This window comes from Enhydra lutris, unplaced genomic scaffold, assembly GCF_002288905.1.
Source record: "Enhydra lutris kenyoni isolate GAN:26980312 unplaced genomic scaffold, ASM228890v2 scaffoldscaffold4, whole genome shotgun sequence".
NCBI lineage: Eukaryota > Metazoa > Chordata > Mammalia > Carnivora > Mustelidae > Enhydra > Enhydra lutris.
The window spans coordinates 18,226,841-18,330,999 of record NW_019154088.1 but is presented as its reverse complement, the minus strand read 5'-3'; the positions used below and the strand labels follow the sequence as shown (position 1 = coordinate 18,330,999).

Genomic DNA, 104,159 nt, shown 5'->3' with positions numbered 1-104,159 from the left:
ACTAGCTGTTTAGAAGGCATGGCTTGTATTTGACCATAGCTTTAATTCCTTTGCCATCCAGCATAAGAAGCAGCCCAAAATTTACTAAACTTGGTTCATCCTCCACCCATTCAACAAGTATTTACTGAATGCATGTTCTATGCCGGGCATTGTTTTGGGCTTGGAATATAAAGTTCCTCCTCAACACAGAGCTGACTTATGTTGTAGTGGGGGAGACATAATAAGCAAATACGTATATACTATGTCCAGTATTGTTAAGTGCTAAGAAAAAAAGAAAAACAGAGTAAAAAACCAGCAAAGACAGGGGTATTTTTGATGGGAAAATCAGGGAATAACTTTCTGATAATGTGAGATTTCCACAGAACCTTTGGTGAAGGGAGGGAGCAAGCCATGGGTAAGTGTAGAAAAAGAATATCCAGGCAATGAGGGCGGCACATGTGAAGGCAGTGAGGCAGGAAAAGGTGAGTGTTCTAAAGGAATAGCAAGGAGGATGGTGATACATGATGATCTCAGAGGAGTGGGGAGAGAATGAGACACAGATTACATAGGACCTATAGATCTATAGAACATGTTTATCCACAACAGTGCAAAATGTGAATCACATGCTAATATTATATGAAAAATTGGTTTTCATGGATGCCTGGGTGGCTCAGTCATTAAGCGTCTGCCTCGCCTCAGGTCATGATCCCAGGGGCCTGGGATCAAGCCCTGCATCAGGCTCCCTGCTCGGTTGGAAGCCTGCTTCTCCCTTTCCCACTCCCCCTTTTTATGTTCCCTCTCTCACTGTGTCCCTCTCTCTGTCAAATAAATAAATAAAAATCTTTAAAAAGAGAGAAAAATTCGCTTTCATATGAATGATAAAATTTACAAATTATGTACAAACGTTCATTACAATTGTTTGCACAAGTATCCTGTGGTTCTTTTACTAGTTATTTATTTTTCTCTGTTCGTCCGGTTTTTATATGCTAAAATCAGAATGATTATCACATTGGCTGGTTGTATGGGCCAGCAAACATTTTTTATCTCTAGGGTTTGTATCACTAGACAAGAGGGGGCCGGTCTTGGCTATCTTCTTGGATACCAACTTCTGAGTTTAGGAACTCACCACTCTCTGCACCTCACTAAGACTCTATCAGCTATTGGTTTATTATTTTTACCAGTTGTAAGTAATCAACTATGTCACCAATTAGAGTAATCTGAGTTTTATTTTTTACATGAGTTATACTTCTAATTAGCTTAAATTTATCTCAATAAATTTTAGAGATGCACTCTCATTCTATGATTTCAGGATTTAGTGAACAACTATGATTACCTTTTTCATCCCTTTATGGTTTCACACATAGGTCTTCTCTCCTTTTTTGTCTTTGTTTCTCTGAAGAGTTTTTTATAATTTAATTTAATTTTTTCAGTGTTCCAAGATTCATTGTTTATGCACCGCACCCTGTGCTCAATGCAGTATGTGCCCTTTCTGAAGAGTTTTAATCTGATTATCATGTTCTCATTAGGTAGTTCCCCATTCAAGTTGTTACTTTGTCTTTTTTTGGATCTTCCCTTCTTCCATTAGATTTTCCTTACAGATGTAATACTCAGAATACAATATTACAAATGGTGATACACATGGTTTTATGCCAACAAGAGACAGTTTTCAGTCTGTTGACCCTATCAAGAAATTTTCACTTACTTGGCTGAGGTCATCAAGGAGTTACTTAAATTTCTTAAGAATTGTCTCTATAACTTTGTCATACTAATATGGGGGGAAAGGGGAGAGGGAAGGAAAAAAAGGAAAAGGAAAAGGGAGACTCTTATTTAATAGACACAGGAACTGTTGAGCTATAAATGTATTGAACTGAGACCATAGAATCAACACACATGCTTAAGACTTTGCTACATTTTTCCAAAAAGAAACTATTAAGTTTTAGCTTAACGAAACATCTAATTTAAAGTAGACACTTCTTTAAGTAAAACTTCCAAAAAATATTTCTGCGAATTATTTATTCATATGCAATTTGTTTCACTTCTATGACTCCTAACTATCTAGTATAAGTCATCTATGGGAGTAAGGGTATGGCTTTTTTTTTTTTTTTTAAGAGAAAGGTGTTTTTTTTTTCCATTTTTAAAAAATTTATGTATTTGTCAGAGAGAGAGAGCGCACAGGCAGGCAGAGGCAGAAAGAGAAGCAGGCTCCCTGCCGAGCAAGGAGCCCAATGCAGGACTCGGACCCAGGACGCTGCGATCACGATCTGAGCCGAACGAAAGCAGCTGCTTAACAGACTGAGCCACCCAAGTGTCCCAAGGGTATGACTTTTGATGGACTGTTTACCTCTTCCAAATCATGGGTAAATATATCAAATAATACACAAATAGTGGTTTTCAAACCTTGGTATCATCAAACAATATGTGGCCTGAATAAACACAACAACACACAGTGCAGACCTCACACAAAAATTTACACACTCAGAGCTAATCGAATTCACAGGATCCCCCAGCTATTAAATTCATGGAGAGCTGTGCCTGGCCTGGCACAACCGGTTGCACTTTGGGAAATATTCCAGAAGATGAATCCTGACTCCCTGCCACCTCACATAGTCATGAAGGAGTAGGGAGGGAACAGGAATCACCTAGTCGATTTGGAAAACTTTGTGTTTCTCTTTTGGGGTTGCAACCTTATTTGTTGAAAAAACAGGCTCTTGACACCAGTTGCCTGAAGAGTTTTTCTTATTAACTCTGGTTTCTGTCTGCAGGCCTCAGAGCCTCTCTGCTGAGCCAGCTTGTTGTGAGGCTGCAGAAAAAGAATGAGCAGCGGAGTACCTGGGTCATCCGGGAGACAGGAGACAGACTCGAGTGGGGAGTCTGCTTAAGATTATCTCTCCCTTTCCCTTTGCATGTGCCCCTTTTGCATGTGCCCTCTCTCTCTCTCATAAATAAATAAAATCTTTTAAAAAATGGTTTCAAACTGAGGAAGGTAAACCTTTGGCCAGTCCTAAGAGAAAATCTCAAACTTAGAAGACAGAAATCAACTAGACCATGCAAATTGCTATACATAGGCGGAAAAGCTCTTTCACTTTTCTTTGCCTCTTTTTTTCTCTTTCCTCCCCTCTTTCTTCCTGCCTTTGATTCTTCAGGTATATTTTGAGGTCTACAGCAAAGATTTCCTGGATCAAGTGGCAGAGCTGTATAGGGTAATATTTAAGGGCAGAGGCACTGGAACCAGATGCCAGTTTTTTGAATCCTGCCTCTGCCAGTTAGTAGTTATGTGACCTTGGCCAAGCTTTTTCACTTCTCTGCACCTCACTTTTGTCATTTGTCAAATGGAAATGATAATAATAGTATCTACTTCCCAGAGTGGCTGTGAGGATTAAATTATTCATTAACTAAGAAGTACTTAACACATAAGTGCTCCCCGCAAATATTAGCTACTGTTAGCTGCTGCTTAATTCTAGATGACTAATGGGAATTAATTAGGAGTGCAGTGGAGTGGAGTGAGGGGAGAGCTTTCTGGGTAGAGGAAACACTGTATTTGCAGTCCCTGAGGCAGGAAGGAGGTGCTGGGTATTAGGGGAGCCAGTGGGAGCTAAGAATGGCTAGAAAGGTGGGCTGTGCCAGGTCATTCGGGACCTGGTAGATACCGGATTTAGGATTTACTTTTTATCCTAAAAGCCATAAGAAGCCTCTTGAGGATTTTAGGCAAGGGGAGGACATGAAGCAATTTGCTTTTATAAGGATAAACCCTGCTGCTCTAAGAGAGAATAGTTGGGAGGCAGGTGAGAGGAAATGTGGTGGGGAGAGTCAAAGGGGAGGAAACGTGATAATACTGAAGACTCTCACTCGTGCCATGGGGTGGATGATGGAGACATTTGTTAAGACGGGGACACTGGCGACGCCTGGATGGCTCAGTCAGTTAAGCATCTGCCTTAGGCTCAGGTTGTGATCCCAGGTCCTGGGATCAAGCCCCAGACTGGGCTCCTCGATCAGCAGGGAGCCTGCTTCTCCCTCTGCCTCCCATTTCCCCTGCTTGTGCTCACCCTCTCTAACAAATAAAAAAATCTTTTTAAAAATGGGGCACTAGAAGAGGACCAGGTTGGGGAGAGGAGAGGAGAGGTTTCAATATTGAATGTGTGGATAGAACTGACCAGCCAATTACAAAATGGAATTAGATATTTAGAGAAGTTGGATATATGGGTCCAGGACTTAAGAGAAAAATGTGACTTGGTCTTTCTTAAATTGAAAGAATCAAGGTCAAAAAGGAACTTCTCATTCAAGTTAAAACGGACAACTTCAGTTAGTTAGAGATGGAACAATGTTGAGCAAATAAATACATCTGGTAAGAGGGGGAAAACATTCCCATGGCTATTGATTGACGCAGGAGGGACAATGAATGTAGAAAAGCTGAAGCTCAAGCAAGCATTTCAAAAAGTGACAATTTAGCCTTTAATAACCATCACATAAACAGCTTATCAACTTAAGGAATATTTTATTTACTTGAAGAAAGGAAAAAAGGGGGCAAACAGAGATTCTGTGTCTAGTTTTTTTTTTTTTTAAAGATTTTATTTATTTATCTGACAGAGATCACAAGTAGGCAGAGAAGCAGGCAGAGAAGCAGGCAGAGAGAGATAGGAGGAAGCAGACTGTACGCTGAGCAGAGAGCCAGATGCGGGGCTCGATCCCAGGACCCTGGGATCACGACCCGAGCCAAAGGCAGAGGCTTTAACCCACTGAGCCACCCAGGTGCCCCCTGTGTCTAGTTTTGAAACAAGTTTTCTGCTGCTGGTCAGAACTTACCAACTAAGAACTGTTGCAAGATCTTATGCAAACTGAAAACTCCCACAGTCTTACATTTTAAGTGAGTATTTGAGGTACTTGAGGTATGATTCTCAAGTCTGAAATGTCTCTATTAATCTTGCTTAAACATTCCAGGTTAAATGAGCAGAGGCTTGTATTTATTGTATAATTTTGAAGTCAGTCTTTTAGAGACTCTTCAGGCATTGGACTAAGTCTTTTCGAGATCTTGAGAACAAAGCGCCAATCATAGTGAAAGACATGCATTCATTTAAAGACAGAGCAAGCTGTATAAAATATTGTGTCTATAAGTGTGTTGGAAAAGATACTTTTATTATAGAAAATGTCAAACACAAAAAAGTAGAGTATTACAATGAACACCTGTACCCATCACCTAGCTCCAACTACCATCAATTGTCTGCTTGTAAAAAGATACACTTGAAAAATAATTGTTTTTTTTTCTTTTGCAAAAGTAATATTTATTCACTGATGAAAATACAGAAAATACAGAGTAGGCAGAAGAAAATGTGTACTGATCACAATTCCAGTCCTTCTGGTAGGGCTCTCAGTAGTCCAACTGATGCTTTTGAATAATTCAGAAAAAGGTTCCTTTTACCTCGGCTATGCGGCCCTGTGCATATTATGTATGATAAAAACTACCAAATATAAAAATATATACCCTTTTGGATTTGTCACATAAATATTAGTGCACGTCCATGATTAAACCTCTTAGAATAAATTTTCAGAAGTGAAATTCCTGGGACACATGGCCTGGCAAATCCCAAGCTTGTTTTATACCTGTCACCAAACTGCCTTCAGTGAGGTTCAATCAGCTCATACCCCGACATGCTTTTGGCCATTTTCCCAAAACCTTCTTAACATTAAACGTGATGATGAAAGGTATGGATTTATATTTTTAAAATCAAAACTCCAACACTTCCTCAATTTGAGTATTGAAAAATAGTACTCCGTGTTGCTTTGTGTGGGTTTCTTTTTGAGTGGCAAAGTGAAAAGTGTTTTTATACGTATATTCGTCATTCTTCCTGAATTTCCCACATGTATCATTTAACCTTTAGCGCTTTTCTATTGGTCTATTTTTCTGATTTGAGAAATCTCTTTGGATAAAAGTTGAATATATGTGTTGTACTTACTCAGACACTACTAAATGTATAAAAAGGCAATTTTTAAGAAATTTTAAAGAAGCAACGCATGCCATATTTAAAGAGATGTATGTATTTTTTTTATTTGTTAGCAATGAATATCTTGAGGGAGGAGTCATATATTAGATTGAACCATGTGAAATTGCCAACCCTATGTGGTAGTGATTCTCAAATTGTGGTCTGGGATACCAGGAGGGTCTCAATTCTGGTTTTGGGGGACCATAAGGTCAAAAGTATTTTCACAATAGTGTTAAGACACCATTAGCGCTTTCACTTTCATTTTCTGAACAAATGTACAGTGGAATTGTCCAGAGGCTGTGTGATGTGTGATATTCTAACAAACTGAATGTAGAAGCAGAGGAGAATCCATTTGTCTTGTATTAAGACAGACATTGAGGAGGTTTGCACAAAAAATGTAAAACAATGTCACTCTTTTTTTTGGTTTGGGAAAATAGAATTGTTTTTCATTAAAATATATTATTTGTATTAACATGCAATGGGTTTATTATTTCTAAATGATGTAATATTTATTTTTTCAGCTTTTTAACATTTATTTTATTTTTTAGGATTTTATTTATTTATTTGAGAGAGAGCAAGGGGAGGGGCAAAGGAAGAGGGATAAGCAGACTCCATGCTGAGTGCAGAGCCCGACGTGGGGCTTGATCCCACCACCCGGAAATCATGACCTGAGAGGAAATCAAGAGTCAGATGCTTAACCAACTCAGCCATACAGGGACCCCCATTTTTTGTTTGTTTTTGTTTTAATTTAGATTTCAGTGAATGTCGATAGATGTAATCTACATAAACAAAAGCTCTTTAAGGCCCTCAATTTTTAAGTGTGAAGGGTTTTGAGAACCTCTGCCTTGTGACATCTGAACAAACTGGCCTTTTGTTTCAGAGACAGAGCACGAGATGTGAAATACTTCCCTGGGAACTAAATGAGTTTAATTATAGGATTGGCTGTTGCGGGTTTCATCTGATTCTGAGTGTCAGAGGCACTTGAGTGTTCTTTAATACATATATATTTTTTGGTTGGGAGAATATGGATCCTTCTGCTGCATGGAACACACAGCAAAGACCCCCGTTTCCTGGACATAAAGGTGGTGCTATAGAAGAGCAATAATAATGAGAAAATTAGTTGATTGGAGATATTAATATTTTCACCCCACCCACAAAAGTGGTAAAACACAACCATGGGTTCCTTTCTTGCCTTTGTCCCAGTCAAAATAAAAATACAGATTTATCTAAGGTTATATGAGTAAAGAGAGTTTGTTCCTTCCTGAATTGTACTAGGAGATGCACAATTTAAAGAGGAAAAAAGAAAAACTCCTTTGGGAGCAGAGTTCCAAGAACCTCAAAGTCTTCACTTAGGTTTACTTAGAAATGAATTAACCTAATAAGAAACAGGCAGGGTCTAAATGAGGAATCTTTAAAACTTTACATGAAAGAACAGGAGAATAAATGAAAAGACATATCACGTTGCTGGATTAGAGAATGGAACGTTATTTAAAATGTTTATTTTTAAAAAAGATTTTCTATTTATTTATTTGAGAGAAAGAGTGCGTGAGAGAGAGAGTACAAGCAGGGGTGAAGGGCAGAGGGAGAGGGAGAGGCAGACTGCCCTCTGAGCAGACTCCAATGCAGTGCTTGATCTCAGGATCCTTAGATCTTGACCTGAGCTGAAGGCAGACACTCGACCGGACTCAACCACCTACATCCCTTGAAAATGTCTATTCTCTCCAAATCACATTTTGGGTGAAACACAATACCAATCAAAATTCGCATACCTTCTGAACCAGCAATGTACTGTTTAGAAAATAAAACCCTCATGATGTTAAGCTTATCATTACTCTTAAAATCTTAGTTCTTGTTTCATTTTTAAAAACGATTTTATTTATTTATTTGACAGAGAGAGAGAGAAATCACAAGTAGGCAGGGAGGCAGGCAGAGAGAGAGGGGGAAGCAGGCTCCCCGCCAAGCAGAGAGCCCGACATGGGGCTCGATTCCAGGACCCTGAGACCATGACCTGAGCCGCACACCGAGGCTTAAACCACTGAGCCACCCAGGCGCCTCCTTGTTTTACTTTTTGTTTCTTTTTTTTCCCTAGTACCCAGATGTCCATGTTGAAGGTATTTTTGTATAATTGTCTCTCCTGAATGGTGAATAATTTATTTAAAAGGATGCTGCCAACAACAAGGAATTCCGACTTCAATCCTCCTTCCACCATCTTTATATCCTCTTGAGCTTGATGGTAATGTCCAAATGTCCTCAAGGAGCCTGGAGGACTAGAATGTGGCAGCAAAGCACCAAGGTACTGACCGAATGTGGATGTCTCTAATTAGAGTAGTCCTGGAGTGTGAACGCCAAACTAAATGGGTGTTATTATGCAACTAGCTATCCAAGCAATTTCATAAGTGGTGTGGATTTTAAGGGAGATACCCTGTGCTCTATCACACAAAAGCAAAGACCACAAAGTACAGAACCTGCTGTAATATTCTCTTGTGTGGAAATCACTAACGAGTTCCAGGATGTGAGGAACCAGGCAGTAAGAGATTTGGAAGGTAGAAACTAATGAGAGGCAATGACACTTTTAATAAATAGATAAATCAGAGGGAGAATGGTAAATTCTAATTGTGAGCTTGTCTTGATTCAAACCTATTATGAAAACCTGTTATGACAGACTTCAAACTTCTGACTTAAAAAAAAAATCTTGTGGTACAACATGCATACAGAAAAGTGCACAAATCACGACTGTACATCTCAATGAATTTTCAGAAGTTGAATGGACCTGTGTAACGACTGCCAGATCAAGAAAGATAATGTTAGGGGCACCTGGGTGGCTCAGTGGGTTAAAGCCTCTGCCTTCGGCTCAGGTCATGATCCCAGGGTCCTGGGATCGAGCCCCACGTTGGGCTCTCTGCTCCGCAGGGGGCCTGCTTCCTCCCCTCTCTCTCTCTGCCTGCCTCTCTGCCTACTTGTGATCTCTCTCTCTCTGTCAAATAAATAAAAATTAAAAAAAAAAAGAAAGATAATGTTACTATACCCCAGATACCTCTCTTGCCTCCCTTTGTAGTTACTACACTACATATACCAACGATTACCACTATCCTCTTTTTTGTTGTTGTTAAAGGTTTTCTTTATTTATTTGACAGAAAGAGAGAGAGGGCACAAGCAAGAGGCGTGGCAGGCAGAGAGAGAGGGGGAAGGAGGCTCCCTGATCAGCAGGGAGCCCGATGTGGAGCTTGATCCCAGGACCCCAGGATCACAACCTGAGCTGAAGGCAGACGCTCAACTGACTGAGCCACCCAGGCGCCCCTCACGATCCTCTTTTCTAACAGAATAGATTATCTTTGCTTATTTTTGAACTTTATACGAATGGATTCTACAGTATGTACTCTTCAGTCACTGACTTCTTTTGCTCATCATGTTATATAATTCATCCATATTGTTGTGTGTAGTTGCTCATCAATTCGCTTTGTAGAATCATATTACATTGCATGAATATTACCACACTTACTCATCTCTTCTACTGTAGGACATTTGGGTAGAATCCAATTGTTTCTGGTGGGTATGTACCTAGGATTGGAATTGCTGGGTAACAGAGTATATGTTATTTGTTCAGCTTTAGGAGATACAGCCAGTTTTCCAAGGTATTGTAGCCGTTTATACTTTTACCAGGTAAGTATGAGAGTTTTATTTGCTCCAAATACTTGTCAACACTTGATAACTTCTGTTTTCATTTTAGCCATTTTGATGGCTAAAATATCTTGTGGTTTGAATGTACATTTCTTTGATGACTAATGAAATTGAGTATCTTTTAGGATGTTTATTGGTCCTTTGAATAGTCTCTTTTATGAAATGCCAATTCAAATTCTTTGCTCATTTTATGATTGAGCTATCTTTTTCTTATTGACTTGTAGAAATTCTTTATATATTCTGGCTATGCATCATTTTTATTTACATACTGAAAACATCTTTTTTCCCCCATCTCATCTTTTTTTTGGTCTTATTGGTTTTCTTTTGATAAAAAATTTGTAATTGTTCAATATATTACATTCCCCACCCCCCTTTATAGTTAGTATTTTTTATGTCCTGTTTAAGAAATCTTCGGTCAAGAAGCTATTCTTGTATGTTTTCTTCTTGAGGACTTATTGTTTTATTCCTGACTTTTAAAATGTCTGAGTTGGGAAAGTTATGAAAATCAACATCTATCCAAATTGAAGAGCTATTTCTGAAGACCCAGTCACAGAGTACTGTGATATCAAATCTGAAGTAGTTGAACAAGCAGCTCTCTGCAGCAGGAATACTGGGGAAAGCAATTACACAACTCCCACTCTACTTCAGCAAAGTGTCTCTTACTAACTAGGCCATGTTGCAAGCTAGTCAGAAATTAGTTTAATTGCCAAGGGACTGGGAAAAAAATAAAACAGGGTGAGATTTTCCACACAGTAAGGAAAAAAAAAAATCTTGAGATCATCTGAGGTAGGATTTGAGATCTTTTATCTCTTATGCCTGGAAATTCTTGTCACGGAGGTATTTCATATTTTTCCTCCATGAATATCTCTCATCCTATGACCATGCTCCATCACTTAGCCTCTCCTCTTTGCCCTTCAGTTTCCACTCTGCTCTGTTTTCCCTTTTCATCTACAAACTCAGTCTCGCCAGTATGTCATACACTGGAAACCCTTGACCCCTCTCCTCCTTCAGGCTTTTCCTTCATTTGCCAAAGTCTGCAAAAAGCAGTCACATTTGCTGCCACTGTTTTCTCACTTCCCTTTTCCCCTTAACACTTGTACCATGTTATCTATTGTTCCTACCAGTCTGTGGAAACAGCTCTCTTTCCAAGATTTCAAGAAAACTATAAATCTTTATCTCCATCAAGTTCAACAAAACCCAAGCACAGGAACCATGAAGAAAACGACAGTAAGCCATATCACAATAAAACTGTTTAAGCATGTATTAAAAGGAAAATCTTAGGGGTAGCCAGAGGAAAAAAGACACAATCCATATAAAGGAACAAAGACAAGGATAACAACAGTCTTCTTGTTGGAAGCAAAGCAAGTGAGAAGATAGTGGGATAACATCTTTTTTTTCCCCTCAAGCAGGTGGAGCAGCAGACAGAGGAAGAGGGAAAAGCAGGCTCCTCATTGAGCAGGGAGCCCAATGTGGAACTCAATCCCAGGACCCTGGGATCATGACCTGAGCCGAAGGGAGCTGCTTAACCAACTGAGTCACCCAGGCACTCCTATCATAAGCAAGTATAATCTTAATCTTTGCATCCCCAGTGTCTAACCTAATACTTCGCACAGATATCTATGATCAATATCTATTGATTGAATTAAGTAAAACCATTTTTTATCTTCTCTAGGTGTAATTTTTCCTTATTAATCTGATACAGCATTTTAAAATATACATCTTTTTTATGTCATATCATTAATTTCTACCCTGTGTAATTGTTACCTATGTATGTAGCTTATATTCTCTGATAGATGGTTATCATCGAAGGGCCAGAGACTCTGTCTTGTCATATTCATTACACACCTCCATCACTGGCACAACAAGACTTGGCTTTCGATCAGGACATACTATGACACACCCGAAGAGCAGAATGTTAGAGACAGGACAAGGCAAGCTACTAAGAGACCCGATTTGCCCCTGTCTTCAGAAACAGGTAGTGCAGGTTTCTATAAATAAGATGAGTGTTGCTGCTTGGGAAAGCCACTCATTTGTTTTTTCATTAATTTGTAAACCACTTTGTGGAAAAGAAGGGGGATGTGTCTGGAACAGTAATTATATGCCAGAGATTTTCACGTACTTATCTCAATCACTACAGCGACATTATGAGATCAGCACTATTCTTCTGAATTTATAAATAAGGAAAACAAGACTCAAAACTGCTTTAGGGACTTAATTCAATATTGTGGAGCTGATAAGTGACAGAACTAGGATTTGAAAGTGGGCATGTGAGACACTAAGGCACGTGAAACACTTGGGTGTAAGTTCTTTTCCACCTCAGCATGCAATACACTCAGGTTTCGGGAGGAACCCTTTAACCAACGGGGAGCATAACCTGTCAGGAACAAGGGTCAGGCTTGTATCAAACCTTTTGTTGAGGAAATCCTGCGAAACACAAATAAACTTGCCAAATTTTATCTTGAGAACCAGGGAAATACCTGCTTCCCGGTAGGCTTAGTGTTAGAGTATGGGAACATTCCCAGAAGGGATAGAGGCAAGATGGTAGTTATGGTTGTGGGAAAAGGAAATGGAGGTTATCGGATTTATAATTGGGAATCAGAAACATTAGAACAGTTGGGAAATCAGGTGAAACTCACTCTGGTGGGAAACACATCAGAGGGGACATATTTGGAACTTAAATGTAGTGTGTGCATGGTCCTAGACATGTTTGGTTCAGTTCAGTTAACATTAAATGTGCTGGGGACTGTAGCAGGTACTAGGAATACAAAGGAACAAATGGTTCCTGCCTTCCACACACTAACACTCTGGCATGGGGCAGTCTGTTGATAGAAGTAGGAGACAGGGTGCCAGGGAAGAGTATTTTCTAGAAGGTTCCTGAAGACCCAGAGTGATCCCATCTCCAGAAGTACCATAGAAGGGTTATCTAGGAGTTATTAGGAGCAGGCAGGCCAACAGCGCCCAGTTTACCTAGAACTGGGCTTGATGATCAGTAGTCTTGTCCACCTAACATCTATAAATGAGCTGCAGGGTGTATGTTACCCCTGCTTAGGCCTTACCCCAAGAAAACAGTTAAGAAAGTAAATTTAAATATGGCTTTAGGTGAATGAATTAGAGGCTTTACTGCTTTATTCTCCATGTTTATTCTTATTTAAGATCTTATTTATTTATTTGAGAAAGAGCGAGACAAAGATAGCAACAGAGAGCACAAGAGAGCACAAACAGAGAGGAGAGGGAGAAGCAAGCGAGCCCCACACAGGGCTCAACCCCCGGACCCTGTGCTTAACTGACTGAGCCACCCAGGTGCCCCACATAGTCAATGTTCAGAAGAAGGATTAAAACTTCTACTTCCACTTTCAGTATTCTCATCCACGAAACCCAGCACCGTGCCTGGCATTTAGTGAGCATTTGATATATTGTTGAACAAATGAACAAAGCAATTATGGGCCACTGTGCGAAGTGCTGTAGGAGATACAAAGAAATACTTTGAAGATGTAAACATTATACATGAAATAATCAGAAAACAAGGCAAGACATCAATGAGTTGGTAAAAAGGGAGATCAGCAAGGGTTAGAGTAGATGGCATCTATCAAGAGATTGAAGAGAAAGAAATAGAGACAGAGAAGGAAAAGTGCTCAAGGGAACTATATTCTAGTTCCCTCATAAATTAGCGATGTCATCTCATGCAGAACACTTCCCCCTTATATTCTTTCCTTTCCTCACTTTTACAATGAGGAGACTTTTAGGTGATTGCTGAAGGCCTTCCCGACTCCTAATTCTTATGTTTCCACTTATAGTTGGGGACTCCCCATTCCCTTTTTAAAGGAAATGCATTTATATGGTTAAAGAAAAACAATTGTCAATAAATACATTGAAAAGTTGTGCTCCCACCACTGTCCAAGGCGCTAACCTTTATGGCTAACCAGTTTTATCATCATCTCAGGGATCCTTTGAGGGTTTTCAAAATATAAATAAAAACAAATACATATTTCTATCTCCTCCCTTCTTAAAGTAGTGTATTATATACAGTTTTGCACTTTCCTAAACTTAATGATATAGGGATGCCTGGGTGGCTCAGTTGCTTAACCATCTGTCTTTGGCTCCAGTCTTGATCCCAGGGTCCTGGGTTTTTAGTCCCGCATCAGGCTTCCTGCTCAGCACAGAGGCTGCTTCTCCCTTTGCCTACCACTCTTTATGAGAGCTTTATGGTCTCTTTAAAAAAAAAACAACAACAACTTAATTATATATATATATATATATATATATATATTTAAAGATTTTATTTATTTATTTAACAGAGATCACAAGTAGGCAGAGAGGCAGGCAGAGAGAGAGAGGGAAGCAGGCTCCCTGCTGAGCAGAGAGCCCGATGCGGGACTCGATCCCAGGACCCTGAGATCATGACCTGAGCTGAAGGCAGCAGCTTAACCCACTGAGCCACCCAGGCGCCCAGTGATATATATTTTTAAATATTTTATTTATTTGACAGAGAGAGAGTAGGAGAGCACAAACAGGGGGAGGCGTAGAGGGAGAAGTAGGCTCCCCACCGAGCAGGGATCCTGACGTGGGGCTGGATCCCAGGGTCCCAGGGTCATGACCTGTGCTGAAGGCAGATGCCCAACTGAGCCACCCAGGTGCCTTAAACTTAATGATATATTAAGTTTATATGGAGTTGGAGATGTTTCCCTATCAGTGCTTATAGGTTTTCCCCCCATCAATAGGGCTATACACTGTAAATATTTCCCCCAAATTCATGTTGAAACCTAATCCCCAAAGTGTAGGTATCTGGAGGGTCCTCTGAGAGGTGTTTAAATTATGAGGGCAGATTAGTGCCCTTATTGAGGCTTTAATATCTAATATCTAGCAGATGCCAGTCTCCTTACCACTATTCTTTGCCAGGGCTTTCTGGCCATTAAAAAAATATTTTATTCATTTATTTGAGAGAGAGAAAGAGAAAGAGAGTGCACCCACAAGTTGGGGGAGGGGCAGGGGTAGAGGGCAAGGGACAGGCAGACTCCCTGCTAAATGCAGAACCTGACGTGGGCTCAATCCCAGGACCCTGAGATCATGACCCAAACCAAAGTCACCGGCTTAACCAACTGAGCCACCCAGGCACCCCTTTCTGTCATTTTTACATGTATATTTCTCGAGTATGAGCTTGAGAATCAGCTTGGCTAGATCCCTTCCACCCATTTCCTTTGCTTCCCCAAAAGCCTTGTTAGTATTTTGACAGGTTAAATATAGAAACAATATTTTTATGATGTTCAATTTCTTAGCCAAGAACAAAGTATGGTTTCTATTTGTTCCTAATCTTCTGCCCTTGAAGACTGTGTTAAAATTTGAAGGCAGAATTTGAATTTGTTCATTTGCTAGATTTGGAGAGTCAGAAAATTATAGAGTGAATACATTTTTTAGAGGGAGAATAATCCATGAGGCAGATATGACCATTGCTAGTTTTGGGGTAATAACCTGGTAAGAGGAGGGGGAAAGAAGCTAATTCGTGTCTGCTATGTGCCAGGAATTATGTTGGGTGTTTTTCACATTCTATCATAATTCATACTTAATGGCAGACCTGCCCAAGCCTAGGGCCAGATGGGGCCAGATGAACCTAGATGTCCTCCTAGATACTCTGTAGGGTAATGCTCAGAGGAGTATCAAGACGAAAGCAATATTTGAGGATGATCATAGTGGTAGTGAGACAGAATAGGCTAGGAATGGGTAGGAAAGGTTAAATTCAGAGGGCAACAAGATTCAGTAATCTGAAAGAAAAGAGATGAAGTCTTATTAGGATGGAGTCCTTATCTGTGGGGATAAATGTATAAATACAAAAGTGATTTCTTTCCAGGGACGACAAGCAATCTAGACTGAGGAATTAATAAAGTTTGGCTTTGTAGATGCCCATGCCGCCCAGAGTCAACCCCACCATGTTCTACTCGACATTACTGTTTATGGCAAGCCCCTGGGCTACGTCTCCATTGAGCTTGTTTGTAGACCAAGTTTCAAAGACAGCAGAAAACTTTCATGCTCTGAGCACTGAAAATAAAGGATCTGCTTATAAAGGTTTCTGCTTTCACAGAACTATTCTGGGGCTCATGTGCCAGGGTGGTGACTTCATACACCACAACAGCACTGGTGAGAAGTTCACCTGAGGGGAGAGATTTGATGATGAATTTCATCCTGAAGCATATGGGTCCTGGCACCTTGTCCATGGCAAATGCTGGACCCAACACAAATGGTTTCCAGATCCTCAGGTACACTGCCAAGACTGAGTGGTTGGATGGCAAATAGGATCTTTGGCAAAGTGGAAGAAGGAATGAACATTGTGGAAGCTGCGGAGTGCTTGGGTCCAGGAATGGCAGGACCACCGAGTGGCTCACTATTGTTGACTTTGGACAACTCCAATGAATTTGACTTGTGTTTTACGTTGACCTCCAATCCATTCCTTCTGAACTCAGGAGAACACCTCCCCACCCCCACCTGTACATTACATCCTATAACCTTAGTGCTCTCACTGCATTTCTTTGGGTCCCATATTTTTCTTATTCCCCTTCAAGTCTAGCTGAATTCTAGCATTAGATTTATGATTATGAAAGAAAAACTAAAGAAAAATAAAGAACGTTTTAAGCCTGGACTTCTGGAGAAGGGTGGTACCTTGTTAAAGAAGTTGGGGAGGGGGAAAGCAAAATGAGTTTCATCTGAAGAGTTTAAAGGGAAGTGGGATCCTCAAGTTCCTTCTTCTAGGTCCTGTATGCAATTGAAGTGTGTGCAGTTGGCAGAGAACAAAGCAGTTTTTAGTACAAAAATCTAAATTGAAACCAAAACTTCGGGCTTCACCATTTTACTAAATAACATATCACCCCACCTATTGTTGTTGCTGGGTGGGGTAAGGGTTTGGGTTAGCCAAAGGGAAGAAGGGAGCTCTCAGTTTTCCATCCTACTGAAAGCCTCCTCAGAGGGTTGGACAGTAGCATTTTAAAATTCATGACCTTGGGGCACCTGGGTGGCTCAGAGGGTTAAGCCTCTGCCTTCGGCTCAGGTCATGATCCCAGGGTCCTGGGATCGAGCCCCAGATGGGTTCTCTGCTCTGCGGGGAGCCTGCTTCCCCCTCTCTTCTCTGCCTGCCTCTCTGCCTACTTGTGATCTCTGTCTGTCCAATAAATAAATAAATAATAAACAAAATCTTTAAAAAAGAATAAAAAAATAAAAAAAAAATAAATATAATTCATGACCTTAAGTACTCCACAGGTATTCTCTTGCTCAAACCCGAAACTCAGTTTCTCATTTCCTAGTTTTCTCTTTGGGATCAAGTATTAAATCTTTTTTTTTTTTTTTTTTAAAATAATCAAACGTGATCTAACTTCTCCAGAGATGTAGTGTTTTTGCCTCGTCAAGTGTGGAGTTTGTGCTGTTATCAGTTCAGTCATTTTATCTTTCCCTGGCCTGGAGATGCAGCAACCCAGGACCATGGAGCTGCAAGTCTATCTCATATAAACTACTTTGTGGGTTAGTCAGCAAGGAATTTTTCTAAACATAGTTGAATCTAGATTTACCTAAGTATGGTACTTTTTATTTGAGGGGATAGATGGGGGAGGGGGAACATAAATATCCAATTCCCACATAAGGCCTCAATGAATAGACAGACCCTTTTCTTGGATTCCAGTCTTGCTTCAACCGTCAGTGCCTATAAAACCTGGTCTCCTTCCTCCACACACTTCAAGGTGGGACTTTTGTTAAGGTCTGCCATACTAAAGCATCTTTTTTTTTTTTAAGATTTTTAAAAAAAAGATTTTATTTATTTATTGGACAGAGAGAGGGGGGCGAGCAGGCTCCCCGCCAAGCAGAGAGCCCGATGCAGGGCTCAATCCCAGGACCTTGAGATCGTGACCTGAGCCAAAGGCAGAGGCTTAACCCACTGAGACACCCAGGTGCCCCCTAAAGCATCTTAAAAAAAAAATTTATTTACCCATTTTAGAGACAGAAAGAGTGCAAGCAGGAGGAGGAGCAGAGGGAGAGGGAGAGAGAAGACCCTCAAGCAGACTCCCGCTGAGCAGGGCTCAATCCCAGGACCCTTAGATCAGGACCTGAGCCAGTCAAGAGTTGGCCGCTCAACCGACTGAGCCACCCAGGCACCCCTGTACCTAAGTATTTCAAAATCTCCATTGTTACAACCAGCTTGGGAGTTAGGGATTGTCCCAAGCACCCTGAGATTGCAAACTTGGCATGTCCTTAGGAAGAGAAAGGAGTGGGTGGGCTGCTCAGTGTTAGCTGGGTGATATTTCTACCTTGCACTTACTCCATTTCTGAGGTGCTTAGGCATGTCTTGTAATTAAAGGGATGTCGCTGAGAGTGGGATGCAGAAGGGAAGACAGGGTTAAATATGTCAGGATTGAGCCCCACCCCTATCCACTCAGCTTTTTTTGATATAACTGATATATAATACTGCATAAGATCTACAACACAATGATTTGATACACATCTGCACTGTGAAATGATTACTACAATAAGGATAGTTAACAAACACATCCATCACCGTACATTTTTTTTTAAGTTGTGGTGAGAACTTTTAAGATCTACTCTTCTAGTAAGTTTCAACCATAGATTATTTATAGCCATCAGGCTATACATTAGACCACCGAAATTATTCCTTCTTGTAACTATAAGTTTGTGCCCTTTGACAATATTCACCCATTCCCCTGCCTCCTCTCCACTCCAATCCCGGCAACCACCAATCTCTTCTCATGAGTTTGGTTTTTTAGATTTGATATATGTGAGATCATATAGTACTTGCCTTTCTTGTCTGACTTATTTTATTCAGTGTAATGTCCTCAAGGTTAGCATAAAGCTCTCAAGGTTGAGCTCTTAATTTATGTTCTGAAAGTGAGATGAGACTATCAGTTCAGTATTTTGAACAGTGACCAATGCAAATATATGTAGTAATGGTCAAATGAATTCTTGAAGAACCAATGCTTGGTGAGTTAGGTCTAGAATTTTATCAGCTTAGTGTCCCATGGTTTCCTCAAGGTGTAGTATACCCTTAACTCCTACATTGGGACTCTAGTTGCCTTAACAGGAAAGGAGAGGACAGAGATCCCAGAAATCTTTCACATTTTCACATAAGTTTGTCTACCTGCTGTCCCATGCTTTCACTCTTAAAAGGAAAATAGCATGGAAGAAAGGTAGTCAGTCACGTCTGAGAAGCAATATGGCAGAGAGGAAATAAAATATGAATTTGGGGAGGTAGACCAACTGGGGAAAAATATCCGAATTCTTCTACTTTCTATCCGTACATCACTAAAGCCTGTATTTTCTCATTTGTAAAGTGGAGATAGCACCTATCTTTCTTAAAAAATTTTTTTATTTAAATTCAACTTAAATGTACTGTGTTATTAGTTTCAGAGGTAGAATTCGGTGACTGATCCATTGCCTACAACACCCAGTGCTCATTACTTCAAGTGCCCTCCTTAATGCCCATCACCCAGTTACTCTATCCCCCCCCCAGCAACCCTGTTTGTTCCCTATAGTTAACAGTCTTTTATGGTTTGCCCCCTCTCTGTTTTCCTCTTATTTCCCCTTCCCCTATGTTTCTATGTTTCATTTCTTAAATTTCGCATGAGTAAAATCATATGGTATTTGTCTTTCTCTGACCTATTTTGCTTAGTGTAATACCCTCTAGTTCCATCCATGTTGTTGCAAATAGCAAGATTTCATTTTTTTGATGGCTAATCAAAATAACAGTAGCAATGTAATAGTAGCAAGTAAGAATAGTAAATAATAATACACACACACACACACACACACACACACACACACACACTACATTTTCTTTATCCATTCATCTGTCAATGGACATCAGGGCTCTTTCTATATTTTAGCAATTATGGACATGGGATAGCACCTATCTTGCAGAGATTAAATGAGAAAAATCTACTGGAATGCACTTAATAGTTACTAAATAAATGCATGGTAAATGAAGTCCAGTGTGTACTAATGTCTAGCATTTTAATTTGTATGCTTGGTAAGTTGAAGTTTCTTTAATGTTAATTTTAGCAGATATCATCAGAATCACCCAGAATAAGAGAAGGTAAGAAAATGAAAGCATAATTGCAGTCACTAGTTATATGCAATCAAAAATTTTTAATAATCTTTTTAGTACAAAACATATAAAAAGTAGAATATAAAGAACCTCCATGTATCCAGCTTAATTATCATCCTTTGACGACTTGTTTCCTTGATACTGCCAACAATTCGTACTCTGTTGCAACTCCAGATTATTTTGAAAGCCCAGATAACACATTTCCTCTTAAATTTCAATGTTCCTCTACGAGATTCTTAAAAAAATTTAATCATAACACTAATCATAACAAAACAAAAGTAATCTGATTCTTGGGTACCATCAAATATCCAATCACCAGTGTGCAACACGTAAAGCCCATTAAGTGAATGAATTTACATCTGCACTACATACCTCTTACTTCAACCCAAGAGACAAAAATATTTCAAATTCCAAGCCACTCCTGAGATGCAAATTAAAATTTAGGGATACTAAATTGGAAGGATTTCCCTACAGTTACTTGCCTTGCCTGAAGGTGTCACTGTTTGCAAATTGTGCAGGAAGTACACAAACAATACGTTGGTTGTCAATAATTCGAAGAAAGACAAAACACTATTAATAGTTAGGACAATTTTTTTCAACGAAACTTTATAAATCTCCGGAAAACCAGAGATAACGTTCTTTCCCAAGTTGGGCTGCCGTAACAAACTACAACAGACTGGGCGGTTTAAACAGCATAAATTTGTTCCTCATAGTTATAGAGGCTGGCAAATCCAAGATCAAGGTGCTGGCTAATTTGGTGAGGGTTCTCTTCCTGGCCTCCTCACTGTGGCCGCACATGGCCTTTCCTTGTGCCCAAGCTGCAATCTTTCTCTCTTCCTCTTCTTGTAAGGTTACTAATTCTATCATGAGAACTCAACTCTCAGGACCTAATTTAACCCTAATTATCTCCCAAAGGCACAATCTCCAAATACCAACACGTTAGGGGTTAGGGGACATGGATTTTGGGGGACACATTCAGTCCATAACAAACCTACACATTTATAAAATGATTACGAAGTTTGAAAAGTTAGTCAGCTAGCATGCTACATCTTAACTCTTTTCCTTTCCTTAAGTTACTTTGGCTCTAAGGATCTGAGATCATCATTCCTGGAAATCTTTCTTCACACCCTAATATAACCCCTCAGGGTAGGTGGAACCAATAGCCCAATATTCTTACATTCACCCTCCATGTGCCACCTTAGCACCAAAGCAAAAGTAAGTAAAAACCACTTTTAGCTCTTATCAGGGTAAGTTTGTCATGAAATGAATGATTTTTCCTCTCTTCCTAGGTTCTCTGTATATCAAACAAAAGCTGAAGGAAAGGATCTTTTTAAATCCTGCAAAGCTTGCAAATTTGCCAAAAAAAAAAAAAAAAAAGTGTGGACGGAGCTGTTTGTAGTCATCCTTGGCCCTTCTCCAGGTTTGCTGGCTGCTGTGACTGCATAAGCAATCATGTTTTTACTAGTTATGTGTGTCGCTGCAGGAGCTGCAGCAAAGAATTTCGGTATCCTGAAGAAATCCTGTCAACCAAAACCCAGTTCCCCCAGTTGAACCGAATGATTTTGTTGTTGGGCCTGAAAATACCAGGTAGAATTTGAAATAATCTGCCCTTCAAAAGTTGGCAGGGAAAAATCCCCCAAATTTGCTAACACTCTAAGATACTGACAATGCTGTGGAGAAACATCTGGTACAGGGAAGGCAACAGGGCAGATCCGGTCAAAATTAAACGTACAGGGGCGCCTGGGTGGCTCAGTGGGTTAAGCCTCTACCTTGGGCTCAGGTCATGATCTCGGGGTCCTGGAATCAAGCCCCGTATCAGGCTCTCTGCTCAGCAGGGATCCTGCTTCCCTTCCTCTCTCTCTGCCTGCCTCTCTGCCTACTTGTGTTCTCTGTCAAATAAATAAATAAAATCTTAAAAAAAAAAAAATTAAACGTACATATATGCCCTTTAGCAGAACAATTCCACTCTGAGAATGGAAATGAGACAGACTTGAATATTCAAGAAAAGAAGGTGTGTGTACAAAGATATTTACCCAAGCACTAATTAGAATAAAATTTAGAAATTCAATGTCTCTCAATTGGATGATGACTGGTTAAACAGTCTGCAGGGTAAGAAAAAAATGATGTATCCTATGCATCGATATGAAAAAATCTAAGATGTCTTAACTGTAGAGTGCAGAAAAATAAACATGGCATTCTCCCTTTTATATAAAAATTGGGAAAAATAAGAATATTCTTTCTTACATGTATAGGGATGAAAAAATTCTGGAAGAATACACAAGAAAGTAAGAGTAGAGGTTACCTCGGGGGTAGGAAATAGATGAATGGAAGACAGTGGTGACATTTAAAAAGTTTTCTGTACTAGTGGATGGATTATCTGTTCAAATAATTAAAAAAAATTTTTTTTTAAAAGATTTTATTTATCTGAGAGACCGAGAGAGTAGCAGCGGAGGGGGGGGGGGACAATGGGGAGAGAGAGGGAGAAGCAGACTCCCTGGCCGAGCAGGTAGCCAGATGCGGGGCTCGATCCCAGGACCATGGGATCATGACCTGAGCCAAAGGCAGATGCCCAACCATCTGAGCCACCCAGGTGCCCCTCAAATAATTTTTAAAAATCTGGCTGGAAACCATAAGCAACCAACAACTATTAAATGCCCACCCTCTTATAAGAATGGTTAAGACATAGATGCCCAAGGTTGAGTGAAGTGGCTGTACCTAAGCAATTCCTGGAAATCAAAGTTTTTGGTGCTTCTGGGGAATTCTGAGATCAGTGACTTTCCCAAAGGACTTTACTTGTTTACTGGCGGTCTTCTCTACCACTCAGAAACAGGGGGTAGGGAATGACAGAAGACATCATGCTTTTGCATTCAATTTAAAATTCTTCAGCAGTCTGCCAAAAATGTACATTATTCATCTGTAAGTCTAAAAACATGCAGGAAGAAGTCAGTAATTGTATTGTGATAGAACATTTTTCTCTTTTCTTAAAGTATAATCTTAAAAGTAAACAAAGTTTTAGTAAACCTAGTAGGTGAAAGCCTTGTCGATTACAGATTACTCAATTTTGAGGAGATACTCCTTTTCAAAAGACATGTGTTCACCACTAGCCTTAATTATCTCTCATCCCAAGTTTTTAAAATTAATTAATTTGACAGAGAGAGAGAGAGAGAGAGAGAGAGAGATCACAAGTAGGCAGAGAGGCAGGTAGAGAGAGGGGAAAGCAGGCTCCCTGCTGAGCAGAGAGGCCAATGCGGGCCTGGATCCCAGGACCCTGAGATCATGACCTGAACTGAAGGTGGAGGCTTAACCCACTGAACCACCCAGGCACCTCTCATTCCAAGTTTTAATGACTTTAGCTGACAACGCCATCTTGATCTTTTCTCTTAGAATTTCAGGTGACTAAAAAATGTACAATAAACAGTGAACACTATTACGTAACATTCCAGTGTTTCCCAATGTGAATTACTTGTACCACTGGTGATACTCCTGGGCCTAGGCAGTACATGAAACAGCAAATAATGTCACATCATATAGTGAGTTATTCCTGTTTCTTTCAAGCCTTCAGAGTCAAAGCACTTGGCTGGCAAGAGTGTTTAGCCTTAATAATTGACTTTGTTTTCATTTTACTAATTTTTAGATCTTTCTTCTTATTGCCAGAGGTCTAGGGCACAAATGTTTGCCTGGATTACCCGTGTTCACAGAAGCACAACAAACAGGAATGCAGGTGCTGCTATGTATGTTTCAGGAACTCCTTGGTCACAGATTACGATAACCCAAAGGTCTTTTCTCAGGGCTTATCCTTCCATGACTCAAATTCTCTCCATGGGCTTCATAAGACACTTGGATCTCCATTAATGGTGTAGTGCACCATATATACTGGAGTCATGCTGGTTTTTTTTTTTTTTTTTAATGTAGGCTCCATGCCCAGCAAGGAGCACAATGCAGGATTTGAGCTCACAATCCTGAGGTCAAAGCTTGCACTGAAATCAAGAGTTGGATGCTTAACCAACTGAGCCACCCAGGTGTTCCTCAAGCTGGTTTCAGATGCTGCTGCTTTATCTTGCTGTGAGTCTACAGTCAGTCTACCAAATGAGGACAAATCCAAGGCTACCTTGGAATTGGAGGGGAATAAAGGGTAACACATGTGGAGCAGCTGGCAATGCAGTTTAAATGCTGATTTCCTCTCTTCACTTCTTTACTTTTCTCCTCTATTTTCTATATTTTCTCCCAATGATCTCATTCACTCCCATAGCTTCAATTATTACCCTGATGTGGGTAACTCTTAATTTTCTATCAGCAATTCTGAATTCATTTTCAGGGAACCAAACCTTAAGTTCTGTATCTGTTTAATAGTGCCACCCTGATGTTCTGGCATGATGTTAATCTTAACGCATGTAAAACAGAGTATCTTTCTTCCAATCTACTCCTTCTCTTGGTTTTCTCATTTGTTCACGTTATCACTATTATCTCTTTTGCTCAGGCTTAAAATCTGAATCATTCTCACTCCTTCCCCCTTTCCCTTTCCACTGAATCAGGCACCAACAAAAATCTTGTAAGGCATTTTAATAGCTTAGGGGGTTATGAAAAAGTCTCCCTGCCAGGTGAGAGAAAGGAAATTAAGGCAAGTTAGGAGATATGCCCAGAACACATGCCTAGAGTGGTTAGAGCCTAGACTAAAAACCAGTTAAGACTTGAATTTGGGGCTCCTCACTCTTAACTACTAGGGTCTTTCACCTTCCCCTACTGCCTCAAGTTCTGCAGTATTTTTACATCTGTCTCTCCTCTTATTGCTACTCCCAGAATTCTGGACTACCTTATGTTTCGCGTTTACAATGTACAGATAGAAAGATTGGCTCCGTCAGTGAGATAATAATAGTTGGTAATATGCATCCAGCATTGCCCATGAAAATTTCTCCCTACTTGTTAATTCCAATAAATTTTTTAAAACCAGGAAATACATAATACACATACTGAAAAGTCACCCACCCCAAAACCTACAACTAATGAATCACAAAGTGAACATCTATGTAACCTGCACTTATGTTAAGAAACCGAACATTGCCAGCGCCCCAGAGGTCCCCTCGTGCCCTCCTCTCACACATTACTCCCCAACCCAAACTACGTCTTTTCTTTATAGTTTTTACTATTTAAAATATACCCCTAAATCTAGTTTTGTTTTGCTTTTGAACTTTGAACTTTCCAAAGTGGCTAGATTAATATACATTCCCACCAGCAATATATAGTTTCAGTTGTTCTGATTCTTGGCCACGTTTGGCATTTACTGTAATGTCCATTTTAGCCATATTGTGGATGTGCAGTCATATCTCCTTGTGGTTTTAATTTACATCTCCCTAATGATTAGAAAAGTTGGGTGACTTTACATGCTTATTGGCCATTTAGATACCCTTTTTGGTAAAGTGACTTTTAAGGCCCTTTACCCATTTCTCTATTGGGTTTTTTATTTTATATTGACTTGTGGGAGATTATAAATTCTAGATAGAAGCAAAACATATATTTTTACTATAGAACACATTTGCCTGGTGCCATTAGAATACCACCATCTCCCTTTACTCTGGCCCCAAATTCCCTAATGAATCCTCTGGGAGGTAATGTAGTCGACTTCATGTATTCTAAAACAGAGAAGAGCCATTGTGCCACGGAATTTGCTAGGTCCTGGGAATATAATGGTTAAAAAAAAAAGGGACTAAAAACAATACCCTTGAATGAGATCTGTATTGGAATTCTGTCTAATGTTTATCAGCTTCATGACATTAGGCAAGTTAGTTAGCCTATTTTGGTCTCTGTTTACTTGCTGGAAAAAATGGGGCTAATAATACCTATTTTTTAGCGTTGCTGTGAGGGTTAACTGAGACAATACACATAACACACTTTGCACAGTGGCTGACAAACAGGCCACATTTACTAAGTAGTAGCCATTATAAATTTGGTTATTTCCTTGCAGCCTCCCAATTCTCTATGGAGGGAGAAACTGAGTAGACAGATGTCTATTTCTTTCTTAGCCGCTATAGCTCTTAATATAAAGTATATATTTAAAAAAAGCACTTGTTTTAGGTCATCTGGGAACTTGGTCCTTCTGACTCCCTTCACCAGTGCTTCTAGAGCAGTACTTCAAAAATTACCTGTGGCGCAGTGTAGAAGATCTGGTAACTGTTGCATGACAAACTGAGGGACCATGAGAAGAAAAAAATATGGGTAATGTAATTTGTGAATTTATATTTAAACCTGGTCATCCAGGAGGTGCTGGGGCTGAGTGGTGATGACCTAGAGCATGCTCAGGAGCATGTGATGCAGAAGGACAATCTCCTCATCACCTTGCTCATACAGAAAAATGCCTAACATGTGCAGTCATTCTGAAAATACAATAAATCAAACAGGTCTAGAGACAATAAACATAGTACAGTGAGGAGCATAACTGTGTGGACAAGGGCCAAGTGACATGTGATCAGGTTAGTGCACTTAAACCTGTGATTCAGAAGTGTGCAGATGTGAAAGGAAAATAAAGGAGTTCGCTGAGATTTCACTGACAGCTTGAAAAAAGGCAGCATTTAATAGTAACATTACAGAAAAAGAAGATGATCTTAAAGGCATAAAGGATATATAGTTCTATCTTTGGGGGGGGAACCAAAGCTTCTCATCATAAAAAAAAATATTATCTCTGGTGAAAGATCACAGGCACATCTATAAAATATGAATTACTAGTAAAGGGAAATGAAGACATACACAGCAATACAGATACAGAGACATGAAATTACTCTTAAGTTATTGCAAGCTTCTAAATTCTTACTCAGTATCTGTAAATACCTTTTCTAGGACCAGTAACAAAGGATTTGCAGACTGGCATTGGCCTATGGACCTCACTTTGGTGGCACTGCTCTGGAGCATTGACAAAAATCAGACTTTTGAATCTGAAGGGCTGAGGTTAGAGCCTGGAATGTGGGGACTCAACTGAAGGGTTGCTCTTGGTCCTGAGCCACCAGTGGCCACCTACTGGTCTTTTTCTCACCTTAAGCACAACACTGAGTCACTCCCTAGCTCAAAAATCATCTATTGTTCCCTTGTATCTAGGATAAAATCCCAAACCTTTACCATGGCATCCAAAGCATTCCAGGCTGGTTCCACACAACTTTAGTCTGATTTTCCACTACACTGCACTGTCCAATATAGTAGTAACTAGCCACATGTGGCTATTGAGCATTTAAAATGTGACTAATTCAGGAATTAAAATTTTAATCTTTAAAATTAAATAACAAACCCGATACATAACTAAATTACTGCAAAACTTTTAAGTATGGTTGGAATGACTGAGGTATGTTAATCTAGCTTTTTAACTGTAAATTTTATGGAATCAAGTATAGAGATATGCCCAAAGTATAAAATACACACCAGATTTTGAACTCATATTTAGTAATGGGAAAAAAACTGTGAAACATTTAAAAAGATTTAATACTTGTCAATATTGATCAAATATGAAACGATACTATTTTGGCTATACTGTACTAAATAAACAACATTAGAATAAACATTTTACTTTAATGTGGCTACTATAAACTTACATATGTGGTTGGTGTTATATTTATATTGGACAGTGCTAGCCTAGATAATCAATCATGCCTAGGAATCACTCTTGATTCCTCCTCTTCTCTCACTCATGTTGACTCATTAGCAATACAAGTCAGGTCTAATCACCAAATATATCTTCAGTTCATCCACCTTTTCTCTGCTGCTACTATCCATGTTACTTTCCTTAAAATCCTTCAATGGCTTCTACAGCCCCTCACTTAAACTTAGCAAGGCAGCATACTTCTACTATTTCTTTCTTTAGTCTCTAAACAAACTTTCTCACCTTAGGATTCTGTTCTGCTATTTCCTTTGGTCTCAAATACTGCCCTTAACTTATTCCCATTGAGGTCCTGGTTCAGAGAATACCTTCTCTGTGAGGCCATCTCTGATCAACCTCCAAAATTTTGCCTGTTCTCTCCCCCAAATAAATGCTTATTCCAGTATTCTTTTATTTTCTCAAGGGAGCATATTATATTATCTTTCTTCTTCTTTTTTTTCCTTAAAGATTTTATTTATTTGAGAGAGAGAGAGAGCGCGCACGAACCAGGTGGGGTGGAGGGAAAGGGAGAGTGAGTAGCGGGCTCCCTGCCTAGTCTACTCATCTTGGGCTCGATCCCAGGACCCTGGGGAACATGACCTGATCCGAAGGCAGATGCTTAATCAACTGAGCCACCCAGGTGCCCCTTATCTTTCCTCTTTCATAAAACTTTTTTTATGGTCTGTTCCCTCCACCCGCAACAGGAATAGAAACCTTGGTTGGTTCCTGTTGGTTTTGTTGCTGCTTAATCTATTCCAGTATTCAGAACAGTGCCAGTTACAGATGGGTGCTCATCAAACAACTTAAATGAGTATCTAATTGCCTCCCAGACATATCTGCTTAGTTGGTTCACAAGTACTTCAAATTCAACAAGGTCAAAGATGTCAAAGATGACTCCCTCTTAGTCATTCCCTTACCGGCTCAAGCAAGTCACCAAACTCTCAGTAACTACTTTGGTCATACTCTTCATACTATTTGCCACTACCTCAGTCCAAGGCATTACTCTCTCACAGATTATCGTCTTTTCCAAATTGTTTTCCATGCCCCTGAGTTTGGCATAACAGTCTGTCTAAAAGGCAAATTCAACCCTGTAACACTTCTTAAGGCCCTTCAAGTTTCCTCTTAGCTCTCAAAAATCTTATTTGTGCACATGGCATTCAAGGTTTTCATGATTAAACCTTTTCAGGAACAACTCTAGGCACTCCTGAAACAGCATTATCTTCTTTACTCGGCAATCTCTCCAACCTTTGTATGTATTGCTTCTTCTGTCTAGAAGGCTCTTCTCCAATTCCCTTATTAAAGCTAATTGCTTCTCCAGTCCCATTTCATTCCTCCATCCCAGGTGAGTAAGGGATTTCTTCTCTAGGAGACTTCGCAGTATTCAGCAGTTTACCCTCATTACACTACTGATGATACCTATTTACTTGTCTGCAGTCTACAGTATAAGATCAATGAGGGCAAGGATTCCATAGCAATCATTAGCTCAATGTTTACTCAAATAAACTCAGTGTTTAAAAAAAAAACAAAACAGCACAGGCTATCAAAAATTTGACAAATTTTAACCAACTGAAGCACTGAAAATACTATATCAAAAGAAAACATTAGGGCTCCTATAACATTTACTTTGCTTCTCTTTCAGGCAAATTGCTTTAATAAGTTACACAAAGACTTTACAACCTTTACCATCTTGGTATCACAAAAGGATAACTGGAGAGAGAAAATTTACTTTAATGAGGCCACACAAAAATCAATGGGTAATATGGATTTCACTTAAGCTTGCAAACATTGCTGGATTAAACTCTTGGCGCTGTCTCATATATTCCCAACTCCTAACTATAGGAAGCCAGAAGCTGCAAGTTAGCAGTTTGGGAAAGCCACGTGAGAAAATTATTTCCAGGCTCACCTGTTAAAAACACACCAATGTGTTGGGTTTCTTAGCAAATCATCACAAGTAAATGAACTTCCAAAGACTATCTCCAAACTTTTGCGCTTGCCTTAATAATATACACCACCACAAAAATCTTGACATTGCAGCCATGAAAAAACAGACCTCTACCTCTGAGGTGACAGAAATCCAAGGCAATTTGGTGAGCAGTTACTCGGGTCTATTAAGTATGAGACACCTGCGACACCACTGGCATGTTAAAAAAAAAAAATAAAAAGCTACAGGAATAACTACATCTTCGTCGTGAACCTGAATGCTCAGTGTAAGCGATGAGAAGGACCATCCTTCGTTCCTCCCCTTGTACCTCAACCGCCACTCCTGTGCCACTCGGCCTAGATGAATCTAGAGGCACTTTAAGTTAAATCCTAGCTTCCTGGCCGCCCTTCCGTCTCCCAGCACTCTGCTAGGCGGCTCAGCTTAGCCTCGGAGCTCGGATTCCCCCTCTCTCAGCCGTCACGCCGCAGAGCTACGAAGAGAGGAACACGGACTTTAGTTTCCCAACTGCCAGCCCCCGCAGAAAGAGGCGGGAAGGCTCGGCCGCCAGCCGGGGAGCTCCGCCGCGCACATGGCCGGCCGCAGCTCCCACCCCCGTGCCGCGCAGGCGCCGGGCGAGCCGGGACTTGCGGTCGCCGAGAGCGGATCATTCCGCCGCTTTCTTTGTGTGGCTCTGGCTCTACAAATGGCATATTCCTCTCCATCCGTTAAAAACAAAAATCAGATTCTGTTGCCCCTTTTCCCCCGCCAGAATGGGGTCGGGGAGGGAGTGGGAGAGCGATCTGCTGCGGAGGGAAAGGGCGGAAAGGCTCAGGCGCGGGCTTGACAGGGGCCGGGTCCGGGAGGGATGCTGGGAGCTTTGACTCACTCGCACACCATGTGTCCCTCCGCGCGCAGCACGGGGGACTTTTCGGTGGGGATTTTGGGCGCCGACCAGACGCGGCATTTTCGGAAAATAGCGCCCTGTGCAGCTGAAGCGCTTTGTGTGTAGCGGGGCCGCGTCAGCCCGGCCGGGTACGAGGCGCCTCGGGTCCCCGCAACACCTCCTGCTGCTCCCCCGTCGCCGCTCCCGAAGCTTTTCCAGGTCAGTGCGGGTCTGTGTAGGGCCCTGTTACCACCGGATGTGGAAGTTGATCTCTTCGCTGGTAAAAAATAATTCCACTTCCCCCGGAACCCAGATCATCCCCGCGATTTCCTGTTTATTGCATTAAGGCGCCGGGTTTCCGGGGCTCCTGGCCCCGCTTATTCCGCGGGGGTCGGCGGGGTCGGCCTGGGCGCCCGCTCCGCCCGCGCCGCCGCCGCGCTTTGTCCGCTGGGCACCCCGCTTCTGGGAGGGGCGGGCAGACATGGTGGCGGCCGCCGCCCCCTCCTCGGCCCCGGCGCGCCGAGGCCTCCCAGCCGGCCCTGGCCGGAGCGGCGGCCCCGGGGCGGGGATGGGGTCGAGCCGGGGGCGGCGGGGGCTCTGCGGGCGCCGGGAGGCGGGAGGTGGGCGGGCGCGGGAGGGAGACAGGCTGAGGCGGCCCGGCCCGGCCTCGCTGCCCGCCACCCCGGGAACTGCCGGCCTCTTTGTCTGGGCGGCCTGGCGGCCCCACCGGGCTCTCCGGAACCGGGAAGGGGCGGCGGGGGCGGCCGGCCCAGGGCGCGCTGTGTTGTGCGGCCTGCGCGGCCGGGAGGCGCTCGGGCCGCGGCGGGAGCGGCTGGCCCGGACAGGGTTAAGCGGCGGGCCGACCGCGGCTACTGCCACGACCTCGGGGACTCAAGTCCCTGAGGGGACAAAGCCCGCCGCTCTGGATGCTCGGGACTTACGCACTTGGGACTTGGCCGGCGGGATCTGCGGGTGCACGGCTTCAGGAAAAAGTTGAGAATTTTGCCAGGTCATTTCTGTCTGGACACAGTTAATCAGTGTGTATTTAGTGTGCTTCGTTGAAGCTGTCCTGCCGTGTTGAATCAGCGTGCATAGCCTCGGGGGTGCATCGTGAAAACTGAAACCAAAGGAATTATATAGGCCTGCTTTGTGTGTGTTTTCCCACTTTAAGCTTGTTTTCAGTACACATACTCTTGCCTTAAAACTGATTGGACTGTGGCGAGCAGACATCTGTTCAAAGGAGGGGTAGCGACCACAACAGTACTTTGGAAGGGGGCTTGGAAATGTGGAAATATTTTAAGTGCTTTCTCCGAACACTGATTTGCTGTCTCGATTCAGGCAAGTTACTTTATGAAGTATAATTTTTATCTGGAAACTGTTTTGATGTAGTAAGGAAAATGATCCTTGTAAAGTAATTTCCCATTCCAGGATTAAAGATGTACTGTAATTTATAATGCACATGTTAGTGGTTAAAAATTCTTTTTGCAGATAGTTATTTCACATTGAGACCCACCCAGCATAATTTAAATTTCTTTGCACTGACCTATAACCATCCGTGTTGACACTTCCACTTTCAGGTTCAGAGTCTGAATTTAAGGAAATTAAAGATGGCTTTATGCGTTTTTTCTTAATTTTCCTCTTTTTAAATATTTCCCCTCAAATAACAGCAGAAAGAAAAATTCATTGCATGTTAATACAGTGACATATTAGGTAAGAGTGACATTATTTTGCATTTCTGTAAGTCTTAGATGTCTGGTTTAATAGAAGACATGTAGATTCTTAAGTCTGCTGCATTAAGTCTGTTGTGGTATCATACCAGGTAACCTCTGGGAAACTCCCAAAACTCTTACCATACAAGTCAAATAGGATATTATACAAGACCCACTTAGAAAATATGGATAGGGTTGATTTCTGTACTTTCTTCTTGTGCTTTTTTTTGAGTTTGGGGTTTAGATGGATAAACAGTATTAAAAGTAAAGATTGTGTAATCTGCGTATGATCCTGGAGACTTAGGAACATTTGCAAATACTTTAAGTGACTGAACTTAATTTTTAATTCCACAACTTAGTTATGTATGCAAGTAAAATGTGAATTTCATTTTGGATGTGCTTGTGAAAACTAGTGTGTAAAAGTAATATTTGAAGATAGGATACGTCAAAGCACTGCAGGAGCTGCAGATTTAAAAGGAATCCTGCAGTGAAACATTTGGTCAAACAATACTTTTGTAATGCGTATACGTACCTTTAGAGTTAACTCTCCTAACTTAGAGTTTGAGTTCTTTCAGTCAATCTGGGTGTTTTAGGCTGGAGGCCAGTAACACTGTAAATGTGTGAAAATGTTAAGGCCATACTTTGAATTAATGGTTTTGAAATGAAGCTAAATTCATTTCCAGTTGTTTCTGTGAACTCTACTTTGATTCTGTCAGACTGTAGTTCTCTACTGTTCCATCAACAGGAAGCATCTGGTCATTCTTGACATAATTGTTTGAAAATGCCAGGTGTATTTTTGATGTTCTCTATGCAAATGAAAATAAATATAAAATTTGATCTTGGTTAATTTTACTTGTCTCCCTTTTCTCAGCATCTCTAAGATGTATTCATGATGGACCTCATCTGTAGAATGCACCCCTCCCCCTGCTTTGCTCCCCCCCTCTTGAGTACCTCCTAAGTTAGGAATAGTGACAGGTAAAGCAAACAGGTCAGGAAATTCAGAAGACATTACATGAAATTTTGAATCATGTATTTATTTTGAGAGTGTATTTTTGAGGGTGCAGTTTCCTTTGCAAGTAGTCTGAGTGTGGGTGAACTCACTAATGGGTCCATCTCCTTTCTATCTCATAAACATTAAGAAGCAAACAGAAACAAAATGTTAAGAGCAGGGTAACTTAGTTTTCTAATGAGTATCGTTTCTTTGGCACCAGAGCTTTCCAACTAGTAATCGTAGGTTTCTATAGTATTAATATGTCTATCTTGGTATTAAACTTTTTTGAAGTTGTTTGTTCCATTATGCTCTTTAGAAGGTCTGTCTGCTAATATTAAGGACTGTTTCCCCCGTGTGTGGACAACAGTGCTTTACATATAGAAGATGTGTTGTGCGGTTACCTGTCAGGTCAGTTGTTGGTGGGCTAGTTAGTATATTTTCATTTAGTTTAAGTTTGTCCATGAGGTAAGTGTAGAGGCTAAAGCTTGAAATGATTTCTCCACTGAAGGTAAATCATAATGCAGAGCCATTGATATATTTAGAAATAGGAATTTGAAACTCTTTGTCCTGGTTCTCTTACCTTTTAATGGGAATAATTGGAAAGGCTAGCAGTTAGGGCCCAAGAAGCTAAAGCACAAATACAATAAGACTCGATCATTTTAACTACATTTAATGTGAATCAACATTATGGTATAATTTTTTAAAAAGTAAATGTCATTTTGAAGTTGGTAGAACACATAGAACAGGTATTGGGGCACATGGTGGCTCAGTCTTAGGTTAAGGGTTTGACTCTTCATCTCGACTCAGGTCATAATCTGAGTGTGGTGAAATGGAGCCACAGGTCTGACTCTGTGCAATGGTGGAGTCTCATGGTGGAGTCGGCTTGAGATTCTCCCTCTCCTGCCACTCCCGCTCCTGTGCTGCGCAGTCTCCCTCTGGAAAGAGAGAGCAGGTATTTAGCCACACTTTACTTTGTATTTGTTGTATTATACCTGGGATAATTATATTGTGTCATCTTTATTGTGCCGGCTTTTTTGGTAGCATACTGTCACATTATGAGTGGGCCCTTATATCAATTCTCAGACTTTTTATCAGAATCACCTGCAGAGCAAGAACACGGAGCCCCAAGCTTGAGTAGCATAGCTGGGACCTAGGCCACCATATTTTTCCCAAGTTCCTCAGGTGATAGACACTCCGGTTTAAAGAGCACTGAACTATAGAGCATATCCAGAGGACCTTGATCATGGGGAGAATGGACACGAAGAAAGGAGGAAGGGCTGAAAAATTCGATGTTTGGCTCAAAAAACAGAAAGAAGCTCATCTAAGGAATGATAGCTATCTTTAAATTTAGACGTCTGTCACACAGATCAGGTTTGATCTGCCTAGAAAGAACTAGGATGCATGGGTAGTAGAAGGAGGATTTCAGTAGTCTTTCAAGATAAATTTCCACGAAACAGGAAACATGTAAAGGTTGGGTTTGGGTGATAGGCTCTAAGTTTTCACTGAAGATGTTCAAGTTAGGGATTCTAGGGTGGAGGAATTGATAGCAGAATGAGGAATTGGGCCAGGAGTCCTAATGTTCTCTACAGACTTTTGAGATTTTATGATATTTGTCTAGGTTTGCAGGTACAGAAGTAGGAGAGCAAAAGCCAATTGAGTGAAACAAGCTGGTTAGCTTAACTGGATCATAGTTTTCACCTTCTTGGTTAAAGAGAAATAAGTTTTAAGTAAGAGAGCTATTTGATGAGAGCTTTAAACCCAGCTGTAGGGGTGCCTGAGGGCTCAATCTGTTAAGTATCTGCCTTCGGCTCAGGTCATGATCCGGGAGTTCCAGGATGGAGACCATGCCCTGCTCCCTGCTTGGTGGGGAGCCTGCCTCTCCCTCTCTCTGCCCTTCACCCCCTCCTGGTCCTTCTCTCTCTCTCTCTTGCTCTCTCAAATAAATAAAATCTAAAATAAATAAAAAACCCACTGTAATTTGGGAGACTCAACAATGGGCATATCTTCTGACATGGAAATTCTCATTTAAGGGAATTTATCTTGATGAAATAAGGATGTGTGCAGAGATTTAGCTGTGAACATTCTGATTGCAGCACTGTTGATAGTAAAAGCTGTGTATTAACATTTGACCCTGCTCTCACGTTAATCATATGAAGTAGATAATATTATCCTCCATTTTTCAGCAGAGAAAACAGCCATAGGGAAATGAGGTAGCTTGCCTAAGGTAGCAGAGTTAGTATGTGATAGAGCCAGAGCTTGGATCCAAGCAGTTTGACTCTAGAGTCAGTAATCTTGGTCACAGTGATTGTTAGGATATATATTCACAGTGAGGTGAATAGTGCCTAGCTGTTAAAATGATGTTGGAAGAATGTGAAGACATGAAGAGATGTCTTGGTATATGTCAAGTAAAAAAGTTTTAAAAACACAATTCCGTTTTGGTTAAAAAACAAATATACAGTTGATCCTTGAACAATAATGCTTTGAACTGCATGGGTCCACTTATACACAGGCATTTTTTTTTTTTTTTTGACAAATACAGTAGAGTGCTGTAAGTGTATGTTCTCTTAATTTTTTTCCTAACATTTTCTTTCCTGTGGCTTGCTTTACTGTAAGAATACAGTGTGTAACACATATACAGAATATGTATTAATCCATTGTCTATGTTATTGGTAAAGCTTCTAGTGCCAGTAGGCTATTAATAATTAAGTTTCTGGGGAGAGAAAAGTTATACTCAGATTTTCAACTCTATGTATGTGAGTATGGGTGGGTGGGTATCTGTACCCCTCAGCCCTGCATTGTTCAAAGGAAAATTGTATTGATGTCTGAAAGGATATATGCCAAATTGTTAAGTGGTTATCTCTGAGTGGAGTTTTATAAGTGATTATTTTCTTTCTGCTTATCCAAATTCTCTGACTTCTACAGTGAATATATATTTTTATGTATTAATTATAATCAAGAGCATATTAAAATGTCATATTTCAATAAGAAATTAAAGATTAACATAAACTAAGAAGCTTGGATTTTATACTGTACTTTATGCAGTTTGACTTAGGAATTGCACATAAATGAGAATTTGTAAGCACATGAAGTGTTTTGTGTTTTTTTAAGTTTGACTCCTTACCGTTGTAGAAGTAATATATTAGTTGGGTAGAGAAAACAGTCATGGACTCCTACCATTCTATCATTAATCACTTCTCAATTTTGTGTTTTCTCCCTCTTCTGTGTAATATTTTAAACATTGTATTCATCCCAGCTTAGTCACTCTCTGGCTTTGTGACATTAGGCAATTTACTTAATTGCTCTGCCTCAGTTTGCTCCTTTGTAAAATTGGGTAATTATAATAACTACGTTTTGGTGCTTGGGAGGATTAAATGAGTTACTGCATATAAAGTGATCAGAACAGTGTCTGACACACATTTTAATAGCTCAGCAAATGTTAGCAATTATTATTATAGGATCATAGCCCACTAAAACCCTTGGGGTCTAATAGTTTTTGGAATTAAGAATTTTTTGAATATAGGCAAGATAGTAATGTAACCTTTTGACAGAGTCCAGTCCACTTCAAACACATTACTATTTCTGCAGCAACACATATGAAGGTTTATACCAAAGAGGGTAAAGACTGTCAGTGCTTCATGTCAGTGCAGGTAAGGTTTTGCCACCCAAGAGTTTTTGTATTTTGGAATTGCAGGTAAGGAATCTGTAGGATATTTATTAAATTTTGAGTCCTATTTTATTTTAATGTTAGAACATATACCTATTCATGTTATTATATAGTTTTATAATCCATGGTAATTTAAAAATTAGAAAATAAAATGAGTGCTTCTATTTCTTTTTATTATAAATTATGCTAAACCTCTACCAATATTGTTGATTCTATTACCTAGTGTTGTATTTTTCTAGAAAAGGCTTGAGAGTTCCTCTAACCCAATTAGCTTTTTTTCTGTTTCATTACACTTGAGGAACAAGACATTTCTTTTTTTTTTTTTCTCTTTTATTTAAGTTTTAAATTCCAGTTAACATACAGTGTTATAGTTTCAGGTGTACTATAGTAATTTAATAGTTCCATACATCACCCTGTGCTCATAAAAACAAGTGCGCTTCTTAATCTGTATCACTGATTTAACCCATTCCCCTATTTGCCTCTCCTCTGGTAACCATCAGATTGTTCTCTATAATTAAGAGTTTGTTTCTTGGTTTGTCTCTCTTTCCCTTTGCTTACTTTTTTTTTTTTTTTTTGAATTCCACATATGAATGAAATAGTATGGTAGTTGTCTTTCTCTGACTTATCTTACCTAGTATTATACTCTCTAGCTCCATCCATGTCACTGCAAATAGCAAGATTTCATTCTTTTTTATGGCTGAATAATATTCCATTGGAAAAAATATATGTGTGTACACATGTATATATATGTGCACACATATATATATATATAGTGTGTGTGTGTGTGTGTCTACACACACACACACACACATACACACCCCTCCATATCATCTTTATCCATTCATCAGTCAACGGATGCTTGGGCTGCTTCCATAATTTGGCTGTTGTAAATAATGCTGCTATAAACATAAGGGTGCATATGTCCTTTTGAATTGGTGTTTTTGTATTCTTTGGGTAAATACGCAGTAGTACTGTTACTGTATGGTAACTTGGTTTACTACAGCAGTAATTTTTTGTAGGAGGTGAGTGGAGGCCACTATGGTACCTCTGTTTAACGTGCTCTCCCATTTTGTAGATGTGGGAACTGAGGTGGATATTTATCCTAAGTCATAATACTAATTATAGATCTGAACATTGGAATTAGGTCACTTCCTCTCATGTTAAAATTATTGGCTGTGCAGCCCTTCTGATTCCTGTACTCACTTTGTGTTTACAGCACTTAGCATGTATCCAGACAGAAGAAAAAAATTTAAACAGTGCCTTAGTTCGAGCTACTATAATAAAAAGCTGGAGGCTTGGTAGCTTATAAACAACAATTTTTTTTCCCCTCTCCGTTCTCTGAAGGCTGGGATGTCCACGATCAAGGTGCAAGCATGGTTGGTGATAAGGACCCTCTTCCAGTTGCAGGCTTCTCTGTTGTATCCTCACATGGAGGAAGGGGCATGGGAGCTCTCTCAGGTTTCTTTTTGTAAGGGCATAAATCTTAATGATCCTTCCTCATGACCTAATCACCTCCCAAACATCCTCCCTCCTAATACCATCACTTTGGCCATTAGGAGTTCATCATACAAATTTGAGGGGGTGGGTAAGAGACGTAATCATTCAGACCTTAGCAAACAGTATGGTGTTTAAAGGAATGATCTGAAAAATTTCCCTTACATCCTAACTGGTATGTATGAACTCTTACATCTTTGCCCTTGTGATTACTCCACCCATGCCTTGAGCCATTTCTTTCATACAGACTCTCAGCTTCTCTCCGTTTATTGCTATGTGCATTAGATACAGACTTGACAGATCTTGACACCAGTCACTTCTTTCATATTTACCTGTTGTCAAATCTTTCTACTATCTGTCTCTTCCCCTGCGCCCCCCACCCAGGTCAGCATATTTATGGAGGAAGGTGAGTGATTCCGAAGAATTTCTTGGCCATTATGAATTTATGCTGAGCAGTTCCCAATGGGCCCTTGCTATTCTTGGCTATTATTAATCTCACATTTTTCTGTTATCTCGTATCTTCTTCCTCTCAAAAGATGACATTGATTTCTACTTAATTGAAAAAGCAAATAGAGTACACATTTGCACATTTTTTTTTTTCATCATCACCACGAGTCTATTCTTTCATCTTATTTTGTGAACTGAATAGAAGGAAGAGGATTCTTGTGCTTTTCTAAGAATCTTGCCACACTTTTCCTCTCTGATCACTTCAGTTGTTCTCTGCAATGGTTTGGTAATAAATCATCATATTCAAATTGTAAAGTTTTTGTAATACATGTTTCTCTTATTATTTATATCCATTAGTCAGCATAATTCTTTAGATTACTGGGTCTTAGTTTGTCTTGAGGCTCTGCAGTGCCTCTTATTTCCCATTTTCACTTTGGAGTCTCCTCTTCCAATCCATCTTGCACATGACTGCCAGAATAATTTTCCTAAAACTTTTTGAACCCACTGCTTTTAAACCTGAACAGCCAGTGGAGAGAACATGTGCTGTTGACCTTTGCGCTCTCCATTGTGCCAAGCAAAGTGAATTGAACTTGTACTGGATAAATGTTTGAATGGATCACCGTTTGCTCAGAACATTGACTTCCAATTGTCTGCAGAATAAAGTCCAAACTCTGCTTTCTAACTTTCAAACCTTTCATGTTTGGCTTCTTCAACCTTACTTGAGTCTTGTTTCCTCTGTAATATACCATGCTCAGGTACAACTCCCTGTGTTCTTCCTTTTCCTTTTCCTTGATAGGCCTGTCATGACCTATTCGAAGTGTTTGCTTTATGCCTGTACTGCCCTAATCTCTGGTAATATAGTAATGAAAACAGAAGACAGTCTGTGTTCTTGGGGCTGGCATTAGGGAGGAGGGGAAAGGAAGTGCATGGTAAATATCAGGTGGTAACGAGTGGTATGAAAAGGAATAAAACTGGATAATGGGTTAGAATGGTGGGAGATGGTTGATATTTTAGGTGGTCAGGGAAAGCTCTCTTTGGGTGTCCTGGAATGAGGGAGTAAATGATGGAGTTCTTTAAGTAAGGAGCTTTCTGGGTCAAAGAAACATGTTTAAGACCTTGAGGTGAAAGCATGTTTGTCTTGTTGGAATAATTCGTGAGGCTTGTGTGCCTCCAGCAAAATGAATAAGGGGGAGTGATAGGTGAGATTAGAGAGGTAGTGGAGAGCTAGACTGCTCCAAATGTTGTCTTTCATTGAAGAAACCTTCCTTGACTACATATTTTTGTTTGTTGATTTAAAGCTTCTCTGAGCCCATGTAGCAACAATGGAAATAGCTTTCAAGTTATTTTTTTTTTTTACTGTGACCTACAGCAAAAGTGTTTTGCATCAATAACATATATACACATTGTGTGTGTGTGTGTGTGTGTGTGTGTGAGTGCGCGCATGTGTGTGACTGGAACAAAGGTTTCATGAGACAACATACCTTTATTAACATTTGTTATATGCTGATATATTTTTTTAATTTTTTAATTTTTTTTTTAAAGATTTTATTTATTTGACAGAAAGAGATCACAAGTAGACGGAGAGGCAGGCAGAGAGAGAGAGAGAGAGAGGGAAGCAGGCTCCCCGCCGAACAGAGAGCCCGATGCGGGACTCGATCCAACGGACCTGAGATCATGACCTGAGCCGAAGGCAGCGGCTTAACCCACTGAGCCACCCAGGTGCCCCTGCTGATATTTTTTAAAATGTTGGCTTTAGCCCACTAAATCATTTCACAGTTAAAAACTTAATACTTAAAAAGAAAAAAACTACAAACTGCTTTTATTATAATCCACATATTCTTCCAGGTTGTGAAATATCTTCAGTTAAAGATCATGATTTCAATTATTTTGTGTATAGGTTTTTTTTTTTTTTTTTAAAGATTTTATTTATTTATTTGACACACAGAGATCACAAGTAGGCAGAGAGGCAGGCAGAGAGAGAGGAGGAAGCAGGCTCCCCGCAGAGAGCCCGATGCAGGGCTCGATCCCAGGACCCCGGGACCATGACCTGAGCCGAAGGCAGAGGCTCTAACCCACTGAGCCACCCAGGCGCCCTTTGTGTATAGGTTTTTAATGTTAACTGCTGAATAGAGAGGACTTGTTTAATTGGCAAATAGCTATTTAGCTATTGAACGGGACACGAGAAACTGCTGAATATTAAATACATAAGAATAAGATAAATTGGGCCTGACTTTCTGAGGCTTATAGGAGAGGAGAGCTTGTAAACAAATCCTTGTAACAGAGTGGAATCCACATATTAATGAAAGGTTCAGGGCACAATGGCAAAGTAGAGAAATGATTAATTCTTTTTGCTGAAAAGGTCAGCGGGAGCTTGTTGGAGGAGGTAATGTCTGAACTGAGTTTTAGAGGAAGAATGTAAGTATGTGGTGGGGTAACTTGGGGTAAAGAGAAGATTTCTCAGACAGGATAACACATAAAGGAATGGTGTAACAAAACAATAGGATGTAGGGGTAATTATAAGTAACCGTATTGTTGGAGTATAAATGCAAGTGGCAAGTGGTGGTGAGTTATGAGGCTTGAGTGAGGCACTGGCCAGATCGAGAAAGGTCTGAAATGCATTGTAGGAAGTTGCTACATGCGAAGTAGAGATACCGTCTCTCAATAAGTCCAGTGCAGCCAGTTTTTCCTCACATGATGAAATACATTGCTGTTTCCTCAACTGTGCCCTAGAGGAAGTTGGCTTACATTTATAGGCTATGTTGTACCAGAAAGTTTTTTTTAACATTAAACTTTAACTCATTGCAGTGTTAAGTTTACTCTGTAAGAAGCATTTGAGAATGGAGATGTACTGAGGAAATAGGAGATTCACAGTTCAGGATAATTCTGGAATTTATGTTTATGAAATAGAATGGTAGGGGGCCAACTATTTAAATTTCACTTCAAGTTAAATATACATATGGTTAAATTCTGTATTCTGTAGGTCGTTAGAATACATGATTATTATGTTTTAGGAAGATATTTTGATAAATTTGATTAATTTGACCAAACCACAGTGTAAGACTTTATGACAATGTTCAAAATACAGAAATTTCGAATAGACTGAGAGGAGTATTTGTAACACATATAACAAATAAGAACTGTATATGAATGATGCTCTTCTACAAAGAAAGAGTGACATAGAAAAGTATACCAACAGGTAGTTTCAGACGAGGAAATACAAATGGCCAACAAATATTTGGAAAATTATGCAATCTTACTAGTAATTTGAGAGATACATACGAAAACAAAAGTTAATACAGGCAAAATTTTAAAAGCTTGCCAATGTTAAAATTGGCTGTATTGTGAGGAAATAATAAACATTATAAGCTGTTGTTGGGACTATAAATTGGCTTGGGGGTGTAAATTGATGTGGGCAGTTTGTTAGCATTAATTTGAAATGGTATTCCCAGCAAACCTGCCCATTTTCTGTACTAAAGGAACACTAGTATATGTGCATAAGGAAGCACATGCAAGTATGTTCATTGCAGCAGTTTATAGTAGGAAAAAAAAAACCTGGAAAAATAAATAAAACTCGTTACATTACTAAAATGACCAAGTAAATTGGTATATTCATACTATGGAATAACATAATAATTTGAAGAAATGAATATGACATATACTGAGTACTAAGTTTTAGAGCAGTATATACAATATGAGACTATTTATATACATAAGGAAAAAAACCCCAGAACAATGCTATGTTTTGGAGGGGTGCAAATGCAAAGAACATGGTCTGGGTAATCCTGAACTGATAATAGTGCTTATCTCTTGGGTGATGGGTAGAGGATTGGGTTTTGGGAGTAGAGAGAAGGAGGGATGATTAGAGGGAACTAGCTTTTTCAGTAATCTTTGGAATTTTAAAGTTAGAATATTATAGTGTATATTTACAAATTCATTAAAATAATGATGATCAGTTGACAATAGGAGGGACGATAGTTGGGGAAGGAAGGAAACCAGTTAAGGAGGTACACTTCATTAATATAGGCATGAAAATGCAGTGGCAAAGGCGGTGAGAAGAGGACTAATTTATAAATGACTCGGGTAATTTCACAGTATGTATCAAAATTAGAATTGTATTTACTTTTGTCTCAGCAGTCCTGCTTCAGGGAATTTATTCTACAGTTACATGAAACGAAATTATACAATTACACAGATATTAGTGGTTTATGCAGTGTTGTATATAATAGTAATAGTGTCCATCCATAATAAACTAAGACCTATCTACACAATAGCATATTAAGCAGCTTAAGAAAATGAGAAAGCTAATTAACTAATAGGAAAGATCTCCAGGATGTGTTAAGAAAAGCAAGTGGAGAACAGTGTATGTAGTAATGCTATCTTTTGGTAATAATAGAAATAGTGGAAGGATACCCATGAAACTCGCAAAGGGGATTATTTGTGTCTGAGGGGAGTGGTAATAGTGTAAATGCTTCCACTGAGACTTTTCAGTGTAAACATTTCTGGGCTTGGATTTTTGAGCTATATAAAACTATTGGCTATTGAGAAAAAAGATTTTCAGAGAAAAAAATGCAGAGTAGACCTTATAGTATTTCATGACCAACTGTATGTAAAGACATGAGGGGCAAGAGAAAGTTAAGGACAGTTCTCAGGTTTCTAATTTGAGAGGTAAAAAGGGTGGTAGCAACATCAGGGAATATAGGAGGAAGATTAAGTTTTGGCAGGTGCTTGGGAAGTTCTAGACATGCTACTTGATGAATCCTTAGTCCTCCTTAGTTTAGTGTTTGGGTATGTATATGTGTCTGTAATTCATGTGCTTTGGATATGGAACTTGAGCTTATTTATTTATAAAGATTTTATTTGAGAGAAAGAGCACAAGTGAGGTGTAGGGGCAGAGGGAGAGGGAGAAGCAGACTCCCCACTAAGCAGGGAGCCTGACATGGGACTCAGTCCCACGCCCCTGGCACCCTGGAACTTGAGCTTATTTTAAACATGAATATTAAAAAATATTAATATTATCTAATAAATATTAAATGATATTTAATAAATATTAAATAGTCCTCAATAAGGTTATCTGGATGGCTCAGTCAGTTAAGTGCCTGCTTGCCACCTGGGTTATGATCCCAGGGCCTGGGGATCAAGCGCCATGTTGGGCTCCCTGCTCTGCAGGGTGCCTGCTTCTCCATCTCCCTCTGCCCCTCCTCCCATGCCCATGTTCTCCCCCCTCAAATAAATAAATATAAAATAGTCATCAATAAATATTTTTTATCCTAGATTATAGCCATTTATATTCTAGGTTTTATGGAGAACAGCTTTGTAATGACATCATAATTTTACAGTTAAGTAAGGACATTGGTATACACAGATAGAATGTAGATAGAGAAATAGAGAATGTATATCTGATAAATACATAGCTTATGTGGGGATCAGGAACTTAATTTATTAGCATGGTTCTATCCGATTTAATTATATCTTTTGGTATCTGAAATTCAAAGAAATAAAGATAGCTTTGTATAAGGATGTGATCTTTAGGGTAGCTGAGATTATACTGTAATATTGAAAACTATTTAAACTGGTTTAGAGAGGTTTCTAGTAGAGCATGAAAATTATTTTTTATATAGCACATTTGGGAGTAACTGTATATTATTCAAGACAAGGAAGTTTAATCTAATGAAGAAAAGGAGTCCCAGCATTCTGAGTGCTGCCTAAAACAAGGTCTTGCTATATACTTTGCGATTTAAAATTGATTTGAACGAGTTCTATTTCAGAATCTGATTTTGAGGCCTTAATTTATCTATATAACTTTTACCTGATTTCTGTTTGGCCAGAGTTTTTTAAAAAAAAAAAAAGGAGGGGTGAGGGAGAAGTACAAATAAAACACATACATGCCAGGACTTGCAGATGGATTTAGTAAATCTTTTCTAGGTTTATGTTAATAAGGATTTGGGTGTAGAATAGCAATAAAATAAAGCTGTTAAGTAATTCTTGCTTGAGAATAGTTAAAATTTTAACCATTTTTTATCTGAAGAAAAGACATTTTGCTGGCAACAGCTTTCTTTTAAAAATTACAATAGTGGGGGCACCTGGGTGGTTCAGTGGGTTAAAGCCTCTGCCTTCAGCTCAGGTCATGATCCCCGGGTCCCGGGATCGAGTCCCGCATCGGGCTCTCTGCCCCCCCTCACCCCCCGCCTGCTTCTCTGCCTACTTGTAATCTCTGTCAAATAAATAAAATCTTAAAAAAAAAATTACAGTAGTATTATATGTATAAACTTGAAACAGTTGGAGATGGTCTTGCTTTAGTGAGGGTGAAACTGTTTTGTCACCACCAACCTAAGCTTACCTGTTCACCACTGTCTTTCTCCATACTGCAGTCCTCTGGTGCTTTGGGAAACGTAATTTGAGAAATGCTCATTTGGGATTGGCTACAGTTTGGGCTTAGATGGATTCTTAAATCTTGTGTATCTTTGTTGTGTCCAGTTTAGTGAAAGAATGGTAATAGCACAGTGTATAGCAATTAACTTTAAGAAGCATTAGTGTCCTCAGTCAGGGATATTTTACCCCTGAGAGACATTTAGCAATATCCAGAGACATTTTTTTTTTTAATGTCATAAAATGGGGGACAGGATGGTGCCACTAGCATCTAATGCCTACCAGGGATGCTGCCAGATAACCTACAATGCATAAAAAAATCTACAACAAAGAATTGTCAGACCCATTATGTCAGTAGTACTGAGGTAGAGAAATCTTTAGTTAGTTGAATACCAACTATGTGTGCAACAGTGTTATAAAGTACCTATGGGTATAAATGGCACTAAAAGAAAGCCTTGTTTATACCTTTAAGAAACTTTTAACCTAGGGGCGCCTGGGTGGCTCAGTGGGTTAAGCCACTGCCTTCGGCTCGGGTCATGATCTCAAGGTCCTGGGATCGAGTCCCGCATCGGGCTCTCTCCTCGGCAGGGAGCCTGCTTCCCTCTCTCTGCCTGCCTCTCTGTCTACTTGTGATCTCTCTCTGTCAAATAAATAGATAAAATCTTTAAAAAAAAAAATTGGTCAGTTCCTTTAAAAAAAAAAAAGAAAGAAAGAAACTTAGAACCTAGCTAAGGCATCTCGAACTTAGTAAGTCTGTGACTAAACCCTTAACACCTGACCCACCCCAGCCCACTTTGCCCACCAAAATAATCCCACTTTTCACCAAGTTATACAAACCAAAAATCTAGATGTCACCTCTGACTCCTCTTTTTCTTGTACACTGATATCTAATACATAGGGAAGTTCTGTTAGCTCAACTTCAAAATAGATGTTACCTCTGGGTAATGGTGGGCTAGATTATTTACCCATCCTCTTCTTAAAAAGAATTGAAAATGCTGGATAAGATTTATAAACACCACCTTAAGAGTTTTGAAGAACTGGAAAGATAGGGGAATTTGGTTTACCAAGCCCAAGAGAGGTTGGAAGAAAGCTTGGAAGAAAGCCCAAACCAAGAGAGGTTAGCAGAATATCTGGAGAACTGAAGCCACTGATGGCCCCAGTATGTTTGCAGATTTCAAGAACTTTAGGTTTCTTTTCATCACACTTGTGGGGAGAGGTGGACAAAAATCAAGATTCAAAGCCTACCTGACATGTGGACATGTAAAGTTTTACAAGAGATCCCACCTAACTAGGCTTTGACTCCATATGTCTACACCTGCAGGAGAAGGATAAATCAGAGCTAATTCCTGTTCCCCTTTCATTGTTTACTTTCCAGCCAAATATGAAGGGACTGCAGGTTGGTTTGGTGCTGAGCAGAGCAGGAGAAAAAAGAGAAAAGAAAGAAGTCTCTGTATAAAGTTGTGGCCATAGCCTAGCAAGGAAAGGGAAATTTAAACCGTGACTTAATTTAGGGCAGTCCCTCATTTGTAGTGTCCCCTAGGTGCTTGGCAGAAGCAAATGCAGATGTTCCCTGGAAGAACAGTTCTTCATTTTAGACGGCTCTACAAATAATTTTTTAAGGACACTAACCAGTACGTGGTCAAAGATAAGCTGGCATACGAGGAGACAAGGAAACATGAACAGAAACAACAGCAGAAACAGTTATTTGTAGACATCATTTATAGAATTAGAAGATACATGATAACCATGCTTATGGGAGTCTGGGTGACTTGGTTGGGCGACTGCCTTCAGCTCAGGTCATGATCCTGGAGTTCCAGGATCGAGTTCTTCACTGGGCTCCCAGCTCCATGGGGAGTCTGCTTTTCCCTCTGACCTCTCCCCTCTCAGGTTCTCTCTCTCATTCTCTGTCTCTCAAATAAATAAATAAAAAATTAAAAAAAAAATCCATGCCTCCTGTATTTACAGAAATGGCAAATTCAAAGACAGGAAACATGAAACTATAAAAGGATATCAAAACAGGATACAAAAGTTCTGATGAGTGCTAATTAGGATAAAAATAAATCCATATCTAGACACATCATAGTGAAACTGCAGAAAACCAGTGACACAGAAAAATCTTAAGACTATCTGGAGAAAAAGAAGGTAACCACCAAAGGAGTGAGAATTAGACAAACAGGTGACTTTTCAACAATAGCAATGGAAGTCAGAAGGTAGTAAAATGATGCTTGCAATATGAAATGGAAAAAAAAAAAAACAAAAAACCTTGCCAACCTAGAATTTTATATCCAGTGAAAATATCTTTAAAGAATGATGGTGAAATAAAGATATTTTGAGAAAAACATATTGTCACCAGCATCTCACTCATTAAAGATAATTTAAACCAACACTCTTCAGTAGAAGTTGCTGTGATGACGGAAATATTCTTTATCTGTGCTGCTCAGGATTGTCTTAAGCCACATAAGGCTGTTAAGCACTTGAAATGTGGCTAGTGTGATTGAGATGAAGTCTTAATTAAAATAGCCACATGCACCTTATTAGTGCAGTTCTATAGGATATACTTTGGGCAGGATGAAATTGATTACCATGTGGGAGGAAAGAATTGTATGAAGGGCTGAAAAGTAAAGAAAGTAATACATGTTTGGAAAATGAAAGTGAATCTTGACTGCATACAACAGTAAGAATGTCTAATGGATTAAAAGACGAGGCAATAGCAGAAGGAGTAAGTTGGATTCTAGGTTCTAAGGTCTTTGTGTTGTCTAGGAGGATAAGTTTTAAAAAAACCCTTTGTATGGAAAACTTTAAATATGTAAAAGCAAAGGAGAGTATAATGAACTCCCATGTATTCATTACCCACTTTCAACAATGATCCAATTCAAGATTACAGTGGTTTCTTATACATTCCTCAGTATTTTGAGAAACACATCTCAAGTATCAATTATTTAATCCATAAGTAGTTTTTATCTCTAAAAATATATAAACCTAAACTATAACGCAATTATATCCAGAAAAAAATAAACATAATTCCGTAATATCATTATATATTTAGGCAGCGTTCACTTTTCCTTAGTTATCTGCAAAATAACTTTCTTTTTTTTTTAATGCAGCATTCACCTTTATTGAAATGTATTATGGAACCAAAAAAAAGGGAAGTACTGAACATCTAACAACAGGGAACTTTATCAGGTATTTCCTTAACTATCCAAGATGATTATTTTAACAATGATTTTTTTGTAGGGCAGTTTTAGGTTTACAGCAAACTTGAGGGGAAAGCACAAAGATTTCCCATACACCAACTGCCCCCATACATGGATAACCTCCCCCATTATCAGTATCTGCCACCAGAGTGGTACATGTGTTACAATTGATGAACCTACACTGGCACATCATAATCACCTAAAGTCTGTAGTTTACATTATGATTCATTGTTGGTCTACATTCTTTTGAGTTTGGGCAAGTATCTCATGACATGTGTCCATCATTATGGTATCATACCAAATATTTTCACTGTAAAACTTAAAAAAGTTTTTTAAAAATTTACATTTAGTTTCTTCAAATTGGAATCCAAACAGGGTCCACGCATTGTCATTGGTTGATGCTTGCTTAGGTATTTTAAAACAAGATTTTGATTAATTTTAGACTTTAATGCATAGTATAATTTCTAAGAAATAACTACAAGAACAAAAATACAGAATATAACTTCCAAATCAGTAAGAGAAATAGGTAAAATGTTAAAAAAGAATCAGTTCAGAAGAAGGCAGGAGAGATAAGAACCTGGACAGGTAACGAATAGAGAGCACAAAATTAGATGCTAGATTTAAACTTAGATATATAATAATTAGAGATAAAAAGTTTAAATGATTATGTAGGTATCATCCTAGCCTAAGGCAGTATCAGCTCTTGCCTGGAATAATTTCCTAACTAGTATTCCTGCCTCAATCCTTGCTTTCCTCTATGAACTACCAATATAAAACAGTAGTAATTTAAAAAAAATATAAATCAGCTCCTTCTACCGTCTTTCCATAATGGTACACATGAATGTCCTGGCAGATTCTCTCAAGAACATTAACAATGCCACAAAGAGGCAAACACTAGGTTCTTGTTAGCCACTACTCCAAGTCTTTGGTTTTGTTGTTGTTGTTGTTGTTTGTTTTAAGATTTTTATTTATTTATTTGACAGAGATCCCAAGTAGGCAGAGAGGCAGGCAGAGAGAGAGGGGGGAAGCAGGCTCCCTGCCGAGCAGAGAGCCCTGCGGGGCTTGATCCCAGGACCCTGGGATCATGACCTGAGCTGAAGGCAGAGGCTTTAACCCGCTGACACCCAGGCGCCCCCTTTGTCTGGTTTCTAACTGTGATGATGAAGCATGAAGCATGGTTACATGGGTGCATTTGAAATCATTGATGATGACAGAGCTGGGAAAATTGTTGTAAGCCTCAAGGGTGGGTTGAATAAGTGTGGATTGATCAGTCCCAGATTTGCTGTGCAGCTCAAAGGTCTAGAAAAATGGCAGAATAACCTGCTCCCATCCTGCCAGTATGGTGTCATTGTACTAAGCATTGTACTAGTCATGGACCACAGAGAAGCAAGGCAGAAGCGTGCAGGTGGGAAAATCCTAGGATTCCTTTTCCAGGGGTGTAAAACATATGTGCGAATAAAATGCTTAATGGACAAAACACGTATACACACACACACACACAAATCATATCACAACGCTCTCCTGTTTAAAACATTCCAACAAATTCCTAGTAAACTCAATGAAACCCGGGCTTCTTACTAGTTCCAAAAAGCCCTGTGTGATGTGGCTCATGCCTGTCTCTGTGATTTCATATGCTGTCCTTTTCCCCCCTAGCCCAGGGCCCTTATACTTGCTGGTCCATCTCCCTGGATCATGAGGAACAGTCAGAATTCCTAGTTCTTAAAACAGAAAACCCCCAAACCCCCAAACTTTAGTTCTAAAATCTGAAAACCATGTCTGGTTAATTTAGCAGAAAAGGAATTGTCACAGAAGAAACCATTACCAGTACCGTCATTGCAATCTGCTTCCACTCTTGCCATAATGGATTCAGTATACTTCCTGCCTTTTTTTTTTTTTTTTTTTTTTTTTTTTTTTGCATTATCTTCTAAGTTAAAGTCCAGCATGGATGCTTCTTTGTTGGAAGGAGATCATAAGACTAGCTGTATGGGGGGCTGGGGAAGCAAATACTTAGCTTCACTAATAGGTGAAGGTTCTGGCTTCTTTCAGGACTCATCAGAGGGGAATTCCCTGGGCATATGAAAATGTTCTGATGCTGAGCAGCCAAAAGAGTGACCTGTCCTTCATGATGCTTTTTTCTGGAATCCTTCCTTGCTCTCCTTCCTCCCTTAATTCATGTTTCTACTCAAATGTCCTCAAAGAGGCCTTTCCTTAACTTTGTCTAAAATGGCAGTTCCCCATCTCTGATCCAGTATTCTCTTTTCTTAACGTGCCTTACATTTTCTTCATAGCATTTATCCTTACCGGTACGGCTATTATTTGTTGGTCGATTGATTTCTATGCTTCCCCCAAGAACACAAGCTCTGTGAGGGTAGGGACTTGTCTTTGTTTATTTTCTGTTGGCACATATATGCTCAGCAAACATTTAATGAATGAAGGGAAACATGGACTATGGTATAAATCCCTGAGAAAATTTAAAGGGAAACATAGAGGAATTAGCTCATTTAAGGAAGGCTTATTAGAAAAAAAGAAATGTTTGAAATGGGCTGTAAAGTACCAGATTTGCAGAGAAGATACGTAGCCATCAAAACTGGGCAAGTAGCACAAGGGAAGAAGGCATTGGGTCTGGAATAAGGTGAGCACATACTGAATAAGGAAGAATTGTTTAGAATCTGACAGCTGCTGGGGTCCTGTATGAAGTGGGAGTTGAGAAAAATGGACGAGGTGAAGGTGCAAGGTTGGAGCAGTTGATGAAGGCCTTGAACTGTGAGGTGATCTTTTGGCTTGATTGCTAGAGAGTAAAAGATTACTAGTTTTTAACTATGGTATTTTCATATAGTACTCTGCAGGTATAAAACAGAATGAGGTAAATCTCTATGGAGAATTTCCCAGTTATATATATTAAATGGTGGGGGGAGCAAAGTGCAGAACAGTGTATGTAGTATGCTCTTTTGGTGTAAGAAGTGTGTGGGGGGGAGGTGCGTGGGTGGCTCAATGGATTAAAGCCAGCATGCCTTCAGCTCAGGTCGTGATCCCAGGATCCTGGATCAAGCCCTGCCTTGGGCTCTCTGTTCAGCAGGGAGCCTGCTTCCCTTCCTCTCTCTCTGCCTGCCTTTCTGCCTACCTGTGATCTCTGTCAAATAAATAAAATCTTAAAAAAAAAAAAAAAAGGTGTGTGTGGGAATAAGAATACATAAACTAATTAGTTTCTTTTTCAAAAAGAAAGACTGTTGATACAGACCAGAAACTAATAAAATTGTTACCTGGTGGTGGGGGGAGAGGGTGAATGGGAAAGATGTGTAGGAAACAGGAATGGAAGTAAGATTTCTGAGTGTATTTCGTTTTGACTTTTGAATTATGTAAATGTTTTACACATTCAAAAATTATAATTAAATGAAAATAAAAATCTCTAAAATTGAGAACAAACTTGAACAAATGAACCTATGTGTATATCAAAATAGTTGCTTAAATACATGGAGGAAAACACAATCTCAAGTGACTTTTGAGCTCAATATCAAATGGCATATATACTAAGGACAAAAAGAACTGAAAGAAATCTTAAACTTCACTCGTTTTATTGCTAGTTATAGTATTGGTATTTTTATTTTTATATCATTTGATACATGTTGTAGGTTAAAGCCAGTAAGTTTTTATGCTTATATGTTAGAAACCAATAGAAATATAAGTATAAAATCAAAGAAGCTAAGCAAAAAGAATATAGTGATGTACTTGAATTATAAATGTCAGTTTGAATTCAGGATTTAATATATATATATATTTCTTAATTCCACCCAAATATGTATTTCTTTCTTAGCTCTGTCCACTGAAAGGATATAGAAACATACTATTACTTTGGTAGGTATATTTGTATTACACCAATTTTGGTCTTTAAATACTTCCATTTAGAATCCTCAAAGAAATGACTGATTCCAGTACTGGGGCAGGGAACATACTTAGTGAACCTGGAACATCTTGTGCCAAAAGCAAGAAAGCTTTCAAAGACACAACAAAAGCCTACCCAAAGAGGCCCTTGTTGACCAAAGTTGGGACAGTTTGAACATAAAGGAGAATAAGGAGAGTAATTTGAAATAATATATAACAATTTAAAAAAACAAGGCAAATGGAGATGGCTGTTACACCTATCCTTTTCTCTGAAAATTGGTAATTTAACATTTGAACTGCTTTTTTAGTAGAAATGTATTACAGTTAGTGAGGAATGCCAGATGATAAATATAGAAAGAATTACAGAATCAGAAAGTCACAATTTGTTACATCCTTTTATGAAATATTTGACTTGGGCCAGGATCATTAGTGGGTGCTGAAATTGTTAGGCAAAAGGTTCATTGGGAATTGGGTATTTGCATGGTCCCAAAATACTCCACAGAGTACTAGTTGGTCTCAGAACAATAAAATTTTACAGTGGAAGGATCGGGCTATTACCAGCCTAGTTATTAATCCTAGTATCACTAAAAATGAACCAAAAAATATGTTCTTCCTGATGTGATTCAGTATCAAGTATAGTGCATCAACTGAAGGTGTTTGTACCAAATTTAACTTTTCCGACTAACTTTCAGTTTATAAGAAATATGGGTGATGAAAGAAATTAAGTACTACCTTGGGTGAAGCAATCAGAAAAATACAGAATGCGAGATACAGATAAACTGGCCATTTAATGTCATGGGAGAGGAAAACAAGGGTGGGGTGGTGGGGGGAAGGGAAACTGTCCGAGAATATAATTAATCTAGATATATAACAACCAAATGCAGCATGTGCCAGCTGTAAAGTGCATTTTTTTAGAAAGGAGTAGGATGAAGCAAGATGGCCAACTTTTAATTTAGAATGTGGGTGATGGGCTTATGTGTGTGTGTGTGTTTGTGTATACACACATATATTCATTTATATGCATACACATACTTCTCTATATTTGAAAGATTTTATAATAAAAGCTTAAAAATATTTTTCTATTGTTGGACACTTAGGTTGTTTGTAGATTTTTTTTTCTATTATAAATAATGTTTCTGTAAATGTTCTATACATGTTTCCTCTCTTTGCGCGCGCGCACGTGTGTGTGTGTGTGTGTGTGTGTGTGTGTGTGTGTGTGTTAAGGAGATATGGCAGCTTCCTAGTAGTGGAATCCCTGGATCAAAGGGTAGACATACCTTCAGTTCTTCTGGATATCAACAAATTGTTCTTCAAATGGTTGTATGGAGGAGGACTTTAGATAAAGGAATTATGAGATATATGTCTTCTCTACTAGGTGATGATTTCTTCGAGGGTAGAGACCATGTAGAGAGACTCATACAGAAGTATTTGAATTGAATGAAATTGTATTTTAGTGAGATTGCTTGGCAGTAGGGTGCAGAAATTAGAGTTAGGTCAGCCAAAAGGCTATTGTGATGTTTAAGGTATGAGGCAATGAATGTGTAAGACTAGAGGTAGTAGAGAGGAAGAGATGAATATGAGAAAGCTTGAAGAGAAAGGATCAAAGTGTAGGTATTCTTATTGTTGGGGAGGATATTGATAATTCACTGTTGTGAATAGTTTGTTGGCTGTATTTTATAGTAACTAGGTAAGTTATGCTTCCCTGTTAATTCAAAACCATCTACTGGCCTAGTTCCAATAGAGTTCTAGTCTTGTCTTCATCTTCTGCTTGTACTCTTTTTAAGTCTCAGTCTCTTCCTGGGATAAATCTGTGTGATTAGAATAGACTAGTAGTTGAATGGGGTAAAGGGGCAGTGGGTTGCAAAGAGAAGAAGTTATGTAGTAGTATGGGTAGAATTTATGGGTAGCTTCATCCCCAAGTGAGTTTGTGAAGTTTTCCAAGGACAAAAGATACCTTCCTATAGTTTTTAGAGGGAAAGTCTATCCAGTGTTATAATAGGGATAATTCATCAGATAGTTTTTCTTAGAGAATGTCCTATCTATATCTTATATTCAAATGTTGCAGTTTTTTGTAAATTCTAAACTTGGTACCTTTAAGCAGTTTTTTTTTTTTTTTTGGTTTTGTTTTTAAGTATTTATTTTTTGAAGATTTTTAAAATCTTTTTTTGAAGATTTTTAAAGATTTAAAAAATCTTTTTTTTTTCCTAAAGATTTTATTTATTTATTTGACAGACAGAGATCACAAGTAGGCAGAGAGGCAGGCAGAGACAGAGAGGAGGAAGCAGGCTCCCTGCGGATCAGAGAGCCCGATGTGGGGCGATCCCAGGACCCCGGGATCATGACCTGAGCCGAAGGCAGAGGCTTTAACCCATTGAGCCACCCAGGCCCCCCTAAAAAATCTTATTTTTAAAGATTTTTATTTATTTTAAAAGATTTTATTTATTTATTTGACAGACAGAGATCACAAGTAGGCAGAGAGGCAGGCAGAGAGAGGGGGAAGCAGGCTCCCTGCTGAGCAGAGAGCCTCGTGTGGGGCTGGATCCCAGGACCCTGGGATCATGACCCGAGCCGAAGGCAGAGGCTTCAACCTACTGAGCCACCCAGGCGCCCCACATTTTTATTTATTTAACAGAGAGCACAAGCAGGGGGAGTGGCAGGCAGAGCGAGAGGGAGAAGCAGACATCCTGCTGAGCAGGGAACCTGATGTGGGGCTTGATTCTAGGGCACAGGAGCTGAAGGCAGACGCCTAACCAACCGAGCCACCTAGGTGCCCCAGGAAGTTTTGATTAATGGTTCTAGAATAGCTCTGTCCAACAGCAATAGAATGTGAGCCATATATTTAATGTTTTATAGCAGCCACATTAAAAAAAACAGATGAAATTAATTTTAATAATACTTTATTTAATCCCACATATCCAAAATACTATCATTTTAACATGTAATTGATAGCAAAGTTATTAATGCGATACCTTACATTCTTTTTTGGTACTGGTGTGTTACACTTAAAGCACAGCTCCATTTGGACTGGCCACTTTTCAGTGCCTAGTAGCATTATGGCTGGTGGCTGCTGTATTGGACAGCTTAGTTCTAGATAGAACATACTCACTTATAACCTTTGAATTCAGTTTGGTACTGATTTGACCCACGGTCATTATGGTGACCATGAGCTGATCTTGCTTCATAGACTGTTGCTGGTTATTAGGTAAACTCTGGCTTCCTGTCCACATTTTTTATACGAATGTGGCAGGTGCAAGAGTGATTTTTGAGGGTCCCAGACAAAGACATTATCCAGATTTACAGATTATGTTCACAGTTTTCCCTTTAGCCTGAGAAAACATAGAACTGACCTCATGTTTTTTTGGATCAGATCAGTCCATTTGAGTAGCTGCCAATAAAAAGAATATTCAGGAGAGATCTAATCTCATTCATTTGTGAAAAATTTAGTTATAATATGGCTGAGAGGAATTCAGTGAGTATTTTATTAATTGTTACTTCCTAGAATTTGTGAAGCTGTCATTTTAATTTGCATTGAAAAATTCAGATGTTATATGACTGTTGGTTATCCCAAGTATTTCTGGAGTTTCTGCTGTGTGTCTGATGTTTATTTATTCAATCAGTGCTTGTTTACCAGGCACCATCATTCAGGCACAGTGAAAACAAGTAGCCAAGTAAACAGGCACATGTAGTGTGGTCTGATAAATGCCATTATAGAAGAGAAACTTAAGATGCTAGAAGAATACACAGGAAGGACACTTCCATTTAGTTTGGGGGGATCAGGGAAGGCTTCTCTGAGGAGAAAAGCTGAACTCTGAAGAACAGGTAGGAATAAATACAGCGAAAGTGGGCATGGAGAGAAGAACATTCTTCCTGGCAGAGGGAATGTTTTGTATAGATGTCCAAAGGTGAGAAAAAAAGGTGAGTAAAACATGTCTGGAGTATAGAGTTTAGTGTGAGGTGGTGAGTGGTATAAATGTGGAGATGGCAACAGACGCCAAATATGAAAGGCCTTGAATCTAATGGCAAAGAGTTTGAGTTTATCTGAGGTAACTGACAAGGGGCCTGAATTCTGTTTAAGGATGTCTAAGAAGTTTGGTAGCAGAATGGAGAATGAATTAGAGAAAGGTAAGACTGTGAAGCATAGACACTAGTTTGAAGTTCTAGGAGAGAAAGGATGGAGGCATGAACACAGTTTGTGGCACAGGAGAAAAGACTGTTAACATTTATTTATTTATTTAAAAGATATTATTTATTTATTCATGAGGGACAGAGAGACAGACAGAGGCAAAATCCCTGTGGAGCAGGGAATCTGACACAGGGCTCGATCCGAGGTCTCCAGGATCACGACCTGAGCCGAAGGCAGATAGGCAGATGCTTAACTGATTGAGCCACCCAGGTGCCCTTATTTTTTTATTTATTTTAAAAAAGGTTTTATTTATTTGACAGACAGAAATCACAAGTAGGCAGAGAAGCAGGCAGAGAGAGGAGGAAGCAGGCTCCATGCTGAGAAGAGAGCCCGATGTGGAGCTTGATCCTAGGACTCTGGGATAATGACCTGAGCCTAAGGCAGAGGCTTTAACCCACAGAGCCACCCAGGTGCCCCTATTTATTTATTTTTGAGAGAGAGTGAGTGAGCTTGCGCAGGCACAAGCAGCAGGGGAGGGGCAAATGGGGGGAGAGAAGCATACTCCCTGTTGAGTGGGGAGCTTGATTCAGGGCTCGATGTGGGGCTTGATCTCAGGACCCTGGGATCATGACCTGAGCTGAAGGCAGACGCTTTACTGACGGAGCCACCCAGGTGCCCCCAACAGATATTTACTGAGGACCGAGACTCTATCACTGGAAAGATGTAGAAGGATTTAAGAGACATTTAGGAGGTAAAAGTGACAGGTCATGACTGATTGGAATGGAGGTGGGTGCAAGAAGGGGTCCAGAAGGATTCCAAAGTTTCTGAACTAGGGAACAAGCCACGACTTAGACAGTTTGACTTTTGAAGTGCTTGGCATCTGCTGGTAGAGGTATCTATCCAGTTGAATATTAGGGTCTGTCTAGCTTGGATGGAGGCCTGGACTGAAGATAGATTTGGAAGTCATCAGGTAATCATGGCTAAGAAAGATAAACTTGCTAGAAGATAGAACGGTTGTGTTCCTTCTGGAGGTTCCAATGGAGAATCTGTTTTCTTTCCTTTTCTAGTTTTTTCAAGGCTGCCTGAATTTTTGGCTGGTGCAGTATCCCCCCCCCCCCCCATCTTCAAGGCTAGCAACTATAGCAACTTCAGATCTCTCTTTGTCTCTCTCTCCTCTGATCTCTGCTTCCTTCTCTCTGATCCTGACCCTCCTCCATCCCACTTACAAGGACCCTTGTGATTACTTCAGCCCATCTAGATTATCCAGGATCTTCCTATCTCAAGATCCTTTATTTAATCACACATGGAAAGTCCTTTTTGCCACATAAGCTAACATTCACAGATTCTGGGAATTAAGATCTAGACATCTTTGTGGGGGGCGTTATTCAGCCTACCATACTTCCGTGTAGCTAGTAAAAAATATGTTTTTATCTGTGTGCATTAGAAAGATGTCACTGATAAAACAAGGGGATCCCTGTTGAGTGCAAAGAAGCAAGTTGCAAAACCACTATGATATGATCCCTTCTTTTTGTTTTTTATTTGTTTGAAAAGAAGCATTGTGCCTGTGTGTTTTTTTTATAGGCATAGAAAAGATTTAGAAGGCTGCACACTAAACATTTAAATAGTGGTTATTTCTGGGGAGTAAGACCAACAGGAAGTGTGGGGATGACTTTGAATTTGAGTGATACATTTTTTATATAAAGTGAACATATATTTGTTTATTGTACTTTTATTTTTATTAAAGTATACACGTATGAAGTTGAAAATTAAAAAAATACAAGGTTTATGGTCAAAAACAACAACCTTGAGTCCCTTCTGTTATTCCTTCCCACCCCAGAACCTTCTTTCCAAAGGCATCCATTCTCTTTTTGCTGTTTTCTCCCCCTAGTACTTCCCTCCATATTTCTAAATAACCTGCTTATGCTCTTTATTGATTTTTCTATATATATGTATCTTTGACTTCCCAGTTATGAAGATGAAGCTTTGGCTATCTTAAACCAAACCACCTCTAAGCATATTTTTCCTTATTCTTCATCTTTTTTTAAAGATTTATTTATCCATTTTAGAGAGAGAGAGTGTGTGTACACACATGAGCCGGGCTTGGAAGTGGGGAGTAGGAGCAGAGGGAGAGAATCCCCAAGCAGACGCCCCACAGAGTAGGGAGCCCAGTGCAGGGACCCTGATTCCATCACCCATGAGATCACAACCTGAACTAAAACCACGAGTTGGACATTCCCCACTGAGCCATCCAGGTGCCCCTCACTCTTCATCTTCTTAATAGAAGTACGCCAAAAATTTTGCTTGGATTATTATTTGGGGGTTATTGCAATCCTGGAACTACTCTTCTTCACTAACCCATGCCATATGTGTAAACTGGGATTACATTTTCTTTCTGTGTAGGTTTTTTTTTTTTTTTTTTTTTTCCCTCTGAAAAATTATGTACTTTTTTCTTTTGCTTACTGTTCTTGTATCAATCATTAACCCATGTCAGATTCCCCACTGGAGATCCCATTCTTTTTCTGGGAGTCTTATCAGCCTATCTTTTCCTTGGAGACCTCCTTCTGGAACCTCTGTCCTCTGATTCCAATCTGGATTTGCTTTCCAGGTTTCTGGTATAGGACCTCTTGGGGTCTCCTTTATCATCATCTTGGGGATCCTCTTCCACTCTAGTTATATTGGATCCCTTATTTCCTGAAGCCCTTGATTCTAGTTTTTGTTTATTCTTGGTCTTGGAGGAGTACATCTTCTGGTGGTTTTCTGAAACAAGGGTCTATGGGAGATGATTTTTCTTTAGAGACTTTGTTTGAAAGTGTCATTTTTAAGTTGAAAAAAGGTAAAAAGAAAAAAAAAAGCCCACTGGACAAAACGGAAATGGGAGAAAATTCCAAATATACCAGAGTTCATATGATTATTTTTTCTTCAAAGGAATCGCAGAGAAAGAGATTTGAAGGGCATGTTCTTTTATATCCCTGCAGATTCCCAATGTTCTCTAATTTAGAACACAAGAGTTAAGAATATGGGTCTTATCTTTAGACTAAAACTAGTGCTCTTTGGTAAGTCCTTTTATTCTTTGTCTCCTTTGCAAAGTAGAGACCATAACTGTTGGGGTAAGTCTGTTTAGATTATATGATACTATGTAATTATTCAGCAACATGCCAGGTACTAGTTTTATTATCCAAGTTATTGTCTTTTTTCCTCCCTTCTCTTAAAACAAGATTTTATTTATTTATTTTAGAGAGAGAGAGGGCAAGAGCCGGGGGCCAGAAAGAGAAATAGATTCCCTACTGCTGAGTAGGGAGCCTCACGACATGGGGCTTGATCCCAGGACCCCGGGATCATGACCTGAGCCAAATGCAGAGGCTAAACAGACTGAGCCACCCAGGCACCCCTATTTCCTTACGAGAATGTAGGCAACTAAATTCTCATGCCCAAGAATATTTTCGTATGTACAGTTAAACACATGGTTATAATATGCTTAATTTTAGAGTCCCCTTTTACGCTTTTACTATTAAAAATAACTTTCAACATCTAATTTCTTACATTAAAAATGTTTTTTATCTGTAATCTTATTTTGGTGAAAAGCTTTTTAGTAAAAGGTTTCTGTGCTTATTCATGTATTTTTAACTAGTATTCTTTACAACATTTTACTTGTCTGATTTATAGATCTTTTAAATGCAGGATATGAGATATTCATTTTTTTCCATTCATTTTTTCACTGAAGTGACATTACTAGATGCAACAAATTTCTATTACTATTAGAAACAACTAATAAAAGTTTATTTTTAATTACAGGAGTAATATGTGCTCATTATAGAACACTAATGAAATAGAGAATAAATAGGAAAAAGGGAAAAATTTCTGATTTTCATTATCATGGTATATTGTATATTGCTTCTGGGTGCTTTTCTATGTACTTCTTACATAGTTAGGATCATGGTGTGTATTCATTTTAGAGGCTTGATTCTAATACTGTTGCATATTATTTATAAATCTTAAATGACTGTAGTACTGGTTATCTTTTAGACATACATACTGGAATATTTACAGATATTTGCTTCAAAATGTGTGTGGGTGGGAAATGGGCTGTCAATAAATTGGTAAATTGGTAAATTGAAGCCAGTTGGTGGCTGTGTGGAAGTTCATTATACTGTTGTGCCTGTTCTTGTATTTGCTCAAAATTTTCCATAATTAAAAAAAAAAAACTTGCAGTATCCATTATGATCTATCTTAATTTCTTTTTTTTTTTTTTTTTTTTTAAGATTTTATTCATTTATGTGACTGAGATCACAAGCAAGCAGAGAGGCAGGCGGCAGTGGTGGTGGGGGGGGGGAGAAGACTCCCCACCTAGCAGAGAGCCTGATGCAGGGCTCGATCCCAGGACTCTGGGATCATGACCTGAGCCAAAGACAGAGGCTTTAACCCACTGAGGCACCCAGGCACCCCAATTTCTTAAAAAAAAAAAAAGGTCTTAAAAATTTATTTGACAGAGCATAAGCAGGGGGAGCACAGGCAGACACAGAGGGAGAAGCAGGCTTCCCATGGGGAGGGAGCCTGATGATGTGGGGCTCTATACCAGGACCCTGGGATCATGACCTGAGCTGATCAACTGAGCCACCCAGGCACCCCTAATCTCTTTTAGCTATTACTTGTATTAGGGCATTTCAGTTTTCCCCTGTTTTAAATAACATTATTTTTAATATGTTTCAGATAGTTTCCTTGTGATAGATTTATATGAGTGGGATTATTAGGTCAAAGAGTATGATCATCTTAAAGGCTTTTGATGCATATGTAGTACTAAATTGCTTGGTGTGGAAAACTTTAGAAGAGTTTTAATGGATTTGTAATTGTTCTCATTGAGCATAGGAATGATATTGCAAGTTTATGCTGAAGTTTTTAATGAGGCAATCAAGGTTTATTATTAAGTGTATTGTAATAGGATTATATTTTCTAACTTTTTTTCATATTCTTTTTTAGGAGTGCTAGTAACAATTCATATAGAATTAGTACTTTACAGTTTTATAGAGAGTTTTCATTTCCAGTAGATATTATAATCCTCAAAACAGCTCTGTGAGCTATTAATTATAGAAATTCAAAACAAAATAGACTGTAAGCTTTAAAAATATAATTATAGGGCACCTGGGTGGCTTAGTTGGTTAAGCAGCTGCCTTTAGCTCAGATCATGATCCCAGGGTTCTGGGATCAAGCACTGCATCAGGCTCCCTGCTCAGCCGAGAGCCTACTTCTCCCATTCCCTCTGCCTGCTGGTCTGCCTACTTGTGTTCTTTTTCTGTCAAATAAATAAATAAAATCTTAAATAATAAATAAAAATGTAATTATAGTTAGTAATTCCTTTTACCACTAGATGGCTCTCTCAGCATGTACTTTTAAGGAAAAGGAGCTAGTTTGTGGATGTTTTGAAATTCCCCTGTAGATCTAAAATTCATATTATTGAAGTTAAAAAAAAATAATGGTTTGTATCAGATTGTGATAAAATTTTTGGAAGTAGTAAAAAAATTCAGGACGGAATTTATTACAGTGAGTTTTTAGATTACTTTTCTTGAAAGGGGTATTAAATGGGATGGCATTCAGTGCCATACATACAGTGTTTTTTCAGTTAGTATATTTAACATTCATTAAAATTTATTGAATTGAATTATGCCTCTTTATTTTCTTGGGCAAAAGTTTTTTGCCAGCGGCGGGCGAACTAGGCTGTGGGATACAGGCGGAGGCCGGGGTTCTGCGTCCGACAGTGGGTCCCTCCTGCGCGCCGCTGCCATGCCGGACAGCTGGGACAAGGACGTGTACCCCGAGCCCTCGCGCCGCACACCGGCGCCCTTGCCGCAGACCTCGCTGCCCAACCCCATAACCTATTTGACGAAGGCTTTCGACCTCCTCGTGGACCGGCTCAGAACCCCAGTTAGAGAGTTTATAGAGCGGCAGCACGCGAAGAACAGGTATTACTACTACCACCGGGAGTTCCGCCGTGTGCTAGACATCACCGAGTGCCAGGAGAAGGATATCTTGTGCATGTTTGAAGCAGAAATGCAGTGGAGAAGAGACTATAAAGTCGATCAAGAAATCGTCAGCATTATCCAGGAAAGGCTGAAGTCCTGTCAGCAGCAGGAAGGTGAGAGCTACAGGCAGAACTGTGCCAAGGAGCTGGAGCAGTTCACCCAGGTGGCCAAGGCTTACCAAGACCGCTATCACAACCTGGGAGCCCATTATTCCGCCAGGAAGTGCCCGGCAAAGCAGAAGCAGCGGATGCTGGCTGAGAGAAAGGCGGCTAAAGAGGCTGCCGCTGCCTAAAGCAGCATCTTTTTTTTTTTTTTTTTTTTTAAAGATTTTATTTATTTATTTGTCAGAGAGAGAGAGGGAGAGAGAGCAAGCACAGGCAGACAGAATGGCAGGCAGAGGCAGAGGGAGAAGCAGGCTCCCTGATGAGCAAGGAGCCCGATGTGGGACTCGATCCCAGGACGCCGGGATCATGACCCGAGCCGAAGGCAGCTGCTCAACCAACTGAGCCACCCAGGCGTCCCCTAAAGCAGCATCTTGAGCACCTTCCTGAAACGATACTACTAAAATAAGGAGTTTAAATAAGGAAAAAAAAAAAAAAAAAAGTTTTTTGCCGTACCAAAAAAGCAACATTTATTGCTAGGCCCTTAAATGGTTTTATGTAAATCTAACTCTTTATCTCTAAAGAGTTAATGAGCAAAGTTGATTGAGGGTGCTCTATCTGGAGCTGTGGTCCCCTCAGTCAATTTGTTGTCTTAATGCAGTTGAGTTCCTCTGAGGATTAGAATTATTCTGTAGTGTGTGTTGTTCCCCTTAAGTGAGAATCAGAAGTTGAAATTGCTACATTTTGGTATTTTCGTTGTTTTACAATTTACTAATTATCTTGACAAAAACAGTAAGAGTGCCTTTGATTTCTGTCTTATTTGATCTCATTTGTATTTTCTTCCATTGATTTTTCAGTCTTATTAAATCCAGTGCTGGCTTCCTATAAAAAATGTTTGTATTGCCCCTTTTACTAACTTGAAATGAAAACTATTACCTATCTGCATAATTTCAAAAAATCATTAGAATATTTAATTATAAAGGAGAAATGGAAGGAAAACACTTTTTAAAAAAATACTTTATTTGAGAGAGAGAGAGAGAGAGCACGAGCATGCACACAGGAGGAGGACAGAGGGAGAGGGAGAAGCAGACTCCCCTCTGAGCAGCACCATGGGGCTCCATCCCAGGACACTAGGATCATGACCTGAGTGGAAGGCAGACAGTTAACTGATTGAGCCACCCAGCCGTCCTGGAAGGAAAGCACTTTATAAAAATTGTATATTTCAGTATGTAAATCCTCGAGCAGACCACCCTGGATGACACTGGAGATTGTCAAATGCTTGTACCTATTCATAAAATCACTGTGAAAAGTGATAAGCTGGGAGAGCTGATTGATACATGTTTTATATTGGTGATTCAGATAACCAAGTGGCATCAACATTGGTGACATGATTTTCGAAAATGACGAACAGCTCTTAGTAAAGTTTTGACCAAAACAAATAGATTTATAGTAGGGTTCCATTCTGGAAAATTGTGGATACATTAATAACTATGAAAAAAATACTATTTACCTATCAGTTAAGTTCTAGCCCTAGATATATTCAGTGGACCGTTTGAAAGTCACCCAGAACATGTGACAATTCTTTGCCATACTGGATTGTTCCCTGCATTGCTGGACCTCTAGTATCCCAGACACATGCCCTTTTAATGCTAATAGAGCCTTCACCCCACTCCTCCCTGCATCAGACTCCCAAAAATGCCTCCGTATATATCCAAAGGGCTCTCTAGGGGGCAGTGCTGCTACCATTTTGGGATCTGCTGATTTAAAAGTATTCAACTATTTCTTTTTTTTAGATTTTATTTATTGGGGCGCCTGGGTGGCTCAGTGGGTTAAAGCCTCTGCCTTCGGCTCAGGTCATGATCCTGGGGTCCTAGGATCGAGCCCCAGATCGGGCTCTCTGCTCAGCAGGGAGACTGCTTCCCTTCTTCTCTCTCTGCCTGCCTCTGCCTACTTGTGATCTCTGTCAAATAAATAAAATCTTAAAAAAAAAAAAAGATTTTATTTATTTATTTGACAGAGGGAGAGAGATCACAAGTAAACAGAGCAGCAGGCAGAGGAGGGGAAGCAGGCTCCCCACCGAGCAGAGAGCCCAATGCAGGGCTCGATCCCAGGACCCCGAGATCATGGCCTGGGGTGAAGGCAGAGGCTTAACCCACTGAGCCACCCAGGTGCCCCATCAGCTATTCTTTTACTACATAGCTGTGTTGCTCATGGAACTTTAAAACCACAATAATTTAAATATCCTGAGTCCTTGATGTGTTTTGAATAAGAAGTTACAGAATTGTAATAAAAGTTGTTTTGTTTAAGTGCATCATAGTTTTCTTGCCATTCTTGTAATCAGATCAGTAATGCTGTTTTAAAGTACCCAATATCATGCATTTTCTTTATTTTTTTCTACTTTTCCTGTTTAGTAACTCAGTATATACCTTTCTTTAATGTCAGCATTTAGTTAGTTGATAATCATACAATGTAATTTGTCCCCTTAAAAAACTAGTTTTTGAATTAGAAAGATAATTTAGTAACATTATAAAAACTTTGTAAAATGGAAGAAAAATTTCCTATAATCTTGTTACTCTGACAGTTGTTGGTATTTTTTGGTGTGTATTTTTGACATTCAGAAATTAGTTTTGTATATTTTTATTTAATGTGGCATAACTTTTTAATGTTATGTAACTTTCAACTATTATTTTAAATTACTGTGTTTTGTTCAATTAGATTCCACATTTTCCTTCATATAGGTTGTTTACATGATACAAATGATTATATGTAATATATGTAGATTTATGTGTATAGGCATGTATACACGTATTGATAAATCTGTTTCAGTATATTTTTATTTTTTCTTTAGGGTACATCTCAGAAGTGGGATCATTTATTGGTCATTAGGCTTGAACATTTTGGTAACTTTCATGCAGTCAAATGCTCTACCCCTGAGCTATAACCCCCTATTTTGGTAACTTTTATGTATTGCTGAATTGACATTTAAAAAAAGCTAATCCAAAAAACCCCAGCTGATCCATATATATTGCCATCAATATATATAAGACGTCAGAATGTAAAAGTATTAGTCTCACCTCATCTTTTTAAAATTTAACTTTTAAATTATTTACATTTATTTGACTCTTAGTGATACTGAACATTTTTTATGTTTGTGAATTATTTCTATTTTCTCTTTTGGAAAATATATGATCATGTCCTTTGATTTTTTTCTTGAAGATTGAATTGGATTTTATTAAGTAATTCATGAACTGGACTAGTAGAAAGGAGCTCTGAGGAGGTGTACAGAATGGAAGGTCTTTATAGGAAGGAGGATGGGCAAGGAAGTTATTAGCAAAAGAAAAGATTGTTCCTGGACAAGACACCTTTTTTTAGGCAGGGAGGGAACAGCACCTCACTAGTGCTGATCAGAAAATTTCAGGTTGGCTTCTAAAAAGGTTACCTTCCTGGGACAGGTTGAAACTGTAATGAACTCTTGGTTTGCTGCTGTGGGGAGCAAATGACTCCAATGTGGGCTTGTTTTTTTTCTTTTTTTTCTTTTTTTATTTTTTAAAGTTTATTTGTTTAAATAATCTCCACCCTTACCGTGAGCCACAGGCCTCTGAGCTCAAGCTCCATTGTCACATGCTCCTCCTCAGACTGACTGAGCCAGGCTCCCCTGGGCTGGGTTGTTTTGTTTTGTTTTGTTTTGTTTAAACATCAGGTAGCATATTTGTCATGGGAGTAAATCTGATTTAACAGGGTAAATACACCCACTGAGCTGTGGAGGGAAGTGTCACTATCCTGCATAGACCCAATCAGTCACCCTACTCTCAAATTTTAAGTTTAGATTTCAGTTTCTAAAAATGAGGAAAAATCCTAAACCACTATGACAAAGATACCCAGATGTCTAAACCATCTGGCAGTATGTATGCTGAATGAATGCAAACTGATTTTGTATTACCTGTGTAAGACATAAAAGCATATATTTTGGGTGAAGAATTATTATAAAGCCACATTTATATTAAATTTTGGTCATCCAAGTGTAGTCAGTGTGATTGCTAGTGTGGCCAGTTTAGATTTTACTGTACTTTTGTGGAAGATAGGTCAGTTTCTTTTTGCCTTATCCTGCTTTTCATAGGAAATGATTCCAGGTTCTTTGACTATGATGTAAATTTTTACTACCTAGCTGGCATATTTCCTAGAAAAAATCCTTCATGGAGATCAGTAATCTCTTTAGATCTTAATGTCTTTAGCATGATTAAGAAGTATCCTGGGTTCCAGTGACTCAGTCAAGGTATGAGAGAGAATGGGAGGAAAACAGAAAAGGTGAAAGTGTTGTTTCACACAAAAAAAATACATGTAAAAACCCCTACATAAAACATAAATTCATGTGGTTGTTTTTCTTCTTCACCATGGGATATATTATGAATTCTTTTTATCCTTATAAATGGAATAATTACAAGAAATTCTTTCCTGCTTGTAACAAATGCCTGTTTTAGACATATTCATCTCACTTTATCTTTTGCAAGTCTCCCAACATTGTCATCTGTTACTGGTTACTCTATGTTTGGTTGTTCCCATGTTCTAGAATCTACTAACAAATACAGTAATGCAAACATGAATCTGTTCTTTCAAGGGATATATCTAGATATATAGATACATATATTTTAGTCAGCCCTTTTCCATTCCCTAACATTTTTTCTAATTATATAATGCAGTCTATCCTTCTTGGAATCGATAACTTCTCTAATCTCTAACTCCCTTCTTACATACATACATACTCCTCTCCCCTCCTTCTTGAATAATAGCTGTTCATACAAGATTTGAATACACTAATCAACCTGACATAAAATTTCTTTCCCTTGACTACTTATCCAACTTTCAAAGGGTATTCCCTTTTTGAGGCAAATTCATACCTCAGGCACATTTTTTTCTTGTGTAAATCTAGGGGTTCAGTATCTTCCCTTCCTCAAAGGCCTCAACTTCTACCTCTTTGCCTTTGCTGAGGATACTATATAGCATTAATGAATAGTCTTCCAGCTGAATAGTCCTCCTGAATTTGGGACCTTTCTTCTCAGAACCAACATCCCTTGAATTTGAGCATCTCTAATACATTCAGATCTCTTCTCATCTATGTACTCTTGTCATGATCTTTCCTTAACATGTATTTCGGTATTTCTGATTCAAGAAGACACTCCCCCGCCCCCACACACCCGAGACTGTCAAACACACACTCAACAACACACACTCTGACTTGTGACATTAGTCTTTTCAGGTATCTTGAATACAAGATACAACGTTGCACTTACTTTCTAGCTTCTCAGTGAAACACATAGCCTATTGATAATACTGTAAGACTTTCTTTCCAGTATTTCATAGAGTGTGAATTTTGTCCTTTTCTGGAAGAACCTGAATGTGTATTGAATGTGCAACAATTGAAAATATTTGTTTGTAAATTCTGAACACATTTTCTGATTTACTGTTGCAAAAAACAGTTACAATATATTTATTGTAATTTGCATCAGTTACAGAGGATAGTATCTCATACCTTTTTTATGTTTACTTTTATGAAAAACTTTATTGCTGCGCTCCTCCAGTGAAAACAGTTTCTTGCCAGTTTTAAGTATTAGACAAGCCTTCTCTGCTACTTACCTCATTATCTTTACCAGCTCTGTTTGGAGAATTAAAACTAATTTTATTATCCTAACTAAAAACTTAATGAGAAAGGAAAATCTGTTCCCCAGATTCAAATACAAATTGCTTTTGCATGATCTGTAGTTTGGAATTAACCGTATCACAGACTTTTAGAGGGATAATTGAGAATTGGTATTAATAAAGATACATGGGGGAAAAGTCATGTAATAATATATTAATAGAGATGTTAAATTCATCTTTGTTTTGTTTAGATGTCCCTGGTAGATTTGGGAAAGAAGCTTTTAGAAGCAGCACGTGCAGGTCAAGATGATGAAGTTCGTATTTTGATGGCAAATGGAGCTCCTTTTACTACAGACTGGGTAAAGAATGATTTTAATGTTGTGCTGGTTTTTTTTTTTTATTCTTCTCATATATTAGTTTTTCCAGTTAAAAATTCAGTCAGTATTGTGTTTATATGTAGCAGAAAATTGACTTTTTTTTGCAAATTGTAGTTTTAGAATTATAGCCATCATTTAAAGAGAATGTTTTGTATCTTTATGTATGTCATATTATATATATGACAACCTTATTCAGGTATTCTGTCCACAAAAGGGTTTTTCTTTTAAATTATGGAGTTAAATATTGTAGGGTGAATATAAAATGTAGCTGCTTAGAATTTAAGTTAAAGGTCATAAATAGCACAGGTGGAATTTATAATTCAGAAAATAACAGCTAAAGATCCTGGTTAATGTTATAATTGCTTCCAAAAAGGAAAAATGTTTCCATTTATACTGTGATACTTACAATACTATTGCAAACATGACCAGAGAGGAAGAAAGGAATGGGAACATGTTCTTAGTAACTACAGAAGGCAATTGTGAGGACAGCAAAAACCATAACTGTACTTAGTTCCCAGGGTGAGTCAAAAGAGATGGTCTTGGCAGCAGAGAGGGTTAGGAATGTGGATTAACCTACCTACTGATAACAACTAAAAATTTCAGATTTTAGCTTTTGTTGTTTTTGGCATATTTTTTTCTATGTTCTTCTTTATTTTTCATTAAAACAAAACAATATAAAATTTTTTATTATGGGAATTTCAAATATCTTTCAGCCAACTTCAAAAATGATCAGATCATGGTGAGTCTGTTTCCTCTGTAACCTCATCCACTTTCTTTGTTCTGTATTATTTTAAAGCAATTTTTTTTTTAAAAGATTTTATTTATTTATTTGACAGAGAAGGAGCACAAGTTGAGTGAGAGGGTAGCAGAGGGAGAGGGAGAAGCAGGCTCTTTGCTGAGCAGGGAGCCCAATGCAGGGATTGATCCCAGGACCCTGGGATCATGACCTGAGCCAAAGGCAGAGGCTTTAACCCACTGAGCCACGCAGGCGCCCCAAAAGATAAAGGCTTTTTGATTAACTATTAGAAAAAAAAAATCTTTCGTGCATTGATAAGTTAGAAAGAAAATAAGGGACTTCAATGTGAAAAACTAAGTGAACACCAGAACCTAAGGAAATTTCACTCTAAGAATATTTGTTGAACTCAGTGAATTTGCCTGTTGGTTTTCCCACCTCACTGACATGGGTTGCTGAAGACAGAGACCTGAGACTGCTCATAGAAGTCTCCTAGGAGATCCTCTCCTCTTAATTCAGGAATCCTAAAGAGATATACCTTCTGTATAAGGTAATCCAGAAATACCCCCTCCCTCATCTTACCTGCTCCTGCCCCTGCCCTCGTTGCTAGGGTACTATAGGAAAATGAACTGCCTGGAAACAAGTCAACAAGTGGAGAAAGAAAAATATTATTGATGTGGATTTGGAGTCACAGCTATCCCTTGCACGCATTTGTGACTTGAACTCATAAATACTTGTGCATTCTGCAGAACTGTACACCAAAAATTGAATTTCAGGGGATCTTTGGACTTAGGGTTACCCCAGGGTCCTGGCAGAAGCAAATTAATATTCTTTCTGGGGGAATCTACATTCATCCCAGTATCCACAAATGAAATTCCAAGGAAAATGAATAGTCAGAAGTAACTAAATGCACAAGGACACAAGACAACTTGGACAATAATCCACTGAAACAACTAACAACAGAAGCAGACTGACAAGGATTTTAGATAAAGTTTTAAGCAGATTAGGAATAGCTAAAGAGAAAATTAGTGAACTGAAATATATGGGAAAAAAATCCAGAAAGCATTATAGAGAAAAATGGGTAGAAAATTTAAGATCTCAGGAGTCATGAAGGCTAGTGTGAGAAAATGTAACATATCTAATTAGGAGAGTGAGAATAGGGAAATAATTTTAAGACATAAAAGATGTTTTTCCAGAACTGATAAAAGATTGCAGCTCAGAATCAAGTAGCCCAAACTAATCTCTAGGAGGATCAATTAAAGAAGTCCATATCTAGACACATCATAGTGATACTGTAGTATATCAAGACAAAAAGATCTCCATAGTAGAGGATTAGTATCTGTTAGAAGGATTAGTATCTGTAATACATAAGAAATTGACATCACAGCAATAAAAAGTCAAAGAAGACTGGGCAAATGACTTTATCAACTTTACTTACCAAAGAGAAATTTCAAATGACCAGTAAATGTGAAAAGATGCTCAACAACATTAATAGTTGGACAAATACAAAGTGAAATCGTGAAATACTATTGCTTATCTACCAGATTAACCAAACAAATTCTAACAGTATCAAACATTGGTGAGGATGGTTGTAAATAGGCGTAAACATTTTGGAGTACACTTTGGAGTACCTAGTAAATTTAAACTTGCATATATATGACTTATGATGTAGCCATTGAACTTAAAAGAATTTTCTCCAAAGAAACTCTTGGCTCATATACTTGAGACATGTTCAAAACTGTATTTAGTGTTAACATTATTTGTAATCACAGAAAAAACTGGAAACTACCCAAATGTTCATCAGATTGGTTAAATTAATTGTGATTTATTTATTCAATAGAATTTTATAGAACAGAGAAAATTGGTGAACTACACTTATATTCACCAACATGGTATGAATCTTACGAGTATAATGTTAAACAAAAGAAGGCAAGTTACAGAGAAATACATGCAATATGATTATTTAAATAAAGTTGAAAGCAAGTAAAACCAAAGTATATTATTTAGGGATATATAAGTGGTAAAAAACAAAACCAAAGCAAAGTAAAACAACTTTTACTACAAAATTCAGAATAGTAATTACCTCAGGGGCTGAGAGAGGGGTTTGTGATTAGGGAGTGGCATGTGGGAAAATTTTAAATTGCTGGCAGTGTTTTATTTTTAGACCGTGATTGTGTTTTCATGAGTGTTTGCCCAATTTTTTTCTTTAAACTATGTGTATGTGTGTGTTTCGTATCATCAACCAAAATGGTTGGTTCTCAAGAAGAAAAAAACACAAATAAACCCTAATATTTCGCCAAACAAAACTCATGATTGCCCAATGGGCTGAGAGACTTTATTAAATATTAGAATTTAAGAGTATAGAAAGGTCTTTAATAGGAAAATCTGATAAAGCATGGAGAAATGATTGTCCAGGAATCTTTTATCTGCTAGAATGACCTTCCATTAAAAATACAAGGTTTTTGGGGTGCCTGGGTGGCTCAGTGGATTAAGCCTCTGCCTCCAGCTCAGGTCATGATCTCAGGGTCCTGGGATCGAGCCCCACATGGGGCTCTCCGCTCAGCGGGGAGCCTGCTTCCCCCTTTCTCTCTGCCTGCTGCTCTGCCTAGTCGTGATCTCTCTCTCTCTCTGCATCAAATAAATAAAATCTTTAAAAAAAAAATGCAAGGTTTTTGAGAGTGACAAACCATAAGAGACTCTTAATCTCACAAAACAAACTGAGGGTAGGGGGTGGGGAGGTAGGGATAGGGTGGTTGGGTTATGGACATTGGGGAGGGTATGTGCTATGGTGAGTGCTGTGAAATGTGTAAACCTGGCGATTCACAGACCTGTACCCCTGGGGCAAATAATACATTATATGTTAATAAAAATAATTTTAAAAAATACAAGGTTTTTAATAGTAATAGAATAGTTATTTCCAGGGTAAATGATTTCCATTTTTACCATGTGTTGAAAGCACATGCCTGGCTTTGTATTACGACTCTTACTTGATGTGTGGCTTCAGGCAAAATAGTAACTTTTTGTGCCTTACATTCTTTACTATCAAATAAGGATAGTAATTGTACTTTAAGAGGAGAGTAAATGAGATATATAGTATATTTAAAGGTCTTTGAATAGTGTCTTTGAATAGTGCTTGCCATGGAAAGTGCTTTAACAAAAACCTTAGTTGTTATTATTAAAGTAGTGGTCTTAGCAAATTTCGTGTTCTAGTGAACAATTTTTTTTTTTTTTTAAAGATTCTGTTTATTTTAGAGAGATTGCTGCATAAACATGGGGAGGAGCAGAGCGGGAGGGAGAGGCAAGGGGGAAGAATTTTAAGCAGATTCTGTGCTGAGGATGGAGCCTGATACAGGGCTCACAACACCAAGGTCATGACCTGAGCCAAAACCAAGAGTTGGATGCTCAACCACTTAACCAACTGTGCCACCCAGACTGCCCATCTAGTGACCTATCTTTGGAACATCAGTGCCTTGATAATCAGAGTTATAGGGACTTTTTATGCCTCTAAATGCATGTAACTTAATTCTGATTTCCACCTGTTAAACTATATGCCTCTGATAAGGTTCTTCACTTATATTTTAGAACTTCCCTTGCATATTGTGAATATAGTGTTAATGTAATGATGATACCACATGAAAGCAGTTTCAGGGAAAAAACTGCGTTTTGTTTTGGTTCTCTCCTGACTCACTTGGGCAGGTGTACCTCAGATCAGATTTTTCTCTTGAAAAATGACTATATAAACTATTTAAAAAGATCATTGAATTGCTTTAATTAATTCCTACAAAACAATTTAATGTAAAAATCTACACTACTACATTTATTTGATATAAATTTCATAGATGAAAAGAAGTTTTGTGTGATTGATATGAGGAAAACGTGCAGTGCTCAGATTTCTCAAACCTTGATTATCTCTAATTCCTGATTAAATTAATTTTATTCAGGCTATTTATCTGTTAAAAAATAAGAAAGCAAGATTGAATTAAATGAAATACTCACTTTGCTTTCTTACTGAGAAACGTATGAGGATTCTTGAACGCTTTTATGAAGAGAATATAAGCATATGTTATTATTTTATTGAGTTTTGAGTTACTATGTAAGCAGATAATCTTTTTGCTATGTAAAAAGAAAATACAGAGGGTAGTAATGGGAGTGTGTTAGAAATGATTATAAATGTGGATTTATTTTTTCTTGTGGGTTAGCTGGGAACCTCTCCACTTCATCTGGCAGCACAGTATGGGCATTATTCCACCACAGAAGTACTACTCCGAGCTGGTGTAAGTAGGGATGCAAGAACCAAAGTGGACCGAACGCCATTACATATGGCAGCTTCTGAGGGCCATGCCAGCATAGTAGAGGTTTTGCTTAAGGTATGTGTTCTCTTTTTGCATTCAGTTTTTGAAAGTAAGCCTGCAAGGATTTATGGTTTTATAAGAGGGAGAAGAGAGCTACTTTTATTGACTGTCTAGGTTTTTTTTCCCTGTGTTAGCTCATTTGTGTGTGTGTAAGCCTATCAAATGAAAATTATCTTCAAGTTTTCCTTTGTGGGAGAAAAAGAACTTCCAGGTGTGTTCTTAGTTAATTCAGACAGACAGATAGCTGATTTCTTAGACTTTGGTTTCCATTATATGAGGGTCTACAGCTTTGTCTTACTGGACACAGTTAAAATGCTTACGGAAGGAAACACAAGGCTTGGATGATTAACAGACAGTAATACAAATAAGGATTTTTATTCTGGCCTTTAGATCAGCCTATCCAAAAGACATAGAATGTCAGCCACAAATGTGAATCACATGTGATTCTAGATTTTCTATTAGCTACATTAAAAAAAGTAAAAACTAATTTTAATATTATATTTTATTTAGCCTCATATGTACAAAATACTATCATTTCAACATGAAATCAATATAAAAATTATTAATGAGCTATGTTACATCCTTTTTTTGGTGTTAAGCCTTTGAATTTCAGTATATGTTTAAATACATAGTACATCTCTGTTGGGACTTGCCGTATTTCAAGTGCTTAATAACCACATGTGTCCAGTGGCTGCCATATTGGACAGTGCATCCCTGATAGCTCCCTTTTGATTATTTATATTGTACTGGTTTTGAAAGCAAAGGATATTTTTATATAAATAAGGAACTAGAATTAAAGCGTTCTGGAAGAATGCTCATCGTTCACTTTTTTTTGAGAGAGAGAGAGCATCTGCATGAGCAAATGGGGGGGTAGAGGCAGAGGGAGAGAGAGAGAGAATTTCACACACTGCACAGAGCTTGATGCAAGGCTTGAAATCAGGACCCTGAGATGATGCCCTGAGCAGAGATCAAGAGTCCAATGCTTAACTGATTGAGCCACCCAGGCACTTCAACTTTACTTCACTTCTTATGCCATTCTATCCCCTGGTGCTCACAGCTTGGTGACTGAAAAAATCTTTGCTACACTCCTAAGAAATTAGAAAGAAAACAATTAGGAAAGTTAACATGATAGAAAGCTGATTAAGTGACATGTGTGGAGATTCGTACAGATTATTCAACACAAAAAATAGAGAGCTGATCATGTTGATAGCAGATGCTTGCTTTAAAGCATAATGGCTGGTATTTTTGTATTAGAAATTCTTTGTATTCTGTATTTTAGAAATCTCTTATTTTTCAATATTTTTATAGCATGGTGCTGATGTTAATGCAAAGGACATGTTGAAGATGACAGCTCTACATTGGGCCACAGAACACAATCATCAAGAAGTGGTGGAACTTTTAATCAAATATGGTGCTGATGTACACACGCAAAGTAAATTTTGTAAAACTGCATTTGATATTTCAATAGATAATGGGAATGAAGATTTGGCAGAGATATTGCAGGTAACATTTTAATTTGAGAAAATAAAAGGATCTCTGTCTTGTGAATGATTTGAGCTATTTAACTTTTAGCTTTTCATTTTGGACTTGGTTATTTTGGACAGTTATTTTTCCTCTTTTATTTCCTCTTTGTTCATTTACTATTCATTTTTCTGATTGTAAGACCATAGTCTTTATATGTAATATTAGAAGATTAGATAAGGTGATTACATTCTGTGTTTTTAAGTTCCTAAATTCGCCTTCTGGACATTTTATTCTATTATTTTTGTTGCATATTTGGATATAGTATGGTTTTTCAAAGTCTGTTAGACTTCCACTAAAATTTTCCTTTAGTAGCTATAATACTGTCCCCTGAGTGACATAGTCTCTATCACTTTGATTGGTTTCTTTTATTTTTAATCATCCTCAAAAAAAATCTGGAAGCGTAGTTATTTATGGCTTTTGGGCATGTTTCTTTCTTTCTTTCTTTCTTTTTTTTTTTTTTTAATTTATTTAATTATTGAAGGGAGGGGCAGATGGAAAGGGAGAGAGAGTCTTTTTTTTTTTTTTTTAAGATTTTATTCATTTATTTGACAGACAGAGATCACAAGTAGGCAGAGAGGCAGGCAGAGAGAGAGAGAGGAAGCAGGCTCCCGCCGAGCAGAGAGCCCGATGTGGGGCTCGATCCCAGGACCCTGAGATCATGACCTGAGCCGAAGGCAGAAGCTTTAAACCACTGAGCCACCCAGGCGCCCTGGGAGAGAGAGTCTTAAGCAGACTCTGCGCTTAGCATGGAGCCCCACAGAGGGCTCAGTCTCACAACCCTGAGATCATGACCTGAATCGAAACCAAGAGTCAGATGCTTAATTGACTGCGCCACCCGGACCCCCCAGAGCAAGTTTTTCTAATAGCCAATACTGTTTCTTTTTTCTTCGGCTATACAACTTTGATATAAATTATCTTTACTCACTGCCTCTCGCCTATCTTCTTGTTCTCCATCCCAGTAGAACCCTTAGTTAAGACCATCTGACGCTATTGAATTTCAGCTAGTTACTTAAAATATTTTATATGTCCAGGAAAATGATTATTGTGATGCCTCTTGTAGTTCTTTCATTCTTAGGAGTATAATTTGGGGGCCAGGGTTGAAGATTAAAAACAGTTAATTAGGAAGGACATGCATTATATGTATAGTGATATGTATATTGTTGAATACAGTAGAGGAAATATTTAAGTAATTTGATTTCTGTAGCCACAGGGCAGCAAAATCTTTCAACTGTGCTCTATAAAAAGCCTTCCAGGGACGCCTGGGTGGCTCAATTGGTTAAGCAGCTGCCTTCGGCTCAGGTCATGATCCCAGCGTCCTGGGATCGAGTCCCACATTGGGCTCCTTGCTCATCAGGGAGCCTGCTTCTTCCTCTGCCTCTGCCTGCCATTCTGTCTGCCTGTGCTTGCTCTCTCTCCCTCTCTCTCTCTGACAAATAAATAAATAAAATCTTTAAAAAAAATAAAAATAAAAATAAAAAGCCTTCCAGATATCACTTTCTCTTCTCATGGGATTTTGCTGCTTTTTACCTAACAGGGGAATTAAGATGTAAATTCCTGTCTGTGATTTACCACTGCACTCTTAGTAGACCGTATACAAAGATTTCCATTTGTTTTATACGATTCTTCTTAAGTTTTAGAATTTCCTGTATGTTTATGTTTGCACTACATTGCGAATCTGTGCTATACATTCCAGCTGTAATTCTGAAAACGCCATGTTGATTTGTGCCCTAGATTGCTATGCAGAACCAAATCAACACAAACCCAGAGAGTCCGGACACCGTGACGATACACGCTGCCACACCACAGTTTATCATCGGACCTGGAGGGGTGGTGAACCTAACAGGTCTGGTATCTTCAGAAAATTCATCCAAGGCAACAGGTATTGAGATGCATATAGGATAGCTGTTGGGACTTTATGCTTTAGTAGGTATCCTCCTTGTAAGAAAGAAGTGTTGGAGAATGAGGGTAAGAGTATATCCATCACCTTGGTTTTCTTTGGTATCGGCAAAAACCAGTTTTTAGGAGACACAAGAATTTGAAGAAAGGTGATATTGCAAAATTTACTGCAATATTATCTTCTAAAAAGTAATGCTATCCAAGCCTGTTTTTCACAAAACGATGATCCAAGCTTCATTTAAGAGTTGAATAAAGTAAAACAGAGCATCAGAAAAGTGCATTAGCTTAAGCTCCTTTAAAATATAAATCTGTCTTTTCTTTTGTCACAGATGAAACCGGTGTATCTGCAGTTCAGTTTGGAAACTCATCTACGTCAGTATTAGCTACGTTAGCTGCCCTAGCTGAAGCGTCTGCTCCGCTGTCTAACTCTGCGGAAACGCCAGGTTAGAGAAACAAGGCAATGTGTATGTTAAAAGTTGGAGACTCAAATATTTGCAAAGGCTAGGAAGGTGATATAAAAGGCCAATGTGAGCAGATTTCCGATGACGGCCTCCTGAAGACGGGAGCCCAGAGCAGGGGGGCATCTGCTATTTAGCTCTAGCCAATTGTGGTCCTATGTGCGGTGTTGCCAGATTCTGTCTTTCATGGAAAGCTGAAAATCTGGATTTTTAAAAAAATGTTAAAACTTGTCAATTAATTAAAATCTGATTAAGATTAAAAACAAACTTGTGTGGTTCACAGAAAAGCATGTCTCCATACCCAATGGCCTTTGTTTTCACTAGTCTGTAACTTTTTATATAAAGTAGATAAATACATACATATATGAACTTGCTTTTTCATAACTTTTAATTTTTGTCAGTTCTATTAGAATGATATAGAGTCTTATGGACTGACAGAACTAGGAAGTAGCATGCCCGCATCACCATTAAAGGATGACCTGATGGTGAACGATGAAAACCGTATCAATAGCTGGTTTAGACCAGGTTTTACTTTGACACGTAAACAAAATAGTTCCTGCTATAATTATTATGTAAGTAAATGTTTTTTTAATTAGGGAATTTAAAAAATGTCATAAAATTATTATTCTTACCATAGTTTAGGCCATTATATTTGGCTTTTAAAAGTGCTTATAAAAGAATAATTTGTTATCACTCATTATTTAAATTTGTGTTTTTTTTCAAGTTTTGCCCAATAATAGTAGTAACGACAACAGATCATTGAGTGCTTACTTGTGTGCTGTGCCCTGTAGTAAATGTTTTACTTACAATCTCACTGACTCCTCACCAAAAAGCTTGAAGATCTATATTACTGGATTTGACTCTTTAAGGTGCTACTGATTGAAAGACGTGGTTTTTTTTTCAGGGATAAAAATGTACCTATTTCTCTCTCTCTCTCTCTCTCTCTCACTCCTTTCTTTACTAACTAGTGATAATAAACATTTTATCTATTCTGCAGCTTCTTTAGCATCACAATCAGTTTTGGAATCTAAGCCCTTTCAGATCACTTTTGGCTGTTAGCAGTTATGTGCAGCATCATATTGGATTTGCTGCTTTTATAACCTGCGCCTAGATCTCTTTAGCATCTTTGTCATTGCATAAGCATAGCAAAGAAAATTAATTTTATTGGTGGTTTCTATTTCGGTAAACTTTCTAATTTTTTGTCTCTAATTAAAGGATGTATCTCTGAAAATTAAGCAACTTTTCTTGAAGGTCAGCTGAAATTTTGACATTTAGATGTTTGGCTCCATGAGTTAGTCATATCAACTTCTCTGACTTCTACTTTTGAAAATGTTATATATGGTTTAGTCTGAGAGATAAGAATTTCAGTTGACTTTTATCGCATGTGATTTACAATCTTTTGTGAGTGCAGTAATTTTTCATTTCACTGCTACGTCATAGTGGAATCTTTTTGAAGATATTTTAAGAGCTTGAATTAAGTTAAAGTTCAGGTGAGTACATTGCCACCAGTGTAAATAAGTCAGCTGAGGTATGTAATGAGACAAGGAAATATCTTCTCACAGCTCAGTTTCCACATGCTCACACTAATTATTTCTCTGCTTCATGGCTCTTCAGTTTCTCTTAACATCAATTGTCAGGCTCATCCTGATTTTAGAGAATATTTACATATATTTTTTCAAGGACATTCTAGTTAGGATCTGGGAAGTAAAGTAGTACTCTCATTATTTTTTTAAAGATTTTATTTATTTATTGACAGAGATCACAAGTAGGCAGAGAGGCAGGCAGAGAGAGGGGAAGGGAAGCAGGCTCCCCACTGAGCAGAGAGCCCAACGTGGGGCTTGATCCCAGAACCCTGAGATCAGGACCTGAGCTGAAGGCAGAGGCTTTAACCCACTGAGCCACCCAGGCGCCCTTAGTAGTACTCTCATTTTATATGTGATGAAGAGCTGAGATGTATGAGTTTAAATAATTTTTCCCAAAGTAGCATAACCATTAAATGGTGAACAGAATTTTGTGCTCAAGGTCTGATTGATTCCGAAGTTGTGTGACTGTGACCACTATTAATACATTGCAGTTTCTTGGTGATCAGTGGACTGGTCTCTTCTATAATGTTTATAATTTGGTTTGTGATAGGAATAACTATTTATGTGATTATCATTTTGTCTTCTACCAAACAAAAGCATCACTATTCTTGCCTTTCCTCCTGAGGTGTGTCTGTTGAAGCAGTCTGCTGAAATAAATGTTTTGTTCCCTTGTCTTTCTTTAATGGGTGGGATGTAGGGATTTAGATGGATGAGAACTCATTCCAGTTGATTCCATTTTGGAAGTTACTCCAAAATGAAGATACAAAAAAAAGTAAAAAAAAAAAAAAAAAATTTTTTTTTGGGGAGAGATCGCAGCTGCTTTTTTTCTTCATGAGGAAAATCACAGCCATGTAGTGGTATACTCTTTATTAATGAACAGAGGCGGTTACATTACCTCTTTCTACCAAAGCTTATAGCCCCCTCTGTTACAGGTATTCTCTCTTTGAAAAATCAAAACTTCAGGAAACTCACACTCTTACTCCCTTTCTTTTTGCTTTAAAACAAAACAAAAATGTGCAAACAAGAGTTCTTGGAAGGATAGATCATGTTTTGGGTTAAAGAAATAACTCAGAGCTGTTCTTGTGCTAAAATTTCCACTTATACATTTGTAAACAGCTATTCATTTATATTGAGAAAAATTATTCATGCACTGAACAGATTTTTGTTGAGTGTCTCTCATGACCTGGTTACTCTGCTTGGTGCCAGAGAGAAAATAGTGAACAATCAGATTCAGTCCCAGCCCTTGTCAAACATGTGGTCTTTGGGTAGAACAGGATGTCCAGCAGTTACCCAGGTAAATAACTGTGATCAGTGCTACCTGTAAAGAAGGCAGGATTTTCACCTAGTCTGGTGGCTCAGAGAGACTTCCTAGAGGAAGAGATATTTTAAAATAAAGATGGAGTAGGAATTAGTAGAGCAAACACTGGAGGGAAGAACATTTGAGGAAGAGGGACACTTGTAAAGCTTTTGAGGTCAGGAGGAGCTTGTCCTTTTCAGGGCACTTCAGAGGCCCGTGTGGCTAAGCCCAATGAGTGGGAGAGTAACTCCTGGTGGTTGAATGTAAGGTATGAAGGACTTTGAAAATGATTATGTAGGCAGGCTCTGAAAAGGCATTCAGTTAGGACTCTTAATGCAATCAACTGGGAAGAGATAGTGGTGGCATGGATTAGGATTTGGCAAAGAGACAAGAAGTGACAAGATTTGAGACTTGTTTTTGTAGAATTGGAAGTTGTAATTGATTAGATGTAGGCCTTACATCCGCAGTGTAGTTTGTTTGGTCCTTTTAATGTAAATACTTTCATAAAACGCTATTTTATGGCTCTAGCCTGAAGTCCTATATTGATTTTGTTTTGCTTAGCCTTATTCTTTTTTGTGGTCCAGCTATATAATCTCTTGATTAAATAGGCATCTGTGACCATCCTTTTTTTTAATCTTTAGAACGACTTCCGTTAATTGTTCATATGGTGTTTTTCCAGAGGAGTAATGCGTCTGGTAGCTGTTTCCCTCCTTTCTTCTAATAGTGAAATTTGAATCAGGTCCCCTCTGTACATTGTTTTTCTGCTGTTCCTAAAATAGGACAGTAAAAGTAAATTGTCTTTAAGGGATAAGTTCCTGGACTTGATAAGGTTGTGTTGGTTTTGCTTTTTTGTTTTTAATTTCAGGTTCAGTTGTAGGCCCAATACCTTTGAAATGTTTTCAGTGAATGCAGTTTCTCACATTGAAACATTTATATGTAGAATTTTCAGTCCTCAGATCATCTTAAAGACAGGTTTTTTTCTCTGTGTTATTTGAATTCTGTGGCATTATATTTAAGTCTTATTCAACAAGAGATCTCCGATATTTTCAGTGATGATGTAGGCTATCTAGGCTCTCTTTATATATTACAATCTAACTTTTTGATTTAGATCAATGAATATTACACTTATTTATTTTTTTTTATCCGGGGGGGAGGAGGGTGTGTGTGTGTGTGTGTGTGTGTGTGTGTGTGTGTGTGTGTATTTTAAATAAGTCTTTTTTAAAGTTTTTTTTTTTAAAGATTTTATTTATTGATTTGACAGAGATCACAAGTAGATTAGAGAGGCAGGCAGAGAGAGAGAGGGGAAGCAGGCTCCCTGCTGAGCAGAGAGTGATGTGGGCTCAATGTGGGGCTCGATCCCAGGACCCTGAGATCATAACCTGAGCTGAAGACAGAGGCTTAACCCACTGAGCCACCCAGGCATCCCTAAAGTTTTTATTTTTTCTCTTTTATTCTTACATGTTTCAACATTTCACTGTTGGGTTGTTCTTGGGATTTCTGAGGGACACTTTGTCTTCCTACATAATTGGTTTCCCTATAATTTTTTCTCAAATTCCTTACTACAGCACAACTTAAAAAGAAAACTTTTTAGATGAAAGGGAGGAACTCTTATTATTTTAATGATAGTCATCGAGATAGTGCAAAGATGAAAGTTCTTGAGTTGTGCCTTGATTGTGTGTGATCTCAGAAATCTCTTATGTATGATTATGTTTTAAAGTATTTACTACTTGTAGTTTAGCATTCAATCAGACTGAACATTTCTTTTTCATATGGATATTTTTAATAAAAAATCAAAGCAATAACTAATGTGTTTGAAAACCTTAGTAGTAGTTCTGTTGGATATATTACTGTTTTATGTCCTACATTTCATTTTATAATTATCTTCCTGGAATTTTCTTAAGTGCTTGGTGATAAAGCCTGATTATAGTTTAAGAGAAACAAAAATGAGAGAACTCGAAACATTTTCAGTATTCTGTTCTGCAGTTTGTACTGTGACCCTTAGTTATTACAAATTCCAGAATCATAGGGTTGCAGCTAGGTCTGTGGCTATACCGGGAGTACATCTTTGAAAACTAGGGTACCCATACTTGTCTTTTTTTAAAAAGGAGCTCACTAATACCTATGATGTTCTGCTGGCAGTTGGTAGCCATTTAGCATGTTTCAGAGCACCCGTAGGTCTGAATGGTAGGTAACAGGGCTCAGGAGAGAATGGTTTTATTTAATTAAGCTTTTTGTAAAGTGTTCCCTCAAATAATCCATGAAAAAAACCCATATTATTTAGAAACAGTTTTTATGTGATTTCTTTTTTCAGAATTATATTGAATTGTTCTTTATTTTGTACAATTATTTGTAATTATTTTTCAGAATTATATGTATTAAATATTATATTAAAACTTCTTTTTAGATTGATAGTTTTCAAGCCCATAGAAAAATTGGAGGATGAACTTTATTTATACCTTTCACCCATCCTCACCCCCTGTTAAAACTTGCCACACCTGCATGTACACACACGGGTGCACTTTTATTATCCCCAGTTATCTGCAGGTGGGCAGATATCATGACACCTCACCCTTAAATACTTCAGCATATATCTCCCAGGAACAAGGACAGCCTGTTATATATTCATGGCTCACTGTATTTCCTAAAAACATCAACATTAATTTAGTAACAGTATCTGACATGTGGTCCACATTCAAGTTTCCCCAGTTAGCCCCCAAATATCCTTTAGAAAATGTTTGTTTTTCACTCAGGATCCAAAGTTCACGCATTGTATTTGGTTGTATCTCTTTGGTCTCCCCCAGCCTAGGACAGCCCCTACCACTTCCGTTGTTCTTTTTGACATTGAAATCTTTGTAGACTCTGTACCCGTTGTGTGCACAGACATTTCATTCTGGATCCATTTGTTTAGTAATAATTAGATGCAGGCCAAACATTTTTCAGGAAGAACACAAGTGATGTTGTGTAATGTCCTGTTGCATCACATCAGGAGGCACTTGTCAGGCCATCCTGATCATGACCAGTTGGTGAGAGTGGTCACTGCCAGTCCTTATAGGTACCTTTCCCCTACTGATCTTTGGTGTGATACTTTGAGAATATATGAATATCTTGTTTCTTGAAATATTTCAGTGGTTTTAATACCTATTGGTGACCCTTGTTTGGATTATTACATTGGGGGTTATAATGATAATTTTTCTTGTTTTGTTAATTAGATATTCTTCTATCAAGATCTTTCCTCTTTCCCCCTTTCTGTCCTTTTTCATACTCTGCCTCTGCCTGCCATTCTGTCTGCCTGTGCTTGCTCTCTCTCCCTCTCTCTCTCTGACAAATAAATAAATAAAATCTTTAAAAAAAATAAAAATAAAAATAAAAAGCCTTCCAGATATCACTTTCTCTTCTCATGGGATTTTGCTGCTTTTTACCTAACAGGGGAATTAAGATGTAAATTCCTGTCTGTGATTTACCACTGCACTCTTAGTAGACCGTATACAAAGATTTCCATTTGTTTTATACGATTCTTCTTAAGTTTTAGAATTTCCTGTATGTTTATGTTTGCACTACATTGCGAATCTGTGCTATACATTCCAGCTGTAATTCTGAAAACGCCATGTTGATTTGTGCCCTAGATTGCTATGCAGAACCAAATCAACACAAACCCAGAGAGTCCGGACACCGTGACGATACACGCTGCCACACCACAGTTTATCATCGGACCTGGAGGGGTGGTGAACCTAACAGGTCTGGTATCTTCAGAAAATTCATCCAAGGCAACAGGTATTGAGATGCATATAGGATAGCTGTTGGGACTTTATGCTTTAGTAGGTATCCTCCTTGTAAGAAAGAAGTGTTGGAGAATGAGGGTAAGAGTATATCCATCACCTTGGTTTTCTTTGGTATCGGCAAAAACCAGTTTTTAGGAGACACAAGAATTTGAAGAAAGGTGATATTGCAAAATTTACTGCAATATTATCTTCTAAAAAGTAATGCTATCCAAGCCTGTTTTTCACAAAACGATGATCCAAGCTTCATTTAAGAGTTGAATAAAGTAAAACAGAGCATCAGAAAAGTGCATTAGCTTAAGCTCCTTTAAAATATAAATCTGTCTTTTCTTTTGTCACAGATGAAACCGGTGTATCTGCAGTTCAGTTTGGAAACTCATCTACGTCAGTATTAGCTACGTTAGCTGCCCTAGCTGAAGCGTCTGCTCCGCTGTCTAACTCTGCGGAAACGCCAGGTTAGAGAAACAAGGCAATGTGTATGTTAAAAGTTGGAGACTCAAATATTTGCAAAGGCTAGGAAGGTGATATAAAAGGCCAATGTGAGCAGATTTCCGATGACGGCCTCCTGAAGACGGGAGCCCAGAGCAGGGGGGCATCTGCTATTTAGCTCTAGCCAATTGTGGTCCTATGTGCGGTGTTGCCAGATTCTGTCTTTCATGGAAAGCTGAAAATCTGGATTTTTAAAAAAATGTTAAAACTTGTCAATTAATTAAAATCTGATTAAGATTAAAAACAAACTTGTGTGGTTCACAGAAAAGCATGTCTCCATACCCAATGGCCTTTGTTTTCACTAGTCTGTAACTTTTTATATAAAGTAGATAAATACATACATATATGAACTTGCTTTTTCATAACTTTTAATTTTTGTCAGTTCTATTAGAATGATATAGAGTCTTATGGACTGACAGAACTAGGAAGTAGCATGCCCGCATCACCATTAAAGGATGACCTGATGGTGAACGATGAAAACCGTATCAATAGCTGGTTTAGACCAGGTTTTACTTTGACACGTAAACAAAATAGTTCCTGCTATAATTATTATGTAAGTAAATGTTTTTTTAATTAGGGAATTTAAAAAATGTCATAAAATTATTATTCTTACCATAGTTTAGGCCATTATATTTGGCTTTTAAAAGTGCTTATAAAAGAATAATTTGTTATCACTCATTATTTAAATTTGTGTTTTTTTTCAAGTTTTGCCCAATAATAGTAGTAACGACAACAGATCATTGAGTGCTTACTTGTGTGCTGTGCCCTGTAGTAAATGTTTTACTTACAATCTCACTGACTCCTCACCAAAAAGCTTGAAGATCTATATTACTGGATTTGACTCTTTAAGGTGCTACTGATTGAAAGACGTGGTTTTTTTTTCAGGGATAAAAATGTACCTATTTCTCTCTCTCTCTCTCTCTCTCTCACTCCTTTCTTTACTAACTAGTGATAATAAACATTTTATCTATTCTGCAGCTTCTTTAGCATCACAATCAGTTTTGGAATCTAAGCCCTTTCAGATCACTTTTGGCTGTTAGCAGTTATGTGCAGCATCATATTGGATTTGCTGCTTTTATAACCTGCGCCTAGATCTCTTTAGCATCTTTGTCATTGCATAAGCATAGCAAAGAAAATTAATTTTATTGGTGGTTTCTATTTCGGTAAACTTTCTAATTTTTTGTCTCTAATTAAAGGATGTATCTCTGAAAATTAAGCAACTTTTCTTGAAGGTCAGCTGAAATTTTGACATTTAGATGTTTGGCTCCATGAGTTAGTCATATCAACTTCTCTGACTTCTACTTTTGAAAATGTTATATATGGTTTAGTCTGAGAGATAAGAATTTCAGTTGACTTTTATCGCATGTGATTTACAATCTTTTGTGAGTGCAGTAATTTTTCATTTCACTGCTACGTCATAGTGGAATCTTTTTGAAGATATTTTAAGAGCTTGAATTAAGTTAAAGTTCAGGTGAGTACATTGCCACCAGTGTAAATAAGTCAGCTGAGGTATGTAATGAGACAAGGAAATATCTTCTCACAGCTCAGTTTCCACATGCTCACACTAATTATTTCTCTGCTTCATGGCTCTTCAGTTTCTCTTAACATCAATTGTCAGGCTCATCCTGATTTTAGAGAATATTTACATATATTTTTTCAAGGACATTCTAGTTAGGATCTGGGAAGTAAAGTAGTACTCTCATTATTTTTTTAAAGATTTTATTTATTTATTGACAGAGATCACAAGTAGGCAGAGAGGCAGGCAGAGAGAGGGGAAGGGAAGCAGGCTCCCCACTGAGCAGAGAGCCCAACGTGGGGCTTGATCCCAGAACCCTGAGATCAGGACCTGAGCTGAAGGCAGAGGCTTTAACCCACTGAGCCACCCAGGCGCCCTTAGTAGTACTCTCATTTTATATGTGATGAAGAGCTGAGATGTATGAGTTTAAATAATTTTTCCCAAAGTAGCATAACCATTAAATGGTGAACAGAATTTTGTGCTCAAGGTCTGATTGATTCCGAAGTTGTGTGACTGTGACCACTATTAATACATTGCAGTTTCTTGGTGATCAGTGGACTGGTCTCTTCTATAATGTTTATAATTTGGTTTGTGATAGGAATAACTATTTATGTGATTATCATTTTGTCTTCTACCAAACAAAAGCATCACTATTCTTGCCTTTCCTCCTGAGGTGTGTCTGTTGAAGCAGTCTGCTGAAATAAATGTTTTGTTCCCTTGTCTTTCTTTAATGGGTGGGATGTAGGGATTTAGATGGATGAGAACTCATTCCAGTTGATTCCATTTTGGAAGTTACTCCAAAATGAAGATACAAAAAAAAGTAAAAAAAAAAAAAAAAAATTTTTTTTTGGGGAGAGATCGCAGCTGCTTTTTTTCTTCATGAGGAAAATCACAGCCATGTAGTGGTATACTCTTTATTAATGAACAGAGGCGGTTACATTACCTCTTTCTACCAAAGCTTATAGCCCCCTCTGTTACAGGTATTCTCTCTTTGAAAAATCAAAACTTCAGGAAACTCACACTCTTACTCCCTTTCTTTTTGCTTTAAAACAAAACAAAAATGTGCAAACAAGAGTTCTTGGAAGGATAGATCATGTTTTGGGTTAAAGAAATAACTCAGAGCTGTTCTTGTGCTAAAATTTCCACTTATACATTTGTAAACAGCTATTCATTTATATTGAGAAAAATTATTCATGCACTGAACAGATTTTTGTTGAGTGTCTCTCATGACCTGGTTACTCTGCTTGGTGCCAGAGAGAAAATAGTGAACAATCAGATTCAGTCCCAGCCCTTGTCAAACATGTGGTCTTTGGGTAGAACAGGATGTCCAGCAGTTACCCAGGTAAATAACTGTGATCAGTGCTACCTGTAAAGAAGGCAGGATTTTCACCTAGTCTGGTGGCTCAGAGAGACTTCCTAGAGGAAGAGATATTTTAAAATAAAGATGGAGTAGGAATTAGTAGAGCAAACACTGGAGGGAAGAACATTTGAGGAAGAGGGACACTTGTAAAGCTTTTGAGGTCAGGAGGAGCTTGTCCTTTTCAGGGCACTTCAGAGGCCCGTGTGGCTAAGCCCAATGAGTGGGAGAGTAACTCCTGGTGGTTGAATGTAAGGTATGAAGGACTTTGAAAATGATTATGTAGGCAGGCTCTGAAAAGGCATTCAGTTAGGACTCTTAATGCAATCAACTGGGAAGAGATAGTGGTGGCATGGATTAGGATTTGGCAAAGAGACAAGAAGTGACAAGATTTGAGACTTGTTTTTGTAGAATTGGAAGTTGTAATTGATTAGATGTAGGCCTTACATCCGCAGTGTAGTTTGTTTGGTCCTTTTAATGTAAATACTTTCATAAAACGCTATTTTATGGCTCTAGCCTGAAGTCCTATATTGATTTTGTTTTGCTTAGCCTTATTCTTTTTTGTGGTCCAGCTATATAATCTCTTGATTAAATAGGCATCTGTGACCATCCTTTTTTTTAATCTTTAGAACGACTTCCGTTAATTGTTCATATGGTGTTTTTCCAGAGGAGTAATGCGTCTGGTAGCTGTTTCCCTCCTTTCTTCTAATAGTGAAATTTGAATCAGGTCCCCTCTGTACATTGTTTTTCTGCTGTTCCTAAAATAGGACAGTAAAAGTAAATTGTCTTTAAGGGATAAGTTCCTGGACTTGATAAGGTTGTGTTGGTTTTGCTTTTTTGTTTTTAATTTCAGGTTCAGTTGTAGGCCCAATACCTTTGAAATGTTTTCAGTGAATGCAGTTTCTCACATTGAAACATTTATATGTAGAATTTTCAGTCCTCAGATCATCTTAAAGACAGGTTTTTTTCTCTGTGTTATTTGAATTCTGTGGCATTATATTTAAGTCTTATTCAACAAGAGATCTCCGATATTTTCAGTGATGATGTAGGCTATCTAGGCTCTCTTTATATATTACAATCTAACTTTTTGATTTAGATCAATGAATATTACACTTATTTATTTTTTTTTATCCGGGGGGGAGGAGGGTGTGTGTGTGTGTGTGTGTGTGTGTGTGTGTGTGTGTGTGTATTTTAAATAAGTCTTTTTTAAAGTTTTTTTTTTTAAAGATTTTATTTATTGATTTGACAGAGATCACAAGTAGATTAGAGAGGCAGGCAGAGAGAGAGAGGGGAAGCAGGCTCCCTGCTGAGCAGAGAGTGATGTGGGCTCAATGTGGGGCTCGATCCCAGGACCCTGAGATCATAACCTGAGCTGAAGACAGAGGCTTAACCCACTGAGCCACCCAGGCATCCCTAAAGTTTTTATTTTTTCTCTTTTATTCTTACATGTTTCAACATTTCACTGTTGGGTTGTTCTTGGGATTTCTGAGGGACACTTTGTCTTCCTACATAATTGGTTTCCCTATAATTTTTTCTCAAATTCCTTACTACAGCACAACTTAAAAAGAAAACTTTTTAGATGAAAGGGAGGAACTCTTATTATTTTAATGATAGTCATCGAGATAGTGCAAAGATGAAAGTTCTTGAGTTGTGCCTTGATTGTGTGTGATCTCAGAAATCTCTTATGTATGATTATGTTTTAAAGTATTTACTACTTGTAGTTTAGCATTCAATCAGACTGAACATTTCTTTTTCATATGGATATTTTTAATAAAAAATCAAAGCAATAACTAATGTGTTTGAAAACCTTAGTAGTAGTTCTGTTGGATATATTACTGTTTTATGTCCTACATTTCATTTTATAATTATCTTCCTGGAATTTTCTTAAGTGCTTGGTGATAAAGCCTGATTATAGTTTAAGAGAAACAAAAATGAGAGAACTCGAAACATTTTCAGTATTCTGTTCTGCAGTTTGTACTGTGACCCTTAGTTATTACAAATTCCAGAATCATAGGGTTGCAGCTAGGTCTGTGGCTATACCGGGAGTACATCTTTGAAAACTAGGGTACCCATACTTGTCTTTTTTTAAAAAGGAGCTCACTAATACCTATGATGTTCTGCTGGCAGTTGGTAGCCATTTAGCATGTTTCAGAGCACCCGTAGGTCTGAATGGTAGGTAACAGGGCTCAGGAGAGAATGGTTTTATTTAATTAAGCTTTTTGTAAAGTGTTCCCTCAAATAATCCATGAAAAAAACCCATATTATTTAGAAACAGTTTTTATGTGATTTCTTTTTTCAGAATTATATTGAATTGTTCTTTATTTTGTACAATTATTTGTAATTATTTTTCAGAATTATATGTATTAAATATTATATTAAAACTTCTTTTTAGATTGATAGTTTTCAAGCCCATAGAAAAATTGGAGGATGAACTTTATTTATACCTTTCACCCATCCTCACCCCCTGTTAAAACTTGCCACACCTGCATGTACACACACGGGTGCACTTTTATTATCCCCAGTTATCTGCAGGTGGGCAGATATCATGACACCTCACCCTTAAATACTTCAGCATATATCTCCCAGGAACAAGGACAGCCTGTTATATATTCATGGCTCACTGTATTTCCTAAAAACATCAACATTAATTTAGTAACAGTATCTGACATGTGGTCCACATTCAAGTTTCCCCAGTTAGCCCCCAAATATCCTTTAGAAAATGTTTGTTTTTCACTCAGGATCCAAAGTTCACGCATTGTATTTGGTTGTATCTCTTTGGTCTCCCCCAGCCTAGGACAGCCCCTACCACTTCCGTTGTTCTTTTTGACATTGAAATCTTTGTAGACTCTGTACCCGTTGTGTGCACAGACATTTCATTCTGGATCCATTTGTTTAGTAATAATTAGATGCAGGCCAAACATTTTTCAGGAAGAACACAAGTGATGTTGTGTAATGTCCTGTTGCATCACATCAGGAGGCACTTGTCAGGCCATCCTGATCATGACCAGTTGGTGAGAGTGGTCACTGCCAGTCCTTATAGGTACCTTTCCCCTACTGATCTTTGGTGTGATACTTTGAGAATATATGAATATCTTGTTTCTTGAAATATTTCAGTGGTTTTAATACCTATTGGTGACCCTTGTTTGGATTATTACATTGGGGGTTATAATGATAATTTTTCTTGTTTTGTTAATTAGATATTCTTCTATCAAGATCTTTCCTCTTTCCCCCTTTCTGTCCTTTTTCATAAAGTTTTATTATGGGCAGATGGATTTTTAAAGATTCATTGTGCTATAATCCATTATTACCATTATTCTGTTTTCTTTCCTTCTTTTTTTTTTTAATGAAGTTTTATTATGGGCAGATGGATTTTTAAAGATTCATTGTGCTATAATCCATTATTACCATTATTCTGTTTTCTTTCCTTCTTTTTTTTTTTTAGCCAACATATAGTAGATCATTAGTTTGCGATGTAGCATTCAGTGATCCATTAGTGTGTTCATCACATCACTTGCCCTCTTTAATACCCATCATTATTCCTTTGGAATCCATTTTCTTTGTTGAAGTGTAATATGCATACAGAAAAATGCACAGCTAACAAGTATAGAGTATAATGAATTATGTCAGTGTGACTACTCCTGTATAATCACTGCTTAGTGCAAAAGTGGGAAGAGTAGAGTATATATTTTGTATCTGACTTATATCACTGAGCATGGTTTTTGTCAGATTTATCCATGTTTTATATTTTGTTTTAATTGCTGTGTTGTATTCCACTGTATGAATCTACCATAGTCTGTTTATCCATCCTCCTTTTGATGGATACCTGGTTGGTTTCAAGTCTTTTACTATCATGAGTAAAGCTGCTATGAATGTTGCTGTACATGTGTCTTTCAGGACCAGTAGTTGGCCTAGGATTGCCTGGGGGAAAGGATTTTGGCAGCATTAAACTGTGATTTCTTTACCCATGCAAAGGCAGGGGTGCTGTTTTCAGCTGCCAGAATCCTCTCTGAGCCTCTCACAAAATATTAAGAACATAGTTTTGGATTTTATTTAAATAAATGTTAATATATTGTATTATTCACTATCACAGAGTACTCAATCTGTGTGCCACTTACTGTCAAGGCAACTCCAAAAAGGGAAAACTGTTTATTCTGCTTACTTGAAAAATACAGATTTTCTTGTTTCATCAAATATGGAAATGTGTATCTACTTATGTAAATATAAATGGAGTATAACCACATACAAAATTCTCTTTTTGGATTACAGAATTTTCTTAAGCAGATGTAACTCTTGTTATATCTGTGACCTTGGGGGGTTTTATAATTTCTGTACCTCGTATAACTAAATGAAGAGATAGTTTTTTAAATATACACATGCATAGCCAGAACTCACTTAATTGTAAATTGTGGGACTTGTAGGTGATGGTTTACATAGATATGTACAGCACCACTGCAGAGTGAATTTAATAAAAACCATGTAGTAGCTTTTCTGTCACACAAAAAAAAGCAGGGAAAACAAAAGCAGCAAAGCAAAAATAAATTTCTAGTCATACTTTTGTACATGTTCACTGATTTTTACATATATATATTTTTTCCAGTAGTGGCTACGGAGGAGGTAGTTACAGCAGAATCTGTGGATGGTGCCATTCAGCAAGTAGTTAGCTCAGGGGGTCAGCAAGTCATCACAATAGTCACAGATGGAATTCAGCTTGGAAATTTGCACTCCATTCCGACCAGTGGAATAGGTCAGCCCATCATTGTGACCATGCCAGATGGACAACAAGGTTGGTAGTAGGCATGTGCATAAAGTTTGAATTTATTCTCAATGCTCGGGAAATTGTGGTGTTTCTCAAAGTATTTATTTATGCCTTAAATTATATTTTTGTAACCTTTTGCAACAGACGTGATTGGCTAATTTTATTTGCTTGGATTAGTATTGAAATGAACTTGGTATCTCTAAGTATATACTAGGTGGTAAAAAGAATTGGCTCCAAAGTATTCTGGTTGGAAAATGAGCTTAAGTAAACAATTCAGAATCTGCTTTGGACAATAATTCCTTATGCCATTTATTGCAATTCAGATATCATATAGTCTTTTAAAAATACCATGTTAGAAAAGGCTCCTTACAAAGAAGTTGGGCTTAGGACTTGTAGTAGGAATGTGGTAGCCACTGTTAGCAGCTTTGTTGAGAACATTCCCATTTTTTTCCCTCTTGGAAACCACTGAAAGCAGTAAGGTAGATTAAACAAAAGGTTGAGAAAACCATAAAATTCCATATATTAAGTGCTGCACAAACCATCTAAGTCCATTAGCATCAGGGCAAGAGAATCTTCATGAAAACCCACAGTGGTGCATCAGGAAAAGAGAAGAGATTGAGCTCAGAAATTAGCAATAAATACACACTCAGCAAGACAGGGCCCAGGCTATGTAGGAGGTGCTGTAAGCAGGGCTGAGGTAGACTAGGGCGTGAATGCTGGAGGAAGCAGAAAGAGAAGGTGCAGAAAATTCCTATCTGAGCAAGCATTGCCAGGTACCCAGGACCCCCGCCCCCAACAAAAAAAAGTGTGTGCACATGCATAACCTTTTAGAAAATGATTAGAATTGCAGAGACTGTGTCCCTTCATGGCTAGTGAAAGAATTGGGGGAGGGAGGGGCTAGAGCTAGAGGTTTGGTTTAGAGTGACAGAGGAGGTATGGCACTATAGGGTGACCAGGTCTCAGGGAAAAAGTTTGTCTCTATAGCAGAAGAGGAGCCCTTTGACCTGTGAAGCCTAGAAGGCCATTCTCTTCCATTCTGCAGAAATCTGCTGATGGCTAGTCCAAAATTTGGGTCAGGCCCAGATGCTTTCACAAAGCTTCAAAGAACTGATTCTAATTTTATAGAAATAAGAAAACTTTCACAGTTTGTATGAAGCAGATATAATGTTTCTAATACCTGACTGTACACAGACAGATTACTCTCAACCCACGAACAAATGGAAAGAAATGTCATGTTTTTGGTTGAGAAGATTCACTCTCATAAAGATCTCCATTCTCCCTGAGTTAATTTATAAATGTAATATGATACAGAAAAAAAAAAAAAAACTTTTAGTTTGCTAGGGCTGCCACAGCAAAATACCACAGACTGAACGGCTCAACAGAAATTTATCTTCTCACAGTGCTGGAGGTTTGAAGTCCAAGATAAGGTGTTGGCAGATTTGGTTTCTTCTGAGGCTTTCTCCTTCCTTGGCTTGCAGATGGCTGCCTTCTCACTGTGTCCTCATGTGGATGTCCCTCAGTCTGTGTTGTCTTTGTCTTAATCTCTCCTTCTAAAATAACAACAGTCATACTGGGTTAGGGCCCACCCACATGACCTCATTTTACCTTATTTACCTCTTTAAAGGCCCAATCTCCAAATGAACAGTCACACTGTGAAGTACTGGGGGTTAGGACTGAAGTATTTGAATTTTGAGGAGGACACAATTCAGCCCATAACAGAGACTAACAGGTTTTTTTCCTGCAACAAGTCAAACAGATTCTGAAGTTATATTAGTGGGTGGAGAAGGGAAGAAGATTAAGGAAAACTCTGGGAAAGAAGAGCAATGAGAGGCACTTAATGAGTATTAAGATAAAACTTTTAAAGCCTCTGTAATTAAAAAATGTGTAACTGACATATGAATATATACAGACTATGCAGACAGTCCAATGAAGCAGATACAAGGTTCTCAATTCTTTTTGGGTTAATTTATAAGTGTAATGTAGTATGAGTTAAAGGAAATAAAAGACTTTAATTCTCAAGATCACTAATGTTTTAAATTCCAGTGTACTAAAAATTTTACTTTTTTTCATTTCTGCTTACATTTATAACTGACAGAGCTTTTAATATTTTGATAAAAAACTTCAAAGGCTATTACACAATTATAATTTTCCCCATTGATTATTAAAATTGCTTTGCATGGTTCCAGCTCTCACAGTCATTTCTATGGTCCGTACTGCTTTGCTATGCAGAGCAAGGACAGCCTCTCTCTCTCAGTATGTTTATATCTGTATAAAGAAATACTAAAAATTAGGGATAAAGTCCAACAAGCCAAAAGAAAAACAAGCAAAGGTTATACACAGACAACGGTCATAATGGCATGTCCACGCAGTGGACTGTTATGTGGCTAGATGAAAGTGAGCACTGTATGTGCTGAAGGAAGATACCCTCGGTACATGGAGTGAAGAAAGTGGAGGGAGAACAGTGTCTCTATTGTATGTATGCTGCCTTTTGTGTAAGACAGAAAAATGAAAATGTGTGTTCATGTTTGTTTTTATATAAGTTAACACAAGAACAATAACAAGAAACCAATAAATGTGATTCTCTATTACGGTAATTGGTTTTTCACCCATATAGTGAATATGTCATCTGTAAATCTTTTTAAAAATAGGTACTTTAAAAATAAATAGTATTCTTTAAAAATGCACCCTGAAGACAAACATGGATATCCTCATAAAAAGAAAATTAATGCTTGTAAATTATTTTGGAACATCTTTATTTTAGATGAGTTGCATCAACAATGTTACAACTAGGTTTATGAAATGAAGTAACATAAACTTTTTTTAATTTTAGTATTAACAGTACCAGCAACTGACATTGCTGAAGAAACTGTTATAAGTGAAGAACCACCAGCCAAGAGACAATGTATCGAAATAATTGAAAACCGGGTGGAATCTGCAGAAATAGAAGTAAGGAGTCTTTTACCCGGTGTGTTTTGCTGCAGTCATCCAAAATAAATTCAATTTGCTTTTCTATATATATATTTTTGGTCTTTTATATTTATTACTGACAGTGTTGTTTTGATACAGAATGAAAGTACATAGTACTATTTTGTCTAATTATTTGCTTATACATAAAGCAAGCCCTCAATAAATACATATTGAATGAATGAATGAATGAGTGAAGAATTTGTTTATAACAAAGTCTGTCATCATGGTAACATTGTAATGAATTTGGTTCTTGCACTCCATCCTTTATTTTCTATTAAATTTACATGCATCGTTCTCACAAGTCACTGAAGGAAATGTCACTGTATATTGACAAAAACCATTCTTTTCTTTCCAAAGTGAAATACAAATGCCTGTTTGGGCTGGAGGATCCTTTTAAAGAAGGTTGATGTTTGTTGACTAGGTTACTTTTTAAAAAAGCCATACATAACTGCTTATTTCACTATTAAGTTCTTTAAGAAGGAATTTAAATTTAGATTAGCTGTTGATAGGAATCAGCTTTTTTCCCCTCCTCCCAAACTAGTTTGGAAGTGTAACCAGACCAGAGTGCCTCACAAATTTTTTGTCTCACATGACTGTAAATAAAACTGTGTTCCCTAAATTTGACATTAACTCATACAAAGTGAAAACAAAATTATTCTTGAATAACTTCAAAAGATCAATTGCAGTATAAAGGACATTGGACTTGAAATTAAATGAGCTGGATTTGAATCCCACCTCTTTCCCCTGTTAGCTTTGAGGCAAGTTATCTTACCTTCCTGAATTGCAGTTTTATTTTCTTTCAAATTGGAGTTTTGGATAACTTTCTGCATTTGAATAACTTATCAGAATTAAAAAGTCGGCATACTCATTATACACATACTCATAATACCTGATATTTGTAACCAGTAAATGTTGTTGAATATCTTAAATAATAATAATGGTGGTGAATGTCTAAGAATTCTTAAGTGTCTTGTTTCATCGAAAAGAGGACTTTTTTTTTTAAGTAACTAAAAAGCAACATAATTCTGACTGAGGACAACTAGAATGTATCTTTGCTACAGTTCGTGTTAAGTGTAATGCTGGTACATCTTTAAGCTACAATCACAAAGAATATATTATTGAGTTAACAAGAATCCCAATTCATGGCTTAGCCAGAATGTTTGCCAAAAGTATGACTTTAATTATTGAAGGTAAGTTGTTTTGTTTCTTCAAAATTTAAAATGATATTCAGTAGACAGAAGTTCTTACAGACTAGCAATTTTTTTTCATTAACAGTATCAATATACTTGTTATTTAGTAATCTTGTGAAAAAATTTTGTCATGTACTTTGCTTTTTTTTTTTTTTGCTTTAACTGTTTAATAAAATGTTTTTAAATTACTTGAATTTTTATTAAACATAAGCTTACTAAATTCAACAAAGTATATATTTAAAACAGTGAATGTGCATCTTGTACCTTTATTTACCTAATAACCCTTAAGTGTTGTTTTCCTCAAAGGTCAGCCTGATCCCCTCTTCCCTGACTTAGTCTTCTTAGAGACCTGGGAGAATAATTACAGATAATAGGAAAGTATGAATTGAGGTATATAAATTAACTAGAACCAAGGCTAGAACTTTAGGGAGATGGAGTTTTAGCTTGGTTTAAAGAAGTGTTTTGTTTTGTTTTTTTGTAATTAGAGCTTTCTGGTTATGGAACTCTCATTCTCCATCACCAGAAATGTTCAAGCCAACATTGCATGATCTTTCTAGAGCTCTTACAGAGAGACCTTGAAGCTACAATGAGTCTAGATGGTAGAGGGGGCTGGGGATATAGAATGAAAAGAGGCCTCCAGTGTTTTCATCAAACCAGGTAATCATTTCCTTATAATACATAGAGTGGTGCTTTTGAACTTATTTTCTTAGATGACCAGTGGAGTTGTCTTGGGGGCAGACTTTTCTACTCTAAGTGACAACTTAACCATTAACTAAAAAAGTTTCTTGCAGGCAGTGATTCTCAGTTGGGGCATTTTTGATCCCAGGGGACATTTGGCAATGTCTGGAGACATTTTGGGTTGTCATAACTAGGGGCATGCCCCTGACCTATAGGGGATAGAGGCTGGGCCTGCTGCTAAACATCCTACAATGCACAGGACAGCCCCCATAGTTAAGAATTATCTGGTCCAAAAACATCCATATTGAGATTGAGGAACTCTGCCCTATGGGAATTAAAGAATTAACTCATTATTCAGAATCTGACATGTTTGAGTTTTCTCTGCATGTGTGTGTCTACAACTACCAAAGAGAGTGTTTATAAGTCAAGTGTTAAGAATTTATATTTACGTTTCCCGACTAACATTGGAGAGGTTTATTAATAATCTCTACAAAATTGGTTTAAATTGTAGAAAATGTATTATAAATGCTACAGTTTTTATATCTGCGTTGTAACAATATAAGAAATGAAATAGATTTGTTTTTCAAAGGGGAGGTATGAATAAGACACCAAATTGCAATAATGTATATCATATCACCCCCTTGATATTACTGCACTAAAGATATTTTTAGAAGCAGTGTGCTATATATGAATCAGTGAATTCTTTTGTAATGTGGGAGGGAAGAAATACAATTAGTGTATTAGGAGTAACAGATTTTTTCCTGTTAATTTACTTGTGTGAATTCAGGAAATAACTTTATTTTTTAAGTGTTTCAAGATTCATTGTTTATGCACCACACCCAGTGCTCCATGTAATATGTGCCCTCCTTAGCAAGTTTTTTTTTTAAATGAAATATTTGTGTCTTCTAACCAGTGATGGATTGAGATCCTTAGTGTTCTTTTAAAAATTGTTTCCTGTAAAGTTTACAGTGTTTGATTTGATGCAGTTTTTTTCAATCTATTTTCCTTTTATTGATATTCTTTTGATCTATCAGAGTTGAAAATTTTCTGTTCTCCTTTTTTTTTTTTTTTAAGGTTTTTACTCATTTGAGAGAGTGAGCAAGACAGAGAGAGCAAGAGTGCAAGCATGAGCTGGGGGAGGAGTAGAGGGAGAGGGAGAAGCAGACTCCTCTCTGTGCAGGAAGCCCTACTCAGGGCTCGATTCCAGGACTCCAGGATCCCAACCTGAGCCAAAGGCAGACATTTAACAGACTGAGCTACCCAGGCGCCCCTCCTATCTCTCATAGATAAGTTTTTTTATTCAGGGTGGAGTAGGCAAAGGGCCAGGTAGCAAATACTTTTGGTGTTGTGGGCTGACCAGTCTGTGCTTCTCTACTCACTTTTGCCATTGTAGTGGGAAAGTAGCCATTGACACTTTGAAAATGAGTACACATGCCTTATTTCAGCAAAACTTTATTTATAAAAACAGGATCATATTTGGCCCTGGCACTTGGAAAATTGATGTTTATACACAAAGAAATAGCTTATACACTCTGCCCAGTTTTTCCTCTCTTTTTAAAGATTTTGTTTTTGACAGAAAACACAAGTGGTAGGGGGAGGGGCAGAGGGAGAAGCAGACTCCTGGCTGAGCATGGAGCCCAATGTGGGGCTGAATCCTGGGACCCTGGGATCATGACCCAAGCTGAAGGCAGATGCGTAATCGACTGAGCCACCCAGGTGGCCCAATTTCTCTCTCTCTCTCTCTCTTTTTTTTTAAAAGATTATTTATTTATTTATTTGACAGACAGAGATCACAAGTAGGCAGAGAAGCAGGCAGAGAGAGAAGAGGAAGCAGGGTCCCTGCCAAGCAGAGACCCTGATGCGGGGCTTGATCCCAGGACGCTGGGATCATGACCTGAGCTAAAGGTAGAGGCTTTAACCCACTGAGCCACCCAGGCGCCTCCAGTTTCTCTCTTTTTAAACAAATATTTAATGGTTAAGAATATGGATATGTTTTATAATTTTCTGATTGTGTTATCTTGGTTAGGTTTAAATATTTAACCTTTTAAATCTTGGTTTCCCCATCAGTTACAGGGAAGAAATAACAGCACCTATATTATCAGATTTTTGCAAAGTTTAAATGAGAACACATGTAAAGGAGTAGAATTTATAATAAGTGCTCATTGTTAGTTGCTTTTATTATCTTCCAAAATTTATAGAGAAGTGTGGTAAAACATGAACCACTATACTGATGTTTTGCCTTATAATAGCTAAGGTAAAAATAAATTTGAATACTAGAAAATTAAAAATGATATCACTGTTTCGACAGAATTGCTACCAGCTGAAGCCAAATTCAAGAATTTTGTTTGAAGATAAAAAAGCAAACTCAAATCTTCCCTTGCCCTGTTATTCCATTGCTTGGGTTTGGAGTTGTGGTGTAAGATAAATATATCTTCTCAGTTGCTACCAAATCGTGATTATCGTCAGAATTTACTTTTTTGGAATTCTTCTGTCTTAGACTGTTAAAGGAAAAATATTTTAGTATTACATATTATTAGGTGAAGGTGTGTTTATTTACAAATGTCAAAGTCCTTTTTACTGTGCTTTTACTGGAAAAGGTCAAAGCTATTGGATTGGTATTTCTATTTAGATATAAATCCTCAAATGTCAGTCTGTTGGACTATTCATGTGTGAAACAACCAAACTACTGTTTATGTTAAGGAAATGTCTTGTATATAATATATGTTCAGTAAACATTTAACAAATAAATTTGTAAACAAAGGAACTTTGAGTAAAATAAGAAGTGATATTTTCCACTTTTTAGAGATTTTTATTTGCTTTGAAAAGTGAGATGGCAAGAAGATTCTCTCCCCAAATACCTATATTCTTGAGAAGTAAAAAATGGAAACACTTAAAAAAAAAAAACCAAAACTTTAATAATGTTAAGTGTGCTTTCAGTCTGGAGGACTAAGTATACTTAGATAAGTATACTTATCTTTCAGGTTTTACAGATACAGTCAAGAAATGGCAGTGTAATATGAATCTTTTATTTGGCCTGGTAGGCAAAAGGGAGCTATCTTTTCATTTATAGGAAGATATACTCTAATTGAAATAAAAATATGCTATAAGGAAAATAAACTATATTTACTGTTAGACTACCTCACTCAGTTTGCTTTCATTTGCTGAGTGTGAATCATTGCTGTTTCTAATGTTAATGAAGGGCTAGTACAAGGAGATGCCTTAGAGTTAGAGAGTGTATTCCAGTATTTCCTACCAAATTCAAAACTTGTGTTATCAAAGGATCTTATTTCTTAACACATGTAAAATTTTAAAACACTATGTGCAGCCATGAGTGCTCCTGCCAGAGGTGGTGGTCTAGCTCCTGGAGACGCAGCCCCCTTCTCCCGTTCTTTCTATTGGCGTGCTCTAAATTCTCCAGAGTTCACTGCCAAGGTAGTGGTGTTGATTATTACCTGAGGTTCGTCTCTTGGTTGTTGTCTTTTCTGACTTGCTTCTACTTTGCCATCTTGCCTGGAGAAAGGGTAAGAAGAGGATAAGAAAAGGGTAGCAGGGTAAGGCATGGGCATTTCTTAAATTGGAGATGAAGGGAGCATATGTTTCTTGTACATTTTGTGTAAATGGAAGATTTGGAGACTACTTATGTGATCAATCATTCCCACATTTGGTGGACTCGGGAAAAATACAGGATGGATTTAGCTTCATTCCCAGTATGGGGAAGGGAATGGAATCGAAGGAAGGAAGGAGTCTTACACTTGCTCCTCCTTGGAGACCATGTGACTAGTGAAGGGGAGGGAATCTTTTGGTGTTCACAATGGACAGGAGTCCAGTGACAGGAGGAAGAGACCCTCAAACTGTCCTTTTCCCCAGTAGGCTCCTGACCCTCACCTTCAGTTCCATCTAGTCAAGTGTCTTATCCAGTGTGACCCTGGCATTTCCTTCTTTTTTTTTTTTTAAAGTATTTTATTTATTTGACAGAGATCACAAGTAGACAGAGATCACAAGTAGGCAGAGAAGCAGGCAGAGAGAGGAGAGGAGGAAGCAGGCTCCCCGCTGAGCAGAGAGCCCGATGTGGGGCTCGATCCCAGGACCCTGAGATCATGACCTGAGCCGAAGGCAGAGGCTTAACCCACTGAGCCACCCAGGCGCCAGAATCCTGGCATTTCTTATGATCATTCATAGCCCTCCTACCCTGAGTCCTCATCCCCCTAAAAGGTCCCGGTCCTCTGTAATGAGGTTGAGCTTGGGCCTGTGCGTGTCGAACTTTTGTCCATGTGCATACTAGAGATATGAGAAAGGAGCCTTTGAAGTGTTTTCCCTTAGGCAACTGAGTAGGGACAGAGTGAAGAGGAGAAAAGGTATCATTTTCATTGGACTAGATTTGTGTTTAGCTCTCAATTTATTGAGGAATTTAATACATATATTTTGTATTTGTATAATTTAGTGAATTCCACAGTAGAGAAATTAGTATTTTATTGGTTTGTAAAATGGGATAATTTAGGAAATATTAATCTAAACAGACATTGTTCGTTCCACAGATGAGGAATCTAGCTTGTTACCAGAGAGGAAGATAGTATTAAAAGCAGTAATATTAGAATCTCATAAACCCAACTGTGTTACTGTGGAAAGGCTACATCATCTCTGAGCATCGTTTTCCTCATCTGTAAAATGGGCATAATCTCTGTTTTACAGGCTTGTTATTGGACATCACCTTGTTTAGTTACATAATGAGTGCTCAATAAGTACTAACTTCTATAGTCTGTTATACCTTTACATAAAAACATCACAGAGATGTGAAGAGGTATATTTCTCTCTTAAAGCTCTTCACTGGTCTTTGTGGACCTCTACCTTTATATGTATGACAGTCTGGGTTCATTATGTTAATCCCACTTTTAATTAGGGAATGCTTTCTTGAGGTCAGAAACTAATCTCTGTCAGAGTGTGGAGCACAAAATTTGGGGCTTTAATTATTAATGAATTAGTTGACAAGGCAAGACATCTTTGAAATATCAATAGGTGGCTACGTCAAGTTCCTACAGATCTTTCAGTTTGAGGGATGCGTGCTTATGTGTATTAATCATGTATTCATGCAAACATTGAAAAAACCTTTTCTTTCAATTAGGAGAGAGAAGCTCTTCAGAAACAGCTGGATGAAGCAAATCGAGAAGCACAAAAATATCGACAGCAGCTTCTAAAGAAAGAACAGGAAGCAGAGGCCTACAGACAAAAATTAGAAGCGATGACTCGTCTTCAGACTAATAAAGAAGCTGTTTAATTAACTATGAACATGTAGTTGGATTTACTTTTGGTTAAGAAAGAACACAGTCTTGAACTGTACATCACAAGGCGCAGTTGCAGGAAGCCAGGATAACAGAGGAGACTACGGATTGACGATCGGACTTAAGCCATGCGCTCTGAATCCTTGTAACATAAAACTCTACTTTAGAAGTTGTGAAATGTATTTAAAACTGAATTCTGTAAATAGTTTTTGTTTTTTTACAGTTCCAGATGAGTTATAAAGATTGTTGAAGAGATCCAAAAACACAATAAGCCACTGTTTTTGTGAATTCTTTTTGATTTTAGTATGAACCTTGATTTCTCAGAAACAGAACAGTTTTAAGGGTGATCGTTGTTGATTAGACCAAATGTTATGTAAAAATTATGTGGTGGACTGATGCTGGAATTACTCCTGTAGGTATAAACTTCTATATGAAGAGAAGATTTCTCCCAGGAAATCTTTGTACAGCTTTAAGTTGTCTCAGATTCTCTGAAAACATTTTTTAGAAAGCAAATTTTTATATTTGTTCAATTTCAGCTATACCCAAGTAGATTTACATGTATATGAAGCAAATATTTTTTAAACTTTCTGTTTGTACATATTCTGCATGTTTTATAATTTCAAAACGCATCACTTGCATAGGTATTTTTCCCACAAAGATGATGAAAGTGAACTAGGGGGGAAAAATCCTTTTATTCTGTAGGTCATTGAAAGTTAAGTAAGCTAGAAGCTGGTTTTATTGGGATGACAATGTTCTTAGAAGGAGCAGCTTACAAGGTAACTTGAATTTGCAAACTGCAAAAATCTATGCTTTTTTGAAAATTTCATAGTGGGGACGTGAAACTGTATTCTGTGCCTTCCATCATGATTTCCACATGAAAGCACTTTAAGGCACTGGATTTTAAGATAATGTTTTTGGAATACTCAGAGCATATGGGTTTCTGAAATATTTCATGGACTCATTTTCCCCCAGGAAATTATTCTTATGGAAAAAAATGCTTTTGTATGTAGAACAAGAACTTTTTGTACTACAGTGATGCTAGGTATGTCTAACATAACTTTTACTTTTCCCTGTGAAAGCTGTATGTCTGTGCTGTGACTTGCTTTCATCACAATATTGTTGAATTCCACAATGTATGGACATTAAACTCTGACATACTGTTCATTCTTTTTTGTAAAACATAACTTCAAGCTCTTTTTTCTTGCTTTATTTTTTAATGTCTTATTGCTTTATGAAAATGTTTAACCCCAAAACCCTTCTAGATTACCTATCTGTATAAAGAAGCAATTACCTTTAAAACTGTACTCTGGCCTACTTTTCTATTTTACAATTAAATATCTTTTCCACATACATTCAGCGTAGACTTATATTTTGACCACACATTAAAAATTTTGTTCTTTATGTTACAGCCATATTCCGCCAGAATGAGAATATATACATTCTCCACACTGTATCTTACAAATCCTGGAGGTAATCTATTGGGAAGTTGCTAGCTCTCTCACGGGCATTATTATAGTTGTTAAGGTAATGAAAGGATCTGTGATCCATCAGCCTGATACTTGATACTTAGCAACTTAGAAAGGTTCAAGAGCAAATTTAAGAACTCTAGAAAGAAGAGAAAAAGACCTTTAAAATTTACCACTGAATTTGACATATATTTCAAATTACCTAAAACTAGGTTTTATAAATGTTAGGCCATATTTTCGGTAGCATGAAGCTACTTTTGTATGTCTTATTATTTGAGTGCATTTATGGGTTGGTTAGGCAGTGCCTTTGACATATGCAGAGCTGGAGTGGGGAAGGTCCAGTAGGTTTACCCCAGAGTGCAAGCCACTGTAGACTTTGCTTCCAGATCAGCTCGGCCCCAAAGAGCCCTGAGACAGTTGGAAATGAGCTCCTGAAAGCTGATTTCATACTCTTTTTGATTCTTAGTCTCCTCTTGTGCTAGGGATTTTACCTGGTACAAGAAGGAGTTTTGATTTGTAGTAACATTTGATGTAGACGGGAGAAAATAATTGGTACTTAAAAGGAATATATCTATGATAATATCAGGTAAATACTCAGGTGTCTTTGGGAGATGTTCACTTTTTTCAGAGTGTTATGTTGGACTTGTATAATTCCTCAGTCATCTATCCCTGATCCAGTGTGCTGCGAAATCAATAGACAAGAATTTATAA

The 104,159-nt window shown here is 38.1% G+C and overlaps 1 protein-coding gene and 1 pseudogene across 4 annotated transcripts; both read left to right on the top strand.

Annotated features, from left to right (window-relative positions):
- Positions 1-29,989: 29,989 nt before the first annotated feature.
- Positions 29,990-103,415, top strand: LOC111158740 (GA binding protein transcription factor beta subunit 1). Of its 4 annotated transcripts, none has more exons than XM_022520998.1 (9): positions 29,990-30,360; positions 68,009-68,116; positions 73,067-73,234; positions 74,528-74,722; positions 76,475-76,586; positions 76,969-77,082; positions 91,713-91,898; positions 94,702-94,817; positions 101,826-103,415. In XM_022520998.1, the coding sequence occupies exons 2-9, from the start codon at positions 68,009-68,011 to the stop codon at positions 101,976-101,978; spliced, it is 1,152 nt and encodes a 383-aa protein (XP_022376706.1). In that variant the 5' UTR covers positions 29,990-30,360; the 3' UTR covers positions 101,979-103,415. The 4 variants fall into 4 exon arrangements, with proteins under 4 accessions (XP_022376706.1, XP_022376687.1, XP_022376713.1 ...); XM_022520979.1 differs by having other exon boundaries at positions 76,475-76,622; XM_022521005.1 differs by lacking the exon at positions 29,990-30,360 and adding an exon at positions 30,787-31,479.
- Positions 61,714-62,314, top strand: LOC111158758 (annotated as a pseudogene).
- Positions 103,416-104,159: the final 744 nt, after the last annotated feature.

What these genes read in the sequence shown, in the direction of transcription:
- LOC111158740 (XM_022520979.1), top strand. Translation starts at nt 68,009, where the DNA reads ATGTCCCTGGTAGATTTGGGAAAGAAGCTTTTAGAAGCAGCACGTGCA. An exon ending in TAGTAGAGGTTTTGCTTAAG is followed by an intron (nt 73,235 to 74,527) that starts GTATGTGTTCTC and finishes ATATTTTTATAG; the next exon opens with CATGGTGCTGATGTTAATGC. An exon ending in AAATTCATCCAAGGCAACAG is followed by an intron (nt 76,623 to 76,968) that starts GTATTGAGATGC and finishes CTTTTGTCACAG; the next exon opens with ATGAAACCGGTGTATCTGCA.